The sequence below is a fragment of the Carcharodon carcharias genome, chromosome 3, assembly GCF_017639515.1.
Source record: "Carcharodon carcharias isolate sCarCar2 chromosome 3, sCarCar2.pri, whole genome shotgun sequence".
NCBI classification, from domain to species: Eukaryota; Metazoa; Chordata; class Chondrichthyes; order Lamniformes; family Lamnidae; genus Carcharodon; species Carcharodon carcharias.
In genome coordinates this window covers 153,724,442-153,868,620 of record NC_054469.1, presented here as the reverse complement: position 1 = coordinate 153,868,620, position 144,179 = coordinate 153,724,442, and the positions used below count along the sequence as shown (strand labels likewise).

General features: G+C 42.6%; 1 protein-coding gene across 2 annotated transcripts; it reads right to left on the bottom strand.

Annotated features, from left to right (window-relative positions):
- Positions 1–25,435: 25,435 nt before the first annotated feature.
- On the bottom strand, positions 25,436–101,075 carry azi2 (5-azacytidine induced 2). 2 transcript variants are annotated; one of them, XM_041184771.1, is made up of 8 exons: positions 100,894–101,075; positions 78,225–78,510; positions 75,708–75,833; positions 74,710–74,809; positions 73,412–73,560; positions 55,692–55,753; positions 33,159–33,283; positions 25,436–27,600 (listed from the first exon to the last, which is right to left on the bottom strand). In XM_041184771.1, the coding sequence occupies exons 2-8, from the start codon at positions 78,456–78,458 to the stop codon at positions 27,197–27,199; spliced, it is 1,200 nt and encodes a 399-aa protein (XP_041040705.1). In that variant the 5' UTR covers positions 78,459–78,510; positions 100,894–101,075; the 3' UTR covers positions 25,436–27,196. The 2 variants fall into 2 exon arrangements, with proteins under 2 accessions (XP_041040705.1, XP_041040706.1); XM_041184772.1 differs by lacking the exon at positions 75,708–75,833.
- Between the last annotated feature and the right edge of the window lie 43,104 nt (positions 101,076–144,179).

Sequence of the window (144,179 nt, the reverse complement as noted above, 5' to 3'; positions counted from 1 at the left end):
TTAACATGTGAGGAACGTTTGAGGACTCTGGGTCTATACTCGATGGAGTTTAGAAGCATGAGGGGGGACCTGATTGAAACTTACAGAATACCGAAAGGCCTGGATAGAGTGGACGTGGGGAAGATGTTTCCATTAATAGGAGAGACTAGGACTCGAGGGCACAGCCTCAGAGTAAAGGGAAGACCTTTTAGAACAGAGATGAGAAATTTTTTTCGCCAAAGAGTGGTGAATCTATGGAATTCATTGCTACAGAAGGCCGTGGAGGCCAGGTCATTGAGTGTATTTAAGACCGAGATAGATAGGTTGTTGATTGGTAAGGGGCTCAAAGGTTACAGGGAGAAGGTGGGAGAATGGGGTTGAGAAACTTATCAGCCATCCTTGAATGGCCAAGCAGACTCGATGGGCCAAAGGACCTAATTTCTGCTCCTATGTCTTATGGTCTTATTTAAGGTAAGAGGTAGAAGGATAAGAGGGGAGTTGAGGAGAAACATTTTCACCCAGAGGGTGGTGGGCTGCCTGAAAGGGTGGTTGTGTCAGAAACTCTCATAACATTTAAGAAGTATTTAGATATTCATTTGCATTGCCATTGCCTCCGGGGCTATGGGCCAAGCACTGGAAAATGGGATTAGTGTAGTCAGATCTTTGTTGACCAGTGCGGACACGATGGGCCAAATTGCCTCTTTCTGTGCTGTAAACATCTATGAGTCTATGAGGCTCCCCAGATACTGTCATCAGGTGAACCTCTCTCCTTTACAGGCAGAAGCTACATATAGAGTTAGCCACCTCATGCAGAAGCATTCTTTATTCTGTAAGAAATCAGTTGCCCAGTAACCAATTGTGTCACTTTCATGAGGGATTGAGCTCATGAGTATTGAGAGTTGCAGATGTTCACCTGGTTTCATTGTTGATTTGACTTTACACTACATATATTTTAAAATGTATTATTAGGACAGAGGTAATTTCATGAGTGTGATATAATTACCCGATACAACTTATGTAAAAGTTCTATAAAATTAAATGTGCATTTTTTTCCTTTAATTTGGTTAGCTTTTTTGAGTTGTGTTTTGGACTGAGTCTGTTATACACACAGGCAAGATCTTTAATGACAGCCAAAATCTTGTTCAGCTTCAAATCACTTATTAATCTTGATGGCTTAATTCATGAACAGCGTATAATTTGAATTAAATTACATAGAATATGCAGTACAGAAACAGGCCAACCAGCCCATGCCTGTGTTTATGCTGCACTCTTTATCTAACTCTACCAGTACAACTGTTATCCCTCATATACTCATCTAGCCTCCCCTTAAATGCATCTATAATAATCACTTCAACTACTCCCTGTAGTTACAATTATGGATTCTCACCACACGCTGGGTAAAGAATTTTCTTCAGGATTCAGTACTTGCTTTCTTGGTGATAATCTTATTTTAATGGCCTCTAGTTTTGCTCTTCCCCACAAGTGGAAACATTCTCTATGTGTCTCTCAAAACTTTTCATAATTAGAGACCTCTATTAGATCACCTCAAGAGAAAAGACACCCAGACCATGCTGATGGGTATATCCCCACATTTCTGGTACTATCCTCATAAACCTTTCTTGCACTCTGACAAGTGCCTCAGTATCTTTCTTATAATATGGCGACCAGAATTGTATGCAATACATCAGGTAAAGTGTGATCAAGGTTCAGTACAAGTTTAGCGCAGCATCTTTACTTTTCAATTCCTCCCTCTAGAAGTGAAGCCTAAGTATTTGGTTTGTTTTTTTTTAAATGGCCTTGTTAACCTATGTCACTACTTTTAGGGATTTGTGTATTTGTGCTTCCAGATCCCTTTGCTCCTCTATCCCATTTAGATTCTTATTTTCAAAGTAATATACAGCCTCATTTTCTTGCCAAAATATAATGGACAGTAACCTCCGAGCTCCCCAGCATCGGATTTGGAGGAGTACCCCAAAGATCCACTGGGGAACCCTTCTTGGAAATTCCCAGGTAAGAGTTTGGACAGTAATTGCGCAGAAGTGCACACTTCCTCTGGACAATTGCGCTGCGCTGGGAACCATCCAAAAATGTGGTTTAAATCACAAACTGCAGATGGTTCCGCCAAGGTTACACCGATAGTTACTCAGAAAATGTTAGAAGAATTAAAACCTCTTCTAACTTCTGGGTAAATATTGTAAAGACCCGGACCAACCTCATGGATCTATCCCCACAACCCCAACCCACCCCCATAGGACATCCCCCGACCTCCGACACCCCCCCCCCCACCAAAACACCGATCTCCCCAGCCTTCGACCTCTGTTCCTCCCATTTCCCTATCCCTCCCAACCTTCCAAGGACTCAGATATCCCCCCCACCCCCCTGCCCGGACTTCTGGCCTCCTCCCACCACCCCACCACCCCCAGACCTCTGACCGACCAACCCCCTCCCTGACCTTGGACACATCCCTCCGGACCCCACCCCCAATCCCAGAGACCCGGCCCTATAAACTTAACTGCTTTATGACAGCAAGTGCTGTAAAAAAAAGGGGTCATGGCCTCCTTGAATCCTCTGGAGCTATACTTCGCTGGGGCCTGTGAGGAGTCTTTCGATACAGGCCCCAAGTAGCTCCGATGAATGGAAGGGTCAGCATAATTTTCAAGCGCGGGTAAATGTGCATTTATTTCTTCTAACTCCTGTGGGCCAGCACTTTGCGATACAAGTTGGAAATTACGGCCCAATACCTCACATTTATCTATGTTGAAATGCATTTACAAATTAAATACCCATTCGGCAAGCTTCTTAATAGCTTTATGTAATTTGTTGAAGTTCTCCTCAGCATTGAAAATTCCCGGCTCCCCCCACCCACCCGTCCCCCAATATGGTGCTTTCCAAAAACTTAGAAATTGGATTTTTGATTCCAAAGTCTAAGTCGTTAATTATGAAAAACAGAGGGTCCCAGCACTGATCCTTGTGGAGCACCACTTCCCACCTTCTGCCATTCTAATAACCCCCCCCTTTATCCCTAGTCCCTGCTTACTGCCCTGAAGCCAGCTAGCTATCCATTAGTTATCCAGATTCAATTCTCGTTTTGCCTGATTTAGCCAATTTTATCCACTGTGGTGGTGAGGACACAATTAGTGTCAGCATCCTCAAGATAGGAAGGAGAGAATTCCACTCCGAGTCACCATCCAGTGATGCCTGCTAGAGAGTGAAATGTGTGTATCGAGCATAGTGATTATTTCATCCTCCCATGCTCAAATATGCAGGGATGAGAGTGACCGAAGACGAAAAGGTCTAAAAATGAGTAGCTGAAAGCAAAAAGGTTTGAAATTTTTTGTAACGAGGAATCATGGACACATTATAGCGCAAAGCAGCAAAGTCACTGCGACATGAGGGGCCAGAAAACCATACCACTTTTATGACCTGCAGTGAAAGGTAATTGCTGCCAGGCCACTTAAAATGGGTGGAATTATTAGACTTCAAGTGGGTAAAAACTTTCTATTATTGTCAAGACTTTGGACCAATGTAATTGTGTAAAATCACCAAAGTGATCTGAGCATTTCAACCTTACAGCTTTTCATGCAGTTAATACTTTTTTTAATTCATTCATGGGATGTAGCCGTCGCTGGCTAGACCAGCATTTATTGCCTGTCCTTAATTACCGTTGAGAAGGTGCCTTCTTGAACCACTGCAGTCTGTGTGTTGTAGGAATACCCAAGGTGCTGGCAGGAAGGGAGGTCCAGGAATGGTGATTTAGTTCCAAGCCAGGATGGTGTGTGACTTGGGAGGGGAACTTGAAGGTGGTGGTGTTCTCATGGATCTGCTGCCCTTGTCCTTCTAGGTCAGAGAGGTAATGGTTTGGAAGGAGCTGTCAAAGGAACCTTAGTGAGTTGCTGCAGTGCATCTTGTAGACACTGCTGTCATTGTCGGTGGTGGAGGAAGTGAATGTTGAAGGTGGTGGATGGGTCAAGTGTGCTGCCTTGTCCTGGATAGTATCCAGCTTCTTGAGTGTTGTTGGAGCTGCACTCATCCAGGCAAGTGGAGAATATTCAATCTCACTCCTGACTTGTGCCTTGTAGATGGTGGACAGGCTTTGGAGAGTCAGGAGGTGAATTCCTAACCTCTGACTTGCTCTTGTAGCCACAGTATTTATATGGCTAGTTCAGTTCAGTTTATGGTTAATGGTAACCCCCGGGATATTGATAGCGGGGGATTCAGTGATGATAATGCCATTGAATGGCAATGGGCAATGATTAGATTCTCTCTTGTTGGAGATGGTTAGTGCCTGGCACTTGTGTGATGTGAATGTTACTTGCCACTTGTCAGCCCAAGCCTAAATATTGACCATGTCTTGCTGTATTTGGACATGGACTTCAGTATCTCAGGAGTCATGAATGGTGCTAAACATCGTGTAATCATCAGCAAATGTCCCCACTTCTGACCTTATGATGGATGGAAGGTCATTGATGAAGCGGCTGAAGATGTTTGGGCCGAGGACACTATCCTGAGGAACTACTGCAGTGATGTCCTGGAGCTGAGATGATTGACCTCCAACAATCACAACCATCTTCCTTTGTGCTAGGTATGACTCCAACCAGTGCAGTGTTTCCCCCTGATTCCCATTGACTTCAGTTTTGCTAGGGCTCCTTCATGCCACACTTGGTCAAATGCTGCCTTATTGTCAAGGGCAGTCACTCTCATCTCACCTGTAATACAGGATGAAGTCCCTACCAACAACAGTACATGACTTTGCTGGATTTTGTACATAATAGGCAGGAAAACCTCAGTAAGTGAGTGAGGTGTCACCGTGCAAGAGCTAAGGTTGCATCTCAAAAGTCCCTTTCGTCTCCAGTGAAGGCAAGGTAATTCAGTCTCACCCATTCAAAGCAGTTAGCATGAAGAATTCAGACTACAATTCTTCCTTAGCTCCTTGGTATTTTCTTTTAAATTTGAATTCTAAATACAATTTCCAATTTACAAAAATAAACTAGGATCAGGTTAATCTCCAATTCCAACTATTTGATGCAATGAAGCAGAAATCAGACAGGCATAAAAAGCAGTTTATGTAAGTTAACAATAGACTACATGAATGTCTGCATGGTTGATTATTTCTTATTTGTCATTGCCTCCCCACCCACCACAGGTTTATTTACTTAAAGGTAGCAGTCTAGATCCCAAAGGCCTAGTGACCTATCCACTAGTCTCACAAGTTAGGAGTTCTCAGTCAATTGCTTATCTCTGTGGAACTGTCTGATCTCGACTGATTCAGTGGAACTATACTGCAGCCAAGAATCAACACATTCAAGTTTCAGTTTGATGCAACACTTTGGGAGTGAAAATAGCCATATTCCCCCAACAGTATATCAACCCTCACTTATAAGTTAAATCTAACTAAGCTGATCATAGTCCTGTGGTCAAAAGGCACTGCACAGGACCCCCTTAAACTGAGAGCCATGTTGTTGCCATGACAATTCCAGGCCGGGTTCCCACTCTGAAACACAGAGCACCTTGCTCACCCAGGCTCTCAGCCTGACCCAGTACAGTCCCCCAACCACACCCTGGCCCCGTACAACTCCCACCTCAACCTTACTTGATTCACAGTTTGCGACTCTCACTGAATGCTGCACTTTACACATGCCATGTGTTGATGTTGATTATTTTTCTCTAGAAATTAAACCCTGAGCCATTTTCATGCTGCTCGTTGATATGACCAAGACACCTTTGAAAACAGTATAAAGTTTTGCTTACCAGTTCCCAGCTTGCCAGCTCCTCTCCACAGCCTGGGGATTGCAGAGTGAAGCTGAGCACACATTCACTTCCCGAGGCAGTATTTTAATCATTAACTGGTGTTTTTATGAACTCCTCCACTGCCTAATACTGCAGACCGACCTTCTCTCCACTGATTGCTGCCCATGAAGATGTTCTCAGTACAGGCGGTTCCCCCCGGCTTACTCCCAGCCTCGTTACTGGTGGGGATTTTCCAGGTTTTCTAAGAATCTCTCCTTCTGGCTTTGGCTGTGGCGGAGGCAGCGGCAGCTGAGGAGCTGCCGGAGACTCCAGTCCCTGCCCCTGCTCTGAGTTTTAGGCTGCCTCTTGCCTCTTTTCTTTTTCAGCTTCTTGTCTTTGGAGTTGCAGGGTATGTCAGTCTGGTCATTGAGCATCTAGTCGAAGCAATTGGCAATGATGCAGCTGAAATTCTCCTGCAAGGCGGCAGCGGGACCAACCAGAATAACTTCCCCAGCTCCTCCAGTTAAAGGTTCCCTCCCTCCTGCACTTTCTGCTCCTTCAATCATAGGTTGGAGGGAGGGAACCTCTGACTGGAGGAGCTGGAGCATCTAGCATGGGAGAAACAGAACATGTGATTGGAGGAGCAGCTCCTCACAGATTCTGTCTCTCTCATGCTCGCTGTTTCTCCAATCACAGCTCTGCATTATTTTCTCGTTTTTTCTGACGCTTGTTCTTTCAATTTGTAGGACTACACAGGAAGCAGAGGTCAGAGACATATTTAGAACGGAGGAATTCCAAAACCCAAAAGTCAAAAATATACCACATTGCAGAAATTTCTTACCCCTGAATATATGTGAAATTGTAGTCATTGTCTAGTCTTACTCATGAAGAATGGGCACTTGGCGAAATAACCAACCTAGTGGTCATGGAACCTATCTCACCAAGAATCAGTGGTCCTGCTGAGGGAGAGTCAGAAACTGGAGAGGAAAAGTTACTGTCAATTTTACAGTAATTAAGGAGATGAACTTGGAGGGGGATGTTCCAGCTATTGTGGTCCATGTAGGAACCATTGACACAGGTAATATTAGGAATGATGTTCTGCTGTGAGAATTTGAGGAGTTAGGGTCCAAGTTAAAAAACAAAACCTTAAAGGTAATTATCTCTGAATTATTAACAAAGTAATGCGCCAACTATAGGTTCAAGCAGATTAGAGAATTAAATGTGTGGCTCAAAGAGACGTGTGGGAAAGAAAGGATTTTGATTCATGTACACTGGCATCAGTACAGGAGAAAGGGAGTTGTTCCGTTGGGTTGGGTTCCACTTAAACTGGGCTGGGATCAGTGTCCTGGCAAATTATAGAATACGGTTGTGGAGTCAGGTGAGACATAAGGTGAAGGGAGATTTAAACGTTTAAGCAGAAAAGTCGAGGCAATAGAGCATATGAAGATTCAAACATATGGGCCAGTATCTTCAGGTCGGCGTGCGAGGGTGGGCCCTGCTTGCCGACGCATAAAATGATACGCAGTGACGTCAGGCGTGTGTCCTGATGTCACCGTGCATCATTCCAATCTTCAGGTCAGCGGGCACACATTGTCGTCGGCTGCGCGCCCACTGAACTGTCAAAGGCCTATTAAGGCCATTTGAAAACTAATTAAAATAATTACCGGAGCTGTCTGTCCAACCTTAAGGTTGGCAGGCAGGCGAAGAGCCCAGGCGGCCTTCGCATTTATCATGAAACTCATCCCACCCGTGGATGAGGTTTCATGAAGGCTTTATAAATCAAATAAATTTTTTAATTAAAATTCATTGACACTTCCCAGCTCATGTGACACTGTCACAAGGCAACATATCTTTAAAAATTTTTCTCTCTTTATTTTAATTTTTCAAAATGAAATTAAACTCCCTGAGTCGGCTCTGTGCCCCAGGGAGATTTCTGCGCTCTTTCAGGTGCAAGTGTGAAAGAGTGCAGGCCCCGACTCAGCCTCCTCCCCCTGCAGGTGTTTCTGGGTGCATGTCACGCTGGGTGGACCTTAATTGGCCCACCCACGTAAAATGGCCACGCGCAGCTGATCATGGGCAGCGACTGCCCACGCTTACTCCTGCTCAGCCACCCCAATGGGGAGAAAATTCTCCCCATGAAATAGGAGCAGAAGTAGGCAATTTGCATAAAGACAAGCAGAGTGGGATAGAAAGGGCTTTTTATCTAAATGCACAAGCATTCATAACATGAAAGATAAAAACAAATTGAGATACATGGACTTGATATTATCACCATTACAAGACATGATAACAAGGTGATCAAAGTTGGTAAATAAATATTCCAGGATACACAATATTTTGAAAAGACAGCCAGAATGGAAAAGGAGGAGTAGCCTTGAGAATAGAGGATGACATTAGGACAGAGATAAGAATCTTAGCTCCGAAGGTTAGGAAGTCGAATCTGTATAGGTGGATATTAGAAATAACAAGGGTGAGAAAATGCTGGTGGGAGTAGTTTATAAGCCCCCTAACAGTAGTTATACCATTGGACAGAGCATTAAGCAAGAAATAATTGGAACTTGTAACGAACATAATGTAATATTTCTGGGGGATTTTAATCTCCATATAGACTGGGAGATGAGTTTGTGGAATGCTTTCACAACAGCTTCCTAGAACAAAACTTTCTGGAATCAACAAGGGACAGGGTTAATTAGAAATCTCATAGTAAAAGGTCCTCTGGGAAAAAGTGATCATAATACAATTAAATCCCATATTAAGTTTGAGGGACGTACTTGAGTGAAAGAAAGAATTGTAAACTTAAACAAAGCCAATTATATAGATATAAGGGGATTGCTGGCTAAGTTTGATTTAGTAAATGGACTAACAGGTTATGGCAGTAAGTAAACAGTTTGAAACATTTAAAGAAATTATTCCAAATGTTCAACTAAAATGTGTCCCATTAAAAACCAAAAACTTGGCACGAAATGTCCAACTGTAGCTTACACTAAAAGAAGAAGCTTATAATATTGCAAAGAATAATTGTAAGCCTGAGTGTTGGGAGAACTTTAGAAGCCAGCAAGGGACAACCAAAATGTTAATAAGAAAAGAATAGAATATGAGAATACATTAGACAAGAATATAAAAACAAATTGTAAGAGTTTTTACAAGTATATAAAAAGGAGAGTAGCTAAAGTAAACAATGATCACTTAGGGGCAGTGACGGGAGAAATTATCATGGGAAATGAGGAAATGGCAGAGACATTATTTTGTGTCTGTCTTCACAGTAGAAGACATAGATTACATACTAGAAATGGAGGCCTACCAAGAGACTAATAAGAGTGTGGAACTTAAAATAATTAATATTAGCAAAGAAAAAGTATTGGGGAAACTTAAGGGTCTAAAATCCGACAATTCCCAAGACCTGATGGCCTACCTCTTAGGGTTCTAAAAGAGTTAGCGATGCACCAGTTAAGATTTTCCAAAATTTTCTAGATTCTAGAATGATCCCAGTGGATTGGGAGTTAGCAAATATAGCACCACTACTCAAGAAAGGAGGGAGGGAGAAAACGGAACTACAGGTCAGTTGGCCTGACAATAGTCTTTGGGCAGATGATGGAATCCTTGATTAAGGAAATCTTAATAATGCACTTAAAAAATCATAGAGTGATCAGACAGAGTCAACATTGCTTTATGAAAGGAAAATTGTGTTTGCCAAAGTTATTGGAGTGTTTGAGGATTTAATTAGCAGAGTAGATACAGGGACACCAGTAGCTGTAATATCTGTGGATTCCCAAAAGACATTTAATAAGGTTCCACACAAAAGGTTAATACACAAGATAAGGGCTGATAGAGTTGGAGATGATATATTAGTATTGATGTAGAATTGGTTAATGGACAGGAAGCAGAGAGTAGGAATAAACAGGGCATTTTCAAGTTGGCAAGCTATAACTAGTGGAGTGCCACAAGAATCAGTGCTGGGGCCTCAACTATTTACAATCCATATCAATGACTTAGACAGAGACTGGGAGTCATGTATCCAAGTTTGCTGATGATATAAAGCTAGGTAGGAATGTAAACTGTGAGAAGGACACAAAGAGGCTAAAAAGAGATATAGATTAAGTGAGTGGGAAACAAGGTGATAGAAGAATAATATGGAGAAATGTGAGATAATTAGCAATCAGGAAGGCAAAAGGCATGTTGGCCTTTATTGCAAGGGGCTGCAATACAAAAACCAGGAAGTCTTGCTACAATTATATAGAGCTTTAGTGAGACCACACCTCCCATTCTGTGTGGAGTCTTGGTCTCCATATCTAAGAGAGGATATATTTGCTGTGAGGTGGTACAATGAAGGTTCACTAGATTGGTTCCTGTATCAGAGGGTTGACCTATGATGAGAAGCTGAGTAAGTTGGGTCTTTATTTTCTGGAATTTAGAAGAATGAGAGATGATGAAACACATAAAATTCTGAGAGTGTGGCAGAAGCAGATTCAATTGTGACTTTCAGAAGGAAATTGGATATGCACCTGATGAGAAAAGATTTGCAAGGTTATGAGGAAAAGGTGGAGGAGCGGGACTACCAGAGTCATTCTTTCAGACAGCTGGCACAAACATGACAAGCCAAATGGTGTCACTCTGTGTTGTAACTGTTCTATGATTCTGAAGGAGTTTAGACCGTAAGACATAGGAGCAGAAATTAGGCCATTCGGCCCATCGAGTCTGCTCCACCATGCAAGCATGGCTGATAAGTTTCTCAATCCCATTCTCCTGCCTTCTCCCCTTAACCTTTGATCCCCTTACCAATCAAGAACCTATCTATCTCCGTCTTAAATACACTCAATGACCTGGCCTCCATAGCCTTCTGTGGCAATGAATTCCATAGATTCACCACTCTCTGGCTAAAGAAGTTTCTCCTCATCTCTGTTCTAAGGGTCTTCCCTTTACTCTGAGGCTTGCCCTTGGGTCCTAGTCTCTCCTACTAATGGAAAGATCTTCCCCACGTCCACTCTATCCAGGCCTTTCAGTATTCTGTAAGTTTCAATCAGGTCCCCCCTCATGCTTCTAAACTCCATTGAGTATAGACCCAGAGTCCTCAAACGTTCCTCATATGTTTTAAGCCTTTCATTCTTGGGATCATTCTCGTGAACCTCCTCTGTACCCTCTCCAGGGCCAACTCATCCTTCCTGAGATAAGGGGCCCAAAATTGCTCACAATATTCTAAATGTGGTCTGACCAGAGCCTTATAAAGCCTCAGTGGCCCATCCCTGCTTTTATATTCTAGTCCTCTCGAAATAAATGCCAAGATTGCATTTGCCTTCCTAACTACCGTGTCAACCTGCAAGTTAACCTTAAGAGAATCCTGGACTGGGACTCCCAAGTCCCTTTGCACTCCAGATTTCTGAATTCTCTCCCCATTTAGAAAATAGTCTATGCCTCTATTCTTCCTACCAAAGTGCATGACCTCACACTTACCCACGTTGTATTCTATCTGCCACTTCTTTGCTGACCTGTCCAAATCCTTCTGCAGCCTCCCCGCTTCCTCAATACTACCTGTCCCTCCATCTATATTTGCATCATCTGCAAACTTAGCCAGGATGCCCTCAGTTCCTTCATCTAGATCATTAATGTATAAAGTGAAAAGTTGTGGTCCCAACACTGACCCCTGCGGAACTCCACTAGTCACTGGCCGCCATCCTGAGAAGGACCCCCTTATCCCCACTCTCTGCCTCCTGCCAGACAGCCAATCTTCTATCCATGCTAGTACCTTGCCTCTAACACCATGGGCCCTTATCTTACTGAGCAGCCTCCTGTGCAGCACCTTGTCAATGGCCTTCTGGAAGTCCAAGCAGATAACATCCATTGGCTGTCCTTTATCTAACCTACTCATTACCTCCTCAAAGAATTCTAACAGATTTGTCAGGCTTGACCTCCCCTTGATGAAACCATGCTGACTTCACCCGATTTTACCATGCACTTCCAAGTATTCTGAAATCTCATCCTTAATAACGGACTCTAAAATCTTACCAACGACTGAGGTCAGGCTAATCAGCCTGTAATTTCCCGTCTTTTGCCTCACTCCCTTCTTAAACAGGGGGGTTACAGTAGCGATTTTCCAGTCCTCTGGGACCCTCCCTGACTCCAGTGATTCCTGAAAGATCACCACTAACGCCTCCACTATCTCTTCAGCTATCTCCTTCAGAACTCTGGGGTGTAATCCGCCTGGTCCAGGTGATTCATCCACCTTCAGACCTTTCAGTTTTCCTAGCACCTTCTCCTTGCTAATGACCACCATCACCAGTTTGATAGGGTAGACGCTGAGAGGTGGTTTCCCTTAGTTGGGGAATATAGAACACAGGGATGCAACCTCGGGGTAACGGATTAATTGTTTAGGGCTTGGATGAGGAGAAGTTTCTTCATTCAAAAGGTTGTCAATCTTTAGAATTATTAATCCCAGATGGTTGTGGATGTTCTATCATTGAGTATATTCAAGGTTGGGATAGGTGGACTTTTGATCTCTCATGGAATCATGGGATATGGGAAGCAGGCGGGAGATCAGCCAGGATTGTATTGAATGTTGGAGCAGGCTTGAGAAGCCATATGGTGTAATCCTGTTCCTATTTCTTATGCTCTTAATTAAGTTACCAAAATCTTTTGGTGTTCAGTATAAATATATCATACTCCTCTCAGTTGTCAGTTTACTGTTCTTTTTTGCCCAGTTTTCTTCCTTGAAATAAGCAAGGAATGCTAGCTGAGTTTCTCTGTCAGCACCAGCCCCCCTCCCCCACCACTCCCCCACCCCAAGTCCAGGGGCATTGAAGGCAGTTATAGTATTTGGCTGCTGCTTTGGCTGAGGTCAGCACACACCTGGGATCTTCCTGTCCTGTACGATCAGACAATGCAATTACCCATCACATTATAGGATTCCATAGATTGATGGCTCATAATTCAAAAACCATGCATTGACATGCATGGGGACCTATTGAAAATCAGCATCAAGGAGACGGAGTGATGTTTTTGCTCCTTCTTCTGCGAAGAAACGAAAATATAATACACAGTAGCTATGAGAGAAGATTCACTTTGTGAGTAATCTATTGAAACTGCTCAATCTTTAACAAAAGTAGAGAAACCCCCTTTTAAAATGGAAACATTTATGATTTTGAAATATGCTTACCATTGCTACTTGTGTGGAAAATATTTTTAGTCATTCTTTTAATATCTATGAAGGACCATAAATTTACACTTTGTGTATTTGTGATGAAAGTCCATGCATTGACTAATGTGGCCAACCTTATTGGTGAATAATACATTTCTGAAAAGTTTCAAAATGAGAGATGAATTGAGTCAGATTACGTGTTTTTCATCTGTGTGGGAGGATGCTTTTCACACTGGATATATCCTTCAATAGAATTAATCGGTTGAAATTGTAAAAGCAAGAGTCCTTAGATGAAGGACTAGATTTCAGCAAGCTCTCCAATTTTTCCCCTATTCCCTCTTTGGTTCCCCTGAAAAGCACCGTGACATGCTTCTTTACTGAAAGATTCTGTATAAATGTAGAATGTTGAATGACAAATGATTATATTAACGTACATTGTATGAAGCCATTAACTACTAAAACTCTAATTATTAATTATATAATTTGTTTGCTCAAATTATACAATACAGTACAGTAAATAACCTACTATATTATGTAATGAAACAGCTTTACAATATAGTTTTATTTAATCACATGATCATTCTGATATCAAAGTATGCCATGTATCTAATAGGAAAGAGGAAAATAGATAAGTGGCTTTGAGGCTTCAATTTTATTCAGAAATTGAGGGGACACAATCTATGCAATCAAAAATCAAATAGGTTATTACCATCAACCGAGACCAGCAGTTTGTTCTATCTTGTAGATACTATGGAAAAACTGTGATTCTTTTAGAATCCATACTGTGAAGTTTATGAGAACACTTTTATTTCATTTCCTGTTTACTGCTGACAAGTTGGTGGCAGCCAACAGCAGTCATGCAGCTGGTAGATGATGGCATCTATACTGGAAAGTTAATGACTGTGATGCAATCGCTGGTGGTTGGATAAGTGTTAAGTAACAGGCAATAATACTCTTTCTACATACTGCAAAATTATGTAAGATAAACATATAAGAACTAAATGTTATGACCAGTGGTGCAACCACCATCAAACATTAGCCTTTTCTAGTTACTGCCCCCAGCCAGAAGGATGCCTTGGGTCTTATATGGCATTAGCATCAATCAACCAAAACAATAATAACAGAAGTTATACTGGAATAAATGCAGAAAATGCTGCAAATACTCAACAGGTCAGGCAGTATCTGTGGAGGGGAGAAAAACAGGATTAACATTTCTGGTCAATGACCTTTCATCAGAACCATGAAAAGTTAGAAGTATAATAGGTTTCATGCAAGTGAAAGGAAGGGAGTTGGAAAAAGGAGAAAAAAAGCTCTGTTATAGGCTGAAAGACAGGAAAGATTAAATAATGAAAGTGCTGGTGGTGAAGGGCTAGCGAGAGTGACAATGGGACAAGTAAAGAAATAAAAGATGTGTCTAGAGGAGGTGTGAATGGCAGAATGATGAAAAGCTGTCATCAGAAAGCAAAACCAAGAGGAAAACAAGATAAAAGATTAAAGAAAAAGGAAACAAATTGGGGTCAGAAGTTATGGTCTGAAATTTTTGAATGCAATATTGAGTCCAGAAGGCTGTGAAGTGCCCAACTGAAAGATGAGGTGCTGTCCCTCAAGCTTATATTGTGCTTCATTGGAACACTGCAGGAGGCTGAGGACAGAAAGATTAGCATGAGAGCAGGATGGAAAGCTAAAATCACAGATGACCAGAAGCTAGGGGTCACACTGGTGGATCTCCCAATCTGCGTTTGGAGTCCCCAATGTAGTGCTGTCCACATTGTAAGCAGTGAAATCAGTAGACTAAATTGAAAGCAGTACGCATTATTAGAGACCAATCATTTCATTCTCACAACATCACTGCAGGAATTCCTCTGGGTAGTGCCCTCGGCCCAATCATCCTCAGCTGCTCCATCAATGACCTTCTCTCCATCATAACGTCAGAAGTGGGGATGTTCCCTGATGATTGCACAATGTTCAGCACCATTTGCGGCTCCTCAGATACTGAAGCAGTGTGTGTCCATACGCAGCCAGATCTAGACAGCATTCAGACTTGGGCTGATAAGTGCCAAATAACGTTCATGTGACACAAGTGTCAGGCAATGACCATCTCCAACAAGAGAGAACCTAACCATCTCTGCTTGACATTCAAAGGCATTTTCATTGCTGAATCCCTCATTATCAACATCCTGGGGGTTACCATTGACCAGAAACTGAATTGGACCAGCCACATAAATACTGTGATTACAAGAGACTGGGAAATGTGAGGCTCGTAACTCATCTTATGACTTCCCAATGTCTGTCCATTATCTACAAGGCACAAGTCAGGAGTGTGATGGAATACTCTCCACTTGCCTGGATGAGTCCAGCTCCAACAACACTCAAGAAGTTTGACACCATCCAGGGCAAAGCAGCCTGCTTGATTGGCACCCCATCCTCCACCTTTAAACATTCATTCCTTCCATCACTGACACACAATGATAGCAGTGTGTACTATATAAAAGATACATGTAACAAGTCACCACGGCTCCTTAGACAGCATCTTCCAAACTCGCAACCTCCACCACCTAGAAGGACAAGGCATGGGAACATTACGGTCTGCAAGTTCCTCCACAAGCCACACAACATCCTGACATGGAAATATATTACCATGTTTTCACTGTCGCTGGATCAAAATTCTGGAACACTCTTCCTAATAGCACTGTAGGTGTACCTGCACCTGATGAGCTGCAGCAGTTCAAGAAGGCAGCTCACCACAGCCTTCACAAGGGCAATTAGGGATAGGCAACATAGGCAGCGATGCCTGCATCCCATGAAAGAATAAAAAGAAGTACTTGTACCATGCAAGTGCCAGGCAATAAACATCTCCAATAAGAGAGAATCTACCCATCTCCTCTGACATTTAATTGCATTAACATTACTGAATTTAGTGACAACAACCTGGCCATTGGCCAGAAAATTATTTAGACTAGCAAAATATATTCTGTGGCTAGAAGAGCAGGTCAGAGGCTGGGAATTCTGCAGATGGTGACTCACCACCTGACTCCTCAAAGTCTGTTCACCATCTACAAGGCTCAAGTCAGACGTGTGATTGAGTACTTTCCATTCACCTGGATGAGTGCAGCTCGAACAACACTTCAATAGTTTGACACCATCCAGGACAAAGCAGCCCATTTGACTTGCCACCACCCTCAACATTCACTCACTCCACACCAGGACATAGTGGCAGCAATGTGTACCATCTTCAAGATGCACTGCGGCAACTTGCCAAAGCTGTTTTTGTAGCACTTTCCAAACCTGCAACTTCTGCCACCTCAAATGACAAGGGTGGCAGACACATGGGAACACCAGCACTTGCAAGTTCCCCTCCAAAGCACATGCCATCCTGACTTGGAACTATGGGCAGAAATTTTTGCTTGGCGGGCGGGCATGCGTCCAACCCGCTCGAGTGTGAAATGACACGCACCAGAGTCAGCAGCACGCCCACTGACAATTAAAAGGCCTGTTAAGGCCATTAAATAATTAATTAGCCTAAACTTCTTTCTGCCTGTCCAGCCTAACGACTGGCAGGCAGGTGAAAAGACCAAGCACTGTGCATATACCTACACCACATTGGACTGCAGCAGTTGTTGAAGGTGGCTCACCATCACCTTCTCAAAGGCAATTAGGAATAGGTAATAAATGCTGGCCCTGTCAGCAACACCTAAAAAATAAATATATATAAAATTTGAAGTTATAATACATAATTTACAATACATCATGAGGGGGGAGCTAAACGCTAGAAAAAATATGAACAAAAACTCAGTCTCTGTTCCAGCTGTTTGCCACTGAAACCGCTTCATTATGACCACTGAAGTTTAAATCTGAACAACTAAGATTAAAAAAAAAACAAATACAATGCCATAACCTTGTATTTTCCCTTATGTACAAGTTCAACATGAGTACAGATGTACTTTAACAGTTGCCATATCTGCGTAATATGCTGAACTGCAATACTTTAATTTTTCTACCAATCTTCTGCATTTCACAATACAGAGCCCTATTAATTTGACAGAATTTTATATATTTTTTGTATATTTTCTCCCACAGTCTCAGATCAATCTGTTCCTCTCTATGTTTCATTATCCTCTATACACCAGATGCAATGTTCAGCAATAAAACAGAAGAATTGTTTGACATAGGATATGAGTTAGAGAGATAGGAGTTCATCTCTCCTTCACTCCATCACAAGATAATTACAGATGAGCAAGGGATTTTAGCTCATCCATCAAGAAAGACCCTAAAACACTAAACCTCCATTTCAGCTTTCAGTTGACTTTACATGTTTCCAGGGGTTCCATCTCACAGCTCTATCCAGAAATCCATTCATGTATTAAAAATTCTTTGCATGAAAAACTTCGAGATATTAGTCCTAAATTTACTTTTAGTTTGAACCTGTGTCCCTTTGTCTTGCTCTCACAATTTGATTTAAAATAATTTGTGGATTAACAGTTTACAGTCTTACATACCTTTTAAGATCACCTATTAGAGCCTCCATTCAAGACTGAACAGCCCACATTTCTGCTGTGTATCCCCATAATTCATACTTTTGATGTTAGGGACCAGGCTTGTTACTCTTCTCTGTATGGCCCCCAATACGTGAATGTCTCTCTGCGTCTCAGTGACCTAAGTGAGCACAGTCCTCAAGATGTGGTCTGACTAGAGAACTACAGTTTGATCACAACTTCCTGATTTGTAAACTACTGTTTTGGCTAAGTAGTTCAACATTCTACTGGCTTTGTTGATTCCTGCTCGACATTAGTTGGATCTATTGGGATAGATTTTTAACTTATCATTAGACATGAAACCTGACTTGCAGATCATCTGCCCTTTATAAAATTGAGGCAGTTTCTATGATGAATGGCCCATCTGCAACACTGGTTTCATGCTGATAGCAAGTTAAAATCTAACCTGTTGATCATTGACTCAAGTAAGGCTCCTGTGTTTCTTTTAAATTCACTGTCAGATATTTTAATCTGGGGAGTACATGTGCCACCCATTTTTCTTTCCAATGCACAAAGTTCATCTGCCTTTTCTTTAAATGAGACATTTACATATCTCCAATCCTTCAGCGCATCTCTCTCCCACTATCTCCAAACTTTCTCTAGCATGAGTTGGATGCATCTACCAGAATCTTTATGGAACACAGTATAAGCACATTGAGGCAGAATTTAGATGCTCAGGCTGTTCAGGGGCCACACTACAATGCTGCCTGGCCTGCTATTCTAGATCATCATAGTCTATTACGTGTTGCAGAACTATGACATCCAGCATGGTATCAATGTACAGCAACCAGAGGAGGATGACAATGAACAGTGGGAAGGAGACTGAAGAGGCGGCTATTGTAGCAACTCTGTCAGCTGCTCAGCTCCTGCTATATTATTGAACACCAGATGAACAACACTGATCAAACACAACACAACTTCAGTGTAACCTTGTTGTATTTCTTTGTTTCCATAAATATGATGATCGTCCATAGTTTGGTTTCTTGGTGGTTCCTCTTGGTGACTGCGTGTGACTGACAAAGTAATCTATAACTTCAATGTGCTCCCCAGTAGCAGGTGCATATGAGGTAACTGGTTCATGTAAACCATGCGTGTTCATGAGAAAATCCTTTAGGGAATGATATCACCCTCAAATTCTGAGTGGGGCCTGAGAGAAACCAGCTGCCGATTCCACCACTGACACAACTGTGGTACAGCTTCGAATTTATCCAATCATCACAGGACGATGGCAGGAGAACTGCGAGACAGCAGTATTATCTATCCCTGTTCTATTTAATGTTGTTTCCTCATATCCAATTCATCTGAGCAAAAGAGTTGATAGCAATGAGGTTGTGAAAACCTAATCGTGCATGTGGTCCCCAAATCCTGCCCAACCTGGACACATTGAAGGCCAAGGCCCTATAATAGTTGTCTTATCATTCACAAGAAACCCTATAATTGGTCGTACAGCTTCTATCACTGTGAATACCATATGCCCCGTAGTGAATGACAATGTTATGAATCCATCTATCAGCAGATTTCTTAGTGGTTACTGCCACACCAAATGATTATTAGTCCAGTGATGAAAGTTGCTAATGATGTATATTCAAGTGGTTTTATAATACAAGGTATAGTACAGTGACATAGAAACATAGAAAATAGGAGGAGTAGGTAATTCAGCCTTCGAGCCTGCTCCGCCATTCAATATGATCATGGCTGATCCTCTATCTCAACGCCATACTCCCGTGCTCTCCCCATACCCCTTGATGCCTTTAGAGTCCAAAAATCTATCTATTTCCTTCTTAAATATATATACAGCAACTTGGTCTACACAGCCTTCTGTGGTAGAGAATTCCACTAATACTAAATGAAATGCAGATAACACAACCTGGTTCCCAGGCTTTGACAACCTTTGAGAAAGCTCTCTGATGTCATTAGAACAAAAAGACTTGGAGTGACCTGTTTCCAGCCACCAGGGTCTGTGTGTGAAGGGGACTGGTGCTATTCTTATACTATAATACAAACTTGGCCCGTGTTTACTTAATACTTAGGTCTGAATATGTAGTTTGCATGTCTATCTAAGGCTGCATTTACCCATCTTATAATCTTTTAAGCCTTTGCATGATAAACTTTGCTTATAATATAGTAAGTGCTTATTCCATTCCCCAAGACCTGGATGTTTACATTCTCTATCCTTGCAATTCCAAACCGTTGTTCATACAATGAGGCAAGATTTAGATCCTTTTCTCGCATAGCTCTAATGCTAAAAGATTGTAATGTTAGATTGACTTTTGAAATCAATCTTCTAATCAACAAACATTCGATCAACATCCATAAACATAGCACACTAGTGCATAGTACTCATCATCTGTTGTAGGTGCTTGGCACAGTCGCCAGTGAGCCCAACAGTTTTCGATGCCAACAAAGCTGTTTCCCCCCCAAAATAGGTCATTTTAGATGGTGAGCTGACCCTCTGGAAAATCAGTTCCTGCTTCTCCTGCTGTCACTGTCTGCACATCTAGCATTTACTCACAAGATGCTAATTAGGTCACCTGCAGAAATAAGGAGAGTAAATGCTAATTATATATTCCTTGATTTCCTGTTTACTTGGAGGCCTGAGCTAGCTGAAAATCCACCCTACACAATTTAATCTACAGGTAGTCAGTGTCCAGTGGAAAGCTAGGCAACTATTCAAATCTAGAACACCATATCTGCCTCTGTCAACTGTTACTTCATGTGTGAATTATTTTAGATTTGCACACATCAAGTAATCTTGTCAGCAGTGAAATTGCTAATTGTGTCTGTGGAATAATAAAGTGTAAGCTTGCCTAGTCTTCTTTGGGGAAAGCAAATGGCTGATATTCTGAGTAGGGGTATGTGTAAGGGGGTTAACTGTGGATATCTTCAGCAGCTTTTCCATGCTGTGAAAAGATTACCATCTTGTTAACCTACTGAAATCTCAATAACAAATTAATTACTTGGTTCTGATACTCAAAGTAAAAGGTAGATTTTGTCACTCTTTTATATGACTTTGTAGTTTTAGTCCAAAACAATAGAGATTATGATGATGCTATGCATTATGAGAAGATTTTAAGCCTTTTAACAATCATGTTCCCTTAATAAGCTTTAAAATGTTACATTTCTGTGCAGAAAAAGACTGAAAAACATTAGTTGTTGTTACAGATAGGTAAATTATGTGAGCCAAACCTCTGACTTTCTTATATATGTAGATTAAGTTTGGTTCCATTATGGAGTCTGATGACTGGATTCCCCTGAGTCAGTTGCATTCAGTTGTCATGATAAATTTCTGGCTATAATGTGATTTGCATTAATTTCCAGAAACCAGCAAACAGCATGATTAAAGTAGTTCTATTAGGAGCAAGATTCCATTTAAAACATAATTATTACGTAGCATTAAATCTAATAAATGTCAAAAACACAAGTACAATGAGAAAGTAATATCTGATAACACAGCAATAGCCAAGCTCTTTGTGCCCTTCCTGTCGTGGGATAAAAGAAGAATGATCATGATCAGACTCTACAAATTAGACTACAATCTAGGTATCAGGTTAATTAAAATATAGGAATTAAACTAAAGCAAAATATTGGAACAGCAGGTTTCATTAACTTGGAATACAAAACTTGCAGTTCCTGGTGGCAAAACAATAATAAAAAAAATATTTCCCGAACTTTCTTAGCAACACTGAACTTGGACTAGCATCTGTAACATAAAATTTTTATGACTTTTGATTCCCTTGTAGAACCCTCCAAATGCACACTGCTACAAAGGCTATATTACATTGGAATGTAATCTGAACTAGTTAAAAACTTTGGAATATATTTGTTTGCCTGGACCATCAATCGGAAACTTCAACTTTGGGTGAGGTCAGTAGGTTCATGTGTCATGATATCATCACCATCACCTCAAAGTTACCGTCGAAGTCAGGTACCATCCTGACTTGGTAATATATCACACTCCCTTCATTGTGACTGGGTCAAAATCCTGGAACTACCTACGTAAGAGCATTGTTAAGTGTACCTATACCACATAGACTGCAGCAGTTCATGAATGTATTCATTAATGCCCTGGCATTCTGGGCTGAGAGCCCAGATATCTATTAGAGTACTGAAACACCTGAGCCCTAGGGAAAACATTGCTTGATTGACAGCTCTGGGTTTTTTCATTTCTTTGTCAGTCAAACAATGTTTATTTACACATGATAAAGAGGTTTCAAGTGCTTGCAGTTTCAGCTGTTGATACTTTAAAGGGTCTGGATGATTGACACTTTTATTGGCCTGTAGTAAAAAGAATTTTTTTTAAAGAAAGTGGAAGTTATCAATGAATGACTGTTTCTGTAAAACTTTTTACACATCGTATTGTCACTATAGGAGCCATTGGTTCTACATAGTGTAAAGTGGGCATGGAAATGTCATGGCTTGGCATGAGGAGCCATAAGGGATTGCTAGGGGCATACCTTGGCATGGGGGAATGAGTGGCCTTGGAGTTCGTGGGGGGCACAACTTGGCATGTGGGTCATGAGGGGCTATAGGGATGGGTGGGGGCACACCTTGGCATGGGGGTCATAGGAGATCAGTGGGAAGTATGAGGAGGGATGTATAGGGTGTGGGAAGTGAGGGCCTTATAGTGTTTTTTTCTTTTGTAAAATCACAGATGTGAGAGACAATTACTAGATACATGATTTTGTTACAAATATTTACCTAAGACTAAACCATCTGTATGACATCAGGACTGATGAAGTATCAGTACAATATCCATGCTGCATTGTTTATGATCCATTTCAGTGCAACTTCCCCTGCTGGCTGGACTTGAGACTAGATTAAAAGGGCAGTATTAAAGTAGTGTGTTTTTGTATTATTCTTGTTCTGCTCTCCAAACACAAATACAATATTGTAATTGTGTGACCAAGCTGTATCATAGGGTTTGAGAATATGAGATTTCATAACACAGGGAAATTTGAATGTTCAGAGGTGGGGGGGATGGGAGGGGGTAGGGGTGGTGGGCAAGAACAAATAATTAGGACAAGTGTGTCAAAAAGGAAGGAAAACAAAAGGTGATAAGGCAAGTACTAGCACGAGTCTATTAAGAGTCCACTCTTCTTATTTGGTCTTGACAAATTCTTGCATGCAAGTTTGGGGGAGATGGTGGTGTAGTGATAACACCACTGTATTAGTAATCTAGAGGCGTGGGCTAATGCTCAGAAGGTACAGATTCAAATTGCACCATGGCAGCTGGTAGAAGTTGAACTCAATTAATAAAATCTGGAATATAAAGCTAGTTTCAGTAATGGTGACCATGAAACTATCATTGATTGTTGTAAAAACCCATCTGGTTCACTAATGCCCTTTAGGGAATGAAATCTGCCACTTTACTATGTATCATGGCATGATGTAGATGGTATGCACTGCTGCCAGGTGTGACAATGGTGGAGGGCATAAATGGTTAAGGTGATGGATAAGAGTGCCAGTCAAGTATACTGCTTTGGTGTCAAGCTTCTTTAGTTTTGTTGGGGCTGCACTCATCCAGGCAAGTGGAGAATATTCCTGACTTGTACCTTGTAGATGGTGAACAAGCTTTAGGGAGTAACGGGGTAAGTTACCCACCACAGGTACTCCCAACCTCTGACCTTCCCTTGTAGCCATAGTTTTTATATAACTGGCTCAGTTAAGTTTCATATCAACGGTGACTCCCAGGATATTTATTGTGACAGATTCAGCAATGGTAATGTTATTAAATATCAAGGTAAGGTGGTTAGATTCTCTCTTGTTGGAGGTGCAGATGGCGTGAACATCGTTTCCACTTATCAGTCCAAGCATGAATGTTGTCCAGATCTTGCTGCATGTGGACATGGACTACTTTATTACCTGAGGAGTTGCAAATGAAACTGAACACTGTGCAATCATCAGTGAACACCCCCACTTCTGACTTTAAAATGGAAGTAAGGTCATTGATGAAGCAGCTGAAGATGGTTGGGCTTATGAAGCTTCGCTGATGAACGCCTGCAGACAGAGATGATTGGCCTCCAACAACCGCAACCATCTTCCTCTATGCTAAGTATGTTTCCAGTAATGAGGAATTTGCTCAGTTTTACTAGGGTTCCTCAATACCACACTCTTGCCAAATGCTACTTTGATGTACTTACACCTCACCTCTGGAATTCAGTTCTTTAGTTCACATTAGGACCAAGGCTGTAATGAGATCAGGATCCAAATGGCCCTGGTGGAAGCCAAGCTGAGCATCAGTGAGCAGGTTATTGCTGTGTAAGTGCTGCTTGATAATACTGTTAATGATACCTTCCATCACACTGCTGATGATCGAGAGTAGATTGGTGGAGTGGTAATTTGCCAGATTGGATTTGTTCTGCTTTTTGTGGACTGGACATCCCTGGGAAATTTTCCACTTGGCTGCCCAGATGCCAGTATTGTAGCTGTATGGGAACAGCCTGGTTAGGGGCACAGCTAGTTCTGGAGCACTGGTCTTCAGCACTACAGCTGAGATATTGTCAGGGCCCACAGCTTTTGCTATATCCAATGCACTCAGCTGGTTCTTCATATCACTTGAAGTGATTTGAATTGGCTGAAGACTGGCAACAGTGAAACTTGGGAACTCAGAAGGCCAAAGTGGATTATCCAATTGGCATTTCTAAAGAAGATGTTTGCAAACACTTCAGCCTTCTGGGTTTAGCCTTCATTGAGCATGGGAAATGTTGGTGGAGCCTTATTTGTTTAATTGCCCACTGCCATTCATGACTGGAAGTGGTAGGACTGCAGAGCTTTGACCTGATCTATTGGTTATTTTGGTAAAACGTCCAGATGTTTCTTTTATTCACTTATGGGATGTGAGCGTTGCTGACTAGGCCAGCATTTATCGCCCATCCCTAATTTCCCTCGAGAAGATGGTGGTGAGCTGTCTTCTTGAACCGCTACAGTCCATGTGGCGTAGGTACATCCACCGTGTTGTTAGGGAGAGAGTTCCAGGATTTTTATCCAACGACAGTGAAGGAACGGCGATATATTTCCAAGTCAGGATGCTGAGTGGCTTGGAGGGGAATTTCCAGGTGGTGGAGTTCCCATGCGTCTGTTGCCCTTGTCCTTCTAGATGGTAGCAGTCGTGGGTTTGGAAGATGCTGTTTAAGGAGGCTTGGTGAGCTCCTGCATTGCATCTTGTAGGTGGTACACACTGCTGCCACTGTGCATCAGTGGTGGAGGGAGTGAATGTATGTGGATGGGGATGCCAATCAAGTGGGTTGCTTTGTCCTGGATGGAGCCGAGCTTGAGCGTTGTTGGAGCTGCACTCATCCAGGCAAGTGGGGAGTGTTCCATCACATTCCTGACTTGTGCCTTGTAGATGATGGACAGGCTTTGGGGAGTCAGGTGGTGAGTTATTCACTGCAGATTCCTAGCTTCTGACTTGATGTTAAGTCAGGAAGTATTTGTTGTCCCTGATGCCTGCATTGATGCTGGATGGCCCATCTAGTTTTATTTTTATTAGATATTTTCGCAGTGGTGTGATACAACTGAGTGACTTGCTAGGCTATTTCAGAGGGATGTTAATGGCCGAGATTTTCCAGCCCCACTGTGGCAGGACCCGCCGCAGGAGATGCAGTGGCCCAGCCAATCCATTGACTTTCGGCAGGACCAGAGGATCCCGGCGGTGGGCAGAGCCGGAAGATCCGGCCCAATCTCAATCACATATCTGTGGATCTGGTGTCACTTATGGGACAGACCAGGTAAAGGCTATTAATGTCCTTCGGGGAAGGAAATCTATGAATCAGATGGTTTTTAATTTCTACCCAGTAGTTTGTTGGCCACCATTATCAATACAACTTTTTATTCCAGATTTATTTAATTAAATTTAAATTACCCAGCTGCTGTTGTGGGATTTGAATTCATGTTTCTGGAGCATTAGTCTCTGGATTACTAGTCCAGTAGCATAACCACCATACTACAGTTCCTTAATCTTGTTGGGGTTGAACCAAGAAGCCCAATGCCACTTGCACATTAAAGGATGCAACTGAAAACAGGAGAACCTCTTCCTCAATAAATAATGTACATCATGTCTTTTGGAATGTTTAGTTATCATTAATTTATTCAATCAGTACATTGCATCATATACATAACTGTTCCACAATTCAAAAATGAGTGACTACAATGTATATTATTAGTGATCTTCAAGGGCTATATTATCCATTATTTGACAGGTACAAAAAAAATCATTTTGGACCACAATTTAAAACCCAAAGTTTTTTAAAGCTTCACTTTGTATTTTTTTTTGTATTATAAATTGATGAAATTGGACAAAATAGTTAACAGTGCTAAATTGACACTTCTTACTGCAAATGAGTGCAAGAGCAACTTAAAAGATGTAAAATCCCACTTTCTTTGCTGCAAATCAGTTTTAAATTCTAAACTGATTAAGAGCTGAAACAGCGCCCACATATTCTGAAAGATGAGAATGTTTTTAAATGGTAGTTTGCTGTGATACTTTAGTTACTCTGAAATGGAAATCAGACCAACCTAGAGATATACAGAATTTAAATGCAACTCTATCACTTTTTTAAATGCAGATTTCCAGTAGCACAGGAACAGTGTGATTTTAAATGTTTCCATTTTAATGCATTGTTCTCCCCAATTAGTTCTCCTTGCTAACCTTCCATGCTGCTCACCTTGGCTTCCAACAGACAACCACAAATTTTTCTTTCCTTCATCCAATATTGCTATGAGTTGCTAAGATGGATCACGGCCAATGTTCCCTCTTTTCCGGATGGGGATCTCACGTCGCCGTGCCCTGTTTGGAAGTTCTGTCAAGTTAGTCAACTCACCACTTTGAGAAAGCCAGAGAATAAAAGCCAACCAATGTGGGAATGCAAATTCAGTTCTCACATTCCATTAAATAGAGAACTAACTTATGGCCAAATTTTCCACTTCAATATCTTAGAAAAGCATTTCAATGGGCTAGTTTGGCTATATTAATAAATTTCATTGGAGAACATTGGCATTTTACAGCTTTAAGATAACTGAACAACGATTAGAATGAAGCCTTTTATCAGGTTCTACGGCAGACCACCCATTGCTAGATTGCACTGATAAACACAACAGGTTATATGACAGCATTGTATTTATGTACGCACTGAAAATAAATCACTGCGCAATTTATTTTAAAAATCTCAAAATTGGATTCTTTTAAAAGCAAATATTTGCAGTTTTGTTTTGGGCAGGAATGACAGTGGGGTTAAGAGAAGCTTCTGAAGTAAAATAGCATATTCCATTAAATATGGAGGCACTTTTAGAGGAATCAAAAATAACTACAAGGTGCAATATCAGTGCAAGATGGATGAGCAAAATTTCTTTCTCCACAGAATGAAACAAACTATTTAAATTGGATATGTTCGATTTTCATAATATTGAACAGAATTTAGCAATGTGAACATCAGATTTGAATTTGTCACAGATTATAGGTTTTCTAGTGCCAGGACTTTCAGCTTTCTTACAAGAGGCAAAGATTGAGAATTTCAGCACCATTTCCTAAATCCACAGTTGAGTCCAAGTGGCAGTATATAGAAAATCTTATTTCTATAACATTTTTGTTTGATATAAGATAAACTATTAGCTGGAGAAAGAAAATAAAAGTCACTGTGCAATAGCTCTGCCTCTTGATGCATTCTGTAAAGATTATCAGCAATTCTCAAAAACGTTTACTTCTTTGAATTGAGCTACTGATTATAGAAGCATCAAGAGATACCATCACCTGACCATCCATTTGCTTCTAAGTGTACATTTCTAAAGTAGTGAACAGAAGTTCTCATTTACTGGAAGTTCACAATTATACAGCTCAGCTCCTGAACAGCAAGTCTGGATTATGCATATTCACAACAGGAATTTTCATAGCAGAAGAGGGAGAGCTATTTCCAGTTTTCCAGAATGCTGCATTGCTTGGGTTGCTCATTGGTGGGCTAGGAAAAACCCACGAGTTATCATCAAATGAGCCCTTTCCACAAGAACCACTATCCTCCAGAGCAGCACTGCCAACCGGACTGGGTCTTGAATTTATCCATGGTGCAAGGAACTCTTGATCACATAAGGCTGCTGTATCCTGCTGAAAATGGCGAATTGCGGTAAAATTGGAAGTTTTCACATCAATATCCTTTGAAGAGGAACGTGGTGCTCGATAAGTTGCCACGGAAGAATGGAGCTCTAGTTTTCCACCATCAAGTACCAAGTCATCTAGACACTGAACTGAATGCATAAATCAAAGAAAAAAGTAAATTACAACCGTGCTTTGTAATTTCATTCCCAGTCCCAGGAGTTTGAGACTGACTATTTATCAGGAAGATATATAAACAGACTTCATGAGTACAGCTGTACAAAAGGAAAGACAACATCTCATCACATATTTGTAGTTTTACTTGGTGGAATACAGTAACTTGCTATTATATGGTCTCCTACATTCTCCCTAGAGTGCCTCAGGCTACATGCGCAGGTGAGTAATCTACAAACAGGAGAGTTTGACTTGATGCAGGAGCCACCTTAATCAAATAATCCCCATCCCTGTTGTATAAAAGGGCCTTTGCTGTGTACAATGCTAGAAATGGCAGAAGAGAGATCCAGTTGAAGGGAGAAAGAATTTCAAATAGTGAAAAATAATAAAGGACAATCACTTTAGATTATTCCTTGGTATGATCCCAACCTACACCTGATTCTCTCTCTAAGTTTAAATTTGAAGTTCTCCTTGCAAGAAGCTGAAATCAATATCATTTGTTACAGCAAACTGGATTATGATTATGACTGTGCAGCTTAGAAACCATGCAATATTGGTAGACAATATTGCAACAATACACTGAAGAATTCATAACTTTTGCACACTTTTATGATCAGGTATCACTGTCATCTGAAATTATGATGAGTAAATTAGATGAGGAACAGTTTCAGGCAATACAGGTTTAAAATAAAACATAGCAAATGTAACATGCTATCATCATCAACATGCATTTATATAGCACCTTTAACAAAGTAGCGAAATGCACATCAAAAAGAGCCTTATCAAATAATATTTTAACTTTGATCCACATAAGAAGATATTAGGATAGATGACCAAACGCTTGGCTGAAGAGGTAGGTTTTAAAGATCATGTTAAAAGGAGCAGAGACAGAGAGATAAAGAGATGGTTAGGTTTAGAGAGGGGATTCTAGAGCTCAAGAATCCTGGCAGCTGAAAGTATGGACCCCAGTGGTGGAGCAATTAAGCTCAGGATGCACAAGAGGCCAGAAGTGGCAGAATGCAGAACCCAGAGACTGTGGGACTGGAGGAGCTGAGGCCACGAAGGAATCCGAAAACAAGGATGACAATTTTAAAATTGAGGTGTTGCTCAACTGGATCCAATGTCAGTCAGCGAGCTAAGGGGGTGATGGGTGAACAGGACAAGGTGCAAGTTAGGATATGGGCAGCAAAATTTTGGATAAGCTAAAGTTTAGGAAGTGTGGAAGATGGGAGGCTGGCAAGAACAGCCTTGGAATAGTCAAGCCTAGAGGTAACAAAGGCATAGATGAGGGTTTCAGCAGCAGAAAGGTTGAGCGAGGGGTAGAGTCAGGCGATGCTAGAGGTAGAAGTAGGCAGTCTTGGTGAAGAAACAGATGGAGGAAAGTTAGTGGTGACCTTCACCAAAAAAATTTTCTGAACTCAAGGAAACCTACTAAAGAACATTACCCAAACAGAAAGCTGATGTGTTGGTGTGTGCAAAGCTAATGTCAGGGATTGAATGTCAACAGAAGAAAGGTGAACTGATATGTGGCTCAGAACAAGTCCTATATATGCACCAGGAATAGAATACTTCATGGATCAAAACAACACCTGTATGATGAGAATATTCTTAAATGGATAGGCCTCCAGTATTTAATCCTCAATCCAGATCTCAAAAAAGTGGGTCTTTTTACATCGTATATGGTTGTTGCTTGATTTTAAAGATACAATTGGTTGCATGTAGAAAATAATCATTTTAAAAAGGCCTAGAAATTTCTCCTTGGGGATAATGTGGAGGACCGACTTATAAATGCACTCATTCTGATGTCAAGTTACACTCAAATTTCCACTCAACCTCATTAAAACATTCCCAAATATAAAATGACTATAAATCTGCATCACTGACCAGCATGATTCAAACATAACTGGGCCAGAAAAAAATGCAGCCTAAAGGTACTAGCGTGGAAAACTGTAAAAGCATGATAAAAATGTTCCTTTCAAAGTGAGGTAGAGGATTGCAAGGTAAGTAGCACACAGATTTCTGTGAATGATTTAAAAATCTATACTACCCGCTCATCCAGATTGCACAAGGTTTTGCTGGATTACCCCACTAGGGTGCAGGCAGCAGCAGGCTGGTCCAGAAGCTCACAGCTATTATGGACTGATCACAGGCCATGACTCATCAGCTCAGCATCCTTTTTTTATAACCTGCATTTCAACCTATGTTTACTGGGAGACAATCTGTACAGGGGAGCAGCTGACCAAAGTGCTTGTCTAAGCACAGGACCCAAGCAGATGCCTTGAGACTCCTGTGGGAATTTTAGGCCTGTCTCTATTACTTCCTCTTTCTCTCCTCTGTAAAGAGAAGGGGGCCGGGGTAAGAATGTGCAACAGTGGAACTGTCGCAGTCATGTCCTTCTCATTAATTTTGATATGTTGTTGATGCTAATTAATAATTCCTTACTTCAAAGAGAATCTTAAGTAAATATTTATTTAAATGTTTATCAGCATTTTTTTAAAGTTTGCAAAGTTGAAAAATTGCTAAACGTTAGATTGGTTGAACTCAGATTTCCAATGATTTGCAATGTTTATTATTGCTGACTGAAGGTACATTCTTGATGGTAAGTAGTCCTTTTAAATTTCTAAAGCGAGCCTAACATTGTGCAATGGCTGCACTTTACAGTCATCTCCTCTGCTGAAATGTCAGCTGAGGACTATACATTCCATGGGCTGAGTACTTGCCTATGGGGTACTGTCTTCGGGCCTCCTTTCTCTGCATCCTTCTTCCTGTTTCTTTTCCCTACTCCTGTTTCTTCTCCTCTATTATAATATAAGGCAGGTGTAGAGACAGCAAAAGAGCTATTTTTATTTCCAAAATAAAGAATACAATGCATTTCTGCAGTAACAACAGCTGTGAACGCCTTCAATATTTTCTGGATCAGCTGACTACTGGTGCCTGTGTGTCTGAAAATCTGGCTGCAATTTGAAGAGATTCTTCAAACAAGCACAACTGCAGGAAATTTGATTGGAAACCTCAGAGCAGAGTCAGTTTTATAAGCAGAGATGCGTTTGGCAGAGTGAACAACAGGCAATTATAAAAGATGGGAAAGATATGAATGCATTGTCATTACGCATGTAACTCATGCCTAAAATTCCACAATCTTTTAGACAGTGCCATTGTGTCCTGGTTTCACGTATTTCTGGGCATAAGTATGCAGGAAATCCAGAGCCATATCTAAAGTGCTCACTCCATGAGTTTGATAGTGAATGAATTTTTACATCAAGGCTGAACAAAGGAGGAGGAATTCAATATTAATAAATGTCTTTTAAGATTGGCATTACTAGATTGCTCTTTCACATAAATAAATTGTTAAGGGCACCAACACCTGACAAAATCAATTTCATTGGTTTGAAATAATGATGGTAAAGTATCAATTCTGGGTACGTATATTTTAAGCTCATGTAAAGTATGGTTCAGCAGGTGCATAGCTAATGTGACATGTTGACGTTGAGGTTAAGTCCTTTAAGGAAGAAGAACCCTTTTATCACAAAGAAAACAACATGGGTCTAGTAAAAACAATTTTCATTGAAGATTAATCAGAGGTAAAATAAAATTATGGCAGAATGAGATTAGTAATGTTTTTCCATCACACTCTATAGAGATACATTCCCATCAAATTTATAAGTGTTCTAGCATATATAAGCATTTTTATACCAAATTTAATGATATAGCTATCCGGTGTGCACACTGAAAGGCTATTATAAAAATTGGCTGCTATTCACCATGAATTGCAGTCTACATCAACTTGAGAACAGTACAGATAGAGCCTCTGCTGCTTGCACCGTCATGGGTACCAACCATTTGCCATTTCCACTGAAGCTAATTACAAAGAAAGGTGCAGCTAATCTATTAAGATCACTATTTTGATATGGATCAGATTTCACATATTACATAATGTATGAGTAAATAAACTAGGACCATTAATCTTAAAACAGTCATCCTATAAAAGGAATGAAAACAAAAAATGCTTGAAATACTCTGTGCTTCCAAAACATGCACTATTTAGCACTTTCCAGCTATCTGTTGTTGTTGTAAAAGCAAGTAGCAAAGATGAAATTTGACCATCTGGTTCTCAAAGCTGGTAAGTCACATTAACAGCAACACGGCCACCAAAAGCTGGTGGCGGAGAAGGGCGGGGAGCAGTGCGACTCTACCAGCTTTATTGTTTTCCTTGAAAACATTTGTAAATTAAAAAATCACTTTATACAGATCCAAACAGTAACATTGGCATTTAAATGGTTAAATTGATAGGCTGCACAGGCTTTGTATTCTCATGAGTTTAGCAGGCTGAGGAGTGATCTAATCAAGATGTTAAAATGATTATGGGATTCAATTGGGTAAATACAGAGAAACCATTCTTTCTAGGCCACTTAGGAGCAAAATCAGGAGATACTTTTTCCACAAAAAGTTTCATGGGAATGTGGAACTCGCCTCCCAAAAAGGTTCTGAATGCCGGGTCAATTAAAATTTTGGAAGCCAAGATTTTTGTTAGTTAAGGATATCAAGAGTTGTGGAGAAAAGGCGAGTAAATCGAGTTGAGGTAAAGGTTAATCGTGACCTAATAGAATGATGGGAACAAGTCTGAGGGACTGAATGGCTACACTCCTGTTCCGATGTTTCTATAGATACAAGAGACAATAAAGTCCAATCAAGAAACACTAAATGCTTAAGCGTTGAAATATCCTGATAGTTCGAAAAGTATAGCTTCAATCACTATTATATCATGCGCAAAGTCATTTTCTCAAAGGCATGAAAGAGCAAAGTAGAGAAATGTGGAAGTGATATTCTTGTGTAATCCAAGTGATTTGTCCTTTTGGAAAAAAATAGAATCTTGGAAGTAAGTTTTAACTGACAAATGCAACAAGGAGAAAGGCTTTTCTTAAAAAGTGACGTTTCTCTAAATAAAAGATGAATAGTTCTCAACTACTTCAGTACTGGAAGTAGAACAAATAATGGTTTGTATTACAATTTATACTATGGCAAAAAAAATATCAGCAAAGGTTTCAGTAACAAAATTAAATTTACAATCTGAGAAATGGAATAACTCTTTTTAGGGTTCTTTATTAACCAGAGTAATGGAATTCAAAAAAGAGTTCTATATTAATCTTTTATCTTGCAGCCTTGTTTTAAAAAAAAAAGACACTTTTCCTGCAAGTTGAGAGATTGGACATGAAGGCTGCTACAAAATGACTTGGGTCACAGCTCGGCATTGCTTGCAAAGGGTAGTTCATCTATTGTTCAGAACTGTGGAGAAGAAGCCACAAGGGGAACAGAAAATAAGTATAGAACTTATTGTGTATGAACAACACCTTTACGTGTGAACTGATCAGCACGAGATAGACAGCACAAATACACATGAAGGCCAGACAGTAACTTATGTATTTAGACTTATCAAGAGATGCTGACAAGATATATTTGATAGCTGCTCTTTTATTGGCATTGATAGAATCAGTGGTTAAAGGCAGACCATTTCCCCTTCACACATTATATTACTTACCATTCTTCGTTGAGCCCTGTGTGGCTAACAGTTTTCGCAGAAGCTCAGCTTGTGTCTTTGTCACCAAATGTAAATTAGACATTTCTCTCTTCAGATCCTGGTATGGCTTCTGCAGACCAACTTCTCTAAAGTAAAAAAAAACTTTCACTGTCTACTTTGTCACAACAAAAAAGCAAAATAATAATAATAATACCTGTTAAAATAACAGTCGCACTGCATATCCAGGAAAACAAACTTAGGAACAATATATTTTTTAATGGATTTAAAGAAGCAAATTTTGGACATGCATCACTTTTTAAAAAAAGTCATTGGGTATTAGTCAAAAATGTGGTCCATTGTCTTTTCTGCCTGAAAACAAAAAAAAAGGAATGATGATACATGTTTTTACATTTACAATAGTTTTCAGATTTATATTCTTAATAGTTTAAAAAATTGAAATACAGCTCGATATATCATTTCTGCTAAACACAGGGTTATTAATGTTTAATATGGCCATAAATTATTTTTGATTACCAGATGTAAATTTCAGTGGCTCAAGAGCCAACATATGGAAAGTGATTATGGGGTCTCTCTCTTTTGGAAAAGGTCAGGTGGGTGGAGTGAATGAAGTAGTAAGAAACAACAACTTGTATTTACATTACATCTTTAATGTAATGAAAATGTCTCAATGCACTTTACAGGAGTGTTATAAAGCAAATCTGACACTGAGTCACATTAGGCAATATTAAGGCTGATGGCCAAAAGATTGGTCAAAGAGGCAGGTTTTTAAGGAGAGTCTTAAAGGAGGACAGAGAGGTAGAAAGACAGATTTAGAGAGGAAATGCCAGATCTTAGAGCCTAAGTAGCTGAATTCATGACCAATAATGGTGGAGCAAAATTGAAGATGTTCAAGAGGCGAGAATTAGAGAAGCGCATAAATCTCAAAGGGTCATATGGCTGAAGGCAGTAACAGGAGATAGGGAGGGGTGAGGCCACAGAGAGATTTGAAAACAAAGATGAGAATTTTTTTTAAATCAAGAGACTGCTTAACCAAGAGCCAATGTGGTGCACGGCGAACACAGGGGTGAAAATTGAACAGGACTTAGAGAGTAAGGACACAGGCAGCAGAGCTTTGGATGAGCTCAAGTTTATAGAGTTTAGAATGTCGGAGGCCGGCCTAGAGTGCGTCAGAAGGATCAAGTCTAGAGGTAATAGAACCACAGATGAAAGCTTCGGCACCACATGGGCTGAGTCAAAGGCAGAATTGAGAGATTTTTTGGAGGTGGAAATAGGCAGTCTTAAATGTGTGTCAGAAGTTCACCTTGGAGTCAAATATGGCATCAGGGCTGTGAACAGTCTGATTCAGCCTTATACAATTACTATGGAGAGGAATGGTGTCGGCGGCTAGGCTACGGAGATTTTGGTGGGGGCCAGAACCAATGGCTTTCAGCTTTCCATTTGTAATGGGAGGAAATTTCTTCCCATTCAATTCAGTCATTTTTAACCAAAACATGGTCAGTGAGCAGTTACAGTTCAATGCATAGTTCAGATTCTATTTTCAAAAGAATTAGGGAGTTTAGCCACTTTTCAAAAGGTAGCTCTTGGATTACTCACAAAAAAACTTATGATGACACTCATTTTAGGCACACAAAATGGGTTATAATTTCAGCATATATTCAAAAACCATGAGGGGAAAGAAGCTAGAAATTGAAGAATGGAAGCTGCAGCCTCACAGACAATAAAAGACCCATGCCAGCGTTGGCAAATACAGAATAAAATCATATCCTCAAATAAATCTTTCAGAAATATAAAATAAAATTAAACACAAAAGAGTTTCAGTTTCTTCTTCATTCTTCACCTTCGTAACTTGCTGGAAAGACCTAGTATTGATCATGCTCCAGTGCAGCTACTACAAGCTAGCACTTACTCCCACACAGCTAGTATCAGCAACGATAATGCTGCAACCATTTTGAAGGTTCGTAAGCCTTCCAATCTTTCTGTAAGGCCCAGCTGCCAGTCTGCTGTCAAGGGTCTTTGGTCAGCTCCTGGCTGCAGGCATGTTGGATCTGCTGGATTACTGATTTCTATCCGCTTCCGCCTCACTATAAACAGTAGCCACTAGAAAGACATATGCCAAACACTCTGCCCAATGCAGGGAAGTAGACAGTCAACAGTCACCCCTCCTTATCCCCACTCCTAACCACAAACCAAACGCTACCCAATTACCACAGATTAGGGATGCATCTCTGTGACAGCAGCCTCTTTGAAAAATCCTTCATTACATGGGGGTTTTTTCTCATGTTCCACAATGCTGGTAGACTATGATCCTTAAGTTCGAAAACTTAACTTCTTCATTCAGGGATTTCATCTTTAAATTGGGATCCTAGAGTGAGAGAATATCTAGAAACCACTTCATACTGTAGTGGGTCAGCAAAACCTTCACCATTGCAACCATGAGTTTCTGCATGGACTCATGGGAATTACAATTGTAAAATGTTGGATAAAAGTCACCTAAATTTCAGGTTCTATCCCACAAGATCACACCACATGAATGCTAGATGCATATAACACTAGGGTAGCTCAGTCCCTGAACAAAGACTAAAACTTCAGGCAGGAATTTCCAAACAGCATAGACTGCAACCTTTGAAGGCAGTTAATCATGTTTCCATCCACAAACTAGAATAATATGTGCAAGCAAACCCAAGTAGATCCCAAAATAAGTGAAATGTATAGCATCTCTGTACCGCCAATAGTTGATTCCATGTTAATATTCTCAGTCCTTCAGAAGTTATGCAAGGTAAAGTTCTGGAGCACAAGTCTTCAGTTCTATTGCCAAAACATTGTCAGGCCCCATAGCCTTTGCTGTATCCAGTGCCTTCGGCCGTTTCTTGATATTACACGGAGTGAATTAAATTGGCTGAAGACTGGCATGCTCTTGTTCACTCTTCATGGAAGATACGTTAGGAGTACAATGGAATGCCCTCCACTTGCCTGGATAACAGCAGCTCTAACAACACTCAAGAACATCAGCACCATCCAGGACAAAGCAGTCCACTTGACTGGCACCTCATCCACAAACATTCACTCCCTCCACCACAGACACACAGTGGCAGCATTGGGTACCATCTACAAGATGTACTACAGGAACTCACTAAGCCGCCTCAGACAGCACTTTCCAAACCTATGACCGTTACCATCTAGAAGGATGAGGGCAGCAGACACATGGGAATACCACCACCTGGAAGTCCCCCTCCAAGCCACTCACCATCCTAACTTAGAAATATATCACCATTCCTTCAATGTCATTGGGTCAAAATCCTGGAACTCCCTTCCTAATAGCACTGTGGGTGTAACTACATAACATGGACTGCAGCAGTTCAAGAAGGCAGCTCACCACCACCTTCTGAAGGGCAATTAGGGATGGGCAATAAATGCTGGCCTAGCCAGCCAAGTCTACATCCCATGAATGAATAAACAAAAATTAAAGATGTAGATCCAGTGGGTATGTGAAGGGGTGGTTGATGAATGAGTAGTGGATTAATATGACTGATGAATCTTTGTACAAAACTCATTAGGAGCAGACATCCTGCCACCTGATTTAATGACATGATTTTCAACCTACAGATTGAGACTGCTCTGAAAAATACCAGTGAATGGGTCAAAGAACATTGTCTCCTGCTCATAGATGACTTCTAGTACGATTTGAGGTAATAAAAGTTAGTCACTGAAGACCTAGACTCAAGCGCTCAATGCATTATACAGTGTGTCTTGTTTGACCTTCAGCATGGTCAAGGAGTGTCAGAAACTCCAGCAGCAATTTTTAGCAAGAACTTGATAGCAAGGGACTATGTATCATTCAATGTTATGTGCTCTGGAAAAATTCAAAATAGGAAAATACATCGTGGTTATCCCCATCACGGATACAAGGGTAAATTCTCTTTCTGACGAGATGTTCATTCAGTTTAGAGGTCAGAGTAAGGACGAGCGATTCTCAGTGTTAGATTGTTCCAGCTGAACCTACAATAATAGACTCTCAGACTACAGTGCCCCAAATGGTCAAGATCGATGAAGTTTCAATCTAAGGTTTGGAATCATGACCTTAGCATCACCATGTCCTCCAAATATTCCTTCACAACAACTCCTTTCTCAGCTGACCCTGGTGACAAATTTATGCCTTACAAGCTAGGATCTTGGATCAGCAGGCTCAGGGCCAATTGAATTGCACACAAATCTTTCTGGCACAAAAGAGGGGAATCAGCAACACAATTGCTAAAGAGCTCTTAGTGAAGTGAAACCCTAGTAGTTCTTTTTTGGGCTACCAGGTTGACAATTGCAATAGTAGAAATCCACATCTGAAAAATGGTCCCCAAGGCATCAAGTTCCAAAAAGTATATTAAAATCTTTCCAGTGAGGATGTTTTTCATCAAGCTTCAGTAATCTGGCTGTTACATACTCACAGGAAAATACAGACTATACATCTGAAAAATATCCTGAACTGATGGGAGTAGAGGGAATTGCACCATTATCAGACTTCAAAAGGCAAAAAGACCCTCAATGTAATATGCTAGAACAATGAACAAAAAGTTGGAAGGTCAAAACAAATTAAAGTCTCCGTTTTCTAACTTCCCCCAACCATGAAATAAATTAGTCAATGCTTTTCAGACTCTATTGCTGGTAACGAGATATGCAAGAATAATAGAAATTATGGCACAAAAAGAAGCTAGCCAGCCAGTTGTACTTCTGCTGGTGTGGTACCCTTTTTAATGTTCCACACCAGCTCTTGGCTTCTATTTGGTACCTTTTCACAATAGTATAGCTAAGATCAGTAACTCGTGTTATATGAAATTACAGGTACAAACTCATTAATATGCTAATGAAGTGCTTTTAGAAATGGGATAAGTCTTATTGAAATATACTAATAAGTATCAGTTGTAGGTGAAAAAGGTGAAGCACAGCCATTGAAGCCCATAGTATTCTGAGGGCAAAAGCACAGTTGAAGAGGCGAGCGATGAAAGTAGGCAGTAGGATAATAAGACATATGTAGAGGATAGGGGTTCCAGAGTTCAGTGAACATATACATTAATATTAAGCAATGTTTTGCTGATAATCATAATGCAATTCTAACATTACAATTCAAATTCAATACACTTAGAATTCTATTTACATAACTGTGAGTTAAAGAACATTTTTTGGCTTGATTGAAAGGAGTGCTCCGTACCTCTCAATAGGCAGCACTGGACATTTACACAATCCAAAAGCAATTAAGAGATAAAAACATCCTCTAAAGGAGTAACAATGTTTTATAAACATAATTCAATATTTTATTATAAAATTTAAAAATCTTCATTATTTTCAATTACATTTTGCAACCATCATTTTATGACAGAAGCTAAGTGCATGAAGGGTTAAATAGATTGTTAATCAATACTTGAGCTCCACCTAGAGGAGAAACTTAAAATTACTGATTATATTCAGCCACACAAGCAGTGATTATTAATTACATACATGTTCTTAGCACAAATTTACAAGACAAGTAAACCTGACATGGCAATTTTAAGGTACAATCATTGAAGCTTTAGGTAGTGTGAGCATAGAGAAGAAACAGTCAAGTTTTGTCTTTGTCTTCATAGAATCTTACATTGAAAATAAGCAAAAGCAGATCCCAGAATTCAGTACTGCCAAAATCAACAAAGTTCAACAGTTAATGATAAAAAAAACTTATAAGGATCCAATCACAACTACCTGATTTTAATCCACTTAATGTGAAATCTATCCCTATGTAACGTTTTTATAAGTCTGAAACTTCGTCTTAGAGTTCAGCTGACAAATGCGCTGCAGAGCTTTGCTCTTCTGTCCTTTATTTTGCTCCTTTGTCCTTGGGCACCTGAGCCCATGCAGAGGTTGTTGCCTTGTATTCATTTTCAATTATCCATTATTGATATTTAAATTTAAAAACTACAAAGACAGAGATTATGATCAGTTAAGTCATAATTTTGGAGAATGAAGATGGACAAAACCAATGCTCATCATGAATCATATTTTACCTCCTGGCATGCCCACAGTTATACCCACAGATTTATGGAAAAATGGACACTTTGTTTTTCAAAACTAAATAGAGAATGGACAATCTGCTTTAAAACAAGACGAAGTTGAGAGGTCAGGTGACCTCCCTTCTTGTTTGCCAATATACATGAAACTGCACAAGCTGGAAGTTAGTCTGATTGTCTGGACAGGACATTAAAATGCAAATGACCTTTTGGGACATTCCATAGAGAAGACATTAAAATGCAACAGATCTTTCCTGTGCATTGATAACTGTTTTTGTTCAAATACCTACAGAAACTAAGGCAATATGGCCCTATAGACGCCTTGGCTGCAAAATGGAATTTCACAGAATGGCGGTGAGGAGAAACCCATTCATTCACAAGGAGATGCAAATGGCTGTAAATGTCAATGCTCCAAGTCATCAGGGACCATTTTGTTTGGGCAATGGAAAAACAGATGCTATGGTCGCTTGACAGAAACCAGTTACGATAAGGATCATTTATTAACGTACATTTTGAGAGCAACCAGGGTCTGTCAGTCAGTCTGGAAGACAAAGAGAATCAGAGCAAAGAGAACCAGACCAAAGGAAGGACCCAGCCCAGAATCCACCAGCAGGAAGAGAATTAGGGCTAGCCTTTTACCTAGAGATTTGAAGGACCAAGCAAGACCTTCGCTATTGGGGCTCGACTACACTTTGATTGCACAAAAGCCATGAATCTGCAGCTGCAAATAATAAGCCACTACGATTTAGGCACCAGAAACTTCCATCCTCCGTTTCTTCAGTGAGCCAAAAAAGGGAATCATCAGGCCTGCAACATTTCAAGCTTCCATTTCCAAGGTTCAAGTAGAACAATAAATTTTTAGACCTTTTTACTTCTTTTGTCATCACTTTTCTTATGCAAGTCCACGAGTGAGTGGGTGCTATTGAGAATACATTTGGGTGCTAAGAAATAAGCATTTATTCTTCCTTTTTAAAAACTTGAGTAAACCTGTCTTTTTTGTCTGTTCTTGAGAGTCACAGTGCTCAAGGGGTTAAAACACAATTTAAAACATAAATATCAGAGCTGAGGTGAAAAAAAGGGAACCATCCTACCACCTCTCCCGTGTCCATAACACATTATCTACATAGACAAAGGATGGAGACACAATTTTTCTCTTCATTGGCTGCATTCCACAATGCAAACACCCCTGGTTCCCTCAACTCAGCAACACTATATCTCCACAAGAACTTAGATTTACACATCTACTGTCAGGTTAAACAAGCTGGTTTGAGCAGGTCTGACAGCATCTGCGGAGAGGAATACAGTTAACGTTTCGAGTCCGTATGACTCTTCATTAGATGAAGAGTCATATGGACTCGAAACGTTAACTGTATTCCTCTCTGCAGATGCTGTCAGACCTGAGTTTTTCCAAAACAAAAACAGAATTACCTGGAAAAACTCAGCAGGTGTGGCAGCATCAGCAGAGAAGAAAAGAGTTGACGTTTCGAGTCCTAAAGACCCTTCGACAGAACTTGAGTTCGAGTCCAAGAAAGAGTTGAAATATAAGCTGGTTTAAGGTGTGTTTGGGGGGGGGGGGTGCGGAGAGAGAGAGAGAGAAGTGGAGGGGATTGGTGTCGTTGTAGGGACAAACAAGCAGTGATAGAAGCAGATCATCAAAAGATGTCACCAACAATATCACTGCTTGTTTGTCCCTACAACCACACCAACCCCCTCCACTTCTCTCTCCGCACCCCCCCACCCCCACCCAACCACACACCTTAAACTAGCTTATATTTCAACTTTTTCTTGGACTCGAACTCAAGTTCTGTCGAAGGGTCATGAGGACTCGAAACGTCAACTCTTTTCTTCTCCGCCGATGCTGCCACACCTGCTGAGTTTTTCCAGGAAATTCTGTTTTTGTTTTGGATTTCCAGCATCTGCAGTTTTTTTGTTTTTATCTCTGAGTTTTTCCAGCTGTTTCTGTTTCAGATTTCCAGTATCCGAAGTATTTTGCCTTTATTTTAAGCTACTTTGAGCAATGGAAATGTGGATCCAGTCCTATACATCTGCTACCTTTGCTGTTCTCAATAAAAGTTGTCAGACACACTATTCCGAATTTGAAAAGTAAAGGATCAAACTTGCATTTTTATAGCATCTTTCACATCCTCAGAACATTCAGATCTAATGAATTACCTTTGAAGTGTAGCCACCGTCATAATGTAGGTAAGCACAACAGCCAATTTGCAAAGAGCAAGATAAATGAACAGTTAATCAATCTATTTGGTGGCATTGGTTGATAGGATAAAAGCTGGCCATGGCCCTGGTATAATACCCTATCCTTCTTCAAAGAGTTTGATGGGATCTCCACCTGCTTCTACCAGTACTGAATTCAGTTTTTAAAAAATTTGTTCATGGGATGTGGAGTCGCTGGCTAGGCCAGCATTTATTGCCCTTCACTAATTGCCGTTCAGATGGTGGTGGTGAGCTGCCTTCTTGAGCTGCTGCGGTCAATATGGTGCAGGTACACCCACAGAGCTGTTAGGGAGGGAGTTCCAGGCTACTGACTCAGTGACAGTAAGGAACTGCAATATCTTTCCAAGTCAGGATGGTGAGTGACTTGGAGGGGAACTCCTAGGTGGTGGTGTTTCCACATGTCTGCTGCCCTTGTCCTTCCAGATGGTAGTGGTCATGGGTTTAGAAGGTACTGTCCAAGGAGGCTCGGTGAGTTACTGCAGTGCATTTATAGAGGGTACACACTGCTACTACCATGCATTGTGGTGGAGAGAGTGAATGTTTGTGGATGGGGTGCCAATCAAGCAGGCTGCTTTGTCCTGGATGGTGTTAAGTTTCTTGAGATTGGTTGGAGCTGCACTTACCCAGGCAAGTGAACAGTATTGCATCTAACTCCTGTCTTTGCCACGTAGATGGTGGAAAGGCTTTGGGGAGTCAGGAGGTGAGCTACTTGTCAGAGGATTCGTAGCCTCTGACCTGTTCTTGTAGCCACAGTATTTATATACCTAGTCCAGTTCAGTTTCTGGTCAGTGGTAACCCCAGGATACTGACAGTGGGGAATTCAATGATGGTAATGTCATTGAATGTCAAGGGACAATGGTTAAATTTTCTCTTGTTGGAGATGGTCATTGCCTGTCACTTGTGTGGCGCGAATGTTACTTGCCACTTATCAGCCCAAGCCTGGAGATTGTCCAGGTCTTGCTGCATTTGGACATGGACTGCTTCAGGACGTGTGGAGTTGTGAATGGTGAACATTGTGCAATAATCAGCGAACATCCCCACTTCTGATCTTAAGCTGGAAGGAAGGTCATTGATGAAGCAGCTGAAGATGATTGGACCTATGACAGTACCCCGAGGAACTTTTGCAGTGATGTCCTGGAACAGAGGTGATTGACCTCCAACAATCACAACCAGTATGACTCCAACCAGCAGAGAGGTTTTCCCCCCACCACCGATTCCCATTGACTCCAGTTTTGCTAGGGCTTTTTGGTGCCATACACAGTCAATGTCGTCATGGTGTCATAAGTTAAAAAGTACAGAAACAGGCCCTTCAGTCCATCGTGTCCATGTCGGCCATCAAACACCTATCTATTTGAAACCCATTTTTCGGCACTTGGTTTGTAGCCCTGTATGCTAAGGCATTTCAAATGCTCATCCAAATACTTCATAATTGTTGTGAGGGTTGCTGCCCCCACCACCCCCTCAGGCAGTGTATTCCAAATTCCAACCACCCTCTGGGTGAAAAATATTTTCCTCAAATCTGCTCTAAACCTCCTGCCCCTTACCTTAAATCTATGCCCCCTGGTTATTGACACCTCCGCTAAGGGGAAGAGTTTCTTCCTATCTGTCCTATCTATGCCCCTCATAATTTTGCATACCTCTATCAGCCTTCTCTGCTCTAATGAAAACAACCTAGCCTCTCCAGTCTTTCTTCATAGCTGAAATCACATCCTTCCTATAGTGTGGCAACCAGAACTGCACACAGTACTCCAGCTGTGGCCTAACTAGCATTTTATACAGTTCCAACATAACCTTCCTGCTCTTATATACTATGCCTCGGCTAATAAAGGCAATTATCCCATATATGCCTTCTTAACCACCTTATCTACCTGTGCTGCTGCCTTTAAGGATCTATGGACTTGTACACATAGGTCCCTCTGATCCTCTGTACATCCTAGGGTCCTACCATTCATTGTGTATTCCCTTATCATGTTAGTCCTCCCAAAATGCATCACCTCACACTTCTCAGGATTAAATTCCAATTGCCATTGCTCTGCCCATATCACCAGCCAAAATATATTGTCCCGTGGTCTAACGTTTTCCTCCTATTTATAGAGAATAGACTGATAATTGGCCGGGTTCGATTTGTCCTGCTTTTTGCACACAGGGCACACCTGTGCAATTTTGCACATTGCCTGGTAGAAGCCAATGTTGTAGCTGTACTAGATTAGTTTGGCTAGGGGCGTGACAAGTCCTGGAGCACAAGTCCATTGCCAGAATATTGTCACGGCCCATAGCCATTGCCTTCAGCCGTTCCTTGATATCACGTGGAGTGAATCAAATTGGCTGAAAATTGGCATCTGTGATGCTGGGGACCTCCAGAGGAGGCTGAGATGTATCATCCGCTCGGCACTTCTGACTGAAGATTGCTGCAAATACTTCAGCCTTATCTTTTGCGCTGATGCTGGGCTCCCCCATCATTGAGGATGGGGATATTTGTGCAGTCTCCTCCTCCATTGAATTGTTTAATTGTGCACCACCATTCATGGCTGAATGTGACAGGGCTGCAGAGCTCAGATCTGATCTGTTGACTGTGGAATTGCTTAGCTCTGTCTATCTTGCTGCTTATTCTGTTTGGCATACAAATAGTACTGTGCTGTAGCTTCACCAGGTTTTTAGTTATGCCTGGTGCTGCTCCTGGCATGCCCTCCTGCACTCTTCATTGAGCCAGATTTGATCCCCTGGCTTGGTCGTAATAGTAGAGTGGGGGATATGCTGGGCCATGAGGTTACAGATTGTGTTGAGTACAATTCTGCTGCTGCTGATGGCCCACAGCACTTCATGGTTGTCCAGTCTTGAGTTGCTAGATCTGTTCTAAATCTATCCCATTTAGCAATGGTAGTGCCACAGCACAATGGAGGATATCCTCAATATGAAGACGGGACTTTGTTTTCGCAACAACTGTGCAGTGGTCACTCCTACCAACACTTTTATGGACCGACGCATCTGTGACAGGCAATTTGGTGTAGAGGAGGTCAAGTATGGTTTTCCTTCTTGTTGGTTGCCTCACCACCTGCCACACATCCAGTCTAGTAGCTATGTCCTTTAGGACTCGACCAGTTGTGCTACCGAGCTACTCTTGGTGATGGACATTTAAGTCTTCTGCCCAAAGTACGTTCTGCACCCTTACCACCGTCATGCTTATTGGTGGGATTCAAACCCAGGTGTGCAGAGAATTACCCTGTGTCTCTGGATTACTAGTCCAGTGACAATACCACTACGTCACTGCCTCCCCATATACTTTCCTTTTTACTCACACTCGTAGTGAAGTGTGACAGGAAAAATGTATTGTTCCAACAAGTATAATCTAAAATGTTAAAAAATGTGCAGCTGCAATTTTTTTTCAGTACACTAATGTTCAAAATGCTAGTTCTTGCAGGAGAGCATGACTAATTGTAGCTTCTTTTATGAATTTAAAGGAATTCAAACTAGCAGTTAAAATATAATGCTCTACCACTGTGCATCACCTTAGCCAATAAAAATGAAAAAACTTGTAGCGATTCTTGCAACTTAACTGCTTCATAAATAAATTGTTGATTGAGCGCAACTCCTTAAAAAAAAACTCATTTCTGACAAAAGGTGCAAAAAAAGACTTTTTTTTTAAACGATTAATTTATTAATTCCAAAAAGGACCTCAGCATATTTTCTTTGAAAAAAAGGCTATGGAAATGATTCCAAACTCAGCTGTCGGTGCAGGTCATGGTTTTAATGAGGTTGTGAGCTTCCTGCTGCAGGGGGTTAATTGCAATCAATTGACTTCACGTTTCCATTATATAGAGTTTGAGTTTTCCAACTGCAGAAATCAATTTGTGCTAAGAAATGCATTGCTTAGACTATTACAAAAAATACAATGAAGTCTATTTTCCAGCCATGCTGGGTACAGAAATGAAACAGGTGATTAGGGCACAGAAAAATGAGGTACAGATCCACACGGTTGGATCTGTGCCACCTTTGCTCCAAGCCTTTAAGGTTAACCTAAAGTACTCTAACTTCATTTATGTATCAAAATTTAATTACATTAAGCATAGTACAATTTTCCAACCATTCAGAAAGGGGTTACAATGATCCAATCCCTGTTGGCAAATGGAGTATACAAAGGGAAGGGCATCAGTGATAAAGCTCTTGAAGGGTCAAACATTCTTGCAATTCAACTGCTTCATAAATAAATAGTTGATTGAGTGCAACTCCTTAAAAAAAACTCACTTCTGACGATAGGTGCAAAAAAAGATGATTTTCAGCTATTTGATTGTATACTTTAGTTTTACTGTGCTGGGGCTATTCATGGTATTAAAAAGTTGTTTTTATAATTTTTGCTGTCATGCTCCCTGTTCTTACAAGCTACTGTCTCATTGCCAAACTCCCTTTTATCCCCAAGGTTCTGTCGTTGCCCCTCAAATCTATGCCTATTTTCTTCAGATTTCAAGACATTAGCAGAACAGAAGAGCGGACAAAAAAGGCAGACGTATAAAAAGCTCGCGATACAAACTTTCACAGAAGCTTGGATTTACAACCATCTAAATGAAGGCAAAAGAAAAAAGACATTGCATTTTTTTCATGACCAACAGATGTCTCAAAGCGCTCTACAGCCAATGGAGTACTTTTGAAATGTAGCCACTGTTGTAATGTAGGAAACACAGTAGCCAATTTTTGAACAAAACAAACTCTCACAAACAGCAATGTGACAATGACCAGCTAATCTGTTTATGTGATGTTGATTGGGGGATGAATAGTGACCAGGACAATGGGATAACTCCCCTGCTCTTCTTTGAAATAGTGCCTTGAGATCTTTTACATATCCAAAAGAACAAAAGGGGCCTCGGTTTCATGTCTCATCCAAAAGACAGGATTCCCTCAGTACTGCATTGGAGTATCAGCCATAATGTTTTGCTCAAGCCCTGGAGTAGGTTTTGAGCCTGTAAAAGTTATGATTCAGAGGCAAAAGTGCTACCAGCTGAATTATGGCTGACAAGCTAAAATCAACAGGGAGATTAGTTTTAAGACAGCTAAATACAGTACTTCTTCGTTGAACAGGCATAATAGACACTGTCAGTTCTCCGTAAGAGTTATTTAGCTAGTCCCACTTGCCATCATTATCACCGAAGCTTGGCAATTTTTTTTCTCTTTAGATAATTACCCTTTTGAAAGTCTGCTTTCACCACACTCATAGGTAGTGTATTCCAGATCCTAACCACTTGCTGCATTAAAAAAAGTTTTTGCTGAGGTCGCTTTTGGTTCTGTTCTTTTGCCAATCACCTTAAATCCCTGTCCTCTGTTTCTCGACCCTACACCCATGGGTACAAGTCGCACTCTGTGACGTGAGCACAAAAATCTCAACTGACACTCAGTGCAGCACTGCACTACAAGTTTTGAATCGGACATTAAACTAAGGCCTCGGCTGTTCTCTCAGGTGGACATTAAAGACTCCAAGGCACTATGTTTCAAAGAAGGGTCAGCGGCAATAATTATGTATAAACCAACATCACGAAAACAGATTATTTGCCTATTTAAAAAGGCTGAGAAGGTGACCTAATGGAGTTTTTAAAAAATTATGAAAGGTTTTGACAAAAGGTAAGCTGAAGAAATCAGAAGGAAACATAAACTGTCTACACCCATCATATGTGTCAATCATAACTGCAGATTCTAGCACACCCACATGGCAATGATCAAAGCTCCACAAGTGCAGGAATCCAGTTGCAGAGCAATGACATTTTCTGCAAGCACATCTGCAACCAACTTGCATGATAGAGGTGATGCAGCAAGTCACAGCCAAAACCATTCCAGCCTTCAAGTTTTTGTCTCAACTATCTTTTGGGCTACCATAGCAAAGAATGCCATCAGTTAATATGCTGCCCACATAAGCCTATTACAGGTTTGATACTAATGCATATGTCAGCATCTTCATCTTCTTTCACTTAACAGAAACAGCACATGGTTCTTTTAATGTCAGCACTCTGTTGCACTTCCCACAGTAAAGGGTTTGTGTGGCCATCTGAGTGGCAGGTATGTACTCTTCTTCTGCCTTCAATATTTAATCCTTCAAAACTGTGAAAATTAATTTCTGCGACCTTCTCAAGTTCACTAACCACATCCTCAGGCACAGCTATGCTGTTGCCTGCAACATTGATGAGAGAGAAATAGCTGTTATGGAGGTGCCAGACTTCTGACAGCACGCCTTTTATGGCTTAATGCTCCCATTCCTTGACATACTAGTTGATTAATCTTCTAGGGGGTTCTATACCGCAGTCTACTGCAAATCTACCTTCCCTGGTCAATACACGGGTTGGGAATCTTACAGCTCCATATGCCAAACGATTGGCCTCATTGGCAACCTCATAAATAGGGCCCAAGTCATTTACTCACCATGCAAGCTTGATGTTGAGATAGGGCAAATCAAAGACATCCTGTGGGATAATGGCTACCCTGATCAGATCATTTCATGTTGTACAATGCGCAAACTCATGATGGGACCTAAAGCCGCCACTTCAGCCCTGAAAAGTGCCCAGTCTACCTTGGATTACTCTGCAAGGGCAAGGTATCTCAAAAATTTGGGCAACAGGTGAAGCTTGCTGTTTCACGCTGCTACTATGCAGTAGCAACATGAGTGGTATTCACCACTAATAGGATGCTGTCATCAAGCCAAAAAGGCAATTCAGTCTATCATGAGTAATGTGGTATATGAATTTCAGTACCTGTGTGATGCTAGGCATGTAGGCTGTACATTCCAAAGACTGGCGGATCATATCAAACAGCACGTCCCTTCCACTGTTTGCAACGGGCAAGATACAGACCATACTCAACCAGCCCATGCTCGCAAAACTTAAAACACAATGTCCAACATTAGATGTGATTCCACGACTGAAAGAACATTTGCTGAATAATCCTCAGCATGCTAAGAATTACGCTAAGAACCAATTTAAGATTGTCAGTTGGGCTCACAACATGGCGCATTGGAAGCTACATATATTAATCACAGAACCACACAGTGCAGAAGAGGCCTTTCGACCCATCGAGTCTGCACCGACACGTGAGAAACACCTGACCTACCTACCTAATCCCATTTACCAGCATTTGGCCCATAGCCTTGAATGTTATGACGTGCCAAGTGCTCATCCAGGTACTTTTTAAAGGATGTAAGGTAACCCACCTCCACCACCCTCCCAGGCAGCGCATTCCAGACCATCACCATCCTCTGGGTAAAAATGTTTTTCCTCACATTCCCCCCTAAACCTCCTGACCCTCACCTTAACCTTGTGTCCGCTTGTAACTGACCCTTCAACTAAGGGGAACAGCTGCTCCCTATCCATGCCTCTCAATCTTGTACAGCTCGATCAGGTCGCCCCTCAGCTCCAACGAAAACAACCCAAGTCTATCCAACCTCTCTTCATAATTTAAATGTTTCATCCCAGGCAACATCCTGGTGAATCTCCTCTGCACCCTCTCCAGTGCAATCACATCCTTCCTATAATGTGGTGACCAGAACTGCACACAGTACTCCAGCTGGGGCCAAACCAAGGTTCTATACAACTCCAACATGACCTCACTACTTTTGTAATCTATTCCTCGATTGATAAAGGCAAGTATCCCTTATGCCTTTTTCACCACCCCACTAACATGCCCCTCCGCCTTCAGAGATCTATAAACACACACACCAAGGTCCCTTTGTTCCTCATAACTTCCTAGTGTCATGCCTTCATTGAATACTTCGTTGTCAAATTACTCCTTCTAAAGTGCATCACCTCACACTTTTCAGGGCTAAATTCCATCTGCCATTTATCTGCCCATTTGACCATCCCGTCCATATCTTCCTGTCGCCTAAGACACTCAACCTCATTGTTAACCACCCGGCCAATCTTTGTGTCATCCGCAAACTTACTAATCCTACCACCCCCCCCACCGCCCCCCCCACATAGTCATCTATGTCGTTAATATAAACGACGAATAAAAGGGGACCCAGCACAGATCCCTGTGGTACGTGCCACTGGACACTGGCTTCCAGTCACTAAAGCAGCCTTCTGTCATTACCCTCTGTTTCCTACAACTAAGCCAATTTTGAATCCACCTTATCAAATTACCCTGTACCCCATGTGCATTTACCTTCTTTATAAGTCTCCCATGTGGGACCTTGTCAAAGGCTTTGCTGAAATCCATATAAACTAACTGCACCACCCTCATCTACACACCTGGTCACCTCCTCAAATAAATCAATCAAATTTGTTATGCATGACCTCCCTCTGACAAAGCCATGCTGACTATCCCTGATCAAACCTTGCCTCTCCAAGTGGAGATAGATTCTCTCCTTCAGAAATTTCTCCAATAGTTTCCCTACCGCTGATGTGAGAATCACTGGTCTGTAGTTCCCTGGCTTATCTCTACAACCCTTCTTAAATAGCAGAACCACATTAGCTGTTCTCCAGTCCTCTGGCACCTCCCTCGTAGCCAGAGTGGAATTAAAAATTTGAGTCAGAACCCCTGCGATCTCCTCCCATGCCTCCCTCAGCAGTCTGGGAGGCAAATCATCCGGAACTGGAGATTTGTCCACTTTTAAGCCTGCCAACACCTCCAATATCTTGTCACTCCCTATATCAATTTGCTCAAGACCTTGCAAGTCTCTCTCCCCGAGTTCCATACCTTCATCCTCATTGTCCTGGGTGAAGACGGATGTGAAGTATTCAACACTCTACTGATGTCCTCTGGTTCCATCCATTGATTGCCCCCTTGGTCCCTAATGGGCCCTACTCTTTCCCTGGTTATCCTATTCCCATTGATATACTTATAGAATACCATGAGATTTTCCCTACTTTTACCAGCCAGAGCTTTCTCATATCCCCTCTTTGCTCTCCTAATTGCTTTCTTAAGCTCCACCCTCCACTTTCTGTACTCCACTAATGCCTCTGCTGATTTGCTCCCCTTGTACCTAAAAGCCTCTCCTTTCCTTCTCATCGTATCCTGAATATCTCTGGTTATCCATGGTTCTCTGAGCTTGTTACTCCTTCCTATCACCCTAGTGGGAACATGTTGAGCCTGTACCCTCCCCATTTCCTTTTTGAACACCCCCCACTGCTCTTCTGCAGATTTCCCCATAAGTAGCTGTTCCCAGTCTACCTTGCCAGCACCTGTCTTATTTTACTAAAATTCACTCTCCCCCAATCCAAAACATTTTTTTGCAACTTGTCGATTTCTTTGTCCATAACAGGCTTAAATTGTACCATGTTGTAGTTGCTATCACTAAAATGCTCCCCCACCACCACCTCAGCCACCTGTCTGGCTTCATTTTCCAGGATTAGGTCCAGCACTGCGCTGTCCCTTGTTGGACCCTCTACATATTGACCTAAAACGTTCTCCTGCACACATTTCAAGAAATCCACTCCATCCAAGCCCATAACACTATGTCTATCCCAATTAATTGGGAAAGTTGAAATCACCTAATATAATTACCCTATTGTTATTGTTTTTACACACCGCTGCAAATTGTGCACATATTTGCTCCTCAATTTCCCGCTGACTATCTTTGGGTCAATAATAAACACCTAACAATGTGGCTGCCCCTTTTTTATTCCTAAGCTCTATCCACAAGGCTTCATTTGATGCCCCCTCCAAGATATCATCTCTCCTTACTGCAGTAACTGACTCCTTAATTAATGATGCAATGCCTCCTCCTCTTTTACACCCTCCCATCTCGCCTGAAGATTCTATATCCCAGAATGTTTGAGCTGCCAATCCTGCCCCTCCCTTAACCACGTCTCTGTGATGGCTGCTATACCACAATTCCACATGTCAATCCTCACCCTTTATTCATCCGTTTTACCTGTAATACTCCTGGCATTTAAGTAGAGGCCCTCCAGCCTTGCCTTACTCCCTTGAAACTTAATGCAGCTGTACGCCCTCTGACTTGATTGTTTTACTGTGTTATGATGTGTCCCTATTCTGCTAACATTGTGTCCCCTCCCCCTGCTGAATTAGTTTAAACTCCTCCCAACAGCACTAGCAAACATGCCCGCAAGGATGTTAGTCTTGCTCTGGTTCAGATGTAGACCGTCCCGCTAGTACAGGTCCCACCTTCCCCAGAAATGGTCCCAGCGATCCAGGAATCTAAAACCCTCCCTCCTGTACCAACTCTTCAGCCACGTATTCTTCTGTGCTATTCTCCTATTTCAGTGCTCGCTAGCACGTGGCGCTGGGAGTAATCCAGAGATTACAACCCGAGAGGTTATGTTTTTTAGTCTACTGCCTAATTCCCTGAATTCTTGAAGCAAGACCTCATCCCTCTTTCTACCTATGTCATTGATACTAATAGGTATCATGACCTCTGCCTTATCACCCTCCCCCTTCAGGATGCCCTGAAGCTGTTCAGTGACATCCCGGACCCTGGCACCAGGGAGACAACACACCATCCTGGAGTCATGTTGACGGCCACAGTAGCACCTATCTGTTCTCCTGACTATAGAATCTCCTATTACTATTGCTCTTCCTCCCCTCCTGTACAGCTAGGCTGCTTATGGTGCCAGAAGCTTGGGTCTGTCTGCACTCCCTGGAGGAACCAGCGACCTCATCAGCTTCCAAAATGGAATACCGATTTGCGAACGGGGCCCCAGGGGACTCCTGAACTACCTGCCCTTTTCTTTTGGACTGCCTGGTGGTCACCCATTCCTTTCCTTCCTCAAGTCCCTTCGGCTGCGGTGTGACCTTCTCTCTAAACATGCTATCCATGATGCTCTCAGATTCGCGGATGCTCCACAGTGTCCCCAGCCACTGTTCCAGCACTGAAACCCGAGCTTCCAGGAGCTGCAGCTGGTTCTCACTTCCTGCACACATGCTTGTCCTGGGCACTGGAAATGTTCCCAGATTCCCACTTGGAACATGAGGAGCACATCATGGCTTTGAGCTCTCCTACCATGACTTATCCCTTTAATTTAAACCTTTTACATCAAATACTCTAGGGCCCTTCTTTCCTGATCCTCATTACTACAGAATATACAAACTATAACCCACACAAATACCTTAAACTGTAAGCAATAAAAGTAGTAAATACTTACCCGACCTTACCAGTCATTCCTCTCCCTTGTAGCCTCTACTGCTGCAGCAGGGCAAGACCTATTTCAGCTAAACAAAATAAGTGACAACAATTCGCTGACTCATTCCTCAGGGCAATGCCTTGACCAGTCAAGCTGCTTGGTTTAAATTGCAAATAATGTTTGGCAGTTAACTGTCTGTCACCATCAACTGGTGCATTCTCCATGGAAACACCTCTATCAGAGCCCACTTGCCAACCAATCAGCACTCCCTTCTCATACAGTATAAATATGTTGCTTCCTCAGACATTGGTATTTTCTTGCAAGTGTCCCGATAAGTACAAGACAAAAAATTTTCTCTTTTTTCAGCAATACTCAAGTTCTGTACTACCAAATGAAAATCAGTCGATCTTGTAATGTGATTCATTAACAACAACATACATTCAGATGCAGGGACTCGCTCTCTGCGAAAAGAATATGTTCAAGCCTTGCGCTTTTCCTTGTTTGAATTACCCCAAAACATGGGGAGCCTATTGTTCTCTGTTGCTTTCTCCACAGCAATGCCTCAGCCAAATAGAGTTGACTTGCCAACCAATCAGCACCCTTTAAGACGATAAAATTAATCTATGCATTTATCCCACAGGTAGCTATTATGATGAAAATGAAGCACAAAGATTTTAACCCCTGCAAAGCAAAACAGCAGTGAAAATAAAAAAAACAGGTGACTTGAAAAAAGTTATTTTGAACATCAAATACTTTTCCATCTGAGAATCTGAATAGATTAGTTATGAAAAATTCCATTTATTTGTTTGAAAAATCATGTACGTATTTGTTAAGATAATCTTTCGGCTCACCAGTGTATTCCTCAGCATCAATTTTATTCAACATAGTCTTTATGGCCATCCAAGCCGGTTAAATTTCAGTATCTTAATTTCAGAGGATATCACTCATTAAAAGCATGCAACCTGTTTCACAACAAGTGATCAAAAAGGTTATCAGATAAGAAATGTGATTATGTCACAGAATCATAACTTTCAGCCAACACCCAGCCTACTCCAACACCCAGCCTACTCCAACAATGGCCCGTTTCTTTTGGTCAGCAGTGAAACAGGTATTCGCTGCTGACTCTGTGAAGTACTACGATCCTACCTTGATCGTAGGCTACGGCAGGAACTTGCTCTCCTGGCTGCAGCATGAATTCATCAGGGAAGTCAGTGCAGAGGCATAGCAACCTAGTGCAATGCTGGTGAAGACCCTTTTGATATTATATGATGAAGGTGTACCCCCTTGAGGTCTGTGTTCCGCTCAATGACAGATAATTGCTTCTTGACTTTTTGGAATTTCTAATGATGGTAGCAATGTAGCTGTGCTTAAGTTTTAATTACAGCTTCCACCACCCCCCCCACCCACAACCCGCATCTCTTCCCTGCCCCACCCCACTCCCCCCATCCCCTGATACTCACGGCTGCTCCCCACCTACCCCAGCTCCTCAGTTCTGTCCACTTTGAAACAGCAATTGATTATTGAGAGGTGAGGGGGAGCAGCCGGGGGAAGCCCAAGGAAGAGTGTTTTCATACTTCTGTTTGTTTAAAAGGATGTGTTAATCTCTCTTTAACGTTCTCTACACCAAGGAACAACACTAGCCTCTCCAGAATCTCCATGTAACTGAATTTACACCTTCTCCAAGTCTAGAAATGAGGCTTGAACCCAGAATCAGTCATAAATGCAAATTAGCAAAATCAATACACTCCACTATACCATGAAATGCTTCTACTCACAGAAGACAATTGTTTCTAAACTTTAGCTGCATCTGTATCTACCACAAACGTGTACATATCACAAAATAATAAAACACCAAAATGTAACTCAGATAAGCTCACGAACCAGTCCCTCAAAGACACTTTAGTAAATTCAAAGTTGTAACATCAACAACTTCCAGATTTAGCTGATTTGCCAGGTGTTGAATTAAAGAAAGACATCAGCTTTTAGAAGGAAAATATAAATTTTTTAAAATTGTGACAATGCTAATCGAACATCAAAATAGCAACTCAAAATAGCAATATTGAAACTCCATGAACATATTAGCATAGTGGGTATGATCCCACAGGACAAACCACTGCTCCTAAGAGACCAATTGGCACAGAGGAGCCAAAGGATTGCTAGTGTGGGAAATGGAAAAATGCTACAACAATGCAGTACAGAGAGAGCGTTCTGAGGAAGAAACACAGCACGGGGCTTTGTATTGAAGTCAGACCTGCCTCAGGGGTCCTTGATGCTAAAATTGTTGCCCAAAATGGTAGCCTTCCTACTCTAACACTAACATCCCCCATTTCAGTAAGCACAAAATATAATCAAAAAAAATTTAAATAAACCATTTCATTGTATTCTTTCTTGGGAATTTGTTGACCAACCCTAACTGCCCTTGAGAAGGTGCTGCTGAAAGCTAAACTGCTGTGTCACTGATCCACATACTGCATGTAACAAAACCGCATTTTTAAAAAAAGTTGAGCAGATCTAACAGGTTACAAAACACAGAATTAGGACAATCTCACTGAGGAACATAAAAGCAAATGGAGTGAGATGTATTTGGTGTCACAACAACACCAACTTTACCAGGTTCAATAACATTCAGCAACAGAGAGGATATTACGTAAAGGAGAATGCATTATCACTTTTTCCCTCCACAGGTCTAAAATACCCAATCCTCATCAGTTATTTCAGTTTTTTGCAAAGTGCCCAGAGGTTTGCAACCAATTCTTACAAGGGAAGAAACAACAGCAAATCTGAATTTTTATGGTGACAGTTTGATCTCAACAGTGCCATGCACTGCAGGCTGCTAGGCACTGTTTTACATTACCTGTTGCTTTTTCTGTCTCTTGTCTAATTCCCCCATTTCCACATCCCTTCAGCAACAGAGATGCAAGTATGTGATCTGCTTTCAGGTTTTGTCAAAGTCACCCAAAAGGAGGCAAAAGTGGATGGGGACAAAAGCACTCTTCAATTTCACCTTTCTACAGGCATGGGGTGGGGAGTGGGGGAGGTGGAATATGTCAGGCTGTCTTGAACTGCTAGTAATGCCAACAAAGATGTATTGAGTATTATAATGAGGATTTGTCAACCTTGGTGCAAACATCGTAAAGGGCTAAAAACCTGGTCCAGCAAAGAGAATTCCTCATGTAAAGCACATTACTTTTGTCAGCATACACAAAATAATGGCTTCAGCTTACCTCACTGCTTCCTCTTCTTTCAAGATCTCTCTTTTGGACATGCATTCATTCAGGCTTGATTCCTACAATTGAAACAAGCAATGAAATAGAAGGGTACAATTAAATGAAATTTGCTCATGCTATTTTTCAGGATCACCATGAACATACAAATGAACAATCATTCTGCTCCATGCAAAAACACAAGTTCAGGAAGAGCATGTGATTCTATCATTTAACACCTTTCAAATACACCATTACATGTGCAATGATCAAGGGATACTTTCTAATAAACTCCTTTGTTTTAACTGAAAGAAAACAATGTTTTACTAATTAGATGCAGGTTATATTTCACCTTTAGGGCTCAACAAATTAGTTATTAAAATGTTTTATTAATATGTTTCATCAAGTTATTCTGTTTAAGTAACATCACCAAAGAACAAAATTCTTCTTCTTTTAGTATGCTGGTTTGGACATTTACATCAAATTCCTGCAATGCTCAATTTTAATATGTTAGAGACACAAAACTGAACAAGAACCTCTTCCACCAAAATATCCTGGTACAGCAAGCTATCAGGTCTCCTGATATTCAACTGTGCAGTTTTTCCAAATTCCTCTTATCTCATTTTGGTATTGAAATTGGTCATCAATCACATTCCTCACTCAAAAAAATAACAAATTTGTTCCATCAAGAATTATTCTTATTTTATGGGATGGAAGTTACTCCCTAGCAATGCCCAATTTACATGGCTTCCACAATTAATTGTCAGGCACTTCCAAGAATTAGACATTCTGGGGTGGTTTCTCTTGGATATTTCAGGTGCTAACAACAACTCCTCTCCCCTTTTTTTAAAACAGATGCTCCAGTGTCAACTTCCATTTCACCATTTAAGACAATGCCAACTTTGTAGTCCTTCATCTAGTTTCAGATCAGGCTGAATGCAATACAATTGCTCTTCCTCGTTGTTGCTGTTAAGTTTCATTCTCTGTCTCATCTGGACTCGCATTACTTTTGTATTTTGTTTCCAGGTGGTGCATCTTTTTAAACTGCCTGTTTATTTTCAAGAGCGACTTGTTTGTGTGCTCCTCGTAATGCTCTTTTATTGGTGGAACTGATTTACTGTGATCAGCCTTTGATCTACATGCATGCTGTATGTGTCCTTTTTTTTTAGTAGCAACAATCAGTGGTTTTCCACTTACAGGCTTCTGCATTATACACTATTCCAATACAGCAGTAACATGTTTGAAAGCAAGTATAGCCCGACTTTATTATTTTAACTTCAGCGTTGTTAGAATTTGCTTTCAAATCTCCAGCTTGTTTCTCTGCCATTTCTATGCCCTGCACAATCTCGAGCGCTTTCTTCAGTGTCAACTCTTGCTCTACTAACAATCTATGCTGAATTCTTTCATTTCTTAGTCCACAAACCAAGCGATCATGCAATGCTTCTTCCAGGTAACCTCTAAAATCACAATGTTCCACTAATTCTTTCAACTCAGCCAGGAACTGGGAAACTGACTCACTTTTATGCTGTTCTCTTCGGGGAAACTTGAATCTCTTGGCAATAACTGTGGATCAGCTTTTTCAAAACGTCCTCAAGCTCTTTAAAGCTTTTATCTGCTGGCTTGTCAGAAGCAATGAGATTTCACAGTAAAAAGTGAAATTTTTCATTCCGATGACTGTAAGAAACACTGAGGCCTGCTTTTCCTCTTCAACCTCATTTGCAATGAAAAACTCTTCCATTTGCTCGACATAAACTACAAAGTCCATAGTAGCTGCATCAAAAGCCTCTAACGCCCCTAATAATGATGATCCCATTTTTGTCGTCATTCTAAGTGTTTTGTCACTTCTTAATTAAGGATGCACACACAACTATTTGCTTCTGAACTCCAACTTCCAGTATGAAAAACAGAAGGTTCCTTTGTTCTTTATTCTCCACCAGAGGGCAATACATCCGGGGCTTAGCACACCCAGCTGTCAGGTTTTATAAACAACTCTTTTTAACTAAAATGTCCTTTACAAAAAAGGATAAACTTTGAACATAAACATCACAGTTAACCACAGATGATGCATCTTTTTCTATGCCTTTCTGTCACCCAGCCAACTTTGTATCCATGCTGCCACTATCCTTTTTTTATTCCATGTGCTTTAACTTTACCGACAAGCCTATAACGTGGCATTTTATAAAATGTCTTCTGGAAGTCCACATACAGCAATCACATTACCCCCATCAACTCTCTCTGTTACCTCATCAAAAAACTCAACAAGTTATTTAAACACAATTTGACTTTAACAAATCCAGTTTTCCCTAATTAATCTACATTTGCCCAAGTGACCGTTAACTTTGTCCCGGATTATTGTCTCTAAAAACTTTTCCACCACAGAGGTTAAACTGACTGGCCTGCTGTAGTTGCTGAACCAGCAATGCTCCCTTCCTTACTGGGTCAGAAACGTACAGATCAACAAAATTATCCTGATCACTTCCAAAACTTACTCTCTGCCCTTTATACTATTGCTATCCCAGTCTATAACTGCTCCATAGTTCTTGCACTCTTTGTAATTTCTTTGAAAATTTGTTCCTTTATATCTTGTTCTGCTATTTGGTGGTCTATTGAATATACCCAGTAGTGTAATGGTACTTTTATTTCTTAACTCTAGGCAAATATACGGTCCTTCAATGCTCCAGGACATCCTCTCTCTCCAACAATGTTATATTCTCCTTAATCAAAGCTGCCACCCCACCTCCATTCTTTCCTTCCCTATCTTTCCCTAATATCTTATATCTAGGGATATCTAGTACCCAGTCCTGTATATTTCTGAGCCACATCTCCATGATCACCACTGTATCATACTCCCATATTTGGACGTGCAACTCACTAACCTATTCACCAAGCTAAATGTATTTAAGTACATGTATTGTAAACCTGAATTAGATCTTCCTGCATTTCCTCTTCATCTGATCTCACTTAATCTGTTATTTTGTATTCTTGTGCTATCTCTCTTTCCCAATCCTTTGAGCACCTGCTTTATTTTTCCTAATGTTACATCCTGGTTCCCAACTCCATGCCAAGTTAGTTTAAATCCTCCCACGGCAATAGCAAGCTAGGAGTTTTGTTGAGATAAAACACATCCAGTCTGTATAGGTCTCACCTCCCCAAAATCCGGTCCCAATGTCCCAGGAATTTAAAGACCTCCCTCCTGCACAATCTCTCCAACCACGAGTCCATCTGTTCAAACCTCCTATTTCGATATTTACTAGCACATGACACCAGGAGTAATCTGGAGATTACAGGGAGAATGAGAAGATCAGCAGCAGATAAAGCCAGGCCCAGGAGAGGACCCGTGGAAGAGAGAAAGGAGCAGCAGGTATTAAAGCCAAGCCCAGGAGCAAACTTACAGGAGATTGTGGGAGATAAAGTCAAGCCCTGGAGGGGACCCACTCGATGAGTTTGGAGCTTCAAGAATCAACAAAAAGAAAATCAAGGAATGATACCACAGGCAGCAAATAGGTGATTGGTTAGTGAGTATTACAGTTTTATTTTTGTTCTTTAAGCTAGGGAGGTTGGTGCCAGGGTCAAGGTAGTCACTGAGTGACTGCAGAACATTTTGAGGAGAAAGGGTGAACAGCCAAAGGTCATGGTCTATACTGGTACAAAACTATGTAGAAACAGAAAGAGATAAGGTCCTTGAACAGATTTTAGGGAGCTAGGGAAGAAACCAACACGCAGCACCGCAAAGGTCATAATTCCCCCACTCCCTCTCACTGTGCACACAAACATACGAATTAGGAGCAGGAGTAAGCCACTTGGCACCTTGAGCCTGCTCTGCCATTTATGGCTAAAATCATAAATACCTGGAAAAACTCAGCAGGTCTGGCAGCATCGGCGGAGAAGAGCAAAGTTGACGTTTCGAGTCCTCATGACCCTTCAACAGAACTAAGTAGAAACAGGAAAGGGGTGAAATATAAGCTGGTTTGGTGGTGTGGGGGGGGGGGGGGGTGTTGGGACAAGCAAGCAGTGATAGGAGGAGATAACCAAAAGATGTCACAGACAAAAGAACAAAGAGGTGTTGAAGACGGTGATATTATCTAAAAGAATGTGCTAATTAAGAATGGAGAGCTGGACAAGCAAGAAAGCTCTAGTGGGGGTGGGGTGAAATAAGCGATGGGTGGAATACATTTAAAAATAATGGAAATAGGTGGGAAAAGAAAAATCTATATAAATTATTGGAAAAAACAAAGGAGGGGGAAGAAATGGAAAGGGGGTGGGGATGGAGGAGGGAGTTTAAGATCTAAAGCCGTTGACAACATCAACTTTGCTCTTCTCCGCCGATGCTGCCAGACCTGAGTTTTTCCAGGTATTTCTGTTTTGTTTTGGATTTCCAGCATCCGCAGTTTTTTGTTTTTATGGCTAAAATCATGGCTGATCTGAATATAACCTCAACCCCACATTCCTGCCTATCTCCAATAACCTTTCACCCCCTTGTTATTCAAGAATCTATCTAGCTCTGCCTTACAAATATTCAAAGACTCTGCTTCCAATGCCTTTTGAGGAAGAGAATTCCAAAGACTCAATACACTCAGCAAAAATTTCTCCTCATCTCAGTCTTAAATGAGTGACCTCTTATTTTTAAAGTGACTCCTGGTTCTAGGTTCTCACACAAGAGGAAACATCCTCTCCACATCCACCCTGTCAAGACCCCTCAGGATCTTAAAGGTTCCAATTAAATCACCTCTTACTCTTCCAAATTCCAGTCAATACAAGCCTAACCTGTCCAGCCTTTCCTCATAAAACAACCCGACCATTCTTGGTATTAGTCTAGTAAACCTTCTCTGAACTGCTTCTAACGCTGTTACATCTTTCTTTAAATAAGGAGACCAGTACTGTACATAGTACTGTACATAGTACTTCAGTTGTGGCCTCACCAGTGCCCTGTATAACTGAAGCATAACCTCCCTAATTTTGTAATCAATTTCCCTCACAATAAATGATAACATTCTATTGGCTTTCCTAATTACCTGATGTATCTGCATACTAACCTTTGTGATTCATGAACTAGGACACCCAGATCCCTCTGAATCTCAAGAGCTCTGCAATCTCTCAACATTTAGACAATAAGCTTCCTTTTTATTCTCCCTACCAAAGTGAATGGTTTCACATTTACCTATGTTATACTCCATTTGCTAGATCTTTGCCCACTCACTTACCCTATGTCACTTTGTAGCCTTCTTACATCCTCTTCACAATTTACTTTCCTATCTATCTTTGTGACGTCACCAAATTTAGCCACCATTCCTTCGGTTCTTTCATCCGAACCATTTATATAAATTGTAAAAAGTTGAGGCCCCAGCACTGGTCCCTGTGGCACACTACTCAGCACATCCTGCCAACCAGGAAAAGACCCATTTATGTCAACCTTCTGCTTTCTGTTAGCTAACCAATCTTCTATCCATGCCAATATGTTACCCCCTACACCATGAGCTTTTATTTTCTGCAATACCCTTTGATGTGGCACTTAAACAAATTCCTTCTGGAAATCTAAGTATAGTACATCCACTGGTTCCCCTTTCTAAGTGCCCTGCTCCAACATCTTTAGTAATAGTTTCCAACATTTTCCCTATGATAGATGTTAGGCTAACTGACCTATACTTTCCTGCTTTCTGTCTCCCTCCCTTTTTGAATAAAGGAGTTATATTTGCTATTTTCCAATCTAATGGAACCTTCCTGAATCTCTGGAATTTTGGAAAATTAAAACCAGTGCATCAACTATCTCACTAGCCACTTCTTTCAAAACCTTAGGGTGAAGTCGACTCAGACCTGGGGATTTGTCAGCCCGCAGCCCCAACAATTTGCTCAATACCACTTCCATAGTGATTGTAATTTGCCCCAAGTTCTTCCCTCCCTTCCATTTCATGATTTACAGATATTACTTGTGTCCTCTATAGTGAAGACTGAAGCAAAATACCTGTTTAATTTGTCTGCCATCACCCTACTTTCCATTATCAATTCCCCAGCCACACACTCTATAGGATGAATGCTCACTTTGTTAACTCTTTTGTTACTTAAATATCTGTAGAAACTCTTATTATCCAACATTATATTATTAGCTAGCTTTCTCTCACACTCTAATTTTTCCTTCCTTAGTTAATCTTTTTGTCATTCTTTGCTGTTCTTTATATTCTTCCAATCTTCTGACCTGCCACCCATCTTTGCGTAATGATATGCTTTTTAAGTTTGATACTGTCTTTAACTTCTTTAGTTAACCATGGATGTTAGGCCCTCCCCTTGGAATTTTTCTCTCAATGGAATGTATATATTCTGTGTATTCTGAAATGTCTGCCACTGAACTACTGACGTATCCTTTGACTTGCCAGTTCACTTTAGCTAGCTCTGCTTTCATGCCCTTATAATTGTTCTTATTTAAGTTTAAAATACAAGTGTGGACTCAATTGTTTCTCCCTCAAATGATTGTAAAATTCAATCATATTATTATCGCTGATACCCAGGGGTGTCTTCTCTAGGGGGTTATCAATTAAGCCTATCTCATTGCTCAATGCCAGGTCTAGTGTAGCCAGCCTGCTCACCGGCTGGCTTCAGAATGTGCTGTTCCAAGGAACTATCCCGAAAACATATGAACTCATCTACGCTACCTTTGCCCATCTGATTTTTCCAGTTTATATGTAGATTAAAATCCCCCATGATTATTGCTGTATCTTTCTGGCAAGCTCCCATTATTTCTTCTTTTATACTCTGTCCTGTGTAATTACAATTAGGAGGCCTGTACACGACTCCCACAAGTGACTTCTTGCCTTTATCATTCCTCATCTCAACCCAAACCGCTTCTCCATCCTGGTTTCCTGAACTTAGGCCATTCCTTTCTAATGTGCTAATACCATCATTAAGTAACAGAGCCACCCCTCTACCTTTTCATAACTTCCTGTCCTTCCTAAATGTCATGCTCCCTTCAATATTCAGGTCCCAATCTATGTTATCCTGTAGCCATGTCTCTGTAATGGCTATCAAATCATACTTATTTATTTCTATTTGTGCTGTCAGTTCATCTGTTTTGTTTCGAATGCTACGTGTGTTTAGATACAGAGCCTTCAATTTTATCTTTTAATTATTTTTGTAGCGTCTAGCTTTATCTGATTTACTCTTAGAACTGTACTCTCTGTCTCTTCCTGTCACAGTCTGTTTATCATTTCCCATATTAATAACTGTCTCTCTTGCCTTGTCACTACTCTTCGGTTTGCCAGACCTTCCCAAATTTGATCCCTTGCTCCCACTATTCAGTTTAAAACTCTCTCTACTTCCCTAGTTAGGCAGCTTGCGAGGACACCAGCCCCATCACGGTCCTGGCGTAGACTGTCCCAACGGTACATATCCCACTTTCCCCGGTACTGGTGCCAGTGCCCCACAAACCAGAACCCATCTCTCCCACACCAGTCTTTGAGCCATGCATTCATTTCTCTAATTTTATTTGTTCTATGCCAATTTGCACATGACTTAGGTAATAATCTAGAAATTATTACCTTTGAGGTTCTGCTTCTTAACTTGGTGCCTAGCTCGTCATACTGACTATGCAGACCCTCCTTCCTCATCTGCCTATGTTGCTGTTATCTACATGGACCATGACCACTGGATCCTCCCCCTTCTCATTGCAAGCTCCTCTCCAGCCCTGAGGTGATGTCCCAAACCCTGGCACCAAGCAGGCAACAAAGTCATCTGGACTCTCGCTCTTAGCTACAGAGAACAGTGTCAATCCCCCCTACTATACTGTTACAGTCACTACATTACTTTTTGCTCCCCCCATTTAAATGGCTTCCTGTACCACAGTGCCATGGTCTGTTTGCTCATCCACTCTGTGGCCCCCATTCTCATCCAAACAAGCTGAGATAACCTCAAACCTGTTGAACAATTGCAGAGGCTCACACTCCTGCACTCTGGGTCCCCTTACCTACCTCACTCGCAATCACACCCTCCTGTCCCTGGCCACTGACCAAATCAGAAGACCCTATCCTGAGTGGTGTGACTGCCTCTTGGTATAAAGCATCCAGGTAACTCCCCGCCCCCCCCCCCATGTGTTGCAGAGTCTGCAGCTCAGCCTCCAGCATAATGACTCTGAGCTGAAGTTCCTCAAGCCGCAAACACTTACTGCCAATATGTTTACCCTGGATCACAATGTTATCCAGGAGATCCCACATGCTGCATCTTTGACACATCACCTTTGCTGCCATCCTTAATGTGTTTTAAATAATTACTTAATTATATCAACCACTTATTTAATGTTGCTTTCTTATATATTTTATTAACTTTACCACCAAATTGTGTACTATTTTAAACATTAGGGATAGAATAGATCCTTACCAACTTACCAGATACTCACCAAACAGAGCAAGAAGCAATTTATGGGGTGAGAAAGATAGAAAGAGGAAACAAAATCCCTTCTCACCAAACTCCAAGTCTTCACTCAGTTAGTTGGCTGCAACTGCATTTGCCAAGGCTGCACTAAAGAGCCTTGAATTTATAGTAAATTGAACTGGGGCTACAGTAACCAGGTTCAACCAGTTAGCTAATTAACTACTCAGCTCCTACAGCTGAGGGTGAGCTCACCTTGTCTAAACTGCAAGAACAAATTTAGCTTGCTTACACAGCTCTTTCCAGTTACTGCTAATTACAGACTAGATTCGATTTTAAAAGCAAAATGTAAGCACAAAATTAACGCTTAACACTCCCCTCTCACCAAACTCCAAGGGCAGGATTTTGCCCTGGATGGGAGTGCTCGGCAAGGGCTGGCGGGGAGCGGCTGGGCAGCCGACTGCCGCCCACGATCGGCTCCACACTGCGATTTCATGTGGGCGAGCCAGTTAAGGCCCGCCCTACATGGATCATGAGCAGCAGCGCTGAGCAGTGCCTGTGTGGGCAAGGGGAGGAGAGGAGAGGAGAGAGTGGACCTGTCACGCGAAAGAGCGTTTCAATCTCTAGGGGACGGAGGTGCCTCAGGGAAATTGAAGCAATTTTTAAAAATTAATAAAGACAGTAGAAATTTAATAAAACATGTCCCCTCATGTGACTTTGTCACATGGGATGGGACATGTTTTTAATTCCAAAATAAAGTTTTTATTTAACGTTTATTTGCTTTAGGAATCCTCATCCCACTCGTAGATGAAGTTTCCTAAAAAATGTAAAGGCTGCTTAGGCTTTTCGCCTGCCGCCGACTGTAAGGTTGGATGGGCAGTGTAGATTTGAATTTAATTAGCTTGTTAACAGCCTTAATAGGCCTTTTAATTATTGGTGGGCACGCAGCCGACTCCGGTGCGCGCCTACCAAACAAAATATCACACGAGTGCGCGATGACGTCGGGATGCATGCCCAACATCATCATGCATCATTTTATGCTCAGGCAAGTGTAATATTCTGCCCCAAGTCTTCACTCAGTCCACTGCACTCCGTTTGCCCATGCTGTCACCTGTTAAGTATAGCCTTCACCCACAAGCAGATACAAATGGAGATATGCGTTGGAATAAGAAATGAGAAAATATGTATGTGACCCAGTACCCAATGTAGCAGCCACCTTGTGCGAGTATGTGAACATGCAGAATGTTCAATACTTGCTATTTGATAGCAAGCTTGGTGTTTGTTGCTTGTCACATTTCACGGGCCACAGGACAAATATATGTTATGCCAGCAATACAGAATGCCCTGGTGAAACATCATCATGCCTGCACATTTGCATGGCATATGAAAAGTTGCCAGACTGCTGCACCAAGCTCACTGATATGTGCTATTAAGAATCGCTGCAAGACAACATCATAAAATTGGATAAAATTATCAGGTCATGCTTATCTTAACAACCTTCCCATGAGCAGAAAATTTCTTCCGCAACTGTTCCCAGGTTCTGTGCATAGGTGAAAACACATTAAATTATTCTGCTACTTCCACCTGGTACTCTTCAGTGAAAGGTTGTCTACAGTTTTATAAAAGGAAGCATTCTTTCCTGGGCTTCCAAACTGCTTCACTGGGTAGAACAGTGCTTTGTTACCTTGCAGCAGCCACTTCATCCATACAAATTTAATGGTGACCGGTTGATGCCAGATAACTCACACTCTTGAACTGCTGCTGCCCCCAGAACATCATGCACATTGAAACAGTGTAAGATAGGGTAGTGGCTGAGAAACAAGTGCTGTAAAGTACCTATTATTCCGAATGGAAACGATGTATTTGGGAGTCAGTACAGATCAAACACCAAGGATGCTTTGAAACAATTGCTATGATGAAAGCAAGTTAAACATGGCAAAAAAATGTAAGCAAGCAATAAATTAAAAAAAGTCAAATATGTATATTATACTTCAGTTGCTTACGACAAAAGAAAAAGAACAGTCAAACTGACCACAATGAGGTCATTAAAACTAATGGGAAGTCAATTAGGTTTAAAATTCATCAAGGACCAAGTGTTCCAGGAGTCCTTCACTCAAAGATGGTGGATAATGACATCCTCATATGGATTCTGATGAATGAGCAAAAATACTACATTTTGGAAGAATGCAGAGAGACATGCACAAGGAGAATATGCAGCAAAAATTATCACCCTCTTGAGTGCCAAAATACACCCATTTCTCAAAAGAAAAAAAAAATTGTTGATCACCACCCAGCTGTCTGGGAAGAAGAGGGTGCAAATCAAGCAAATTCCACTTTAGTGGTTTAGAGAAAAAAAGTGTACAGTTGGTTCTGTTTTGCGACACAAGGCCATTAACACCTCTGACAAAGAAATGATTTGTAATCTGCTTTTCCCTTAGCAAAATTCAAAAAAATGAATTTAGTGTGCAAAGTTATTCTTATCCCAAATGCTTAACACACAAAACCACAGTTATTTACTTAATCACCCACACTTCACCTATGTCGCCATCGACAGATACTCCCAGCTATCTATGACACCCACACAATCATTCACATTTTCACACAAAACACCCACATAATCATTGACCTTTGTTTCACACTTTCACCTATTTGAGCATTTGGATTCATGCTTTCATAGAAATATATGCAATTTTATTCCATTCATTTCCCAAACTCACTGCAGTAATCAGTAATAATAAAAGTTAATAATACAGTTATCAACAGTTTCTGTTGAGGGAACCAGAAATTTAAGATTGTAATCGTGTTAAGTAAACAACTGCATCAAACATGACATTCAACTATCTGTCACAATCTAACAGCAGCAATCAGTGCAATGTTTAAATAGAAACTATTACTTGAAGCTCGTGGCGGGCTCACAAACTGCTAATATATTAAGACATTTTTATACTGTTCTTCACCTGCCAGCTTCTGTTGCTCATCACACCCTCAGCCAGTGCCACATCGGTGCTACATTGTCAGGATAAACAACACAGACGTACTCTTGAACAGCCAGTGAAAGGGTGCATTACAGTGAATCTGATCATGGCAATAAAAGTTTAGCAAAGAGATCATATGCTAAAGGGTGCATGAGTGTAGGCTACCTATGGCTTCAGGGATCCATAGCTGCACAATGGGGTTGCATAATAATTAGGATAGGCATTTTTTTGTAAATAAGCCAAAATCAGTTGTCAGACAGATACTGGAAGAGTTCAGCTACATAGTAGTATGAGGACTACCAAAAAAGTTCACTCAAGGAAGCCCATGACATCCTATTGCAGGACATCAGAGGATAAACCATACAATGCAAACATTGTTAAGCACTTTCATTAGTTATTCCAAGAACATGCTGAACAGTATAAAAATGAAAACTAAAAACAGAAAATTCTGGAACTACTCAACAGGTCAGGCTGAAGCTGTGAAGGGAAAAGTAAATTTAGCATTTCAGATCTTAACTTTGTTTCTCTTCCCACAAATGTTGCCTGTGCAGCTGAGTTTATCCAGTATTTTCAGTTTTTATTTAAGATTACCAGCATCCGCAGTATTTTACTTTTGTACTATTATGATCAATGTCACCATATGGGAAACCTGCACAATCACATTAAAACAATATTGCAATTCTTATCCATTATTAATAGAACTTGCAAGTAGATGGACATAGTTATTGTAATCCCCATGTTTGTCAGAAATCAAGCATTTCAGCCATGGTAGACTATACGTCTATGCCTACACCATGATGATACTCACTTAATAGATAGAGAAACATTGGTCAACACTTTGTTTAGAATATTTTTCTAACTGGGGGCTAGTTTTATGCTTAGTCAGTCATTCACACATAGCCAATAGCTTCAGTCCACCCTGTTCTGTCAGCAAATGAGCTGGTAGAGACTTAATGGCATACTGACTCCCATTCTGTGAATATACACTGAGCAAAATGCCAGTAGATTAAAATTTTGTAATTTATTGTTGTTGAAATTAAAAATTCTCCAAGTATCCATAGGCATCTCCTTTTGTATTACTATACAGATGCTGAGTGCAACGTCTGTTAATGCTAATCAGAAGTATAGTCAGAGAAGATCAGTGAAAACATACATGTGCTTAGATTGAAAGAGGACTTGATTTTAGCTGAGTGCACACAGCAGAATTTGCAGGAATACAAGAAAGCTACGATCCAAATGCCAGAGCAAGAGTACCAGATGAGTCCAGGAATGCTAGTTCTGCTATCAGTGATACATTACAAGCTCACTCAGTGGATTTGTACACTAAGTTGGAAGATGCAACGAGGTTGATGACATATCAAGGGGCTCAACTAATTACAAATCAACTGGGTCTGCCATGTGAATGCTAAAAACTTAACCTCACCAGTGATAAAGTCACTCTATGCAGCACAGCTACCCAAGGAGGCTGCATAAGGGGAGATTAAAGACTTCTTATATTCAATTTCTTACTCACCAAGTTCAAATTATTAATATAAATTATGAATGACTCCAGCACTGATCCTTGTGAAACACTGCTTTTTAACTTCTTCCAATCTGAATATCCAGCCTTTACCTCTACTCTTGCTTTCTATTTTTTAGCAAATTTAGGCAATCCGTTCAGCTATTTGTCCTGACTCCATGAGCCTAGCATATGAAATCCAATCAAAGATCTTTTGAAAATCCAAGTATACAACAGCTACTGCATTACCCTCTCTTAACTCTTTCCATTAACCTGATAAAATTCTTTAAAGAGGTAATTCAGCATGACTTAACCTTCTGGAATCCATGCTGACTATTTTGTTATATTTTTTGTCTCGAAATATTCTATCAAATGCTCTTATCACTTCTTTTAGTATATGTGCCAGAATCTTCCCTATCACTGACATTAAGCCAACTGGTTTACAGTTCCCAGGTTTGTTTCACCCGCCTTTATCTAAGAACAACGTTAGCTATCTGCCATTTATCTGAAATTAAACACACATACATATCAACACACAGTGCTTCAGCCGTGTCCTTTGATAACTTGATTTCATAATTTTTCTTCGTCTTCCTGATTTTTTTTAAAAAAAACTTCTTTCCTAAGTTCTTCATATTCCCTGTTGTCCTCTCCTTTAGTATCCAAGTACTTCCAATTTGAATTTTCAAATTCTCCTTAGTTCATTATTCATTCTGGGTGCCCCATAAGCTTGCTTATTTTTAGCTTACATTTCCCTTGAAATCTTAGTTACTCACTTCAATATTCAAGATTTTCTCCCAGTTTACTTTCTTTAGTTCTACCCTCATTTCCTCTTTTCCAATTTAGTCTCTGGTCTACTTACATCACTCTGTTCCTACTCTTGAATCTTACTATGATGCGATCATTACTACCAGGATACTCTCTCACTCTTACTTTCCCCAACTGTCTGGTTCATTATCCATTACAAAATCCAACAAAAATGCATTTCATGTGCGTTTCTTACTTGCTGAGTGAGAAAGGAGTTCTGTATACACTGTAAAAACTCAACTCCCTTTCCTCTCTTCACTACTACTTCTTGTGCTTTTCTTATGTGTGACTGCACTAGGGAAAAAATTACCCTGTAATTCCTCCTCCTCCCATCTGTGTCAGAGTGCTTCTAGCTTGGACTCCAGCTCAACGACTTTGAGCCAGTGTCTCGAGATTGTGACATTTCTTGCAGATGTAGCAGTCTGAGGCAGTCTTGTTGTCCTAACGTGCACTAAGCTGTACTGCAATCGATTTGGTTCATCAATTAGTGAAATGCATCACCATGGGCCGTAACTTCTGTATGGCATCGGAAAGTGCTGGCCTGCAGAAATTAGAAGAAATAAATGCACACTTACCTGGTCTTGAAAATTGCGTTGCCACTTCCGTTTGCTGGAGCTGCATGAGGCCGAAATAGAAAGAATACTTGCAGACCCCAGCAAAATCTAGCTCCAGCGTATTCAAGGAGGCTATGCCCCCTTGTTTACAACAGGTAAGTTTAAAGGGCCAGGGAAATTGACAGGCCAGGGGGAGGTGAGTGTCCAAGGTAAGATTTGGGGGGTGGGGGTCCAGACGACGCTGGTAGTGAGCGAGGTTCCAGAGGTCAGGGGGAGGAGTGAGGTTGGTGTGGCGGTGAGGTGGGGGAGGGGTGTTGGAGGTCAGGGTGGGGGGATGGGGGAGTCCCATGAGATCGGTCTGGGTCTTTACAATAGTTACCCAGAAATTAGAAGAGGTTTTAATTCTTCTAGCTTTTTCTGGGCAACTATTGGTATAACCCCAGCAGAATCATCCAAAGTTTGCGATTTAAATCGCATTTTCCGATGGTTCCTAGTGCGGCGCAATTGTTCAGAGGAAGTGTGCACTTCTAGGTAATTGCCGTGCAAACCTTTGCCTGGGAACTTGGCAGAAGGATTCCCCAGTGCATCTTTGGGGTACCCCCCCCAAATTCGATGCTGGGGAGCGCAGAAGTTACAGGCCAATGTGTTTTCATTACTGTAACACAGAAGAATTTAAATGGTCACTGGCAGCAAACATTAAGCACAAGGAATTCTTACAAATTTTTAGCAAGAGAATTACCAGCAATGTTATTCACTAAAATATTTTTCTTTAAAGTTTACCAACATGGTTAGCAAGCTTATAGTGAAAGGAAGGTGCTATCTTTGTGTGGCAGAGAAGAATTTTTGTTTTGATCCTGATCTAGAGTTACTAATACAATAACAAGCCAAACTATTTTGTTTTAAAATGATGACTTTCAACAAGGAAAACATTTCAGGATAGGAAAAAATAAAATTAGGTATAAAAACATTTTTGCTTTGCCTTACACTCCAGATGACAGGAGATCGGGTGAGTTGTTGCCTATGCACAATGAAAACCTGGATTGGACTAGTCAAAGACAGAAAATCTTAGTGCTCCTGAGAAAATGTCTGAAAAGTCTCACTAGTAGGGCAAAAAGTCACTCCAATGTGTATTTGAATAATATACTCAAAATGTTACAAGATTGATTATATTTTCCATTACATTTTACTTACAGCAAGAGCTGGTAACTAATGCAAAAAACTAACCGTAAGCGATAACAATTTAAAAACTCTTGTTTAGATTTTGTTCAAGTAATTTTTATTTTATAGAAAGGATTAGATCACCATCTAGTGGATAGGTATAACAACTACGGCTTGCATTTATATAGTGCCAAGGTGATTCCAGGAGCACAAGACTACAAAAATTGACACTAATCCAAAGGAGGAGATGTTAGAATACTAGAGTTATGTGACTAAAAGCATGATCAAAGAGACAGGTTTTAAGGAGGGTCTTAAAGGAGGAGAAAAGGGTGGAGAGGTTTAGAGAGGGAATCTCAGAGCTGAACGCATGGCCAACATTGATGAGATGAAGAGGGTGAGGGATGCACAAGTGCCCACAGTTGCAAAAATGCAGGGAAGTAGAATGTGGAAGTAGATATATACTTAAAAAGAGCTATGAGGAAAAGCCATGCCCTGATGGGTCAAATGGGTGCCTTCTCTGCTGTAATATTACCATCAAAGTGGAGATGGAGCAGAGAATTATTTGTGCCAGTGCAACCTTCCAAAAATTGTCCAACTGGGTCTTCAACATCAGAGATCCCCATAAGAGGACAAAGGCTCTTATCTACAATGCTATTGTTGTCACCATCTTTCTATATGGCAGTGAGACTTGGGTTACCAACCAAGGGCACCTCTGGGCAGTGAAGAATTTCCACCAGCCTCTGCAGGATATTTTAAGTAAAGTAGGAAGATAGACAAACAAATTCCAGCATCCTCGCCAGAGCCTATTCCTCCTGCAACACAACCATGATCGTGCAAAATTATCTCCACTGGTTTGGACACCACGTGCCAAATAATCGGCTTTCAAAGCAGATCATCTTTTCACAACATAAGGATGGCATCTGATCTCAAGGTGGACAGAGTAAACATTTTAAGGACGCTCTAAAGGCCTCAATGAAAAAGGGACAAGTTGACATCAGTGCATGGGAGGAACTTGATGGCGGCAACTCATCCAATAAGCCACAATAAAGTCAGAAACTGACCGCATAATCTCTGCTGCAGAGAAGCGGTGAAAGAGGAAGAGAGAGCAGAATCCTGGCTTGGGAACTCCTGTTCCTCAGGGCAACTCTTATCCTCTCTATCCAAAGACCTGTGGTTCCAGGATTGACTTGCTCAGTCACCAGAGGACACACAAATCATGAAGCTTGGCAGACATCATCCTCATTATAAGGGACTTGACAACAACGACAACAATGAATTCTCCATGGTTGTAGTGCTGCAGAAAGTTAGAGATAGGCAGGGGCATCCTTTCTCAGATCCAAGTTTGGGAAAGACATTGAAATAAATATTGCTCACCCATAATCCACGTTTCCAGAAATATTCCTGCAGTCTACCCTTCCACAGGTCAATGGGAGTGCTGAAGCGCTATCCTACAAGTAGTAGTGCCATTATTGGAGAGGTGTATACTGTTCTCTCTCAGGGTTACAGCATGCCTACTCTCTCATCACTCCCTCATTCAATGCCAGCCCTGGTGCTGTAAAGCCAGTTGTGCCAGACTGTTCTAACAACAGTCAAGGTATTCTGCTCAGCCTAGGCCCAAACTCCTCTCTGATCTCTGATGTCGTTGATCTCTGTCAACTCATGTGCCCTCATTAGATCCCAGCAACAACATAAATGGCCAAAAACAAAGAGGTCAGAGTGGGGGCATGGGCAAAGGAATTAAAGTAGTATGTGACAGAGGACAGAATGGATTTGTTCACCAAAGTGATCACAAAATAAACATTTAGTCCAGTGACACTCAACAGAAGGAACAGCACCTCGGTGTTATACTAGAGATCTCCCATTGATACACAACCAGCAAGGGAATCAGGACCTCTGGCTTCTACCCACTTTCGGCTAATTGCAGCCCACTCAACTTTACCAATTTCTTCACACATTCCTCCCAGTCTTCTTTTCTGTTGTAAAATATCAAACATTCTTTTGCATAGATCTTTTATTTTTCTAATTTCTCTAACCATTCATATTTCTATCTTATGCTATCATACCTTCATTATTTCCTGTTCTCTAAATAACTACTTTACAGGTCATTTTTTCTTTTCTTGGAATTGTGGTCATTTTCCCTTGATCTGAACCTCTTTAGAGTTGTTCATCTGTAACATATTACACCTCCTCAGAACCTTTCCCCTCTCTCCACTTAGCTCTGAGGGCTTTCTACATTTTCAGTTTCAAAAACAATAAAGCAAAAGGTGTCCAAGTAGATTATTTTACAATGAAAAATGAATGACCATGAACTGCATGCTATATTGTTGCACTAGGAACAGAGAATAATGCATGAATGAAACTTCAAACCTGTAGGTATTTGAAGACAAACTTTCAATTCACCTTTAATTTACAATTGTGTAGCTCAACCCTGAGGAAACTACATTCCCGCTTAAGGATCTCCAGCTCTTGATTAAGGGTGTACATCTTCAGTTCATTATTTGATTTTTCTAAATCCCAAGAATTCTGGGTTCTGTGCAGATCATCCATCACTGCAAAATAATGAAAAATATGCACTTTAAAAGACTTAATTGCTAACTTACAGAAATGATATTGCCTCTTCTACAAAAGATTTGTCAAAAATTTGTCTATATGCCTTTGTAATAAAATTCTGCCGTCAACTAGATGTCATGTACTTTAATGTTTTAACCTCTGCATTCATAAATTTTTTTTGTAATTTTGATAGTCAGAAAGTAATGAAAAATGTCTTTTCACTCCATTTTCTCTCATTCAAACTCCATTTCTTGATTGTTCCAGTCAGCTCACCCACCAGTACCAGTTCTTGGATTGTCAGGTTCCAATTACATGATGGACCCAACATAATTGGCATATTCAATAATAGCTGACAAAATCACCTGGGCTTTCCAATTGCAAAACTGATGACAACCCATTCATTTTCAATGGGTTACAATTGGAAATGGAGCGAGAAAACCTAGGTTGTTGTTACATTCAATTTAAAGGAAAATTTGACCGCTGGGTTAGAAAAGTGGAACAAATATTTTTAATCTAAATTACTTCCTGCCATAAATAGCTAGTGTAATGGAGGATACCACATCCCCATAATAAGTAAGTATTTCACGATTTATTGTGTGTAAAAGCAACCTCAAAGACCAGTCATCTTGCATCTTTCAAACGATGTTGGTAGCCCACTCGCAGCCTAGTATCAATGCCATTCTCTATTAGTAACTGAAAGGTTTGCAAAAATGCAACAAAATATTCTCTTATTCCCCTTAAGAGGCGATCTCTGGTTTCCATTCAGCAGTGACGAGAACTGGGCCACTGGAAGAGAGAATCAAACCTGAATTGCTTAGCGCTGAAGTGCTTCACATGAGTGCTTTGCTTCAAGTTGGAGGGAATTCCTTAGCCCAGAAATCCTGAGGAGGTTAAAAGGTTGCTATTCACCAATACCTTGATCAAGATTAGATATCTTAGAAAAGGCCAGGGATCAAACGTGGGACACCTGATATCAGTCAGTACCATTATAGACAATGTACTTTTCCTATAGAACTGTTAAAGGTGAACAAAATGTGGAATGTCAATTTCACACAAAAACCCTATTCCCCAGACTACTTTATCAACAACATACAATGTAACATTTTCAGCTTTCTTTAAGAAAGCAAAGGTATTATAGAAGAATGTACCTTGATGGGTTTCAACTTCACTTCGGAGTTGAAGAATCTCTACTTCTTTGGCTTGCAGAGTTTCATTCAGAATCCGCACAGAATCCATCTGCTCTTTGATCTTTATGAAACACAAAAGTTTGTCAGTAGTGTGCACAATAACATGAACATATTTTCATTAACTCGTAAGAATCAACCAGAAACAAATTAAAATTTTGTAGCTAAGGATGAAGTGCTCTTGTTCCATCATGCCAGTTTGACAGATTGTACACAGCACTCCCTGGCTAACTCAGAGTTGAAGGAACCTTCCACTCCTCCCAGCAATAGGTCTACTAAGCAGGAATTCATGAAGTGGCCTAATTTGAAGATGGCCACAGAAAAAGGCACGCACTATATATCAAACCCAATTTTACTAATAGGTCTTCTGTTTCTCAACATAACACATTGCAATATCTACATTTTTACTCAGTGTTTCGACAAAGCTCTGAGGACATATTGAAGGTCCAGAACATTACAATAAATTCCAACTAAAATTAATCATATACTATAGAATATTGAATGATTTTCTCTTTAGGTGAGGCAGTGGTGGTGTAGTGTCATTGTCACTGGACTAGAGACCCAGTGTAATGCTCTGGGGATGCAAGTTCAAATCTCATCACAACAGATGGTGAAGTTTGAATTCAATAAAAATCTGGAATTAAAAGGCAGATGATGACCACGAAACCATTGCCAATTGTCACAAAAAAAAAATCTGGTTCACTAACGTCCTTTAGGGAAGGAAATCTGCCATCCTTACCTGGTCTGGCCTACATTTGCCTCCAGACCCACAGCAATGTGGTTGACTCTTAAATACCCTCTGAACAAGGGTAATTAGGGGTGGGCAATAAATGCTGGCCTAGCCAGTGACACCCATATCCCATCAATTAATTTTTAAAAATGAGCACAAAAAACAATTCCCATCAGTAATCTTACTTTATATAAAAGTATATATAAAAGTAAAAATACAGTATATATAGTACCGTTCTTTCTAGTCTCTGTCTCATCTTGTCTCTTTCTATGCAGACTTCCCGATAAGCCTGGTATGCTTTATTCACTTCTTCCTGTCCTATAGGACTTTTTTCATTGTCTAGAGAAGCATTAAGCAGCTAAAATATGGAGAGAAAAAAACTTCAAAAAATATCTTTATTTGGGGCCAGTTCACATATCACAGAATCACAGAGTGCAGGTGAGGCCCTTCGGCCCATCAAGTCTGCACCGATATGCCCTCCAACATTTATTTATATACACAGAAATGCAAACTTCTAGTGAGCTCTCTTTTCTTTTGAAGCAAATGCTGAATTTCAGAAATGCTGTGTCCCTCAAGAGTCATGAGTTATACAAAACCTGATAATAACTTGACCCTAAAGGCAAAGAGAGTGTGTTAGTACTATGGATCTTAATCAAAGAAAGGAAAGTTCATGTCAGCAAAAGCAACTTTATAACTTTATTCCAAATGATTTTTGTATTATAATAGCACCTTAAAGGCACTCATTTTCACATTTCCATTTATATGCTCTTTATAAAGCTACTGTTTACGATATCGAAAAAATATATATTCTTAACTGAACATAAAGCAATGAATGAGCAAAAGCCATTTTATTCACCACATCCATTCCTTTCACTTTTGTTTTATCCCATTTGTAGGCTTCTATTTCTATCGGACGCAGGCTGACCTCTTTGGCCAGAACACCAATCTGGATATCCCGATGTCACTGCAGACAGGTGGGATGGCCTGCAATTCAAGAGGCTGAAGATTCCATTTCTTATGCTGTTGCTGCTTTAGCTATCTAGTATTGCTTTCGACTGTATTTACTCTTAAGACAAAGTTATGTTGGTTAATGCAATTTAGCATTAAATACAAAAAGAATATTTTAAATATGAAAAGGGATATGAGATTGCTGTATGCTGAATTAATGGAAACTAGCAAACTTGTAAATTTGAATCGCCTTTGACCCTTCTGAAATTACTCCGTCTGTGAATAGTCCCATCTACCCGCAATGCTCAGGTCAAGTCCAGCATAAAACGTACACAGCCTATCTTGTTCATAAGCTATGAGCGTTATGCAAATGATAGTTAAACAAACACTGGTCTGTCATTTTTAAAATCAATTTAAACATTCACATCTAAACTCACAATATCAGTGAATATTTGGAAGAAATGACAAAGTGGAGATGTACCAGAAAATTTGAAATAGTGCATTCTCAAATTTCAAAATGTTTACAGAAGACAGGTAAGCAAGTGGCGGCTGCAACTTAAACACAGATTAGTGTGCAGTAATATATTTGGAAATAGAAAGAAAAAAAAAATTGAGAAATGGGAGACTTAATGCCCTTTTATTTTGTCTCTGCAGGTCCCTTTCCTTCACAAGTATTCCCATGGGTATTTATCTTTCTTTTCCACATAAAGATGTATTCTTATAGGTACTTATTTGCAAAGGAGAAAAGCTTGCAACCTTAAGAGAAATAAAGTTTTACACCGTTGCAGAATCATGGGTATGTGGAACAAACTCGGAGACAAACACATGTGAACATGTCCAAAATTTCCTGAACTAAACATAGATTTGTGATGCCTTTAAATTGCAGCTAATAGTTACCAACAGTACTTACCCAATTTGAACAAGAGCAATGTAATGGTTCATATGATAATTAAATACTTCATGGGAATGCAGTGCTTAGAATGCTTGGGAAGGAATAAACAAGAAAAATGGTTTGTGGAAGGCCAAAACCTAGAGTCAAATATTAAGGTCCAAGGATAGGTGAGGATCAAGTAGCAATTATGCTGAACTTTCCTTCAGAAGATAAAATAGTAAAAATCATGATAGAATGTACATTGCCTATGGAAGATACAATGCAAGATAATAGGCTGAACAAGCTTTTTCACATTCTAGGCTTTATATGCATAAATGCAAATGCTTCCATCAAAAAGCACTGCAAATTACAGATCATAAACCATAAATTGATTAGTTTAGTTTGAAGACAATGAGATAAACATTCATTCCACCTGACTGATTTTCATCATAGATATTAAATATATCAAGTCCATCAGCAGCATAATAAACCAGTCTATTTGTGACTTACGACAGCTTAGTGAAAATTTTGAAAAAAGTCATTAAAGTTGATGGAATTCATATGTGTTGATTGACTCAATCCATATTTACTCAAGAAAACTTATGTCAGATAATGTGCTTTAGCACTAAAGACAAAAACATGTTTTTAAATATGAAAAGAGGGAAATGAAATTGCTGTATGTCTATTTAATGGAACTTGTAAGATTGAATCCTGCTTGATGCTTCTGAAATTACTCAGTTTAGTGGGGTTTTTTTAACACTGGTGAATAGAGACAGAGTGAGAGACAGAGAGAGACAGGACCAAAGAGAGAATGTGTTTGAGGGGAGAAAAAGAGAGAAGCACAGCAAGGTATAGGGGAGATTCTGATATATTAATCTCGAATGGAATAAACAACTATTCAAAGCCAAATATTATAACAATAAAATTTACCCTTTCTTCTAGTGTCCGGGCTTTTTTCTTCAGGAAAGAATTTTCAAACTCTGTTTCTTTCAGTCGTTTTTTGATGTCTTCATAGGCTGTGACAAGTGCAAAGTGTGAAGCAACAGATTCATCACCTGAAGAGGTTGCAATAGGGCAATGCCTAAGATGTGCTACTTCAGGGCTTGCTTCTTCATGGTTCAATATAGAGATATCATCTTCTACAGTTAGTTCTTCCATGCTCATACCTTCATAGAGTCCCACCAATGTTGGCAGAAGCTGCCTCTTTTCTGTAGACCTGCAGATTGTATTATATTGTCAAACACAATATAAAAAAGCACTAAATTTATTACACACTGTGTCTCACAAGAAAACACAAAGTTGCATAAAAATTACTGCTGTTTCAGAAACTAAAAGGTAACAAAGAAAAATCATTCAGCCTACTTTGCTGCTGGATTCATATACAGGGCCCATTACATATTTTCATCTGCCTTTTAGCATGCTGCAAATAATTCTCTCAGTTATATAATGGCTTTGGCCAATTTTAACTTAAATGCCTTGGTTCAATTGGATATCTTATCTCCTCCTATTCAATGTTTAAAAAAAAAAATTCTGAAACAAAAATCTGATCATCCCCACCAGTGTTCAAAATGCAGGAAGAAACTTGGAAACATTAGCACAGAAGGTCTTTCCCCTTCTTGCTTGCACCAAATTTATGCTCCACAGAGGCTGATTTTATACAGCTCCATTTTCCCCTTTCTCTGCATACACTCATATTTTTCTTCAAGTTACTACCCAGTATAATTTTTAATGCTGCTTTCAATTTAGCATTGGCCATCACTTGTGGCAAAACAGTCCACATTCTAATAGCTTTACATTAAAAGGTGTCACCTAATTTCCCTCCTCTAGGTGCTTATCTTGGCCTCATATCTATGATTTACTTCACAATGGAAATAATGTTTATTTATCTTGTCTGTTCATTTCATAGTTTTGAACACCTGTTAAATCCTATTCAATAAAGCTTGAGAGAATACAGTCAATATAACTCTGCCCTTTATCCCTGGTAAACATGTTGCATTTTCTTCAGCATTCAGAGTACTATGCACTGTTGTGTTCTCCATGGAAAAAAAAGGACACAAAACATTGGAGAAAAGTAAAAAAGATTTACAAGGCCAGTACCAACTCAGAGAACAACAATTGTTAAAGATTGAACATGTTGGGCATCTTACTTTTGAAAAATGAAGGTTTAGGTGATCTGATAGAGGTCATTAAAATTATGAATAGGTTGGATAAGGTAGATGTGAGAGAATGCTTTCACTTGTGGGAGAATCGAAAACTAGGGTCCATAAATACAAGACAATTATGAATAAATGCAATGGGGGAAATAATTTCTTTACTCAGAAAAAGGTAGAATGTGGAACGCACTACCACAGAAAGTGAGGCAAATAGCTTAGATGCTTTCAAAAAGAAACTAGAGGAGTACATGTAAAAAAAAGAATTAGAAAGATATGTGTAAAGGTTGAGATGTGTTACATGCAATGGGAGGAGAGTCATGTGGAGTGCAAACATCAGCACAGGCTAGTTGGGCCAAATGACCTGTTACTGTGCTGCCCACATTATGTGCGCAGGTCAAAACTACACACAGTAATCTGGCTTGGATCTAAACAACATTTGATGCAGTCAATGTATATTTCTATTCCTTATTATTGTTCTAAAACATGCAATCTCACATTTTTCTGTATTGAAATGCACCTGCTACTCATTTATTATCCAAGCCCATCTCTTCAAATTCTTCCTGGCAGTTCATTACTCCTTCCATTTTGGTATCATTATGATTGAGTATCAGCCTTGGCTCAGTTGGTAGTATCCTTGCCTCTGAATCACAAGATTCCAGGTTCAAGTCCTACTCCAGCATTTGAGCACAAAAATCAAGGCTGATGATGTACAGTACTGTAGGAGTGCTGCATTGTTGGAGGTGCTAGCTTTCATATAAGGCATTTAACCAAGGCCCCTCATCTGCCTGCTCAAGTGGATGTAAAACAGTCGAAGAAGAGCAGTAGAGTTATTCGCGGTCTACTGGCCAATATTCATCCCTCAATCAATACAAAAGAACAGATTTTCTGGTCACTATCATATTGCTGTTTGTGGGAGTTTGCTATGTGCAAATTGGCTGCCGGGTTTCCTACATTCCAACAGTGACTACACTTCAAAAGTACTTCATTGGCTGTAAAGCGCTTTGAGACATCCAGTGGCAGTGAAAAACCTTATACAAATACAACTTTCTATTTTACTTCTTCATTTAAATTTTACATCCATCCTTTATGTCTAACCCAAAATCCTGACCATCCTCCCATCCTTTAAACTCCATAAATTTCACTGCATCCAAAATTCTGCTATCCATATCCATCAAGTCCCATCAATCATCGCTCATTGCCTCTTTCTTCACTGACTCACGTTGACTGCCTCAGGCTTAAAGCTCTCAAATTCAAGTTTAAATCCCTTCATGGTTTGCCCCTACCAATTCTCCTAACTTCTCCAGCCCTACAACCTTTGCTGTACTTCTGACTCTATCTAAACCTCTCCACCTTTAAGGCACTTACTCTGCTTTACTCAAACTTTTCATCACCTTTTCCAATATCAGTTTCTTTGACTCAATATTCATGTTTTGATTATACCTCTGCGAAATACTTTAGGACTTTTTTTTATGTTAAAGCTGCTGGAAAAAAATGCAAGATATCATTGTTGTTTTACCATTCAAGTTACAGTCTACAGCTAATTTGACATATTTACCAGAATAAGGCTTAAATTCTTAATTGTAAAAAAAAAAGCTGAATGCTAGCCATACTGATGAAAAAAAGTTCTTCCAAACTAACTTGTGTATTTTTTTTACTGCAGTTGGGGGACACCTGAGAGGCTAGTTGGGTTTTTTAGTACAAGACTGCTATGTTGCACTGCAATTATTGAATTAGTTCAGTTGAACTTTCAGCATATATCCTTTCATATCACCAAAAATGCCTACAGTACGTTCACTTTCCATTGCACAACCTGTATCGGCTCATCAGCTGCTGAAACACTCAGGCATGCTTTCGTTATCTCTAGATTCAACTATTCCAATGTTTTCCTGGCTCCCCAACCACTTTCCAGCCTCCATTAACTTAAACTCATCCAAAACACTGTTGCCTGAATCCAAACTCACACCAAGTCCCATTCACTCACCACTTCTGTTTGCTGAACCTAAAGTCAATATAGACAGCTATGCCTCAGTTTTAAAATTCTCAGCCTTGTATGAAAATTCCTCAATTTTCTCACCTCAACCTCATCTCTAATCTCCTAAGGAACCTACAACCCCTGAGATCTTCCAATTCGGACCTGCTGTGCATTCCCAATTTTCATCATTGCCTTCCATGTCTGCAGCTGCCTCAGCCTTAACTTCTGGAATTCCTTTCCTCAACCTCTCCCTCTATCTTTCTTCCCTTGATGCTCATTAAAACCCCTCTCTCTCACCATGCTTTTGGTTATCAGGTTCGCTTTGTCTGGCGAACGCTAGCTACGCCGTTGATATTAACATATTAATTGGTGCTTGAAACAATATAGGCAGAGAGAGACCGATTAACTGAACAAACACTGGTGGTTTATTGGAACTAAGAACAGAGCACTAACACCATGTGTGCTTCTTCAATCACCTCCAGCTCTGGACTTAGTTACCTAGGAAGTCCGTGCTGTATAGCGATTGGTCAAAGCAGTCACATGGTCAATTAACTACATTCTCTTAAAAAGGTACATAGCACTCCACTTTACCACATCCCTCCCCCTTTACTTGAAAGTACAATTGACAAGCTTCACAACATCCCAATTATTTACATGAATAACTATTTACAAGTCAAGTCTCTCAGGAGGCTGCCTCGGACGTGTCGAGCATTGTAGCTGAACGGCCTCGGCTGGTTTTTCCGAAACTGGCTTCTCAGGGGTCAACTGTCCACCAGGTTCTTCGGTGGAAGGGGGCAAGCTTGTAGCTTCGACCACCTCTGATCCAACAGGCCCCACCGGTACTTCCAAATCATGTGACATTTCTTCCACATGCGGTGCAGACTCAAATACAAATGATGACGGCATTCCTTCTTGTGGGACTGTCTCTCTTCTCTGGAGATGATACATGTGTCATCTAATTATTCGGCTGTTAACTGATACATTATAGGAGAGAGGTCCTGTCACGGCACTCACTTTGCCTAATAGCCAATTATGCCCACCTCCAAAAGTTCATCGTGAGATCTGCGTCTCCTGCCTTAAAAATTTCTCTTTCATGATTATGGCCATCATCATATCCTTCTGGGTCTCTTGGCTTCTTTCCCCCCCACCCTCCTAAATTTAGCCTGATAAGAGTTAGACGGGTGCGGAGACACCTCTTCATTAGCAATTCAGCGGAGGCAATACCAGTGGTCGTGTGTGGCATCATCTGGTACGCGGACAGGAACCGTAACAATCTGATGCTGATGGAATCCCCACCCAGCTTTTTCATTCCGGACTTAAAAGTTTGGACCACCCGTTCAGCCAAACCATTGGAGGCAGGGTGGTAAGGCGAGGTTTTGATATGAGTTATTCCATCGAGGGTTGTAAACCTGTGGAACTCCCTGCTGGTAAATGCAGTCCTGTTGTCTGACATGAGCACCTCTGGTGACCGTGTACTGCAAAACTGTCACAAGCAGTCTATAGTGACAGCTGACGCGGGTGACCAGACATTGTAGACATCTATCCGCTTGGAGTGGCTCCATGTAGTCTACATGGAGGCGCACCCATGGTCACCCCAGCCATTCTCGGGTGCAATGGAGCTAAGCTTTTGTACCTGCTGGCATTGAAGACAACTTTTGACTAGGGTTTCGATGTACGCATCCATCCTTAGCCACCACAAGTAGTTGTGCATGAGCATCTTCATCCTACTAATGCCAGGGTAGGTGCTATGGAATTCGGCCAGCAATGACCTTTGTCCTCTTGGGGGCATGGTAATCCTTGCTCCCCAGAGCAATAGGCTATCCTGGCAGGTGAGCTCATATCTGCGACTGAAATAGGGCGTCATGTCATCAGGCTTTGGCTCGGCTGACCATCCATTCAAGACCTGTTCCTGGATGTGAGATATAAATGGACCTTGGCTTGTCCACTCACAGATTTGTTTGACCTGGACAGGGGAGGAATCCAAAAAATTTAGTACTAAGACAAGTTCCTGGAGAATTGGAACCTTCACGTTGTCATCTGGCAGGGAGAGGCGCCTCAGCGCATCAGCATGTGCGATCTGGCTCACCAATTGGTAAATAAAAGTGTACTTACGAGCAGCCAATATCAGTGCCCACCTCTGGTTACAAGCAATGCAATTGGGGGGGGGGGGGGGTGGTGGCGATCGCTTTATTCTCTCCAAATAATCCCAGCAGAGGCCTGTGGTCGGATATGATGCAAAAATGGTGACTGTGGAGGTATTGGTGGAATTTACGAACACCAAACACAACAGACAAGTTCTCCTACACAATTTGAGAATATTGTCGCTCTGCAACAGTAAGTGTGTGAGATGTATAACCAATGGGTCGTTCGGAGCCATCTGCCATTTGATGTGAAAGTGCAGCCCCTACTCCATAAGGAGATACGTCGCAAGTTAAAATCAATTCTTTCTTTGGGTCAAAGTGGACCAGCAGGGCCGATGATCTTAACAATTGCTTTACCTTCAGAGATGTACCCTGGTGCGGAGTTTGCATAATCAATTGATGGTTTTTCTTAAGCAATGCGTACAACAGAGCCAGTAAGGTTGATAGATTTGGGAGAAATTGCCCATATTAGTTTATCATGCCTAAGGCGGCCTTTAGTTCCGTAGTGTTTCTCAGTGCAGGTGCCTTGCAAATAACCTTGACCTTTTCTTCAACTGGATGCAGGCCCTGCATGTCGACCTTATGGCCCAAGTAAACTACCTCCTTGGCTTGGGAAAGACATTTTTCTAGCTTCAAGCACAGCCCCGCTTGTGAGAAGCGTTTCAGCACCTCCTCCAAATGAGCTAGGTGTTCTTCATCAGTTCATCCAGATAAATGACGACATGAGGCAGTCCCTAAAGCAGATTTTCCAAGGTAAACTGGAAAATAGTGCACATCGATGAGACCCCAAAAGGGTGGTCGAGTATATTGATACAATCCTCGATGTGTACTGATGGTCACAAATTCCCCAGAGCCTTCTTCCAACTCTACCTGCTGGTAGGTGTGGTTCATGTTAAGTTTTGAACATGTGCTGTCCCCTGCCAATTTCAAATATAATTCGTCAATCTTCGGTATTGGGTGTCTATCAAGTTTGGCCACTCTGTTTACAGCTAACTTTACAGTCACTGCATTATGTCATGAAGTTATTAATGTATATAATATTTTGGAAAATATTTTTCTTTTAAAATAGAGGTTTAGTCTGCAAGTGTGTCTTAATTAGATTAAAGTCAACTAATCTGGGTGCTTTGATTTGTACTAGTTTGAGTTGTAAACAGAGAAATAGAGTGTTTTTGCATTTTTTGAATAGAGCAATCAAGTGAGGTGAAAACTTGACACCTTTCTAGCAGATACCAAGCCATATGTTTATATTACTAATAAAATTGGTACTATGAAAGGGGCTTCATTGTTAAAAGGTGAAATACAAAGAGTCTGGTGAGACAATGAGAATTTGAATTCAATCAGTGGTGGTAGGTATAACTTCAGCAGTTTTCAGGTGTGCAGAGCAGAGGCAATGTGAGATCAAAAGGCAGTCTCCAACTGGTCCAACTTGCTCCACAGTGAAAAGAACCTCATTTTGAATTCGTATGTTAAAAATGCTTTGTCTGGTATCTGGTTAAGTCTATGGGTTGCTGTTGCCTTAATGGAGATGAGTTTGGGAATTTGTTAAAAGTTATGATAGTGGTAATTTGTAGCGATGTATATATCTACTTTTAACCGGTGTAAACTAATAAAATGTTCCATTTAGTTTAATGTAAAACCTCAAGAACTGATGGTCTGATTCCTGAATTCAGAGTCGCATCTCAAACATAACACTTAAAATTATAGGCTATGACAGTTGTTTAAAGTTTCCCCCTGGGATTTTTAAATAACCCCGCTTTACCAACTGCATTGGTCATAACAACAAGCAAACACTTTCATCTGGCTTTAGTACGGGTACTATGGGTGCCACTCACTTGGAAAATTGCAGCGCTTGTAAAATGCCCAGCTTTTCCAGCACGCTTATTGCGGACTTGACCTTGTCCCATAGAGCATAAGGAACTGGTCTACTCTGATAAATCTAGGGGTTTCATCAGTGTCTATGTGAATTTTGGCTTGTAGCCCACGAATACTTCCTTCGCTGAAAATGGAAGCGTATTTTTGTAACAATTCCTGTAAGTTTCTTGTTCTGATTTGAAAAATCTTGGCCCATTGCAATTCCATCTTTTTGAGCTAGTTGCAGCCAATTAAACTGGGGCCCGCCCCAGCTCCTATTATAAGGGATAAATTTGCAGACTGATCCCCATACTGCACCAGGACTTGGCATATTCCTTTCATCCTTATTTCTTTGCCTGTTAGTGTCCGATTCTTCCAAACTTAAAGGATGGACTCCTTTATTCAAGTGTCTGAACATATGTTCTCCTATGACAGACATTGATGCCCCAGTATCGATCTCCATCTTGATGGGTTGTTCACTGACTCTAATGACTACCTGAATTGGCTCAGTTCTACCCACTTTCCAGTTGTATAATGAATAGATGTCAGATTCTGCTTCCTCTGGTTTTTCAACGAGACAGATTTCATGATTTCTACCTTTGTTTTTAAAATGCTCTCTCAGCCTAACTTGACAGTGCCACGTTATATAACCATTGTGGTGGCAGCAAAAGCATTCAATATTTCTGAACTGTCGGTCACCTGCAGGCTGTCTGGATGCATTTCTCTCATTAATGTCGTGGGTTTTCACTGCAGTAGTATTGTTCTTCAATGGTCTGGACATAGTGGGCATTCCCCACCTTACTGAAGTATAGATTAGTTTCAGATAGCAATCGCTTTTGAATAGTATCGTCCCCAATTCCACATATCAATTGATCTCTCAACATGTCATTAATTGAAGTTCCGAACACACAATATTCCGTTAATTCCTTTCAAGCAACTGCATTGCCAGTGACCATCTCTCCTGGAAGCCTATTCCTCGAATTGAATTTAAAACATGTATTGTGACTGAGGTGTTTGGCTTTAGGTTTTTTTTTACGAAATGTTTATTAACTCGTTGAGAGTCTTCGTATCAGGGATGTTAGGTGACGTGAGGCAGTGGGTCAGCCCATACGTTTTGCTCCCTCATGTGGACAAAAGAATTGCCCTCTTCTTGTCCTACCCTGCAATCTCATTAGCTGTAAAGAGTTCTTCTTTACCTAGCATTCTGCTAGGCATTTGACGTCATGAAACCAGTCATTGGAAACAGGGCCAAATGGTTCAAGATGCCAAAACCACACATACTCGACGACTAAGGGGGCTGCGCTTTCAAACAGCTTTCAAGGGAGTGGTGAAGTAGTGTAGCTGGCTTACTGCAGCTTTCTTTATTGCCTTCAATTAAACCAGTTTAGTGTAGCTGGCTTACTGCAGCTTTCTTTATTGCCTTCAATTAAACCAGTTTATTCTCGTCGCTAGTTTTATGTTTTTGGCTATCAGGTTCGCTTTATCCTGTGAACGCTAGCTGCGCCCTTGGATGTTAACACATCAATTGGTACTTAAAATAATATAGGCAGAGAGAGACCGATTAACTGAATAAACACTGGTGGTTTATTGGAACTAAGAACTGAGCACTAACAAGATGTGTGCTTCTTCAATCACCTCCAGCTCTTGACTTAGTTATCAAAGTAGCCCGCGCTGTGAAGCGATAGGTCAATACTGTCACACGGTCAATTAACTACAATTCTCTTAAAAAGGTACACAGCACTCCACTTTACCACAGGTAATACCTGTGGTATTAATACCTAATACCGCCTTTTGTGGCTCTGAGTCAAATTTTGTTGGGAACACTCCTGTGGAGCACCTTGAGACATTATACTGTATTAAAGATGCTATATAAATGCAGGTTGTTATTGTAGTAGGTTCTGCCATTTTCAATATGCAAATATGTTTGTTAAGAAATCACATACTGTGATTCTTGGCTATTAGGTTTCATAAGGTTAGAACTATTGCTAATGAAAGCTCCTATTAGATTAAGCTACAGTGGCACAATATTACATTGATCAGGTCACTATTGTTCACTACTCATCCAATTCTTGTTTCTGGAAGCAAATGCATTTGATCCATTCTGATGTCACTGCCAGACAAGACACTCCTGGATGAGCAAAGCAGTAATTTGCTCGACAAGAACTTTTGATGCTTTAATGCCAAATAGTGTACTATTGTTATCTCACACCAGCATATGCCGGACTTAATAGATTTCTTTGCTTAGAATTCATGTTCAATCCTTAATCAGCTATTTTATGTTAAATTACAGTAAAGGAGATTTTGAAGATGCAATTGTTCATATTGCTGATATAGGACAGTACTTTCTGAAACACTGATTACAGATTGGGTGTTGGGCTGTCAGAAAGTGTGAACTTTTCAGTGAAAAGGCTGAGTTACATGAAAGAAACAGCTCCAGCTGGAGGGGATAACAAAAAAAAAAATACCTGGAAAAACTCAGCAGGTCTGACAGCATCTGCGGAGGGGAACACAGTTAACGTTTCAAGTCCGTATCACTCCAACAGAACTAAGGAAAAATAGAAAAGAGGTGAAATATAAGCTGGTTTAAGGAGGGATGGGAGAAGTACAGCTGGATAGAGGGCCAGTGATAGGTGGAGATAACCAAAAGATGTCATAGACAAAAGGACAAAGAGGTGTTGAAGGTGGTGATATTATCTAAGGATTGTGATAATAGGTGACATTAAGGGTAGAAAGCAGGACGAGCAAGGCAAAGATAGCCCTAGTGGGGGTGGGGTGGAGTGGGGGGAAAGGATCGAAATAGGCTAAAAGGTAGAGATAAAACAATGGATGGAAATAGGTGGGAAAAGAAAAACCTATATAAATTATTGGAAAAAAGGGGATCGGAAAGGGAGTGGGGATGGAGGAGAGAGTTCATGACCTAAAATTGTTGAACTCAATATTCAGTCTGGAAGGCTGTAAAGTACCTAGTCGGAAGATGAGGTGCTCTTCCTCCAGTTTGCATTGAGCTTCACTGGAACAATGCAGCAGACCAAGGACGGACATGTGCGTAAGAGAGCAGGGTGGTGTGTTGAAATGGCAAGCGACAGGGAGGTCTGGGTCATGCTTGCGGACAGACCAAAGGAGTTCCGCAAAGCAGACACCCAGTCTGCGTTTGGTCTCTCCAATGTAGAGGAAACCGCATTGGGGGCAGCGAATGGAATAGACTAAATTGAGGAAAGTGCAAGTGAAATGCTGCTTCACTTGAAAGGAGTGTTTGGGCCCTTGGACGGTGAGGAGAGGGGAAGTAAAGGGGCAGGTGTTGCACCTTCTGTGGTTGCATGGGAAGGTGCTGTGGGAAGAGGTTGAGGTCTAGGGGGTGATGGAGGAGTGGACCAGGGTGTCCCGGAGGGAACGACCCCTGCGGAACGCCACAGTTGGTGGTGGTGGTGATGGTGGTGGTGGTGAAGGGAAGATGTGTTTGGTGGTGGCATCATGCTGGAGTTGACGGAAATGGGGGAGGATGATCCTTTGAATGCGGAGGCTGGTGGGGTGATAAGTGAGGACAATGGGGAACCTATCATGGTTCTGGGAGGGAGAGGAAGGTGTGAGGGCGGATGCACGGGAGATAGGCTGGACACGGTTGAGGGCCCTGTCAACCACCGTGGGTGGAAAACCTCGGTTAAGGAAGAGGGAAGACATGTCAGAGGAACTGTTTTTGAAAGTGGCATCATCAGAACAGATGCGACGGAGGTGAAGGAACCGAGAGAATGGGATGGAGTCCTTATAGGAAGCGGGGTGTGAGGAGCTGTAGTCAAGGTAGCTGTGGGAGTTGGTAGGCTTGTAATGAATACTGGTGGAGAGTCTATCACCAGAAATTGAGACAGAGAGGTCAAGGGAGGGAGGTGTCAGGGATGGACCATGTGAAAATGGAGGGGTGGAAATTGGAAGCAAAATTGATAAATTTTTCCAGGTCCAGACAAGAGCATGAAGCAGCACCGAAGCAATCATCGATGTACCAGAGAAAGAGTTGTGGGGGGCGGTCCGGAGTAGGACTGGAACAAGGAATGTTCCACATACCCCATAAAGGGGCAGGCATAACTGGGGCCCATGTGGGTACCCATAGCCACACCTTTTATTTGGAGGAAATGAGAGGAGTTTAAGGAGAAATTATTCAGTGAGAGAACAAGTTCAGCCAGACAGAGGAGAGTAGTGGTGGATAGGGATTGTTCGGGCCTCTGTTTGAGGAAGAAGCGGAGAGCCATCAGACCATCCCGGTGGGGGATGGAGGTGTAGAGGGATTGGATGTCCATGGTGAAGAGGAGGTGGTTGGGGCCAGGGAACTGGAAATTGTTCATATGATGTAGAGTGTCAGAGGAATCACAGATGTAGGTGGGAAGGGACTGGACAAGGGGAAAGAGAATGGAGTCAAGATAGCAAGAAATGAGTTCCATGGGGCAGGAACAGGCTGACACGATTGGTCTGCCGGGACAGTCCTGTTTCTGGATTTTGGGTAGGAGGTAGAAGCGGGCCGTCTGAGGTTGGGAGACTATGAGGTTGGAAGCTGTGGAAGGAAGATCTCCAGAGGAGATGAGGTCAGTAACAGTCCTGGAAACAATGGCTTGATCTTCAGTGGTGGGGTCATGGTCCAGGGGGAGGTAGGAGGAAGTGTCTGTGAGTTGACACTCAGCCTCTGCGAGGGATAACAATTCAGTTTGCTTTCAGTATAACAATGCAGTTGAATTGATTGCCAGTTTTAGCAGAAGTGGTAGCTATAAAATACAGTTAACAATCTAAATTCTCCACATTTTTTCAAATCAAGATGCTATTGATGAACTAGTGTGATGATGAAAGTCAAATATCTAGACTCAAAAAGATTTACACTGAAGATAAAGTACTTAAAATAAAAAATAGGTAAAGGTATTGGGGATAAGGATCAATGGGTCCTTCTGTGAAAAATCTTTACAAAATTGATACACTACAAAATAAATTTATTCCTATAAGGAATCAAAGAACCAAGTTCAGTGTAAAAACAGAATAATTGAAACCAAACTAAACCTAAAGGAGGCACATGATAAAATTCAAACCAACGATATTGAAGAAAATCATAAAGAATGTGAAATGTGGTTGAAAAGTGAAAAGGGGTATTTAAAGGGGATGGTTGGAAGATAATAATAAATAGCGATGACTTCTATAAGTGTAGAAAATATGGGCCTGCTCGGATGAATGTGTCTAAATGTGAAAAATATTAAATATTTTACATCAGTTAAAAAAAATGGTGTAAGTGAGAAAGTGTATTAGATGATTGCATGGAACAATTAGTACAGAACGGCAAATAAACTGGTGCTGAAAACATTAGCATAGCTCAAGGTCAAAAGTTCCAAAGTCCTGATAGTACACACCCTAAGCTGTTATAAGATGATAACAGAGGCTCTGGCCACACATTTTCAAGCTTTTTAAACATGCAAATTGTGCCAATGGACTGGAGTGTAGTCAAGGGTACCATTTTAACTTAAGAAAGGAAACAGGTACAAACTGGGTCTAATGTTAATAGCGAATATCTTCATCAGTAATAATTTTAAAATGTCCGTGTTCATTTAAGTTAGCCACCACATTTATAAAATTCATTACTATTTATATTACCTTCCAACATTTCTTATCTCCTTAAGCCCTCTCAGTCTCCCTTTTCACCTCCCCACAACTCTACTTATATTCCTTATGATTTATTCAGTATTGTTAGCCTGAGTTTTATCATATGCCTCCCTTTAAGTTTCTGTTTTGTTTCAAAAGCCTGCACACACATGTTAAGGTCAATAAATTTAATAATTTTTTTGAAGGAGCAACCAATTAGAAGGAGTTTCTTTAACTTGTTAAGAGTCCATTGACACAGGGACAGTAACACTGGAGAGGTACAAGCTAATTAGGCTGTATATAAACATTGAAAAGTAAGGGAACAAAGATGAAAGGTATTGGACTTGGGGGGGAAAAAAATCAAGTTTTAACAAGATATGTTCAGGCAGTGAGTGTGAGGGCAGAAGGTAATTGTGGATTATAAAAGAGGAAGGTGAAAAGTATGGAAAGCAAGCAAATAAGGTGGTTTATGTGGAATATTCACGGTCCAATGGCATGTTTCTATGCTGCAACATGAAATAATTATTCAATAAACAGATATCTATCTATGCAATTAACTCTCATTAATGCATAGAAACATAGAAAATAGGAGGAGGAGGCCATTTGGTCCTTCCAGTTTGCTCCATCATTCATTACGATCATGGCTGATCATCCAACTCAACAGCCTGCTCCCACTTTCTCCCCATATCCTTTGACCCCTTTCAACCCAAAAGCTACATCTAACTCCTTCTTGAAAACATACAATGTTTTGGCCTCAACTATTTTCTGTGGTAGCGAATTCCATAGGCTCACTGCTTTCTAGATGAAGAAATTTGTCCTCATCTCAGTCCTAAATGGTCTACCCCGTATCCTCAGACTGTAACCCCTGGTTCTGGACTTCTCCACCATCAGGACAATCCTTCCTGCATCTACCCTGTGTCTAGTCCTGTTAGGATTTCATAGGTTTCTATGAGATCCCCCCTCATACTTCTGAACTCCAGCGAATATAATCCTAACCAACTCAATCTCTCTTCATATGTCAGTCCTGCCGTCCCAGGAATCAGTCTGGTAGACCTTTGCTGCACTCCCTCTATAGCAAGAACATCCTTCCTCAAATAAGGAGGCCAAAACAGCAAAAAATATTCCAGGTGTGGTCCCACCAAGGCCCTGTATAATTGCAGCAAGACATCCCTGCTCCTGTACTCGAATCCTCTCGCTATGAAGGCCAACATACCATTTGCCTTCTTTATCGCCTGCTGCATCTGCATGCTTACCTTCAGCGACTGCTGTACGAGGACACCCAGGTCTCGTTGTACATTCCCCTCTCTCAATTTATAGCCATTCAGATAATAATCTGCCTTGCTGTTTTTTGTTACCAAAGTGGATAACCTCACATTTATCCACATTATACTGCAACTGCCATGCATTTGCCCACTCACTCAGCTTGTCCAAATCACACCGAAGCGTCTCTTCATCCTCGTCACAGCTCACCCTCCCACCCAGCTTTGTGTCATCTTCAAATTTGGATGGAGATATTACATTTAGTTCCCTCATCTAAATCATTAATATATATTGTGAATAGCTGGGGTCCCAGCACCGATCCCTGTGGTACCCCACGAGTCACTACCTGCCATTCGGAAAAAGACCCATTTATTCCTACTCTTTGTTTCCTGTCTGCCAACCAGTTTTCTATCCATCTCAATACACTACCCCAATCCCATGCGCTTTAATTTTACATGCTAATCTCTTTTGCGGGACTATGTCAAAGGCCTTCTGAAAGTCCAAATAAACCACATCCACTGACTCTCCCACATCAACTCTACTAGTTACATTCTCGAAAAATTCCAGTAGATTTGTCAAGCATGATTTCCCTTTCGGAAATCCATGCTGACTCTGTCCGATTCTGCCACTGTTTTCCAACTGCTCAGCTTTTAAATCTTTTATAATGGACCCTAGAATTTTCCCCACTACGAGCATCAGGCTGAATGGTCTATAATTCCCTGTTTTCTCTCTAGCTCCCTTTTTAAATAGTGGGGTTACATTAGCTACCCTTCAATCTGTAGGAACTGTTCCAGAGTCTATAGAATTTCGGAAGATGACCACCAATGCATCCACTATTTCTAGGGCCCACTTCCTTAAGTACTCTGGGATGTAGATTATCAGGCCCTGGGGATTTATCGGTCTTCAATCCTATCAATTTCTCCAACACCATTTCCCTACTAATACTGATTTCTTTCAGTTTCTCCCTCTCAGTAAACCCTGTGTTCCCCAACATTTCTGGTATGTTATTTGTGTCCTTTTGTGTTTCTCAGCACTACCCATATAGATTCCACATCGTTGAAGCTAATATCTTTCCTCACTATTGCGTTAATTTCCTCCTTAACCAGCAATGCAACTCCACCGATCTTTTCCTTTTTGTCTGTCCTTCCTAAATACTGGATACCCCTGGATGTTCAGTTCCCATCCCTGGTCACCTGCAGCCATGTCTCTGTAATCTCGACTATATCATACCTGTTTCATCTATTTGCGCGGTTAATTCATCCACTTTATTGTGAATGCTCCTTGTGTTAAGGCACAAAGCCTTAAGGTTTGTCTTTTTAACATTACTTGTCCCGTTCCCACTATTTTTCACTGAGGCCCTGTTTGATTCCTGCCCTTGATTTCTCTGCCTATCACTTTTCTTATTCCTCTTTCTGTCTTTTGTTCTTGTCTTTGATTCCCCCTCCTCTGACTCCTTGCATAGGTTCCCATTCCCCTGCCATTTTAGTTTAAAACCTCCCCAACCACTCTAGCAAATATTACCCCTAGGACATCAGTCCCGGTCCTGCCCAAGTGTAACCTGTCCAGTTTGTACTGGTCCCACTTCCCCCAGAACCGGTCCCAATGTCCCAGGAATCTGAAAGTCTCCCCCTCACACCATCTCTTCAGTCACATATTCATCTGATATATCCTGTTATTTTTTACTGACTAGCACATGGTACTGGTAGTAATCCTGAGATCACTACCTTTGAGGCCCTACATTTCAATTTACTTCCTAACTCCCTATGTTCTGCTTTTAGGACCTCATTCTTTTTTTTAAACCTATGTCGTTTGTACTAATGTGTACCACGACCACTGGCTGTTCACCCTCCCCATTCAGAATGTCCTGTAGCCGTTCTGAGACATCCTTGACCCTAGCACCAGGGAGGGAACATGCCATCCTGGAGTCTTGTTTGTGGTCACAGAAACGCCTATCTATTCCCCTTAGAATTGAATCCCCTATAACTATTGCATTCCCACACTTTTTACTCCTCCCCTGTGCAGCAGAGCCAACCATGGTGCAACGAATTTGGCTGTTGCTGCTTTCCCCCAAGAGGTCATTTCCCTCAACAGTAACGAAAGCAGTATATCTGTTTTGCAGGGGAACAGCCACAGGAGATTCCTGCACTGCCTGCCTAGTCCTCTTGTTCTGCCTGGTGGTCACCCATTCCCTTCCTGCCTGTGAACTCTTAGCCTGCGGTGTGGCCACCTCTCTATACATGCTATCCATGATACTCTCTGCCTCGCGGATGGTCCACAATGTCCCCAGCCGCTGCTCCAGCTCTGAAACCCGGGTTTCCAGGAGCTGCAGCTGGAGACACTTCCCGCACACATGCTGGCCCTGGGCACTGCAATTGTTCCCGGCTTCCCACATAGAGCAGGAGGGGCACACCACGGCTTTGAGCTCTCCTGCCAAGACTTACCCCCTTAAATTAAATTAAACTTTTTGGAAGATATTTAATATCAAATAATATCAATTACTCTAGGGCACTTCTTCCCTGCTTCTCATTGTTACAGAATATAGCCCTTACAAACAATGAACCACAAAATAAGACCTTAAAAACTATAAGCGATAAAAGTAGTAAATACTTACCCGAACGCACCCATGGTACTCAAAAGATTACCCATTGCTTAACAAGTTTTTAAGTGTGTGTGTACCTACACCACATGACTGCAGTGGTTCAAGAAGGTGGCTCGCCACCACCTTTTCCTTATATCCTGCACTTCCTCTTAAAAAGTTGCTTTTTAAGTCAAACAGTGAGGAAATAATTACATCCTGCAAAATGCCCACTGGGCATCATTTACCAGGCAAATGAAAACAATCTGGTCTCCAAAAAAAAAATGTTTCAGAGCTAGCATAATTTCAACCACAAAAATGAGTAAACTTAATTTGGGCCTCCAAATCCCATTAGAGCCTAGAATTGTTTTTAAATCAGTCTTCATGGGGGTACCTATTGGTAAATTAATTAAATAATTCGCATAAATCAGCCATATCAAGCCAACCACCAATTAATTAAATAGTCACTTAAAACATCAAATCAAACTGAGAACAGGGCAATTACAAATGACCTTCCCAGGGTACTAAAGCAAGGAAGTTATGGTGAAGTTTTATGAATCATTGGTTTGGCCTCAACTGGAGTGGAGTGATGTGTCCCACCACACCTTAGGATGTATGTGAAGACCTTAGAGAGGATGCAGAAGAGGTTAACTAGGATGGATCCAAGGATGAGGGATGTCAGTAGTATAGATCAAAGAAGCTGGGGTTGTTCTGCTTTGAGCAAAGAACATAGAGAGATTTGATGGAGGTGTTCAAAATGATGATGGGTCTCGACAGAGTAGGTAGGAAGAAACTGCTCCCATTGGTGGAATGGTCGAAACTCAGAGAACACAGGTTTTTTTTTAACACAGTGACTGGTTATGATCTGGAATACAGTGCCTGAAAGACTGATGGAGGCTGATGCAAATAGAGGCTTGCAAAAGAGCTTTAGTTAGTACATGAAGGGTAGAAAATTGCAGGGCTAAGGAAAAAGTGGTGGCGTGCCACCTTCTTGAACCGCTGCAGTCATGTGGTGCAGGTACACACACACTGCTGTTAGGGAGGGAGTTCCAGGATTTTGATCCAGCAACAGTGAAGGAACGGTGATATACTTCCAAGTCAGGATGATGTGCGGCTTGAGGGGAAGCTTGCAGGTGGTGGTGTTCCCATGCATCCGCTGCCCATGTCCTTCTAGGTGGTAGAGGTCTTGGGTTTGGAAGGTGCTGTCAAATAAGCTTTGGTGAGATGCTGAAGTGCATCTTGTGGATGGTAGACACTACTGCCACTGTACATAGTTGGTGGACGGAGTGGATGTTGAAGGTGGGAGATTAGGTGCCAATCAAGCAGGCTGCTTTGTCCTGGATGGTGTGAAGCTTCTAGAGTGTTTTTGGAGCTGCAAACATCCAGGCAAGTGGGGAGTATTCCATCACACTCCTGACTTGTGCCTTGTAGATGGTGAACAGGCTTTGGGGAGTCAGGGGGTGAGTAACTCACATAGAAGTTGAATTTGATATCAATTGTTAGACCAAAAATCATGGGATCAACTTTTACATGGGTAATGTTTTTGAGGAATTGGCATGCAACTTGATTTGGGCCCAAAAAAGACCATTGCAATGGACTAAAGAATTCATATTAATTCTCCAGCATTTGTAACATTATGAACCATATGCCATAGATTATATCCAAAACAATATGAATGCATACCATGATGAATTAGCTACAACACTTCATGCTGAAATTCAAAATCACTGATCACTATCTGAATCATCGAACCATTCATCCCCAATAGCTTGGCTGCATATCATCATTTGGATCTTCCTTATTATCAATAGGGCCAGTAACTTCAGCATCATCATTCCACAAGTAATTGCCCTCTGTACCTTCGAGCACATTCAATATCCCACATTTTGGTAATGATGTTTTGACAATATTGGGATCAAGTTAATTCCACACATCTAAGAGCCACTGGTAGAAGATTGCTAGTAAGGGTGACCACATATTTCTGCTTTTAATGAATGTTTTTGCACCTTGCAACATCCAAGGGCTGAATAACATCCGTAAGATTGCCGGGAACGGCACATTGGTGGTGGTTGATCTCACATCATGGAGTACATTGTTGACAAGGTGGGATTTGAACATGTCCCAAATGAGCAAACTTTTTCGTTTGCATAATCCTCCTGGTCTCAATTTCACCAATCTTAGTAAGTCTTGCTTGCTGGCACGTCAGAGCTTATCAGTGTTTCATCCATATTTCCAATGCCAGCTGATCAATATGCATTCTTCTCTTGAATTCAGATGATAAAACGGCGGAATTTGATGATTTTATCATTGGTTTCAAGTGGCAGACGCTGTGAAATTTATGATCTTTGACAGAGTATTAAATCTCACCTTTTCATGAATATTATGCACCACCTGACACAGTCCTTGAATTCTGAAATACCACTTTTCTTCACTTCTCTGAAAGCATGGAGTCAGACGGCTCCACAGGTGATAACATGACCATTTTGCCGATGTTCATTAACTCATTCTACCACGTTTTTCTCCAATTTAAGTTGAGTTGTATACTTGTTATTCTTTCTCGAAGGCACCATGATAGATCATATGGTGCAAATGGCTGGGAAATGACCACTAGAATTGGTGGAAGGAAAATCTAAAGGTTCACACAAGCATCTTTAAATTACTGAGCAATAGTAATTAATGGTTTGCAATTAATAATTACAATGCAATTGTATCCTTGAAAAACTAGGGTCATTTTTTTTTACAGGAGGCATATGAAAAATTACTGTTGTTTAGGCCAAAAGTCATGGGGTTGTCTTTTCCATGAGTATATATGGTACCTTGACTAGAATACCCTTCAATCTTTCAAACTCAAGACAATACAAGCCAAGGTTATGCAATCTGTCTTCATAATTTAACCCTTTAAGCTTTGCTATCATTCAAGTGAATATGCACTGTAAGTCTTTCTAAACTGTTAATACTTTCCTGAGGTTTAGTGTCCAAAATGAATGCGGTGATGGTCCAGAGGTCTAAACAAGGCTGTGTACAACCCTTCCTCACTTCTGTAATTCAGCCCAGATGAGATAAAGGCCAAGGTTCTATTAGCCTTTTCTTAAAAATACCATGCACTAACTTTTACAAAAATACCTGGAAAATGCAGCAGGTCTGGCAGCATCTGCGGAGATGAACACAGTTAACGTTTCGAGTCCGAATGACCCTTCAACAGAACTAAGTAAAAGTAGAAGAGAGGTGAAATATAAGCTGGTTTAAGGGGGGAGGTGGGACAAGTAGAGCTGGATAGAGGGCCAGTGATAGGTGGAGGTAACCAAAAGATGTCACAGACAAAAGGACAAAGAGGTGTTGAAGGTGGTGATATTATCTAAGGAATGTGCTAATTAAGGTACAGATAGCCCTAGTGGACCGTCCACTCCTCCATCACCCCCTACACCTCAACCCCCTCCCACGGCACCTTCCCATGCAACCGCAGAAGGTGCAATACCTGCCCCTTTACTTCCCCTCTCCTCACCGTCCAAGGGCCCAAACACTCATTTCAAGTGAAGCAGCATTTCACTTGCACCTCCCTCAATTTAGTCTACAGCATTTGTTGCTCCCAATGCGGTTTCCTCTACATTGGAGAGACCAAATGCAGACTGGGTAACCGCTGTGCAGAACACCTTCGGTCTGTCCGCAAGCATTACCCAGACCTCCCTGTCGCCTGCCATTTCAATACTCCACCCTGTTCTCATGCCCACATGTCTGTGCTTGGCCTGCTGCATTGTTCCAGTGAAGCTCAATGCAAACTGGAGGAACAGCACCTCATCTTCCGACTAGGCACTTTACAGACTTCCAGACTGAATATTGAGTTCAACCATTTTAGATCATGAACTCTCTCCTCCATCCCCACCCCCTTTCCGATCCCCCCTTTTTTTTCCAATAATTTATATAGATTTTTCTTTTCCCACCCTTTTCCATTATTTTTAAATGTGTTTCCATCCATTGTTTTATCTCTACCTTTTAGCCTTTTTTGATTCCTTCACCCCACCCCACCCCCACTAGGGCTATCTGTACTTTGCTTGTCCTGCTTTCTACCCTTAATTAGCACATTCCTTAGATAATATCACGACCTTCGACACCTCTTTGTCCTTTTGTCTATGACATCTTTTGGTTATCTCCACCTATCACTGGCCCTCTATCCAGCTCTACTTGTCCCACCCCCTCCTTAAACCAGCTTATATTTCACCTCTCTTCTATTTTTACTTAGTTCTGTTGAAGGGTCATTCGGACTCGAAACGTTAACTGTGTTCCTCTCCGCAGATGCTGCCAGACCTGCTGAGTTTTTCCAGGAATTTTTGTTTTTGTTTTGGATTTCCAGCATCCGCAGTTTTTTGCTTTTATGCACTAACTTTTGCCTGGACACTATATCCCCTTTCTCCTCCACATATCCTAGTCTATCATCAAGGAAATGTTCCAATTTGTTTTGTTCGGATCCCAAAGTGGATTATCTCACTTCCCCACAATGAACTCCATCTGTCATAGTTTTGCCCACTCACTTAATCTGTTTATGTTGTTTTGTAATTCCGTCCCCCCATTCACAAAACTTACTCCTAACTTGGAGTCATCTGCAAACTTGGATATACAAATCCCAATACTGTTTTGGAGACAGTTACAGAATAGTAAAGAGACTATATGCTAGACATGATGCATGTGCCTTTGAAACACATTTTACATATGAAAAACAGGTTTGACATCCTGAATGTGCCACAAAATCCCAGACAATGGCTATCTCCAACAAGAGAAAATCTAACCATCTCACCTTGTTGTTTAATGGCATTACCATCACCAAATCCCCCACTATCAACATTCTTTGAGGGGGGAGGGGAAAGAGGGGGTTGATCAGGAACTTAACTGGGCTAGCCATCCAAATACTGTGGCAACAAGAACAGGTCAGAAGCTGGGAATTTTGCAGTGACTCATCTCCTGATTCCTTAAAGCCTGTCCACAAGGCACAAGTCAGGAGTGTGATGGAAAACTCTCCACTCACCTGGATGAGTGCAACTCCAACAATGCTCATGAAGCTCAATAACATCAAGAACAAAGCAGCCCACTTGATTGGCACCACCATGAATATTCACTTGCTTCACCACTGGTACACAGTGTGTACTATCTACAAGATGCAACACAGCAACCCACCAAGGCTCCTTCGACAGCACCTTGCAATACAGTGACCTCTACCAGAGAAAAATAAAGGAAGCAGTTGCATAGGAATACCACAACCTGCAAATACCCCTCCAAGTTACACATCATCCTGACTACACTCCATCCTGACTTGGAACTACATCACCTATCCTTCACTGTCACTGAGGCAAAATCCCAGAACTCCATAACAGCACTGTGGGTGTGTATCTTATACCAGTTGCTCTAGTATTTCTAGAACATGGCTCACCACCACCTTCTCAAGGGTAATTAAGGATACAGGAACTTGCCGGCAATACCCAGATCCCATAAACAAATAAAAAACTATTCTGGCTGGTATTGATTACTTCCCATTTAAGTATGTAGCAACAACACATGAAGGGAAAATTAAAGTTTAACTAGTTAAAGGAGGCTTTGATTCCAATTAACTTCACACACTGTCCTAAAATAATCTACCAAGCGTCTTGCTCGTAATACTCATTCATGATCTTCAAGCTTTGCCTTATTTTAGAGGATCTTCTTGTTATTACTTTAAAGAGCTCTTAAAACAAATTGAATAAGCTATAGAATTAAACTGACTGACACGTCCACGCACGCTCTACAAACCTTAATATAAACATAGCTGCCTTCCCCATATGTTTAAATGGCTTTGTGGATCTTTGCCTTTCTATCACCGGGGGCGGCGCAGTTCCTGGAGGCTGACAGGACATGACACAGCCATAGTCTGTCACTGACCGGAGGACTGAGACATGCTGCCACCCAGTCCGCCCCATTCGACAGCTGGGAGCTGCTGTGTTTGTTTTTCACGCCAGTGGCCAGAGTTGAGCCTGAACAAGAACACAGGCCAGAGGCCGGGCTCACCCTCACTTACCGACTACTTTCCTCCAGAGCCTAGACGCTGTGTCAGTTACAGATGCCCGAGAGGGGGAGAGACGGCTCTCTCCTGCTTCAAGTTGTCGAGCTCAAATATTAGCTTCATCCCCAACAACCAGGAAACCAAGCCGCTTCCTTTCACTTTCACCTTTCACCTCCGGGTCTCCGTGGTCACCAGCATCACGTGACCGCGACGGGGTGACGTCACGACGTCGTCCCCTCCATCAAAAGTTGCTGCCAGTCTTTCTGGGCTGGGATTGTTGTAGGTGTGTGCTTACTGTTTGCAGAGTGAGTTCTCAATCACAGTATTGTTTTAACAATGACATACAGAACTACCAACGTCTGGAAGCCCTTTTGTGAAGTTTATGTTGTCTGCTAATTGATGATTTCCCATCCTGTTGTCAATTAATAAATTGAACAATCCAGCTACTCCTTAATATAAAAGCAAAATACTGCGGATGCTGGAAATCTAGAACAAAAACAAAAATAGCTGGAAAAGCTCAGCAGGGCTGACAGCATCTGTGGAGAGGGACACAGTTGACGTTTCGAGTCTGGGTGACTCTTCTGCTCCTGATGCCTTTGTGTAGATTATTCTCATTTATCGCTCTTAAATTCTTGTTGATTTTTTTCCCCTTTTGAATGGGAGGTGGTAGATATACTGTGGTTAAACAGCAAAATAAGCCATCCAGTAGTTGTAAGCTGCATTAGGAGCAGCAAAGGTTGTGTGGAAAATATGGCCTCAAGCGCTCCTTCATTCATACGTGAAGAGTCATACGGACTCGAAATGGTAACTCTGTCTTCCTCTCCACAGATGCTGTCAGACCTGCAGAGTTTTTCCAGCAATTTTTGTTTTTGCTCCTTCATTCATGTTGTGTAACAACAACGTCCACAGGATTGATTGTCAAACAAAACTTTTGCTACATAAAAAGATATTAGGACTGGATGCTTTGTCAAGCAAAAGGATTGTAAGGAGGTCTTAAAGTAAAAGAGAAGTTTATGGAGTGAATTCCAGAGCTTAGGTCTTTGGGAGCTGAAGGCACAGCAACCAATAATGGAGCAATTCAAATCGGAAATATGCAAGAGGCCAGAATTGCAAGAGTGCAGAGATTCTGAAAAGTTGTTGGGCTGGAGGAGGTTATAGAGTTATAGGAAGGGGCAAGGTCATGGAGACATTTGAAAACAAGGATAAGAATAGTAAAATCAATGTCAGTGAGTGAGCACGGGATAGGTGAATGTGACTTGGTGCGAGTTGGGATGTGGGCAGCAGAATTCTGAATGAACTTGAAAGATAGAAGGTGGGAGTCCAATCAAGAGAACATTGGAATGTCAAGTTCATCCAAAACTCTGCTGCCTGTATCAAGAAAGACATGCATTGTGTTTCAGCAGCCAGTGAACTGAGGCAGAGGAGGAAATGGATTATGTTACAGAGGGGGAAGAAGGCAGTCTTAGCGAGGGGGCAGATATGGGCCGAAAGCTCATCTTATAGTCAAATAAGAACGTAAGAGCATTAGAAATTGGAGCAGGATGAGGCTGCTATAGGAGAGGGGCCATCTGGCCCTTTGAGCCAACTGCACCATTCAATAAGATCATGGCTGATCTGATCGTGGTCTCAACTTCACTTTCCTGCCTATTGCCCATAACCCTTGACTCCTTTGTAGATCAAACATCTGACTATCTTAGACTTGAATTCAATGACCAAACCCCCTCTGCTCTCTGGGATAGATAATTCCAAAGACTCATGAGGAAAAAGAAAAAAAGACTTGCATTTGTAGAGTGCTTTTCACAACCACCGGACATCTCAAAGTGCATTACAGCCAATGAAGTACTTTTTGAAGTGTAGTCGTTGTTGTATGGCAAGATTGTAGCAGCCAATTTTGCACTCAGCAAACTCCAACAGACAGCAATGTGATAATGATCAGATAATCTGCTTTTGATTGAGGACACCAGCGATAATTTCTCTGCTCTTCTTTGGAATCCTTTACATCCATCAAACCAAGCAAACGGGACCTTGGTTTAACATCTCATTCAAAATACAACACCTCTGACAGCACAGGGTTCCATCAGTGCCAGTGCCAGCCTTCATTTTTGTGCCCCTGTGTGACTTGAACCTGGAATCTTGTGACTCAGAGGCTAGATTGCTGCCAACTTAGTTACAACTACTTAAATGGAAGACATGTTCTGAAATTTTGGACCCTAGTTCTAGATTCCACAACAAGGGGAAATATCCTCTTAGCACCTACACTGTCAAGCCCCCTCAGAATCTTGTATGTTCCAATAAGATCACCTCTCATTCTTCTAAATGCCAGTGAGCATAGGCACAACCTGCTCAATCTTTCCTCATAAACCAACCCCTTTATTCCACGAATGAGCCTAGTGAGCCTTCTCTGAGCTGGCTGCAATGTAAGTATCATTTTCTTCTTTAGTTCTCTGCCGCCACACTTAGGGCAAAGAGGGAGGTCCCAAATCTACTGCAGTAGGAACAGAGATAAAACCCGATGCTGCTGGCACCAATCGGATACACAATGTTCATCCAGCCGACTGAGCCAACTGGTCCCCACCAAATGAGTGCGTTGCTGTGGCAACATGCACTTTTAGATTCACGTTGCAGTCCAGAGTTATGAACAGTGATGTCAGAAGCTCAAATTTTCTTTACATCACATGGCCTACTCGGAATCTCTCCCGGTCTTACCACCTGCCATTGGCATATATTGGAAGAATTTACAAGTTGACACTCAACCTGTTTGGCCACATTATGAATTGGCCTTCAAGTCCTGGAGTGGAACTTGAACCTGGAGCATCTGGCTCATAGGCAGGGGTGCCACCCAGTGCAACACATGACCTCCCTCCTAATGCAAGTACATTCTTCCTTAAATAAGGAGACCAAAACTGTATGCAGTACTCTAGATTTGACCTGACTGATGCCATGAATAGTTGTAGCAAGACTTCCCTAATTTGCAATAATGGCCAACATTCCATTTGCCTTCGCAATTACTTGCTCTACCTGCTTGTTAACTTTTTGTGATTCAGATGCAAGGACACCCAGATCCCTCTGTTTCACAGAAAATGCAGTCTCCCCCCATTTAAATAATGTTCTGCTTTTCTGTTCCACCTATTAAAGTGGAAAACTTCACATTTTTCCACATTATATCAGCTAATATGAGGGCTAGTCAGATAAGTTGAATGTTCAGCAATTTGGTGGGAATATAGTGCAGGGAGGAAGAGGCAGGACTAGGACAAATTGAGTTCAGAGAGGGCATGATGGAGAAAGGAGAGAAACTAGGGAAAGATGCAACTTCAGGGCTAGGGCATAAGAACATAAGAAATAGGAACAGGAGTCGGCCATTAACCCCTTTGAAAGGCTCTGCCTTTCAATGAGATCATGGCTGCTCTGGACATGCCCTCAACTTCACTTTCCTGCCTCCCTCCCATACCCTTGGCACCTGCTACAATCCTTGTGGGGGAACTAAATCAAAATAACCACATTTACTAAATGACCTCCAAATGAAGAAATTATCAACAAAGCTCCTCTTTCTGTAGCTTTTACTTTAACATGAATCAGAACCAAAACAAATTACACATGAATTAACAGTCAAAGTATACTTAACATAAAGAGGTAAATTTCACTTAATAGTCGATACAACAAAGATGTGCCTTACACAAGCAGAAGCATTCACATCACTCCCCACACAAATGTGGCACTACAGAGCTACACAGCTCCACAATATGCTGTTCTTTATGCATGCAGTTGAGGTCAGGAGTCCCAGCCGATAACAGCTTTCAGCTTTGAGTTTCATGGATACAGTTAGCATCAGCAAAGCACACTTTTACGAACCCTCTGTCCCTTGGGTCATGATTGTGTAACTTTCCAGAGTTCTTTTTCAACCAAAAAACCAATGACATTGTTGTTCACAGTTTGACCATTTCTGGGAAAACACCAGGTCTTTAGTGTCTCTGACCTATTCACACAGCTTTCTAGGTTTCAGACCATTTTAAGCAAGCTACTTCCAAAAGCGTCTATCTCGTTTTCTGCCAAACAGAAAAACTGAACTCTTCCTGAGAGCAAATTTCGTATTCTCCTCACAAAAATTCTATGTTCCTCTTTCTGTCCCTGTTTGTTTTCTTTTTGTGCCTGCATCTGTGCATTAATCACATTCACCCTCCAGCTCCTCTGCTGTGGTTCTCCTTTGTGTTTGCAGCTCTCCTTTTCTTTACAACAGTAGCTTCTTTGTCTGCCATCCTCACGGCTTCCTTTTGTTAACTTGCTTCTTGTTGGTTCTGCTTCCAGGTCAATGATTGCCAGATCACATGGACCTGTGTTTCTTATCATCCAGGGGAGCTGCTAGCCCAGGAGCCATCTTGATTGCTCTACCCCTTCACTATCCCATTAGTAGATTTGTCAGTTGTGATTGGGCATATACCTAGAGGTTTTATCACACCGATCATTGGATGCCCAACAGGAAATTGAACAGCTTCTTTGGTGGAACATAGGAACAGGAATAGGCCATTTAACCCATCAAGACTGTTCCCACAATCAGCGAAATCATGGCTGACCTGCAACCTAACTCCACATAGCAGTTTTTGCCCCATGTCCCTGAACACATTTGGCTACCAAACAAAACCTTACCAACCTGAGGTTTAAAATTATTATTTTTTTCTTTATTCTTTCATCTGGATATCACTGTCTAGGCCAGCATTTGTTGTCCATTCCTAATTCCCCTTGAACTGACCTTGCTAAGTCATTTCAGGGAGCAGTTAAGAGTCAACCACATTGCTGCCGGCCTGGAAATTACATGCAGGCCAAACCAGGTAAGGATGGCAGATTTCTTTCACTAAAGGTCATTAGTGAAACAAATGTGTTTTTATGACAATCAATGATTGTTTCATGGTCACCATCACTGAGACTAGCTTTATATTCCAGATTTTTTGACTGCCATGGTGGAATTTGAACCCATGTCCCGAGAGCTTTAGCCTGGGTCTCTGGATTATTAACAACAGAAAATACTGGAAAAACTCAGCAGGTCTGACAGCATCTATGGAGAGAAAAAAAGTTAACGTTTCGAACGCTTATGACTCTTCTTCAGAGCTAAGCAGAAGTAAAAATGTAATGAAATTTATACTGGTTACTGGGGTGGAGCCGGTGAAGCTGGATAGAAGGCCAGTGATAGGTGGAGGCAAAGGAAAGATTGTCAGAGATGTCATGGACAAAAGGACAAAGGGGTGTTAATGGTAATGATACTAGCTAAAGGAGGTGCTAGTGGCAGCATTAAGATCAGAAAGAAGAATGTGATAATGGCAGGACAAGGGTAAGCACTCTGGAAAGAACAGCATGAATGAGTGATAGATGGTCTTTGTGGGGGGGTTGGGGTGGGGGAGGGGGGGTGGTGGGAAAAATGATTGAAAATAGGATAAAACATGGAGATAAAACGTGAATAAAAATGAAAATAAATGAAAATAAAAATGTGGATAAAACATAAAAATTAAAAAATGGAAAAATAAAAATTAAGAAATGAGGACGAATATTGAAAAAAGTGGGTGAGGATGGAGTTCATGATGTGAAGTTGCTGAACTCAACGTTAAGTCCGGAAGACTTTAAAGTGCCTAATCGGAAGATGAGGTACTGTTCCTCCAGTTTGAGTTGGGCATCACTGGAACATTGCAGCAGGCCAAGAACAGACATGTGGGCATGAGAGCAGGATGCTGTGTTGAAATGGCAAGGCCCCCTCCCACAACTCTTTCTCCGGCACATCGATGATTGTTTCAGTGCCGCTTCATGCTCTCGTCTGGACCTGGAAAAATTTATCAATTTTGCTTCCAATTTCCATCCCTCCATCACCTTCACATGGTCCATCCCTGACACTTCCCTTCCCTTCCTTGACCTATCTGTCTCAATTTCTGGTTATAGACTGTCCACCAATATTCACTACACGCCCACCGACTCCCACAGCTACCTCGGCAACAGCTCCTCAAACCCTGCCTCCTGTAAGGTCTCCATCCCGTTCTCTTAATTCCTTCGCCTCTGTCACATCTGTTCTGATGATGCCACTTTCCAAAACAACACTTCTGACATATCTTCCTTCTTCCTTTAACAAGGTTTCCCACCCACTGTGGTTTACAGGGTCCTCAACCATGTCCGACCCATCTCCCGCGCCTCTCCCTCTTACTTTCCTCTCTCTCCCAGAACCATGATAGGGCCCCCTTTGTCCTCACTTTTCACCCCACCAGCCTCCGCATTCAAAGGATCATTGTGCGCCATTTCCACCAACTCCAGCATGATGCCACCACCAAACACATCCTCGCTTCACCCTCCCTGCCGGTATTCCATAGGGACCATTCCCTCTGGGACACCCTAGTCCACTCCTTCATCACCGTCAACACCTCATCTCCCTCCCACAGCACCCATGCAATCGCAGAAGGTGCAACACCTGTCCCTTTACCTCATCCTTCCTTACCATCCAAGGGTCAAAACACTCCTTTCAGGTGAAGCAGCACTTCACTTGCACCTCCTTCAATTTGGTCTACTGCATTTGCTGCACCCAATGTGATTTCCTCTGCATTGGAGAGACCAAATGCAGACTGGGTGACCGCTTTGCAGAATACAATCAGTCTGTCCTCAAGCATGACCCAGACCTTCCTGTCACTTGCCATTTCAACTGTGAGCAAAGCCACAGTCAAAAAAGAAACAGGACAACTCCTTCAGCTAACCTGCAGAACCAAATGTCTTCAAACCAACTGCTCAGCTGCCAAAGTCACTCAACTTAATGGTTGCAACATTTCACCATCTACTTCTCAAGGACAAGCCAAAGACTGTTGGCATATCTTTTTTAATTTTTATTTTTGGACTCAATTTCTCATTTCTGATCTGTGTCTATGTGTGTTGAATTTTAATTTTTTTTTTTGGATTTTTATTAACTAATAAACTTATTATTTCATTGACTTAAGAAAGCCTGGTTAAATTGGCTCCTTCTAAAACATAAATACAATTGGGCTGAGAAAAGGTATTCATGAAGGAAGGGATCACTTTTAAGTTAACCTTGTTGCGACCAACCCAGGAGGTTGAATAAAGAAGAGGAGCTGGCTCATTCCTCCTCACCCAGGACTATAACAAATTGGGGTCCCATTTGGGAAGTTAACAATTTGTGGTATCTCATCCAGGATCATAACAAATCGGGGGACCTCACCCGGAGACCAGTCGTAACAGATCTAAGCAGGGTTTTGTTTAGCTGAAGCATGACTTCTACCCACTTGTATTCTAGTTCTCTCACTATGAAGGCCACTATTCCATAGGCCCTTCAGTTTATTTTCTGTACCAGTTCATGACATTTTAATGATCTATGGGCTTGGACCCCCTCACTTGGCTCTCCACTGCTTCTCACTTTTCTTCATTTCATATAAGTGCATGACTCCACATTGCTTTGAAATCCATTTGCCACAGTTTTGCCCATTCATTTAACCTATTAAAATCTCTTTGTAATTTTATGCTTCCAGCTACACCACACACAATGCCGCCTATCTCTATGTCATTGGCATATTTGGATCTATTCCATCATCTAAGCAATGAATAAATATGGTGAACAGTTGAGGCCCCAACACAGATCTTGCGAGTTTCTCCCCCAATGGGTGAAGTAGGTTCAATACTGACTGGACTGAAAGGACTACTGATTCAACCCTCGTGATTGAAACATAAGCAAGACCAATCACCATGGAAACCTGCGCAGCCTGGCAGCTCACAAACTGAAGTAAAAAGATTTGCATCATAGCTCATGGCTGATACAAAAAAAGACTGATTGCTGTGGAAACCTGAATAACTGAGACACATCAAAGGCATTGGATGAAGGGAATACTATGCAGCTCCTGAGCTGAAGCTGTAGAAGTCTATTGTTGGCAATTGCCCAAAAGATATGGTGCAAATCAAGCTGTGGGGAGGCCACAGCTCTACCTCAGTGTTTCTTCCAGATCACTTCCTTCAATGTTATTCTGATTCTGTGAAAAGAACATATACAACAAAACTTCCTATGGGCATCAAGACATTTACACCGCCTCTAGAAACTTCAAAGCACAAGTCAACCCTTATGTTATATAAATCATTTTTTTAAGGTTAGACATTTTAGCATCAGAAGTGTTCTCCTAATTTTGTTGTTAAAACACTTCTAAATCATGATAAAATTTTGCTTAACTTTATATCAGTATTTGACTGTTACATCAACAACAACTTGTTTTTATATAGCACCTTAACATAGTGAAGCACCCCAAGCCATTTCTGGGGCACATTAAAACAAAATTTGACACTGAGGCACATAAGGAGATTTTAGGCAGATGACCAAAAGCTTAATCAAAAAGTTAGGTTTTAAGAAGCATCTTCAAAGAAAATAGAGAGGGACAGAGATGAAGAACTTCATGGAGGGAATTCCAGAATATGAGGCCTCAGCGGCTGAAGGCATGGCTGCTAATGGTAGACTGATTAAAGTCAGTGATGCACAAGTGGTCATAACTAGATGAGTGCAGATATCTCAGAGGGTGTATGTCTGGAGAAGGTTATGGAGATAGAGAAGGGCAAGCCATGGAGGGATTTGAAAACAAGGGTGAGGATTTTGAAATCAAGATGTTGCTCGGTGTGCAGCTAGTGAAGGCCAATGAACACAGAGATGATGAGTGAAGGAGACTTGATGCGAGTTCCAATACATGCAACAGAGTTTTGGATGAGCTTCTATTTATAGAGGACCAAAGATGGTAGACCGGCCTGGACTGCATTTGAATAGTAAAATCTAGAAGTAACAAAGAATGAGAGTTTCAGCAGAAGATAAGGGGAGGCAAGGGCATAGTTGGGTGATGTTAGGAGGTGGAAGTAGGTAGCCTAAATGATAGCATGGCTATATGGTTAGAAGCTCCTTTTAGGGTCAAATAAGACACCAAGGTTGCGAACAATCTGATACAGCCTCAGACAGTTCACAGGAAAAGGGATGGTATCAACAAGGGAATAGAAGTTTGTGGTGAGGACTGAAAACAACAGCTTTGGTCTTCACAATATTTAATTGGAGGAAATTTTTGCTCATCCTGTACTGGATGTTAGAGAAAGAATCTTACAACTTGGATGTAGTATAAGGGTATTTGGCATATAAAGTTAATGTGGGACTGAAGAACAGTACCGCCCACAGTGTGATGTAAAGGGTCATATGACAAAAGACCCAAATCAGTCTAAGAGTATGCAGAGACCTGTGTAGAAATAAGCATAGAGTTATATCCTGACACAGCCAATGGCAAAGGCCGAGATGTTTAAATCCCAGAGGGGAACTTGAAACAATTGTCATAGTCTATTTTTGTAATTTGTATGTTTCGAGATGCAGGCTTTGAATTCAGTAGTAATAAGACCACGGAGTCTCAAGAGGCTTTCTATAAAACTAAATTAAACATTTATTAATACAAGAAAGATTGTAAACACATACATATGTCTACAAAATTACCACTATAATAACTACAAAAATCCCTTCATTAACCTGACTCTCAGTTACACCCCTGTTAAGGCAACAGTAAAACTCAAAGATTTAAACAAATCTCTTGCAAAGCACACCCTGGACAATCACATTCAAAATGAGTTTCTTTCAACTCTGGTCCTTGCAGACAGACTTGAGGCTTACAGGCTGGAGGCTTCTCACACATGATGGATCTTAAAATGCCTCTGCCTTACACACAATCTGCTTTCTCCTTCATACATATCTTTCTCTTTGAATGTAAATTTTCCTTTGCATTACTAGGCTTTTAACTTTACCTATTCTAACAATAACATCCTTTCAGCCTACCAATTTTATTAGTAAGCTGAAAAATAACACATTGCTTGGCGTCTTCTAGCTTGGTGTAAGATTTCATCCGCAGTCACAAATGGTTTCTTTTAGCAAATGCAAATCTACACTTTACCTTCTACCGTCCTTATGTTCATCTAATTAACATCAAAGCACCCAAACTAGATTGCTTTAATCCAATTAAGGCACACACATACACACACACACACACACACACGCACACACACACACACACACACATAGGCACAGACCCCATTAGAATTCTATTTTAAAATAATTTCCAATAATATTATATCTTCTTGACAGCTCATAGTTTGGGCAATACTTTGTTAATATGTATATAGTTATGTGTTACCAATTGTTATAGAAAGGAGAGAGGGGCAAATGAACTCCTTTATTTTTCTTGCCATTCGTCTATAAGCAGAGGAGTTCTCATTTTTGAAATAGAGTGTGGCGTGTTTCCCCAAATCCTCTGTTTGTGAAGTCCATTTTAAAGTGACTCACAGCAAACTCTCTTCAGGGTTAAATCAGAAGTATTGTTTATTCATACATTCAAACCCATCACAACTACATACACACACAAGAAGGCGATAGGAAAGAAAAGAGTTTTACAACTAGAAATAATTAAAAACAAGGATAGGAATTTTTTCTTTATTCTTCCATGGGATGCAGATGTCACTGGCAGAGCCAGCATTTGTTGCCCATTCCTAATTGCTTTTGAACTGATTTGGCTTGCTGGGCCATTTCAGAGGGCGTTTAAGAATCAATTACATTCACGTGAATGTTACAGTCCAGAATGTCAGAGTCCAGTGAAGGTTCCTTCACGTAGGAGTTAAAGTGTCGGCGGGTTCAGCTAGCTGAAAGCAGGAGTTGCCAAATTCCTTCTGGTGATGACGTAATAAGATGAGGTTGGTATACAGAGAATTGTCTCACTCTAGAGGCAATGGCAAGAATCTTCCAGAGAATCAGGCTTTGAGGATGTTTAGACTTGAGGCAGGATTTGTTGTCAGCCTGGAGTCTTGTTTTGGTGTTGACAGGTTGGATGTCAACAGCAGACTGCCCTGGGAGTCCAGGAATGTAATATTAAAACTTTCCAAAGGCCAAAGGAGCTTAGGTCATGTGGTGTTGACCACAGATGAGTCAGTTTCAGGTTAGCAATCAGTTTCTATGTCTCTGGTCAAAATCCATTGTTCACTTTAGAAGGTAGATGGTGACTATTAGCACCCCTGCAGGTATAACAAGTTTTGATGGTTCTCTCTCCTTATTATAAGTCTAGGTTCGGGAGACAGACTGCCTGCTGAAACCAGGTTTCATTAATTGACACAATGATATGTGTGAGATTCCACAAAGATTGGAGTTGAACTTTGTCCTGTAATTACTGTTGGACATTTCCAGAACTGCAGCTAATTTGGCAAATCATGTGACCTGTAGCAGCCATGTTTTTGATCCAGCAAAGTCCATTTTAAAAAAAGCAGAAAGTAAAGTTTGAATTAAGCAGTTTATGATCTCTTTCATGTCTTAGGAACATGACACCTATAAGCATGAATGTTCAACCTTACAAGCCTCTGAATCTCTTTGTGAAACCTAGGACAATATGATCCCAAGTTTGTACTAAGTGTGGTAACAGGTGGAAAAAAGGACATTTTACCTACTGGCCGCAATGACAACTTTTCACACTGTTTCGTCCCAATCACTCCTCATTAATTAGGCATTCCCAGGAAACATGCCGCTTCAATGGTGGGCAGGCTCTCATTTGCCTGCCACACCATCACCTCACTGCTTCATCTGGTGGGCACCATATTTAAAGTGCAACCACGCACACACCCCTCAGTGCTTTCAGCCCACGACTGCTGCAAAGAAGACATGGCCCGAAGGGCAAGAAGACTGCAGCACCCTGGTTTTATGGCACGTCCCTCAAGTGCCTTTTGGATGCAGCGGAGGCCCGCCATGATGTCCTTTACCCCGGCTCTGGTCACAGGATGGGCAGGAACATCACTAATCCAGCATGGGAGATGGTGGCAGCGGTGGACAACCAAAGCGAGCCTGGGCCCCCAAACGCAGAGACACATACCTCGGTGGGACCTAGATTAGAGCAGGCTTGGGTTCACAATCTGGTGGCCATCGAATGGACGCTTGTCAGCAGCAGGAGGGGGCAGGTTCAACTGAGCTCCCTGGCAGTCAGAGGATTGTTGGTGATGAGGCATCTGTAAGGTCTGAGACAGTTGACATGCCTCTGGATTCAGCTATCCAACTCATCCTGGAGATTCAGAGGAGGCGGGGAACATCATGCAGAGCTGTTGGAATCCCTCAACAGAGTGGCACGTGAGTTGGCAGAGTGCATCTGCCTACTCTCTGATGAAATGGTGCCCACATATGCACATATGGAGGTCTCCATGGGGAGGATGGCAGATGCCATGGAGATTCTGGTCTAGCAGAACATGGAGATGTATGCAGACCTGCACATCATCATGGTAGCCATGGGTTAGTTCCTGCAGTGGCAATGCGAGAGGGAAATGGGGCATTTCAACGTCCCTCCAGGTGCTCCTTCCCCTCAAGGAGTCAGGTCTGGACCCTTGGGCACCCAAAAGGAGAAAGGTGGGTAGTGGGCACCCCTGGGTCATCCTCTCAGAAATCTCAGGTACTCTGAGTCCCCTTTGCCTGTGACTCCCTCAACCTCGTCCTCTTTTACCACAGAGGGAGTAGCTGGCCCACAAGAGGACAACCAAAGCAAGCCCGGGCCCCCAAGGCCTCAGCTCTCCAGAGGACCCACATCAAAGTCACCAGAGGCAACAGGGCCAACCATTGCACAGGTTGTCTTCATGTCTGCTGCGGATGTCAGGGCAGCACCTTGAAGTCTAAGGTGCTCAAAAGTGAAGAAAATCTGATCACAGTTGTTTACATGGGTGAACAAATTTTGTCACTTTACAATCTGATAATATATTCACTTTCACTGAATAATGTGTAATGGTGGGTGGAATCATCCCGGATTTGCACTAAGTGCGATAGTGAGCAGCTAAAGTACATTTTACCCACCAGCCACAATGATGGTTTTTCACACCATATCGTCCCAAAACCGCCACATTAATTATGCGTTCCTGGGAAACATGCTGTTTCCATAGCAGACAGGCCTGCCACGCTATTACCTCGTCGTTTCATCACGTCAGGTGCCATATTTAAAGTCCAGCCATGTGTACACCTCTCAGTGCTTCCAGCCAAGGACTGCTGCATGGAAAACAGAATGGCTCCAAAACGCAAAAATGCTTGCAGCCCCCAAGTTTGGTGACGCCTTTTGGATGCCGTGGAGGCCTGGCATGATGTCCTGAACCCCTGCTCTGACCGCAGGAGGGGCAGCAGCATCACCAATCCAACATGAGAAGCAGTGGCAGTGATGGTCAGTGCCAATGCCTGAAAAAGAGGACAGTCACCCAGTGCCACTAAAGGATGAATGGTCTCATCTGTTCCACCAAGGTAACTCACTCTTCTCATCATTCTCAACTCACACACTCGCAAACCCATCATACATCCACAGAGATCTCACAGCTCAAGGGAGACAACACCACTAACTCTCACACACACCCTCACATCTCCATCAGGCTCATATCCTCTTGAGCAGGTGTCCTCATCCTATCCATGGATCTGTTCACCACACAAACATTCCATTCAGTGCCATGCGTCCTGCTCACACTCTTTCCATCTGTTTCCATGCAGGAGAAGCTGGCCCACATCAGCAGAGAGAGGTCCCAGACCGGGGGGTGGGGGGTGGAGTAGCCCACATTAGGCCCCTCACTCACCTTGAGGAGCGTACCATTGTGCTGACTGGTGAGGATGTGAACCCTGCCTGCGTCAACGGTGAGGTTGGTGGCGAACAATCACCTAAGGATCATGCACTACATCATCCCTTTCTCAACGCAACTGTGAGTGCTCTGTCCCCTGCTTTTGACTCTGCTGCCATGAGCTAATCATCTCTACTTTAGTTCGCAGGGAGCTCTGCCAAATAACCAGCACCCTCAGCCAGCCAGTCTCTCAGCTGAATCCATGTCCTCACCTCCAGCCAAGAGGACACCTCCTCCATTGAAGAGCTGGAAATAAGCAGCCTGGAAGAGCCATTACAGTGCTTACGCACACCCTCCACCAGTGCAGAGACACATACCTCAATGGGACCTAGATCAAGAGCAGGCTCTAGAGCAGGCTGGAGTTCACAATCTGGTGGTCACTGCATGGACATGCATCCACAGCAGGAGGAGGCAGGTTTAGCCGAGCCCCCCAGCACTCTGAGGACTGCTGGGGAAGAGGCACCTGTGAGGTTCCAGTTAGATGACAAACCTCTGGATTTGGCCTTCCAACTCATCCTGGACAGTCAGCAAAAGGCGGGGGAACATCATGCAGAGCTGTTGAAAGCCCTCAACAGAGTGACACACGAGTTGGAGGAGTGCGTCCACCTGCTCTCTGATGAAGTGATGCCCACATGTGCGCATATAGAGGTCTCATGGGAAGGATGGCGGATGCCACGGAAGCCCTGGTCCAGCAGAATGCAAAGATGCGCGTAGACCTGCGCCCTGCCATGGGTGAGTTCCTGCAGTGGCGACACGAGAGGGAAAGGGGGCACCTTGATGTCCCTTGAGGTGCTCCTTCCCCTCAAGGAGTCAGGCCGGGCCCCCCAGGCACCCAATGGGAGGAGGAGCGGCAGCTGGACGCCCCTGGGTCATCCATTCAGGAATGTCAGAGACTGTCCTCTCCCTCTGAGTCCCCTTTGACTGTGAGCCCCTCAACCTTGTCCTCTGTCACCACAGAGGGAGCAGCCGGCCCACGAGTGAATCTGAAGGGAGAAATGTGTATGTGGCAGGGCCTTTTGGAGGCTTGTGCATTCTCCCATGCACACAGATCTTTCACATATCATTCACCTCAATGTCCTGAGTATTTTCAATGCTGCCTGCTGGGGCTCACTTTCGGTTGTCCATCTGAGCTGACCTGCATCTCTGCCCACCCTCTGATCACACTCGCATGCAGCACCTGATCTTGCCCAGCACGAAGCTAGTTTCATTTTCGATTTGGACATTGTGCTAAATCGGTTTTGCTATCGCCTCCCCATCCTTTACCCTCCCCAATTGCCCATTTCCTTTCCCACATCATAGCTGACCCCCCCCCAGCATCACCTTTCACCTCCCCTCCATGACCTACCAGCCACAACCCTTTTCCTTCGGGGATGTCCTGGTGAACGTGCACGTTCCTTTCCTTCCCAAAAACTCCAACCCCATCCATGTTAACCTCCCCAACCTCCTCCTTCCCACCCTCAGGGTCTGTGTCTGCCTCTGAGACCCCACCAACCACCCTCGCTCTTCCTTCTCCAGCTAGTGTTGAACACTCACCCACCCACCCTACCGCCTCACTCTGCCCTTGGTCATTCTCACTATTCCCTCAGGCCACGACTACCCTCAGTTCGCTCCCCAGGAGGCATTCGCGGTCACATCAGACACCTCCCTTGCACATTCACCTGGACATCCCCCCCTCTGAGCCCCTCCCTCCCCTGGGAACCCCTTCCTCCCTCCAGACCCCTTCCGCCTTGGAACGCCTTCCTCCCTATGCATCCCTTCACCCCCCCAAGAACCCCTTTCCCCCTTTGGACCCCTTCCCCCCTGTTAGTCCTCCCACCAGCCCCTCCTTCCCATATGCCCCTGCACTTAGTCCTTCTCCCTTCCTGACTCCCTCAGACACTCTTATTTTTTCTGTAACCCTTAGTCCTCCCCCCCTCGACTCCTTCCAGCCTTACCTCTTCCTCCAGCCTCACCTCTTCCTCCAGCTTTACTCCTTCCCCCTTCCCAACTCCTTCCTCCACTCTTACTCCTGGACTCCCTCCCCTCTCTGAACTCCTTCCTCCTCCTGGACTCCCTCCCCTCTCCGAACTCCTTCCTCCCCCTGGACTCCCTCCCCTCTCCGAACTCCTTCCTCCCCCGGACTCCTTACTTCTCCACACTCCTCCCCCACTTAGAACTCCTTCCCTTACACCTTCCTCCATCACCCTGGTTATATCTTCCTCTCCCAAGCACAGCTGGACTTTCTTCTCCATCCCCTCGACGATCATCTTTGTCAGCGGTCCCTCAACAGTGACTTTCCACATTCCGTGAGCTGCTTCACAATGGAGCCATTTCCATGAGAATCCACCCAGCAAGCCAAGGACATTCCTCCAGGGTCCCAGCGTTGTCGGGCTTCAGCATCTCCTGTTCCTCGGATGTCTGCAATGTGGCGAAATAGAGGGTGTCTTCAATTTGTGTATGGAACCTGACATTATGGGCAGAATTTTACATGCCCCCATCATCAGGGTTGTTGGTGGAGGGTGGTAAAATTCCCCAGATGCCCATATGGCCTTCCCGGCACCCTCCTACACACCCCTGACCTATCTAATATTTTTCATTGGGCGAGCAAGGTCTAAGATGGTCTGCCTGCCCTTGGCCCAATTCAGACCTTTAAGTGGAATATATTGGCCACTTAACAGCTGCTTCATACCTAGCTTCAATTTTGAGACTGGCAGGAGGAGTTCAGGGCAAGGGGGAGGTCCGGCAGGTCACGCTGCTTGGGGCTTGTGTGTGAAGGGTGGAGAGTGGGATGCCTCCCTTAAGGAACCCTTTCCATTTCGGGACCTCCTCACCTCACCAAGGTCTGCCCACCACAGGTACTCCCTTCCCCACCCCAGGCCTCTCCATAAAGACCCCCAGGCCTCTCCATAAAGACCCCCAACTGCTTCTCACCACCCCTCCAGGCCTGAACTCCTCTCCCTGCACTTATGTAACCCTAGAATTTGGGACTTAGGATCTGCGACTATTTGTAGTCCCAGTTTGGCCACTGCTGCTCCTGGCGTTGCTAAAACTACAGGATTAGCCAGCAGCTTTCCGATGGTGGACTCACCAGGTAGGGAGCATGACAAGCAAATCCTGGTGTGATTGCTTGCAGGCTCCTGAGGGGCGTGGGGGGGGAGGGGGTCCCTTGTTCAAAGCAGCAGTGTCAGACCAAGGGTCCCGGCATTGGGAAGGTGGTGACCTGTTGAAAGCCATGCCACTGCCCTTGCAGTCAATCTCCCTCACACTCTTCCTCTGCGACCCCACTCTGTAAACCCCTTCCCACCATCGCTCACCTGTGCCTGGGCCCCTCCTCGATCTGAGGCCCGGGGTGGGTGTAGTACCATCAGCAGCCACTGCATCCCTGGTGTCACTGCTGAGTAAAGAATAGCCATCAGCCTTTGATCGACTGGCAGACCTCAGCAGGCGGGACCTCCTTTATCCTGAGGGAAGGACCACCCCCCCACCCCTCCCACCCACCCCAGCCTGTTAATTGCCTGACTGGCACAAGACGCAGTGGCCTCCTCAAAAAGAGGCAATGCAGGGGTCTTGCCTGCTGAGACCCTTGTCATCTCCAGAAGATTCTGCCCATAGTCTTGATATCCAGGAAATTGGAGGCCAAATTGCAGGCACAATCAGAAAATGGGCAGTGGTTACTTTAAACCAGCAGGTGACTTGTCCTTAGGGATAAATTGCACCCAGTTTTAGAGCCAGGAGCCCCTAAACAGTGGAAGAGAAGAGACCGGGAGAAAAAGACCAAATGATGGAAAGAAATGGCTAATGATAGAAATGCACAGCAAAGGAGCCCCCTCGGGATGAAACATCTGTGGCTAACTAAGAAAGTTAAGGATGGCATTGAATAGTAAGAAAAAGCATGCAGTGTTGTGAAGGTTAGCGGTAGACCAGAAGACTGGGAAAATTTTAGAAACCAGCAAAGGATGACAAAAAAAATTAAAAAGTGAGAGAATAGATTATGAGAATAAACTAGCAAGAAATATAAAAATAGACAGCAAGATCTTCTACAAGTATATAAAAAGGCAGAGAATAGCTAAAGTAAACAACGGCCCCTTGGAGGATCAGCCTGAGAATTACTAATGGGAAACAAGGAAATGGCAGAGACTTTAATCAAATTTTTTGTATCTGATTTCACAGTAGAAAATATTAAAAGCATCCCAGCAATCCAGTAGTAGAACATCAAAAGACACAAGGAAGTGAGGAACAATCACCACCACTAAAAAGAAATACTAAGAAAGATTATTGGGATGAAAGGCTGTCAACCTCCTGTACCTGGTGGCCTGTATCCTAGGATCTTAAAAGAAGTGGTTGCAGAGATAGTGGATGCATTGATTGCAATCTTCCAAAATTCCCTGGATTCTGGAAAGGGCCCTGCAGATTGGAAACCTGCAAATGTAATGCTCTTTTCAAAAAAAGAGAGCAACAGAGAGCAGAAAATTATAAGAGCAGAGAGATCTTTGTAACCAGAGGCGATCACCCCAGCACTGCCACTGAATGGAGCATTTGGGCCTTTGTATCCTTTTCACAACTTGCTTTCTCAATTATCTTTGTACTTTCAGCAAATTTGGCTACAATACTAGATGCCTTAATCCATATCAGTTAGCCTAACATCTGTCATTGAGAAAATGCTGGAACACATTATTAAGGAAGTAGTAGAAGCACATTTAGGAAAGCAGAGTACAGTAAGTAGAGTTAACATGGTTTTATGAAAGGCAAATCGTGTTTGGCAAATTTATTGGAGTTCTTTGAGGATGCAACAAACAGCGTGGAGAAAGGGGTACCTGCAGATGTAGGCCCATCACTTCCAAACTCTGGGGCATTGCGCCGGGGGGACATCACAAAGATGCACTGGGGGACAACAACCCCCTGTCCCCCACACCCATCACACATCCCCCAACACCCCCGGAAGTCTGCACATGAGGATTGAATGGCAATTGCCCAGGAAGTTCAAACTCCCCTTGGGCAATTGCCCTACAATTGGAACCATCCGAAAGTACAGTAAAAATCACAAACTTCTGAGTTTCCAATTGTCTTCCAGTAATAGTTACCCAGCAAAAGTTAGACCCCCTCAAATGACCACTCCCCAATGGACACCTGACCCTCCCTATTCACCCCCCCTCCCCCCGCCCCCCAACCCCACCTCTGACCACCCCCAGACCACCTGACTTGCCCCACTGGCCACCTGACCACACCTCCACCCTCCCCCACTTCCCTCCGCCAACCCTACCCATTTACCTTAAACACTTAACTTCTTCCTGGCCTCTCAAAGCACTGGACCTTTAAACCAGCCTGCTTTATGGCAGCCAGCGCAGTAAAAATGTGTCTTCCTTGCCTCCAAGTCAGCTGCCCTCAACATAAGGCCTCAGGAACCCACTGCACTACACTGGTGTCAATTGGCTTGAGTCAGAAGGTTGGTTGAGAAAGGAGCAGCTTTATTACTAGGTAAGTAAGTAGGAGCCGAGTGGTGATCCGATTCTGATTTGCCACTCATGGAAGTTACGGGCCGTAGCGTACTTGGATTTCCAAAAGGCATTGGATAAGGTGCAATGTAAAAGATTACTGAACAATGGTTTTGGAAGGAATGTTTATTAACAGAAAAAAGATAAGGGATAAATGGGTAATTTTCGGGTTGGCAAACTGTAACCAGTGGAGAGCCACAGGGATCAGCGCTGATGCCTCAACTTTACAATGTATATCAATGAGTTGGATGAAGGCACCGAGTGTATTGTAGCCAAATTTGCTGACAGTACAAAGATAGGTGAGAAAGCAGGTTGTGGAAAGGACACAAAGGCCCATGTCTTCTGATCAGTAGGAATCTGGGGTGATCACCACTGGCTGAAAAGTTCTCTGCACTCTTATAATTTTGCATTCTTTGAGTCTGAACTTCTTGCCCCAACTGTAGCAGCAATAAGTTTGTATAACCATCCATGGAGAACACGAGTGAACAGGAGTGGCACAGAGGACACAACCCTTTTGCCACATCAGCTGCCCTATTCAGGTAACTTGTTAAAGGTCTCAAAAGTTTTCAGTGGCTCAGTGAGTGGGTGAGTGATTGAGTGGGTGGGTAGATGAGTGAGTGAGTGAGTGAATGAGTGAGTGAGTGAGTTTTGAGTGAGTGGGTGGGTGGGTGAGTGAGTGGGTTAGTGATTGAGTGGATCGGTAATTGAGTGGGTAGGTGGGTGAGTGGGCGTTGGTCAGGGGGTGTAGTTGCTGGGCTGGTCAGGTTGGATCAAGGGAGTTGGGTCGGGGCTAGTCAGTTTGAGCGGTACTTGGTTGCGGGGGTGTCGAATTGGACAGAGGCTGAGGAGTAAGGGCTCGGGTTGGGTTGGAGGGGGGTGGGTTTGTTGGTTCGGGGATACCTGTGGGGTTGGTGAGTTGAGTTACGCTGTAACTAATGAGTTACATCAGAGGTTAAACAGTGTAACAATGCTAGGGTAAGCATCCAGGTAAGTAGTGCATATCTAGCCTAAGTCTGAGATCTGAGATCGCCAAATCTGACACTGAGATCAGTCAGTCATTTGGTAGTTCAGAACTTGGAGTATTCCTGAAAAGGGAGACATTTTTATCAAAGCTTTTTGTCTTGCACTCATCAGGACATTTCTCAAGAATACAAATCTAAGGGAGACAACAAATTTATACTGTATCAAAAGAGAGTGCTGATTGGTTGGCAAGTGGACTCTGATTGGTAGAGGTGTTGCCATGGAGAATGCATTAGTTGATGGTGACTGCCAGTTAACTGCTAAGCTTTGTTTGAAATTTAAACCAGACAGCTTGATTGTGATTGGTCAAGGCATTGCCCTGAAGAATTAATCAGCAAATAACTGTCACTTATTTTATTTACCTTACCGTTGTGAACAGTGGAAGGGACATGCTGTTTGATATGATCCACCAATCTTTGGGATGCAAGGTACAGTCCATACTCAAACAGTCTATGCTTGCAAAACTCAAAACACACTGTCCAACATTAGATGTGATTCCACGATTGGATAACATTTGCTAAATAATCCTCAGGGTGCTAAGAATTATGCTACAACCAATTTAAGATTGCCAGCCGGGCTCACAGTATGGCGCAATTGTGAGTACTGGCAGTTACATATGTTAATACACAGGCCCCGGTTCTTTGCAGGCAAAAGAGCATGTACGTGTATTGTGCTTGTCAATAAGTGACAGTCATTCCCTGGTTCATTCTTCATGGCAATGCCTTGACCAATCAGAGTTAAGGTGTCTGGTTTAAATTTCAAATCATGCTCAGCAGTTAACTGTCATTCACCATCAATTGGTGCATTCTACATGGCAACGCCTCAACAAATCAGAGTCCTTTTGCCAACCAATCAGCACTTTCTCCTCCTACAGTGTAAATTTGTTGGCTCCTTTGGATTTGTATTCTTCTGAATTGTCCTGATGAGTACAATATGAAAAGCTTTGACAAAAATAGTTCTTTTTTCAACAGTCCTGAGATCTGTGTAAGAGACATTCATGGAGGGTCCAGGGCAGTGCAAATCAGCCCATCTAAAGTTTAAACTTCTCAGGAAATTACGTTTCTCCTCAGTCCTAAATGGCCCACCCTGTATCCTGAGATTGTGACCCCTTGTTCTAGAACCCCCACCCCAGCCAGAGGAAACATTATCTCTGCATCCAGTCTATCCAGCACTGTCAGAATTTTATCTGTTTCAATGAGATCCCCTCTGATTCTTCTAAACTCCAGTGAATACAGGCCTAGTTGACCCTATCTGTTCTCATACGACAATGCTGCCATCCCAGGAATCAGTCTGGTGAACCTTTGCTGCACTCCCTCCATGGCAAGTATATCCTTTCTTAGGTAAAGAGACCAAAACTGCACACAATACTCCAGGTGTGTTCTCACCAAGGCCCTGTACAGCTGCTACACTATAGTATTGTAGCCTAATATTTGACCCATTTTCATGAATCCTGGATGTTTGGCGGGAGTATCCACAAATTTACTCCAAATCAGCAGGATTTCCCTGAAAACACAGTTTACAGAAGCCATTTTAAAGTGGTCACAAAACAGAAAAATTACAGCTTCTTCATAAAGTAATGAAATAAAGGATAGCTTTTCAATTACTGGCAAAGTTCAATCCAGAATAGCTAAGTTCCAGTGGATGTGCTGACTGCTTGCAAATTTCACTGGTCAGCTTATTGTCATAATTATTCACAGCTCCCAGTGCAGCTTTGGTCTAGTGCAAAAAATAAGCTTAATGAGGAGACAAAAAAAACATGTTGTGGGCAAAATTTAAAAGTAAATGGCCACATGGGGGGCAACAACTCTTACAACATTTAGAAAAGTCCAAAAGACATTTTAACTGCTTCGTAGCACTTGCTAAAGAAGAAAGGGGAAAGTATAAGTAGAAATGAAGAGAAAGGAAACACACAGTGTGGAGACATGATAAAGAGCTTGGGATGTGACAAATTTAATAGTGTTCTTTTGCGGAAGTGACCATTTGAATAGATAATTGAAATGCAGTAATATGTGGATTTTTAAAGGTGTTCAATGCTATGGGTGGAAATTTCCATGCCTGTTGGCATTGGGTGTGATAATATGGCAAGAAGGCCAAAAATCAGTTTCATGATGTCGTGAAACCAGTTTGCAATCATCCTCTCTGCGCGTCAATGGCGGGCTGTGTTTCTCGCCAACGGACATTGGGAACCGCATTATAATCCATCTGCATATCATTATAAGCCCAGCTTGCCAGAATCATCTCACCACACTGGATCATCTAAACACGTCGGCGTGTGTGTCACAACAGCATTTTTAGGCGTGCACTTGACGAGCTGCACTTCGAGGGGAGCTTGGAGGTGAGTGCACAGTAACATTGCACAGTGCTCGTAAGGGTCGCCTGTTGGACTTCAAGGTTGAGGTGCTGCACATTCAGGCGAGGGCACAGGCAAGTTGCTTTTTCTCAGCTGGTTGACAGTGTGGTGTTGGGACAAGGGTTGCCCTAGGGTTGAGGCAAGTTGTGTGGGCAGGAGGTGCACTGTGGTTGAGGTGACCTGGCGGGGGCAAGGGTCACACTGCGGTGATGGTAGCATTTGTGGGGTGGCTGGGAGGGAAGCGGCCACGCATTAGTGAAACTTTGTATAAAGTGGCCACTCCTTCGCAGGTCAGATGCAGCCACATTGACATGCTTGCAGTTGGGCCTCTAGCTTATCTGCCCACTCAAGAAATGCAGAGGCATCAAATTGCCACCAAACACTCCTGAACTTTTTACCCTTGGTTAGAGGCTGAGCATTTTAGTGGGCTGCTGAACAGTTGGACGATTGGGCACATTGTACAATCTCCTTGCCAAAACTGCCCATGAAGCAGTCACTGGTGGAGGCACTCACAGTCCCTTGCAAAGTCACATCCCTGTTTGGATCAGTCTCCCACATGGTTCAAGCTAACGGTGCAGCTTTGCAGTGCAGGTTAGGAGAACGCCTGCACCTGAGCTGAGAGCACTGCATGCAGTCCAATGAGCAAAGCTGACACCAATCGGTCAGTTGGAATGGTACGGACGAGGGTTGGGTCTCAGGCAGTCATGCAGAGCACTAAACTCTGGCCATCCAAGTGGTGGCTGGCACTCTCCAGGATGCGTTAAGGGACCTTCAGACTTAACCAAGAGAGGTTCTAAGAACACCCAAGGGTAACCCACACATCTCTCTCTCTTCCATCCTGCAGGAAGAGTACATTAGGACCATGGAGCCTGGTGACCATCTGTACGCCTCATAGTTTTCAGAGAGCAGAGACAAAGAAAAAGAGAGAGACGGGTGCCTGGCTGGGCAAAGGGAAGAGCAGGACCCTCAGAAAGAAGGGATGGCTGAGGCTCCCACACACACCGCTGAAGAGCCACGGTGAGCCTTTGTTGCTCTAGCTAGACCTAGGGTCTATAGATGCCACTTTTCATTCCTGCAGATGACCGGGAACAGTATTGCCGCAGACTACGCATGTCTATGGAACTGGTCAGTCACATCTGCCAGCTGATACAGAATTTGGCATCATGGGGACATGGAGACCATCCACTGTCCGTGGTCAAGAAAGTGACTGCCGCGATGCTCAATTCTTATGCACATGGCTCCGTTCAGGGCTCCACAGGCGACCTCTGTGAGAAATCACAACCCTCCACCCACAAGTGCATTTATGAGATCACAGATGCAATCTCCGCGATGGTACACAACTTTGTGCATTTCGCCCGGGACCAGGAAAACCAGGATGTAAGAGTGCTGGGATTTGCCCAGATCTCATGTTTCCCGCAGGTGCAGGGTACCATCGATTGCACTCATGTGGCGCTCAGATCTCGATTGCAACACACGGTCAACTATATCAACCACAAGGGTTTCCATTTGCTGAATGATCAGCTGGTGTGCAACCACCGCAAATGCATCCTGTAGGTCTGTGAACTGTTCCCAGGGAGTGTCCACAACTCCTACATTCTCAGTCGGTATCACATCCCTGACATCTTCCAGGGTCCACAGAGACTGCAGGGATGGCTCCCCGGAGACAAGGACTACCCGCAGAGGATGTGGCTGATGACACCCATGCGGTGGCCTCAGACTGCAGCAGAGCAAAGGTATAATGAGGCTCATACTGCAACTCGCAACTTGATTGAGCAAACCATCGGGATGCTGAAAATGAGGTTCCGGTGCCTGGACCAGTCTGGTGGAACCCTGCAATATTTTCCACAGAGGGTGTCATGCATCGTCATCACCTGCTGCGCCCTTTACAACCTGGAACTGCAAAAGGGAGAGGAGCTGGCTGAGGAAGAGATGGATGTCTCCTCCAATGAAGAGGACTTTGATAGAGATGAGGGTGAGGAGGTCCTCAAAGGCGATGATGATGGTGATGAGGCCATTGCACTGGCTGCATGAAGCAGGTGCACTCGGGAGGCCCTCATAGCTAGATTTGTGGAGGATGATGACAACATGTAATGAGGAGACACCATAGATCCTCACATCGCATCAACCGCACTAATTGCGGTAGCGGGGGAAAAAGATGGTTTTACCTATTAGCCGCAATGGCGGCTTTTCATGCCATATTATCCCAATCCCGCCTCATTAATAACGCATTCCTGAGAAAATGCCATGTCGATGATGGCAGACTCTCATTCACCTGCCAGGCCATCACCTCGCTGCTTCATCATGCCAGGCACCATATTTGAAGTGCAGCCGTGCATTCACTCCTCAGTACTTCAGGACAGTGAAACTGCAAAGAAGACATGGTCCCGAAAGGAGAGAAGACAACAGCTCTCCGGTTTAATGACGCATCACTCAAGTGCCTTTTGGACGCAGTGGAGGCCTGACTTGGTGTCCTCTATCCCTGCTCTGGCCACAGGAGGGGCAGCAACATTACCAATCCAGCATGGGAGACGATGGCAGTGGTCATCAAATCCAACACCCTGCAAAAGAGGACAGCTGACCAGTGCCAAAAAAGGATAAGTGATCCCTTCTTTTCCACCATGGCAAGTCACTCTTCTCATCACTCTCAGCTCACACACTTACAAACCCATCACACATCCACAGGGATCTCACTCACTGCCAGTTCAAAGGACATCACCATTCACTCTGTCACATATACCTTCATTGCCCTCATTCCATCCATGGGACCCTCACCACCCACACATGCCAGTAATACTTATCATCTGGCCTGGCAGGCATCATGCTTACACTCTCTCCATCTCTATTTATGCAGGACAAGCTGGCACACAACAAGGGGGAGAGGTCGCATATGGGTGCAGGAATGCTTGAAATCAAGGTCCTCATGGAATTTGAAAAACGAGCTATCCAGCTGGCCGGCGAGGATCTGGACCAGTCCTGTGCTGACGGTGAGACCGATGATGGTCTGCCAACTGAGGGCCCAGCAGTGCAATATCCATCAGCCAGCCATGCTGTGAGTGATGTGTCCTGTTTCACAGGCCACTGTCTTGCACTAATTGTTCCCCCCTTGCTTCTGCAGGCACATCTGGGAAACAGCCAATGGAGTCCATGACCCGAGGCCTCCAATCAAGCCCTGAGAAACCTTTGAACAGGAATCTGAAGGCACCTTCATTGAAGGCCATTACAGCGTTCACCCACCCTTCACCAGCACGGAGACACATACCTCGGTGGGACCTAGCTTTACAGTAGCCTCAGGATCACAATCTGGTGAGCACATCGCACTGTCTGATCCACTGCAGGCATTAGCAGGGATTTCCCAGCTGTCTGGCACCCGGAGGACTGCTGAGAAATCTGCTAAGTCTGAGCCAGATGACGAGCCTCTGGACTTGGTCATGCCTTAGTTGCTGGAGCTTCAAAGGCAACTCAGGAAGATCAGGAAGGGATGTCTGCTGCACTCCTCAGATTGCAAGGCATGATGGAGGAGGCCGTCTTCCTTCAGTCTGAGAGGATAGCGCCGGCATACCAATGCACTGTGGTCAACACTGGTAGAATGGCAGCTGCCATCAGTCCTGCACTGCTGCGCGGACTGAACTCCATCACTGATGCCAGAGTTGGCCTCCGACTGTATGTATGTGAGAGGGGTGCGGGACAGCTCGATCTCACTCCAGTTACCTCCTCTCCTCAAGGAGTCAGCCAGGGGCCCTCGGGCACCTGTAGAGAGGAGGATCAGTGGGTGCTGACCCTGGGGCCATGCACCCAGGTGATTCTGGGAGTGTCTGGCCCATCCAAATCCCCTCTTCTTGTGACCCCCGCAGCTCCGGTTGTACACCCCGAGGAGGGTGCCACTGCCACACAGCAGTGTAAAAGTAGGCTGGGGTCCTCCATGTCTTGGCCTTCCAGAGGACATGCACCTACATTATCACAGACAAGGCATAGCAGTCAACAGGCTACCTCTACCTCCGCTGTGAAGGTCAGGGGAGAATCAAGATGTAGTGGCAGGGTTAGGAAGGGGTCAGGTGCTGAAGGCTGACAAATGATCGGGTGCATTTAAAGTTTCACAGCTGCGTCTCCATAATATGATCCTGATCTGCCCTCAGCCAGACAGGAGTTAGACATTCTCAGAGGCTATGTGAAAACCTATGGATTGTCCTCACTGTGTGTCATCATCATTCTCCTGGAATCAAATGACTATTATGGCTTCTGCTGCATCTCCATGACAGGAGACTTATCACAGGGTCACGTGCGGTGCCATCAGCCAGACTGGAGTCAAACGTTCACAGTTGCAATGTGAGGATCTATGGTATCTCCTCAATGCATGTCGTCATCATCCTCCACAAATCTAGCAGCTATGAGGGCCTCATATGTTTGTTAAGGTTTGCCTAATGCTTAGCTGCTTCCCTCCACACCGCCCTGCACGTACTTGTGCACCACCATTAATTGCAGGGCAGCCACCCCCCAAACTCACCTGAACCACTGGGCAGCCCTTGCACACCCCTCCACTCAACAACACGCCTCAACCTTGAAGTCCAACAGGTGACCCTGGCGACAGCTGCATGGTGTTATTGGGCATTCACCTCCGAGTTCCTCTTGATATGCAGCCCACCAAATGCATGCCTTATATATGCTGTTGTGAAACACGGCGGCATTCAAATGTGATGACCTACTCAAACGATCCAGTGTGGCGGGATGATTCTGGTGGGCTGAGATTATAATAATATGCAGATGTATTACAACAAGGTTCCCAATATCGAGATGGTGAGAAAATGACCCGCCATTGACAGGCAGAGCAGACGATTGCAAACTAGTGTCACGACATCATGAAGGCAATTTTTGGCCTTCTTGCTATATTGTCCGCTCACTCCACTGAACACGGCTGACACAGGCAGGCACACACAGTGACGACATTTCAACAGTACATAATAGGCTGTAAAGCACATTGGAACATCTGAAGGTCATTTAAGGTGTTATTTAATTTCAAGTGCTTCTTTATTCCTCCTTCATCTATTTTGGGCAGATATTAAGGCTAACTGAATTCCATTTTTGCATACCCTGATTTTGTCCATTTATTGCCTCTATTCTAGTCCAAAAGTTAAGCTAGAGTATTTTATTATGTGAAACAAGACATATTTATGATTTGGCATAATATGTACCCATGACAGCAGGAGAACATCAGTAACTTACTGTGGTGAGAACTGTAGATTCATCTCCTTTTCCCAGTCCCGTAATTGCTATGTATTGAACTATAATGAAGAGTGCCACTTTGTTGCTGCAATTATTGCCAGTGACTGATGTGATGTGAGTGCGGCCATGCCTTGTGTGCTCCAGAAGCCTGAAGAGTGGGCAGATTGTGACATCAAACGGCATTAATGGGTGATTTTACATGTGGCCTGCCATTTTGGACCTGGCAGGTCCTGCTACTGCTCTCTCTTAATCACTCCCCCTGATGAAAGTACATTCAGCTACTTGAGGGACACTCCTTTCGCACACTAACACTATGTAAAGGGAGCACCATGAGACTTCCAGATGAGGTGCTTTTGATTTTCGTATGCTGCTGCAGCATCAGTGAAAGTACTGTGCCAAGTGTTATCACAGGTGTTATGAAAAGATTTTGGAGTCAGGAGGGAGTGGTGCTGGACTCTGACAAAGAAACCAGAAGTGGAAGGCCTGTTGAGATAAAGCCTGCTTCCAGTAATGTGGGGTTACAGTTTCAGTCCCTCTCGGCGGGCAACACAATTCTGACACAGAGCACAGGCTGCAGAGAATGGAGGCTGTGTGCAGAAGGAAGAGAAGGAAGGCTCTCAATATAAGGCCGTACCTGCCTCCAACTCAGCCAAGAGCAGTGCCTGAGGGAGCTATGATTCACCAAGGAGGTGGCCATTTCCTACAGTCACACAGCAGGTCAAGGGCAGCACTGCAAGTATCAGGATCATTGTGGCCCTCAATTTCCATGATAGCAGATCCTTCCAAGTGGGAGCAGGGAACATTGTCAACATTTCACAGTTCACAGGGGGAGTGAGAATGTAGCTTTGCCAGGCAAACAGGATTCCCAATGATGCAGAGTGTCATCAACTGCAGGCATGTTGCTCTGCATTGATGTGTTGGTTTTAATTTTCCAAAATTCCCTAGATTCGGGGAAGGTTCCATTAGATTGGAAAATAGCGAATGTAACACCTTGGCCGGAATTTTACCTTTGGTGGGCATCACGATCGGTGGGCCCGGGAGCAGCCGGGAAATGGGCCCTCTGACAGCGATTTAACACTGGCTGGCCAATTAACGGCCAGCACATTTCATGCTGGAAGGCCAATTAACGGCCAGCCAGCATGAAGGGTGCACCGAAAAGCTCAGCGCTGCTGGGGTGGGGGCACGAGGAGGGTGGGTGATGACCATTCTGCAGGCAAGGCTGAGCACTACAGGAGGGTTCCCTGAAGGCAGACAGCTGCCTCAGGGAGCTGCAGACCTGAAAATGCTAAAATAGAGGTTTAAAAATCTGCAAAAAAATGTCCATGCATTACAATCAATCATGTGAAAATATAGCTGATAGGAATGCTGTTCACAGATATTTATTTTTATTTTATTTCATAATTGAATTTTCATCCCACCCTTGGATGAGGTTTGATAAAAAATGCAAAGGCCGCCTGGCCGATTCGCCTGTCCGCCAACTGTAAGGTTGGATGAGCCATGAAAAATCGGAGACAGTTGCACTGTTAGTGGACTTAATTGCCCTCTTAATTGTCAGCAGGCGCGCATCCAACTTCTGCGCTTGCCCGCCCAGTGAAATATTGCACGAGTGCGCGATGATTTTAGGACACTCGCCCGATGTCTTCTCATGCAATAAGGTCGGGCACGTGCCCACCACGGGTTGTGAAATTCTGCCCCTTTATTCAAAAAGGGAGGGAAACAGGAAGCAGGACACTACAGGCTAGTTAGTTTAACACCCGTTATCAGGAAAATGTTAGAAGCTATTCTTAAAGATGCTAAAGCAGGGCAATTAGATAAATTCAAGGTAATCAGAGTCAACATGGTTTTGTGAAAGCAAAGTCATATTTAACCAATTCATTGGAGTTCTTTGAAGAAGTAATATGTGCTGTGAATAAAGGGGAACAGGTGGGTGTACTGTGCTTAGATTTCCAGAAGGTACTTGATAAGGTGCCATATCAAAGGTTATTGTGGAATATAAAAGCTCATGGTGTAGAGGGTAACATATTGGAATGGATAGATGATTGGCTAGCTAACAGGAAACAGAAAGCAGTCATAAATGGGCCATTCTCTGGTTGGCAAGATGTTACGAGTGGTGTGTCACAGGGATCAGTGCTGGGGCCTCAACATTTTTACAATTTATATAAATGACTTGGATGAAGGGACAGGAGATATGGTTGCTAAACTTGCTGATGATACAAACATAGGTAGGTCAGTAAGTTGTGAAGTGGACATAAGGAGGCAACAAAGGGATATAGGCAGGTTAGGTGAGTTGGCAAATGTCTGGCAAATGGAGCATAAGGTGGGAAAATGTGAAATTTTGCCATTCTGGCAAAAAGAATAAAAAAGAAGCACATTATCTAAATGGTGAGAGATTGCAGAGCTCTGAGATGCAGAGGGATGTGCTCTAGTGCATGAATCACAAAAGGTTAATATGCAGGTACAGCAAGTAATTAGGAAAGCTAATAGAATGTTATCATTTATTGTGAGGGGAATTGAACACAAAAATGGATAGGTTATGCTTCAGTTATACAGGGCATTGGTGAGACCATATCTGGAGTACTGTGTACAGTATTAGTCTCCTTATTTAAGGAAGGATGTAAATGCATTGGAAGCAGTTCAGAGAAGATCTACTGGTCTAATATCTGGAATGGGCAGCCTGTCTTATGAGGAAAGGTTGGACAGGCTAGGCTTTTATCCGCTGTGAGTTTTGAAAAGTTAGAGGCGTCTTGACAGGGTGGATGTGGAAAGGATGCTTCCTCTTGTGGGAGAATCTAGAACTAGGGGTCACTGTTGAAAAATGAAGTGTCACCTATTTAAGTCAAAGATAGGGAGAAATCTTTTCTCTCAAATGGTTGTGAGCCTTTGGAACTCTTTTCCTCAAACGGTGGTGGAAGCAGAGTCTTTGAATATTTTTAAGGCAGAGCTAGAATGATTCTAGATAAGCAAAGGGATGAAAGGTTATCAGGGGTAGGCGGGAATGTGGAGTTGAGGTTACAGTCAGATCAGCCATGATCTTATTGAATGGTGGATCAGGCTCGAGAAGCTGAGCGACCTACTCCTGCTCCTCATTGATATATTTGTCTGTTCATATGGTTCCCCTGAAACCATATTCCCTATTACCGTTGCTCCACAATTCCCTTTTTCATCCCTGTGTTGCACATCACCACAGCATTCTCTTGGCCAAAATCCTGAAATAAAAGACCCCACAAAAAAATCATTCCATAATAATTTTATTCAATGGCACTTCAAATGATACCTACAAAGCTGAACTACTCACACTTTTGCATTCCCTTAGTGTCAGTTTTCCGGGTGCCTTTGCCTGTCCTAGCATTCTTACACATTGCTAAGCCAGTGGCTACAGCATGGTTGGTGGAAAGTTATTGATTTTCAGTGGGGGAGTTGGGGGTACTGCAAATCGCCTTGCGGGATGATCTTGAGCAGCACTGGGCCTTGAGGAATTGCCTTTGGACTGCACCACCTCAGCATGGGTGGCAACTGTCTGGGCTGGTTGGCTGATAGTCAACAACAGGGGCACTGATGGAGTGGCAGTGGTGAGATCACAAGTTGATGTCTTCCTGTTATGGAACTATTGTCACTTTCCTAGGTGGTGCTTCAGCGATCCAAGCAATCTACTGGAGCATGGACTGCTGGACTGCTGTCAGAGCCTGCATCCCCCTTTGAAAGCTGGTGTCTGTTATACTGATGTCAGCAGCCTGAGCTTGCATGGCGCTAAGTGGCACTTGGATGGCAACAGGAATGGACCTCATGATGTCAGTTGGAACTTTACTTTGGGTGGCTTCTGTGGGAAGCTGAGACATTGATCACCAGACACATCATCATGGCTGGGGCTACTTATGGCTGTCATGGAGTTGGGCACCACTTATATACTGAAGAGGATGGGCTCCAAGCTCTGCATAAAACCCTGTGTCTAGTTGGAACCAGACTCCTTCATACTCCTTGACAGTGACGGCAGGCCTGCCAATGCACCAAGCATTTCTGTGTGCATCCCCATCAGTGTTCTCCATATGCTGCCCCAACAAAGTCCTCATCTAAGTCCCATGCAGCAGAACTCATCTGTGACCTCACCCTCACCTGTTACCTGACACACGTGCTACCTTTTTTCCCTGCCCTGGCTGCAAACCACTGGGTGACTCACCACGCATTGATCACAACTCTATTCTACCCTCGAGCACTGTGCCAATATTTGAGCTGATAACTGCAAGTGACAGATAAAGTGATGCATCTTCTTCGTCAGAGGTCTGTAGTTGCACCCCGTTGTTCAGGGTGAGGCTGCATTGGCTGTCAAGGTGGAAAACCTTGGTTGTCTGAAAGCAAAAATGATGCAGGGGAGTATTGGGGGTGAGGGAATGAGGCAGGGGTGGAAAACATAATATTTATGGTCTATGCTGCTTGCATTTCATGACAGAAGGCAGGATGAAAGTGAAGCGGGAATTGAGGAGGTGCATAAAGCTGGAACATACCATCATCCTGAATGTTTTTGGTGATGATAGGTACAATAGCTTCACTAATCATGGCTCTATAATAGGGAGCACTGTCTCCTCCAAAGACCTCAGGGGATGCCAGTGTACTTCTCCCCTGCCACTTCCTTGTGTTATGTGCAATCTTGTCCGGCAAGTGAGAGAGAAGAATGTCAGTGAGTGTGATGCAAAGTGTTTGGGCAATGTGCCTGCCATAGTTAAATAGCTGGGTCGGCATGAAAGCTGCAAGAAATGGGTGTGATGCTGGCAGCTTTAGGAAGTATATGAGGGTGAGGTGGAGCATCTGAATGTTAGACTTGTGCCCTGATTGCTGCCAGATGAGTGATGGGGGTATGGTTCATTGAGCAACATGAAAGGCTGGTGGTTTGTGGGTAGGAGATGTCATTTGAAGATGCATTCACTGGCCTTGACCATCCATGTCAGATTACTGCGGCTAGGTCACCAGGATCAGACTTTAGGAAATGACCTCAATGCCCATCTGCTCCCACTCCCTGCAGACATTATGTTTTGTGGGGCTCCTGGCCCCCTGTGGAAACATCACCCCTCTCCCCCTTTCCACCTACATCACTAAGGTCTCTAGCTTTGCCCAGAGAATCTGGGATCCCTCTCACTGGCCTGCTGCTACGTTTGCAGCCCTCCCTTCCAGCAAAGCCTTTCCATAATTGTTTCTCCAGAGAATGTGCCTTCCCTTTAAGATGGGCAGGCTGCATTAAAGAAGTCCAGGCTGGCTGCTCATCTTGCTAGCCACACATGCTGCTCACTCCCCCTGCTGACCGTGCAGCCAGTCAGCTTCATGTTTCACCCTGGGCTGGGCACTGCAAATACGCTGATGAGCAGGCAGCACAAAGTTTGCGTACTACCTGCCTTAACTTGACTGGGTGCAGGGCATCGCAATCCCGGTACCCAAAAATGGGCCTTATCAAATTTGAAATATGATGAAGATGCTAATGTGTTAGGCTTTGATATTTACACAAAGGGTGAATTTAGTTGTGTCACAGACCCCACCTGTGAGGCCAGAATACAGTGGGAATCCGGAACGGGTCTATAGCAGCTGGCCAATTGCAATCACGCAGCAACCAGCCAATTAACAGAAGTGATTCACAGGCCCATCCAATTACATGATGGGGGTGGGATTGTGTAGATCAATCTCTCCCACAGAAAGAGTTTGTTGGTAAGGTGTTGATTACAGAATGGTGTCTCTTAAGGAGGTCTTCGAATTCTCCAGTAGGTTAATTGTAAGTCTTTATTAACATGTAGGACTATTTACACATGGAGAATAAAGGGTACAGGCTAGGAGCTATCTCCAGCTTAGGTCTTTGCTAGTCTCTACTCAAGACCACACTGACTCCAGGGTCTGGGTCTGGCTCATGTGCCTTCTTACATCACTACATGGGCAGTACTGTACTCTGTCCCACATTAACCCTCTATGTGCCAGACCTTTATACTACAGTGGTGGAGGCCAAGTCATTGAATAATTTTAAGGCAGAGATAAATAGATTGTTGACTAACAAGGTGGTCAAAGGATATCAAGGGTAGGCAAGAATGTGGACTTGAGGCCACAGTCAGATCAACCATGATCTTATTGAATGCTAGAGCAGGCTTAAATGGCCCACTCCTGCTCCTAATTCATATGCTTGTATGTTCATATCCTGCACCCACAGAAGGAGATAAAAGTTACAGTCAGAATTTGCATACTATAAAACTGAAGGGGTGGCACAGGCCACTCAGAGGGACATGATGAAGTCACCAACAAAGCTCTTCAGACCTCCTCTGAGGACAAAAGTGTCACCGTCTCAGAGGGCTCGATGTCACATCTTTCCCCCACTCCAAGCACCAGCGTGATGCAATTGCCTTACTGAGTGGACGTTCACAATTCAGGTCAGGACCACAATCTTGTAAGCGCCTCACAGCAGAGGTGCAGATGACAGATGCTGTGAGAGCTGAGGACCCTGAAAGCCAGAGGGCTGTTGGAGGCTAGGCTCATGCTATGCCCCAGGCCAATGACTGGTCTCTAATGATGGCCACACTCACCTTGCTGAAGCTGCAGAGACAAACAGGGGAAAACCTGGTGGTGCTTGCTGAGGCATTGAGCTGATATGTGTGGGTGATGGAGGAGTCCATCCAGGCCATGACTCCTACCATGTCTTAGGTGGGCGAGCTCATTTCTATGACTATGGAGAGGTCAACAACTGTCATGGAGAGGCAGATCCAGGAGAATACTCAGTGGATGTCTGGTGTTAGCACAAGCCTGCAGGTCATTACTGTCACCATTACCTCACTGCAGCAGTAGGCCACCAAGAGGTGACAGGTGAACCTGGCCACCCCTCCAGGTCCACCTCCATCCATGGGAAGCAGGATGTCCCATTTTGCACCGAGAGGCTGGAGGAGATGAGGGCTCCTCTCAAGGCACACTGAGGGTTGACAGGAGCAACCCAGCCACTCTGTCAGTGACCTGAACTCCTCCAGCAGTAATGGCCAAAAAGGAGACTTCTGCATTTGTGGAGGTGCCCCTTAGTTATCTGAGACCCTCCTGATCTGGGGTTGCAAGAGGACACACACCATGGTCATCAAAGGCCATGAGGCTTGGAGGTAAGCAGCCTGCCTCCAAATTGCCTGAAGGTGCTGGGGATGCACTTTGTTTCAGCACTTTGTTTTAAAACCCATCACTGCCTGTCTGACATCTACAGGTAATCTGTTTGTCTTTCCTCTGCTGCCTACCTGCCTGGCCTTGTGCTGCCTCCTGTTGTTCCAAAGCATCCTACACTAGTGGGTCTGCAACATGGTGCTCTGCTTCATTGTGCATCCCTTCCTGTGCTTATGGACGCAGCAGGACTGGGTGGATGATTCGCATTCTATTATCTGTCTTCCTTTACTTACTGGCAGACTTTGAGGTGTGTCACCACCTCTGTTTCTCATATGTGCACTGCCACTTCAAGACTTAGCTCCTCAGATCTGAACTTCTGTATTGAGCTCTTCCCCTCAGCCCCTCAGCTCTTGCCCCTCTCTGCTCAAAAGAAATATGCATAGATCAGACCTTTGCCCTGGGGCTCACTCTCCTGGAAGTCAGGAGAGTCCATTCTCACATTGAATCAGAGAAGCTGCATGTAAATTGCCAGCTTTCACTGGTTGGCTTTCTGGAGGCATAGGAGACTCATGTGAACCTTCTTAAATTTGACAGCCACCATTACACTCTGGTAAAATATATAAATTGGGTTTAAGTGGGTTGACAGCAAGCTTAATTAAATTACCGCTGCGAGCCGGCGATTTTGTCACTTTGCACCCTTCCCGCCGTGCACTTAATGGCGCACACTTCCTCTGCGGCCGTGGCATTCCATGGGCCTGTCTGCCATTTTGCCCACTTCAGCGGGCTTCACTGAACTTTGCCCAAAGCCTTTTGATGGAAAGAAATTTATTAACCTGGTTTGGTAATCGATAAACACTGCACATCTATTGTGATGGTAGCTCCCTGGTCCTGGGTGCTTGACAGGGTTTACCTGGCAAAGACCTTTCTTTAAGATTATGAACATAGGGAAGACAAGAGTTAGAGCTACTTGCATTATTACAAGAAACCAAGATTTACAGAATGATTTAAATTATTCCAATTATTTCTGTTGGTCTGTATTTTCACCTTTTGTAACATAAAGCAGCTTAATAATTTGAACCTGGCCTCATCTTACTGGATGTTTTGTTCATCTGCATTTAAAAAAGGATTAGAGAGGCACTTGGAGACAAACTGCAAAAGACTTGAATATCCAGCTGAGATCATAAAGAGCACCACAGTTATACCTGGGTGTTTGCTGTCTAAGTTAATTTGGCAAAATAAGTTTTCTTTGATACTTTTTTAGAGGCATAGGAGTGAATAATGCAATTGAAGCAAAGTAGATGCTTACAGAAGGTATCAAATTTTAACTGTAGTATTGAGATGTATTTGAATGAGGGTTTAAACTTCCTGCTTCATTAAAGAAGTGCAGTTGGCTGTTTTTTAAAGGGTATGTTTAATATGTAGATGAATTAATGATTCACTTTGGCATCTACCCTTGATCACAGTATAGAAACTGCTGCTACCAAAATCACAAATGACATCTTATATGACTGTGTTGTATAACAGTCAACTATCCATAAGACCATAAGACATAGGAGCAGAAATTAGGCCATTCAGCCCATCGAGTCTGCTCCGCCATTCAATCATGGCTGATAAGTTTCTCAACCCCATTCTCCCGCTTTCTCCCCATAACCTTTGATCCCCTTACCAATCAAGAACCTATCTATCTCAGTCTTAAATACACTCAATGACCTGGCCTCCACAGCCTTCTGTGTCAATGAATTCCATAGATTCACCACTCTCTGGCTAAAGAAGTTTCTCCTCATCTCTGTTCTAAAAGGTCTTCCCTTTACTCTGAAGCTATGCTCTCGGGTCCTAGTCTCTCCTACTAATGGAAACATCTTCCCCACGTCCACTCTATCCAGGCCTTTCAGTATTCTGTAAGTTTCAATCAGGTTCCCCCTCATGCTTCTAAACTCCATCGAGTAGAGACCCAGAGTCCTCAAACGTTCCCCATATGCTAAGCCTTTCATTCCTGGAATTGTTCTCGTGAACCTCCTCTGGACCCTCTCCAGGGCCAGAACATCCTTCCTGAGATATGAGGCCCAAAATTGCTCACAATGTTCTGAATGTGGTCTGACCAGAGCCTTTTAAAGCCTCAGCAGCACATCCCTGCTTTTATATTCTAATCCTCTTAAAATAAATGCCAACATTGCATTTGCCTTCCTAACTACTGACTCAACCTGCAAGTTAACCTTAAAAGAATGCCAATTCATCCCAATCCATCCACCAGCGCAGATACAGACACCTTTGTGGGACCTAGATCGCGAGCAGGCTCGAGACCATGTTCTGGTGAGCACAGCACACAATCTGGTCCACAGCAGGCAGAGGCAGGGACATCCGAGGGTGCAGGCACTCAGAGGACTACCGGAGGCCACAATTCTGCTGAGTCTGGGTAAGATCAACGATCCCTCCTCTTCATTCTCGACCTGTCTGTAGCCTTTGACATCACCTCTCTTGACACCTCCACTAAATGGTCAGATTGCTTGTTTAACACCCAGTACTGGATAAGAAGAAATTTCTTCTAACTAAATATTGGGAAGAGCAAAGCAATTGTTTTCAGTTCCCACCACAAACTATGTTCTCTAGCCAGCAACTCCATCAGTCCCCCTGGCAACTATCTGAGACTGAACCAGACTTTTTACAGCTATGTTGTCTTTTCTGACCCTGAGATGAGCTTCCAATTACATATTTGGGACATCACAAAGACCGCCTATTTCTACCTCCATAACCTTGCCTGACTTCGCCCCTGCCTCAACTTGTGTGCTGCTAAAGCCCTCATCCATGCCTTTGCTACATTTGGACTTGGCTATTCCAACACACTCCTGGCTGGTCTTCCATGTTTTACCCTCCATAAACATGAGATCATCCAAAACTTTGCTGCTGGTGTTCTAACTCACAACATCCCATTCACCCATCCAACTTGTGCCCAATAACCTACACAGACTCCTGTTTAAACAACACCATGATTTAAAAATTCCCATCCTTGTCTTAAAATCTTTCCATGGCCTCACCCCTCCCTTTCTCTGTAGTCTCCTCCAAACATACAACCTTCCACGATACCTGCACTCCTTTAATTCAGGCCTTTTGCGGTTGCTGGATTTTAATCACTCCATCTGTGGTGGCCAAGCTCTCAGCTGCCAAGGCCCTAAGATCTGGAATTTCCTCCCTGATGCTCTCCACCTCTTTTCCTCAGCTGCCTCCTTTAAGATGCTCCTTCCAGGCATTCAACAGGTGCCACATCAAAGGTTTCTACACAAAATAAGAGCTCATGGTGTAGCTGGTAACATATCAGCATAGATAGAGGACTGGAAGCAGGGAGTAGGGATAAATGGGCCACTTACAGATTGGCAACCTGCTACTAGTCGAGTGCCACAGGAGTCAGGGCTGGGGCCTTAACTATTTACAACCTATATCAATGACTTGGACAAAGAGACTGAATGTCTGGTAGCTAAATTTGCTGCTAACACAAAGATAGGTAGGAAAGTAAATTGTCAAGAGGACATAAAGAGGCTACAGAGGGATTTAAATAGGTTAAGTGAGTGATCAAAAATTTGGAAATTGGAGTAGAATGTGGGGAAATGTGAACTTTGCCACTTTGGCAGGAAGAATAGAAAAGCGGTATATTGTTTGAATAGAGACTGCGTGCAGAACTCTACGGTACAGAAGGATCAGAGTATCCTGAAACATGAATCACAAAAAGTTGGTTTGCAGGTGCAGCAAGTGATTAGGAAGGCAAATGGAATGTTGGCATCAAGTATAAAAATAGTGAAGTGTCGCTGTAGCTGGACATGGACTTAGTGAGATCACATGTTGAGTACTATGTACAGGTTTGCCCTTCTTACTTAAGAAAGGATATAATTACATTAGAAGCAGTTCAGAGAAGGCTCACTTGACTGATTGCTGGGATAAAAGGGTTAGCTTATGAGGAAAAGTTGAGCAGATTGGGCCTATATCCATTGAAATTTAGAAAAATGAGAGGTGACTTTATTGAAACATAAGATCCTGAGGGGACTTGACAGGGTGGATACTGAAAAGATGTTTCCCCTTCTGAGGGAGTCTAGATCCAGGGAACATAGTTTAAAAATTAGAGGCTTCCCAATTAAGACTGAGATAAGGAGAATTTTTTTCTCACAAAGGGTCGGCCACAGCTTGCCAAACTGAATATGACCCATTTATTCCTACCCTCTGTTTTCTTTTATTAATTCGTCCATGAGATGTTGGCATCGCTGGCTTGGCCAGCATTAATTACCCATCCCTAATTGCCCATGAGAAGGTGGTGGTGTGCTGCCTTCTTGAACCACAGTAGTCCATGTGTTGTGTGAACACCCACAGTGCTGTTAGGAAGGAAGTTCCAGGTTTTTGAACCAGCGACAGTGAAGGAATGGTGATATAGTTCCAAGTTGGATGGTGTGTGCCATGGAGGGGTACTTGCAGGTCGTGGTGTTTCCATGCATCTGCTGCTCTTGTCTTTCTAGGTGGTAGAAAAACTCTTCTCCAGAGAGCAGTGGCAGCTGGATCATTGAATATATTCAAGGCCGAGTTAGATTTTTGCTCACCAAAGGAATCAAGGCTCATGGGGGGCAGACAGGAAAGTGGAGTTTAGGGCATAATCATATCAGCTATGATCTTTTCGAATGGCCCACTCCTGCTCCTAATTCTTGTGTTCTTAAAACATACCTCTTTGTCCAAGCTTTTGGTCATCTGCCCAAATATCTCCTCATTTGGTTCTTGGTGAAATTTTGTTTGTAATGCTCTTGTGAAGTTCTTTGGGATGGTTTACCATATTAAAGGTGCTATATAAATACAAGTTCTTGTTATTTACTTAGTAAACGTTTGTGTAATAAAAGTTGTTTTGGTTGCAAGTTTTTTCTGTAAATCAAGATGGAGTATAAGTGGCAGTTTAATCATGTCACAGTTCTTTAATGATGCACACTAAGAAGACTATGAGATAAGGTAATGCTTGGGTGTTCAGCAGAATGTGGGAGTAGATGAATTGTAAGCCTCATGATTAAATATAACCTTTGAATTTGCAACCCAGCAGAACAATTCCCCACAACCAAAAAACAAAATGCTATAGTGAAGCACATTATCCACCTTTTGGATCACTTGATATAAACATATTGCCTGAAATCACAGAATATCTTCTCACTGCTACAGTTCCAATAAATTATTGTAAATTTCAATGAGACATTAATAAAATAAAAAAAACCTGATAACCAGACTGGGCAGGATTTTCCCATTGGTGAGCAGGGGGTGGGGCCTGCTCACTGACGTGTAAAATGACAGAGTAATTAAACTAATTAATGGACCTGCTCGTTCAACCTTAAGGTTGGTGGGCAGGCCAGGAGCCCCGGCGGGAATTAGAAAAAGCAGTAAACCTCATCCATGGGTGGGATGAGTCTTCATATAGGTTTTTAAAAAATTCAATAAAGTTTTTGTAAAAATTATGGACATGTCCCAACTCATGTGACAGTGTCACATGAGAGGACATGTTAGGGAAATTTTATTATTCTAGTTTTAGCTTTTTTACATTTAAAGCTGAGCTCCCTGAGACAGCACTTAGTCTCAGGGAGAGGAGTGCACTCTTTCGTGTGCATGTGCGAAAGAGCGCACTCTCAATCTTGGGAATCCCCCCTGCCCACACAGGAAGCGTACAGTGCTTCTGTGTGGACGTCACACTAGGCAGGCCTTAATTGGCCCGCCCATGTAAGATGGCGCTGCGCCCCTGATTGGGGGCACCTGGCCACACCAATCCATCAACTTCGCCCCCATTGGGGGAAAACCCTGCCCACTATTTCTGGTGCTTGTCAAACACTGGATGTTTCAAATAACAAAATGCAATATTAAGGCCTGGATTTTCACTCCCAGGTCGCGAGCACAGAGGTGAGACATTTCCCAGCTCTGCGATCCAAACCCAAGAAGAGGCTCAGGAGATTACATTTTCATTCTGCTGTGGTGGTGGAGGAGGGGGGGAGGTGGTGGTGGTGGTGGTGGGGGGGGGGGGGGTGGGTGGGTGTGGGTGTGGGTGGTGGTGGTGGTGGTCGGGGGGGGGTGCGGGTGGGTAGTGGGTGGTGGTGGTGGTGGTGGTGGTGGTTGTGGTGGTGGTGGAGGAGGAGGAGAGGGCAGCGGGGGGGGCGGGGGTGGAGGAGGAGGAGGGGAACGGTGGGGTAGGCTCGATTGGAAGTTGGGCCAGCTATGCCCAGAATGAATTCAGAGGTTGCCAGGTGCAGAGACGGGCTGCTGGAAGGCCTGTCTCTTGTGCTGTCATGCTTTGTTAAAGATATATTAAAAATGATTAAGACAAAAGCATCCCTCCAGCCCTCACTCCTCTCACCACTATCCCTTACACATTTCCCATGCCCCATCTGAAGGTTTGCACTGTGTGCTGCTTGAGTGCACAGAGCATGAAGCCAGGAGTTTGGTGAGCGAGGGGATCTTAAGAGTTAATCTCTCTAAAGTCTAGTTTTTGTTTACATTTAGCAATTAACTAAAACTAATCATAGAATAATCAAATTATATGGCACAGGAAGAAGACATTTGGCCTATCACACCTGTGCCAGCTCATTGAAATACTGTAGCTTTCCAAGTAGTCCCACTCCCCTACTCTTTCCCCATATCCCTGCAATGTTTTTCCTTCAATTTATACAGTGATGCTTTTATATTTAGTGACTTATTTTATTTTGCAAGTTATTTCAGCTAGGAATGCAATGTTGCACATGTATGGGTCAGTATTTTAACTTGTACATTGTTTTTTCTGGATGAGAAATGGCCAAAGGAACTTAACTCCAGCTTTAACACTGATCCCTATGAGTTAAGTTTCATCCAGTCTTAAACAGCCTTATACAAGCTCTCCGAGAACAGCTGTAACTAGTTAATTAGGTAGCTAACTTAAACTAGTTTCTGAGCTTTAGCAAAGCTGACTCAACATCGTTTTTCAGAGTATAAGTACAAGGGTCTATGAGTGCTATCTGAGTGCTCTCTGAGTGCACAGAGTGTGAAGTAGGGAGTTTGGTGATTGAGGGAATTCGGTGAAGAAGGGAACTATAAACTAATTCAGAAAAATAAATTTAATTATCCCAATAAAGATGGCAGGACAGATTATGTGTCACAGCTGTAGCATGTGGAAGTTACTGGATGTCACTGCAATCCACGGCAACTGCATCTGTAATAAGTTTCCGTGGCTTGAGGAGCTTTGGCTCAGAGTTAATAAGTTAGAGGCTGAGCTATAGACTTTGTGATACATCAGGGAGGGAGAATGTTACTTGGACAGGCAGTCATAGCCCTTAGTTTAACGTTGTCCGATTTGTTCAGAAGGACAGGAGGGCGTGACTGCGAGTCAGGCAGGAAAGGGGATCAAGAAGGTGGGAGTGGAGGAGCCTCAGCCCTTGCAATTCAAGTTCAAGGTTCTTGCAGCTTGTATGGACAAGAGTGAAGGCTGTAGTGTGGATGAGCAGACTGACGATGGTACCATAGTACAGGAAGCCATTCAAGAGGGGGCAGTTAAAAGGAATGTAGTGTTAGTAGGGGACAATATAGTCAGGGGATTGACACTGTTCTCTGCAACCAAGAGCGGGAATCCAGAAAGATGTGTTGTCTCCCAGTGCCTGGATTTTGGATATCTGCTCAGGGCTGGAGAGGAACTAGCAGTGGGAGGTGAAGGATACAGTTGTTGTGGTCCATGTAGGTACCAGTGACATAGATAAGACTAGGAAAGTTTCTGCATAGGTAGTATGAGGAGCTAGGCACTAAATTAAAAAGCTGAACCTCAAAAGTAATAATCTCTGGATTATTACCTGACCCATGTGCAAATCGGCATAGGGTAAATAAGATTAGAGTGATGAATGTGTGGCTCAAAGACTGGTGTGGGAGAAGTGGGTTCCAGTTCATGGGGCACTGACACCAGTACTGGGGAAAGTGGGGCTTTAACTTTGGGATGGACTTCACCTAAACCATGCTGGGACTAGTGTTGTAGCGTGTCGTATAACTGGGGAAGTAGAGAGGGCTTTAAACTAAATAAAGGGGAGAAGGGGTCATGTAGGGGAAGATTGAGTACATTAAAGAGAAATGACAAGGCAATAGGTCAAGATAGCAATAAAGTTAATGATAATCAGAGTATGGCAGGAAGGCACAGTGATTGCAAACTTAAGAGTGTGCCTGCAGACAGGGCCAAAGTTTAAAAAAAAACGGAATTCAGAGCTTTTTATTGGAAAGCCTGCAGAATTTGCAACAAAATAGATGAACTGTCAGCTCAAATGTATGACCTGATAGCTCTTACAAGGAAACCAAAGCTGGGACCTAAATATCCAAGGGTAAGTAACATTAAGGAAGGACAGGAAGCTGCAAAAATGTGGTGGGGTAGCTCTGTTAATTAAAGATGGCATTAGTACTGTTATGAGAGATGATCTTAATTCTAAAGATCAAGAGGTAGAATTAGTTTGGGTGGAACTAAGAAATAGTAAGAGACAGAAAATATTGGT

What these genes read in the sequence shown, in the direction of transcription:
- azi2 (XM_041184771.1), bottom strand. Translation starts at nt 78,458, where the DNA reads ATGAGCATGGAAGAACTAACTGTAGAAGATGATATCTCTATATTGAAC. An exon ending in TACACAATTGTAAATTAAAG is followed by an intron (nt 55,754 to 73,411) that starts GTGAATTGAAAG and finishes TTTCAATTGTAG; the next exon opens with GAATCAAGCCTGAATGAATG. An exon ending in AAAGAAGAGGAAGCAGTGAG is followed by an intron (nt 33,284 to 55,691) that starts GTAAGCTGAAGC and finishes TTTTTACTTTAG; the next exon opens with AGAAGTTGGTCTGCAGAAGC.